Raw genomic sequence first — 144,179 nt, 5'->3', positions numbered from 1 at the left:
TATGAAGATGTGGAGCAATGGGTGAAGAAATGTCAGAGGTGCGTGTTAACAAAAATGCCACATCCCCGAGTTCAGGCACCCCAAACTCCCTTCTTGGCTACTCGCCCACTGGAAATTGTCGCTGTTGACTACACCACACTTGAACGTGCCACAGATGGACGTGAAAACGCTCTTGTAATAACTGATGTGTTCACAAAGTTCAGTCAGGTTTTTGCCACACGAGATCAAAAGGCAGATACTACAGCCAAAATCATACTGAAAGAGTGGTTCATGAAATATAGGGTACCAGAACGTCTGCACTCAGACCAGGGCAGAAATTTTGAAAGTGCAGTGATTGCTGAGCTATGCAAACTGTATGGGGTGAAAAAGACTCGGACAACACCGCACCACCCTCAGGGTAATCCTCAATGTGAGAGATTCAACAGGACGTTACACAACCTTCTCCGTACGCTTCTCCCTGAAAAGAAGCGCCGTTGGCCCGAACATCTGTCAGAGCTGGTGTATGCTTACAATGTTACGCCACACTCAACCACAGGGTATTCACCCTATTACTTACTGTTTGGTGTCCACCCACATTTGCCAGTTGATGCATTGTTAGGCCAGGAGCCGGTGAAGGATGACAAACTGGACTGGTTAGCGGTGCACCAGGAGCGTCTCCAGGACGCACATGCCAGGGCCAGAGAATATGCGGAACGAAAGGCTGCAGAGAGAGTCATTCAGCAACAAGGAAAAGTGTTTTGCCCACCGATTGATATTGGACAGTTAGTGTACCCAGGGCCGGCGATTGCTACAGGCGAGCTAGGCAATTGCCTAGGGCGACAAATGTGTTGGGGGCGCCCTCTAGCGTCGCCCTTAGGCTTACTTCCCATTAATCATAGAATTAGAAAAAAAAGCGAATTAAACCGGTTATGAAGCGTCCGTCAGTTTGACTTAACCTTACGTATATATAAATAGCAAAATATGAACAAATAAATATACCACCGTTTTTTTTATTTATTTTTTCACATTTAAGAGAAAATCGGAAAAGATTCTGATCACTTTTCAAGCGCCCTCCAACCCGGAAGTCGTGACGTCAATCACTGCAGCATGTACACCAATATTTTGGAATGAAATTGTAAGCAAACAGATATTAAAAGTAAAACGAGTGAAGTCTGGCACTTAACTTTGCTCGCGACTCGAGGATGGCTGAACGGAAAAGACTCCTCCTCCCCGTCTTCATCATCCACTCAGAGTACCACTGGTCAGCGCGCACACAGACTTTGTAGCTTGTCCGGTCAGTTAAAAATATTAATTGTGAAATCCGTCTTGTAATCGGAAGCATACAAGCTAGTTAGCTTGAAAAGTAAATAGTTTCAGACGTGCTGCGTGATGATGTGTTCAGATTGGCTCAGTAAAACGACAATTAGGTTATCATGATGCGTTCAAGTGTAACGTAAAGAAAACGGGAAATTTTGTTTTTGGCGAGAAACATGAGTAATACAGTTGTGTATTGCTTTAATTATTTTAGAATATATAATTAAACTACTGATGCCAACATTTATTAAAAATTACATTTAATTTAAAATACAATTATTTATTTGTATGTGTAGGTGTAGGGCGCAAAACTCAATCTCGCCTAGGGCAACCAAAGGGCTAGAACCGGCCCTGAGTGTACCTCCGCTACCGACCACCAGGAAGAAATAAAATTCAAGATGCCTGGGCATCAACCGTGTACAAAGTGGTTGATATCCAGGGGACGACATACACAGTAGTTCCTCTGGAAGGAGGGTCATTGAGAAGGGTGCACAGATCAAACTTAAGGCTGTGTGTGGGGCCCACGCCAGTACCGAAGCTATGGCAACATGACCAAGAGGTCGTCGCTGCAGATGAACATGAAGAGCCAGGGACTGAGGTTGAACATCCAGAATTCATCTTGACGGAAGAGGTTCAGTACCCAGTAAAACAGCCAGTGAATGATGAACCTAAAAACCTGGATGTGATGGTTAGAGGGCCAGGAGATGACTTGGAAAACAGAGCTGAACACCTGGAGCATGAGGATCTGGTAAGGCTGGAGGAAATTGGGGATTTTACTGAGGAGGACCGAGAGGAAGAACCAAACATTTGCCACTCACCTTCATCAGAAAACATCAGCTTGCCTTATGAAACCTCACAGGCAAGGCCTGCTCCAATTCAAAGAAAAAGGGAAAATGGGAGAGCTAATGCAGGCCAACCCACACCTGCACCACGTAGGAGTAGGAGAGAAATGGCAGGGGTACACTCGAACCCATTTAACCTACCCAGGTCAGCATGTAACGCAGTGTCCTTCAGCCCAGATGTACTCTCCCAGCTGCTAGCTGGTATGGTTCTCTACACCACCAAATTTAGGGGACAAATGGTTGATCAGGAAGTCATCAAGGACGATGACTTGTAGCAGGGGAGAATGTAACCAAGTGAATAAATAATTATCAGTGTGACACAGCTTATTCTTAAGAGTTTTAAGTTCATGTAAGATTTGTGTTGCCTTTATTCTCTTTCTTACTGTAATATTGTGGTTACTGCATTTGGGGTTTTTGGGGACGCTGCCTCTTTAAGAGCAGCGCCATCTTAGAGCATGCATGCACGTAGGGTGACGTTACTCTGCATTCTGTCGAGCGGGAGTCTGGAGAGTTAAGAGACTGCAGACATACATGGTGGTTAAAACTCAAGGTAAATACTCTAAAATACATCAAATCTGCTATACATGTGTGTCACAAAGTGTTTAGTAGCCTAGAAAGCCAAGTTTAATGCGTGATGGCTTTGTATTCGTGATGATTTCTGTAGATTGCTGAAACGTGCAACGCCTATCTGTTTGTAAGAGCCGACCACGCTGCGAGCGGAAGGCGCGGGTTGGCGTAAGTTGTAACTGTCCTGACGGATTTCAAAGTTTGTTTTAATATTTATTTTTCATATATTTTGTACAACTTTCTTTGTTTCTGGTTGACCCAGAGGGGAGAGATTTTGCGGTGTCACAACTTGTGAGGGTGTGTGTGGGCGAGCAGGCCGCCCTCTGGAAAAGTGAGTTAATTATTTCTTTACGTTACTTGAAGTTCTAAAAATATTTACAAAGCATTTCATTCATGAATGTATGTTTATTGGGCAGCAAATGCACTTTAATGAGACAAATTTGTGACTGTGATATTACCTGTAGCCATGTATTTACTTGAATTTTGCTCTGTTTTCTGTCTGTTTAGGACAGGTCACTACTGTTGTCTATACTAGCAACGTTTGCATTTTTTTACTGTCCTGTATAGTGTGCAAGTGCACCTGTCTCTTACTAATATTGAGATCCTGACGGTCATAGACTGAGTGAGTGACAGGGCATTGTAGCTTGTTTTAGGTCAGTAACCACTCTATTGAAGTTGATTTGAGATCCTTATTTTGTGTTTTTATTGTTCATTCCAACTGTTAAAATTCACAACAAAACAAATTAATACTGTGTTCTACTGGGCACAGTCGGGAAATAAAACAAACCCACAAAGAGAGTTTTCTGTGTCCTGTCTTTCCATCACGACTGGGTCACACATATAAAGTGCATTGCAGTGGCATGAAGGTAATTTAGATAAGATGATTATCAACAATCCACACAGTAAATACATACATCTTCTGTGTCTTTATCTGTCAGGCTCACAGTAGACAGGCCCCTGTCTCAGGCAGCCTATGGGTTAAAAGCAGGATACACGCTGGACAGATCACCACTATCAAAGGGAAACGCAGACAGAAAGCCATGCACACACACACACTAATACCTAAGTACAATTTCGAGAAGCCGATAGACCTAACAGTCATGTTTTTAGACTGTGGAAGTAAGGCAGAGAACTATAATAATTTTGCTTTCACAAGGAAAAACGTGCAAAACCAATGCAGAAAGAACGTAGGCTGGGAACCAACCCTAGAACCAAACACCAACCCACTGAATGAAAATTAATGATAAAAAGATTGACAATAGGATGAAAGGACTACAAACTTCAATAATATTTGGATAGCTCAGTCAAAAGTCAATATTTAACAAATCCATAGAATTATAAAATCTTCTCAGATTTCAAGATATACACCGCAAACTGAAAATCACTTTTAATGAATAACTTCTTGTTTGTTTGTTTTTTTATAATACAGTGAAGTAGATTTGAAATAGTAAATTGCAGACTCGTGCATTTTAATTTTTTTAATGGTATGTTTTTTTTTCCTTTTTATGAAATGTCAGGCCAGTAGCTCCATAATATCATAAGTGATAATATAATTTCAAGCACTGTGGGATTGCACAAACACTGTCATTACCTGCCTTTCTGATGCTGAGGAGAGAGGAGAAGGAGGAGAAAGGGGCACAGTGTATTGTAGAACCGGTCGGAGCAAAATTGATAGAAGATATAGATACCTTTAGGATAATATAACACATTTAGAGTAGAATTGATTACTTTTTTTCAATTCAAATATTGACAAAAGCAAAAACTGACTAGCCAGAAATGATCATATGGGGCAGGCACAGGTGGGTTTAATGAGCTTGATTTTAGTGAGTGTAAATCAGGAAAAACGGGGAGAGAAACAATAAACATGAAAGGAGCACACTTATCCTGACTCAGATGAAAATTAAATATTGCACAATGTACAAAACAGCAAAAAAAAAAATAAACTAAGAAACTAAACACAGTTATGAACTGATATGGCTTCCTTATTTAACAGTAATTACCATAGGAATAGAGTAGAATAGAGTAAGCAACAACAACATGCTGAAAATTTAAACCAAAAGGAACAAAAAAGCAATCGTGACAAAATTCTAATCCTATAATTTGGATGTGTGTCACAAAAACCTCATGGGATTGCTAAATGAGCTAGGGTAATTTACAAACAGATCCATTGGATTGAGTAAAGCAGGCAGATTTGCAATCAACATGTTCACTCGTTTAAACTGACATGACTAACTTCACTCATCATAATATTCTGTTTTCTTTGCTATCATTTTACTTGAAATATATATTTCCACAGAACTTTTATAGTTAAAACTTACTGCACCAGGGATCAAATTTTCAATATATTTTTATGGAGCCTGTTTTTAGTAAACAAAAAGCAGGTAATAACTGCTCTATACCCAACCTATATATGTACATTTTGTGGTTGCGCTTCAACCGCTTGTATATTTCTCTATATTTCTTTACTACCCATATTTGTAACAGGCCTCAGTTCTTATTGAAAAAGCTCACACATATACACACATGCACAACAAGCAAGTCACTTAAACATCAGCAGGATCTTATGATGCATTACCACCACTCCACCTATACACTCAAGACATGTATTTGTCCATAAACAATAGTGTACAGTTACTCAGCAACAACCATCCAAACTGATCTTACACACTTCTTAGCTCTCCCACACACAGTCAATGCTCTGCCACCCACGCTTAGGCTGCTCTGACCAGGAGATTCTGTCATAATTCAAAGGCTGACCTTTCATAAGCCACTGCTCCAGACTGATAAATAGCCCTATAGCACTGTGTCTATGCACTGTTGTGTAAACGTGTGTTTTGCTGTGGCATAAATGCCCTTGCGTGTATATGTGCATGTGAGAGAAAGAGGAGTGCTTGCAAACCTGTAATGACTGTGTGGTGCTTTCAAAGGACTAAAAAAGGTGGGAAAAGGAGTACAATGACTGCTATGCTAAAGATGTGGGCCCAAGAAAACACCTTAACTCAGTGCAAATTATACAAAAACAGGGAGAAAGTGGATAGCTGTTGCAGAGATAAAGCAGGGGCGATGGAGAGAGGTCAGGAAGGTGAGTGGATGCCAACAGAGTGCCAGCAGCAAGGGTAGATTGGCACAGAGAGCCAGGAGGCTAAATAAGAGATTTTGAATTATGGAGTGTGTCATTACATATATGCTAATCTTTGTGAGTGTTGATACAAAACTGTGTATGTTTGTGTGTGCGTGGATGTTTGTGTGTGTATATCTTGGCAGCAGCAGAGGGGCAGATGCTGCCTGCGCTCTAGGCCCACTGCTTTACGGCCTTCAGCGGAAATGTTAGTGTGCCAACCTTAGCTCTCATCCGCAGCCAATCACACGCCTGGGACCACGGTAGAGCAGATTTAATGCATGCACAAGGAGACACACAAGTGTACGTATGGCACACCAACATAACTACAACAACACACACTCATGCACACAGTTTCCTTTTGTGTGCACTGTTTAACCTGTAATGAGAGATGAGAGTATTAAATAGAAGGTGTGTGCATCAGTTCTGCTTATGTTCATTAAGCTGCAGAGAACAGGGTGCACCTATAATCAGTAGGAGTGTCTTTGAACACCGTCTGTCTTACACACAAAAAACAACACACAACTGGTCTGAAGCTGCTGTTTAAAGAGACATTTAATGCTACTTAATATCATCTGATGCAAAATCATTTCGACCTTAAGGGTTTTGGGGTCTAAGCACTAGCATTTACTGGCAGAACTTTACATATTCAATTGATCACACTGTCTGTATAGCCGCATCCTTAGACAGTTTCCTAAAAGCCTGTCTTATCTTGTTATCCATGAAAGGCCAAGCCAGTCTGTTTTCTTAGTTGATCCTAACAATCTGGCTGTAAAAACTCAACTTAACAAAGAGTTGCCTAATAAAATTTATATCAAATCAGTATGTTGAGACGTTTTAATTAGATAAAGTGCTTTGCAAAGGTAGGTTTGCCACCAAAAGTTTTCAAATATTGGTATTTTATAACCACAAAACTGATATTTTTAGGGGAAAATAAGAAACACCTATTTAGTTTCACATTTTCTTTTATTACTAAAAATGTGAACAATGTAAATATTTTATGTAGGTCGAAAGTCTTTTAAAAAAAAAAGTAGAATAACTACATTATTGGGACATCCCTGGTTGATTGGGAAGTATTCTTCTTGGTGGGTTGCGTTTTTTTAGCTTGAATTAGCAACTCATGTCTTAGTTATTGCCCTGATTTTGCCCTGATTTTCCCCTTATGTGAGGCCTAGGTTGTTCAGATGGCTCCAAATACCAAAACTTCATACAAGTGGTCTGTTATGTAAGAGGAAGGTGAAAAATATGAATATTTGTATCCTCTACAACAACAACAACACATTTCTCAGTACTGGTAAATTATTTAACATGCTCAAAGGTATAGGGGAGGATTTTCATGAATTTTTGAAAATACTTGCCGTCTCCACTTTAAAAAAAAATACACATATACGACTCTGTACCTGCCCCCGAGAGGGAACGCCTTTTAAATGTGTGTGAGAGCATGCACAAGCCCATTTCTCCTCGTTTTACTAGCAGTGATGTGAAATGGATTCCAAATAGCATGCCAAACTTTACCTGTTGAGTAGAAATTTCGCAACCAAGGCATCAGTGGGAAGCCAGACCTGTGCTTTGAGTTTACGCCATTGTGTGAAAAAATCTCCCAGAAACACTCTGGTCCTGGTTCTCTCTTCTGAGGCCTTTCTCTTCTCCTCATACACTTCGTACACACTCTTATCTTCTGCCATTTTCATAGAACCGTGGTGAGGAAGGCGAATTACTGACTGAAACCATAGCTCACCAGACATATACACCTGAAAGTGTGTATGCACTGAAACATATCACCAGAATGACTGACACTTCTCATATGTTGTGGATCCTTCTACCACCACCACACTGTGTTTGTCTAGTTTTTCATAATTAACATCTAGTTACAGATTTAGTATAAGTTATTCCATTTTTGATGTATATGTTCGAATGAGTGCACACTTTAGGTGATATGTCTGAATGGTTTACTCACGCCTGTTCTTTTCTTTGAGGTTCTGAAAACGCAGCTGAAGGGTGGAAGGCAGGAACATACCACTTTCCCAAATAACTGAGGGGGAATTTTGATTAAGTTAACCTTCGTTATTTTGTTCCTATCAGCTGTGTGGAGTACTTAGCCTAGTCTTCAGCCTGAGCATGCTCCTCCAGAGAGTCCCCTTGCTGTGGAAGACGTCCTGCCTCGTTCCTGTGCCAAAGACGCCGCACCCTAGCGACCCTCGGGACTACAGACCAGTGGCACTGACGTCCCATATCATGAAGACCTTTGAGAGGCTAGTCCTGGAGCAGCTAAGGCCCTTGGTCAGGCCCTTTACTGATCCACTAAAGTTCGCCTACCAGCCCCACCTGGGAGTTGAGGACAGCATAATTTTCCTGCTGAGCAGAGTCTACAATCTTCTGGACAAGCCGGCGCACACTGTGAGAATCATGTTCTTTGATTTCTCCAGTGCCTTCAACACCATCCGCCCGGCTCTACTAGGTGAGAAGATGCCTGCGATGCAGGTGAAGGCCCCCATCGTGTCCTGGATTGTTGATTACCTGACGGGCAGACCACAGTATGTACGCCTACAACTGTGTGTTTGACAGGGTGGTCAGCAACACTGGGGCCCCTCAGGGGACTGTCCTCTCCCCCTTCCTCTTCACCCTTTTTCACCTCGGACTTCACCTATTGCTCTGAGTCTTGCCACCTTCAGAAGTTTGTCTGATGACTCAGCAATTTTTGGCTGCTTTGAAAAGGGTGAGAAGAGTGAATACAGGACTGCGGTGGGCAACTTTGTCACTTGGAGTGAGCTGAACCACCTGCAGCTCAACGTGACAAAGACTAAGGAGCTAATAGTGGATCTGAGGAGGACAAAAACACCTGTTTCCATCCAGGGGGTTCCTGTTGACACTGTGGAGGAGTATAAGTACCTGGGAGTGTACTTTAACAAGAAGTTGGACTGGACTAGAAACACCGAGGCGGTCTACAAAAAGGGCCAAAGCCGACTATTTTTCTGAGGAGGCTGAAGTCTTTTAACATCTGTGGCGCGATGCTGAGGATGTTTTATGAGTCAGTTATTGCTAGCACGCTCTTCTTTGCTGTCACATGCTGGGGCAGTGGGTTGAGGGTCGCTGACAACAACAGACTGAACAAACTGATCAGGAAGGCCGGTGATGTTGTGTGGGAGCAACTGGACACTCTGACCACCGTGGCAGAGAGGAAGATGCTGTCCAGGCTTCAGTCCATCTTAGACAATGACTCACATCCTCCCCATGACACACTGGTCTAGCAGACGAGCTCCTTCAGCAGAAGACTCCTCTTACCCAGATGCTCCACAGAGGGCCGTAGGAAATAATTTCCTAGTTGTGGTCATCAATCTCTGCAACACCTCCCTCAAGTGATTCAGACCCCCCCCCCCCTATGTAATTGACATTTATTCATTCCTTGCACAATTTTTGCACGTCACTATCACTTTACTTGGATTTACCTATACATATGCATATATATACATATGTGTATATATACAGAAGAGTTATATGTGTATATATTTATATCTTTATTATCTTGTGTGGTTTGTTGTGTGTATATAACTGTATCTGGAGCATATAACAAAAGTAATTTCCCTCTGGGATTAATAAAGTATTTCTGATTACGATTCTGATTTGTCACCTTAACACTCACTTGTTATTTGTGCTATGTTAAATAGTTGTTTAATATATTTTTGTTTTGAATGAATTTTTTTGATTTGTTGTTAATCTGTTATATTGCTATAGTTAATGTTCGTGGACTGTTTCTCACCTTTATAGACGATTTCCCAAAAAAATGCATAAATTATCAGGGGTTTCTAAAAGGCTGATAAAATATTTATATTTTTATGCAATTAATTTCAATTAATTGATTACAGATTAACTCGATTTAAAATTTTAATTGCATCCTACCACTACAATAAATATTTAATTCACATGATACTGTGCTCTATTTTGATATTCATACTCTATAGACTTCTCCACATTTCAAATGTAAATATTAATAGTTTTTATTGAAATGTCAAGTAAAAGGCCAACATAAAGTTTTGCATATTGCCAAGCATAAGGAATATTATACATGGAACCTTTGTGGAAGAATGACTAGACGAATGCAACTAATAAAACAATGTTTCAAGAAGTCTTATTTAAGGTTTTCTACAAGTTATTAAAAAGACAAAGCAATCATGTGTAAGAAGCTACTCATGTCAGTTTAGACTAAAGATAAAGTTATTGTTCTACATGCATCATATTGTGAGGTGCAAAGCTAACACTACAGATCATGGTGAATGCACAATTGAATCAGCCAAAAATAGGGATTGTCAGTGATATGTTTTAATAGGTGGAGTTTCAACTTCCAGCAGGACCGTAAAACATAGTTGGTTATTATATAGTTAGCAATACCATAGGATGGTGAAAATTATAGAATGTATATGTGCTACTATGTTTGTCAGAGGAACTAGTTAGTATTTTATAAGGATACAAAATGTAAAAATTCTGTCAACTTCAAACTTCATCACTTTAAGTCAGTTTGTTTCAAAATACAACAACCATATTTTTTACAGTTTTCTGTTTCCTTTTCAAGTAAGCTCACATTCTCATTGGAAGTTTAATCTAATATCTGAAAACATCTAATTTTAAGAAGAACAGCTTAAAAGTAAAACCAAACCAAATTCTAAGCAAGGCAAGAGCACAAGAAAGGGTTTTATAAGAGCACAGAGGGAGTTATCAAGAGGGCATTGATGGGGGAGAGGGGAGACAGGATGCAGCTCAGGAAAAAAGAACACCCCGTAAAGCAGAGGGGAGAGAAGAAGACAGAGAGCAAAAGAGAGGCTGCGGAACCAAAAGGGCTGCAGATGAAAAACTCTGTAAAGGGAGAAAGAGAGGGAAACAGAAGGAGAGGTTGAAGGTTGAGAGGTAGACAGAGAGATCACAACCAGGCTGAGACTGGCTGACAGCTGTGCGAGCAGAATTTGATACTGCTGCACAAACTCACAAACAGACGCACACGGCTTGCCTGCACATATGCCAATGCAAGCACACGCAACTGGCTCGCGGGGGCCACGCACACCCACACACATGCTAGCACTATCCAAAAGAGCCACATTACGCATGAAATATTAATGATGAAGAGCAATCAGCAAAAATGGAGATGGGGGAAGAGAGAAGGAGACATGAAGAGGGAAAGTAAGAAAGAGACAGATAAGAGCTATATATGCTATATTCCAGTTTTCCCAGTACTTCTGTAACATTTTAAGAAACAAAACAACATTACATGTTTGTTATAATCATTTTTTGACCATAACAAAGGCCGCTCAGAAAATAACTTTTTTTCCCTGTTTTTTGTTTTTTTGTTTTTTTGTGCTTCTGTTTCAACAAAGCAAGGTCATTTTGAGTGCCTGAAAGGCAGTCAGGCTGATTCAGGCTGGAAACAATAAATATGCAAAAATGATGTATACAGGTGTATGGGTGTGTGCTCGTTTATCAGAACTAAATGTGGTATGAGAAATGCAAAGCTTAATTCAGCTTCTCAAGCTTCAGTGGCTTTTGAGGGTCTCTATAAATCATTAATGAATAATTTTCACAGGTGAAAGCATGTTTGCCAGAAAGAGCTGATAGCCTCTTTTTTTTACTTAATTAAATACAGTAGATTGAACTTTTTCATGTTTTGTAATGTTACAACAATAAACTTTAATACTTTGTAGAAATAGGTTTAGCCGCGATCACAGTTTGGAAGAGACATAAGAATTTTGGTGTCTTCTTTGCTAATCCAAAGACAAATAGCTTTTTTGCAAAAAACATTAAATTTTTTTCAACATTACAACAGTACAGTAACATCTCACATAATCCTAAATATATATGTTAACCCTTAGCTGAAAGACCAATGCTTGCAATCTTTTGTAGGTTTTATTTGGACCGAAACGTCCAGAGATGGGGTGACCATGGTTGTGATAAAGTATTTGTCGAAGTAATTGATGGAGAAAGATAGACCTGATATTCTCTGGTGTGGTAGCTTGACAACTCTGTAGACTCTGTCATTCAGAATGGTGTAGCTTGCAATTGGAGGTTTCATTAATTCCTCCTTTTTCCTTATTACTTATTAAAGGTCTTGGCCGAACCGATCCTGTTGTTGAGCCTTCCAGATGTTTTTACACTTGGAGTTGCTGAGAACTGTCCCACTGTAAAGGAAGTACAAGTGCACAGCTAACTGATGGAGTATTGGAAGTTCCAGTTGTGACAAGGCATCATGTACTTTATTGTATTTTCCTTTGTGATATTCCACACTGAAATAAATTCTTGTAGATGAAGAGCCCATCTGATTAGCCAAGTATTGGTTTTGTATGACTGAAAAAGCGGTTTGCTTGCTGTATTCTCTTAGGGAAGTGTCCTATCTTAACCTCTCCTCTGTGGAAGGAGGCCACTTTCACCAACAGTCTCTTCTCAGTCTTTGGTTTGAATCTTCTCTTCAAAACTCAAAAAAGAAAGATGTGCTGAAGCTGCTTCTGTTAGTGTCTGCTGTGTTCATCAGTTGCGTAGGAGGCAGACTAGATTTAACTTTGAATCAAAGTATGATGAATGTTGTTTCTTGCCAGCAAGTAGGACATTCTACAAGACAATTTCCTCTGTGGTCCTGTAGGGGATCACAGGAAAAATATTTCTAAACAACAAACTGGGAAGAACGATTTTATATGTGACCCCAGGATACTGACAATGCTCCTCCCGTGGGGATGTCCTTAAAAGGGATTATTTCATCTACAGTCCGAAAAGACATTATTTTACTGGTCTGACAGTTTGCTGAAATCCATGTTCATTTTTCATCCAATGTTAATATTTATGTCCTGGCTGTGAGGCACAACATCTTATTGATTTGGCTTCTTTAAACAATAGGATAAAAGGGATATCTTGAAAGAGGAAAAGGTTAGAGATCAAAGCTGGCAAGTTCTATAACTTTCAGGTTTCACATTTTTAAGAAGCAATCCACTTGCTGCTGATCTAATCATGTATACATCTTTAGCTCCTCTCTCAGCACTAATAAAGTATCTAAATAATCAGTTTTATATCTTATATCACCTGGAAAGGGGCTGAATTTCTTGTTTTTTGGACTTTACCTTGGACTGCTGTGGTTTATTCATTACGTCATTAAGCAATCACAAAAAATGCTTTGAACTCAAAAAAATATAAATGCCTGAAAATAATATATTTTTTTTATAGATTCTTATTAGTATGTCTCATCTTTTATGGAATACACAAGAAGTGACTGTCTTGTCAAAAGATTCTCCCGCCTGAGCCATGGACTTCTGAAATCTGTGCAAAGTTACAGTGGGCAGATTCAGTGACAGTTTAGGAGTAGGGAGGATGTCTTGGTAGGTAAAGAGTTGCAACATACCTGTTGCACTCCCGGATTATTGACGACGGCTTAATGAAATTTCTTATATCGGAACACTGACTTTCTGACTCTCTTGGTCTTTCTGATGTTTCACTTTTGTTCTCTAACTGTTGTCTTGGCTGAATTACTCCTGAATTACTCCTTAATCAAGTGATTTCAATGGACTTTCTTAAGGGTATTAGAGTAAAGGGGTTGGACCAATGAAAAGGACACTTCTCAACTTCTATTTCTCTATTAACCTTTTTAGGATAAAATTAAAATCAGTTTTTTGTATGCTGTATACTGTATGTATGCTGTTACTTTATCATGGCCAATAAAATGTGTGTCCCAACTGCAGTAACTCTTCAAGTTGCGAGTACTAACATGTCATAAAAAGTATTATTGAAAATGTTAAAAATTAAAAATGAATTTTAATGTGACTACTTTCGATAAGCATCTCCCTGAAATGAGTTTTGGAACTTGGGATGTCTGTGAATTTTGTGAAGAAGGAATCTGTGAACTGAAAAAAGTAGTGAATAGTGAAACCAGAAAAGAAAAGAAGTGTCCATATACATCTGCATTTGGGTTGATGGGCAGGATTTGTAACATTTTCAATTTGAACAAACTCATCCCAAGCAACAAAAAAGCGCCACACTTATAACACACCTGCTTTAATCCATATAATTCTACTAAAAATAGAAGGAACCTTTTTGTTGTAACATAAGATAATGTAAAACAGGCCAAAGACTCTAAATAATTATGCAAGACATTTTATTTAGGTGTGCTTTTATCAGTGTGTGTCCTGTCTGTATGCATGACCATTCATTTGTGATGATAAAGCACAAACAGTCAAGTGTGTTTGTTCTTTTTAGCACCTCCCTGCCCCTTAAAAGCTTCAGGTAATAACATCATCCATCAAGCCACTTGCACACACATTTGAGCACCGGGGACATGTGAGCCTTAGTTTGACGGGTCAAAAAGCGAAGGGATTGGCGGTGACACAGGAGAGTTATTGGCTTCTGCACAGGAGTTTAATCTGTGAAGACAAAAACCATACCAGTACAGCATCACCCATCCACAAACATCAATAGAATCAAGCACCCGGTACATGTGCATCTGCTGGGAACATGCATTAATGCACAGCGGTAGCACCCCTTTCAATAATGGGAGGAAACATTGAGGAGCACCACTGTCAAGGTAGGTGTAGGGAGAGATAAACAACACTGCCATCATTACCACTCATTCTTTAAATAACGCAATTTGTACATATGTACTCTTTAAACACTTAGGCTTTTTTTCCCCCTTATCAGCCAAGATGATTCTTTTTGGAGCACATTTTTCCCATGAACTGTAAAGCTTCTACTTGGTGTTGCATCATTGGCGTCTCTGACACATATCATCCTAACACTTTCTTCTTTGTGCCAAGCTCAAACTGGATGCCCAGCCAGACAGCTAAGTATGAAACGGGAAAAAAACTCTGACACCGCATCCTGTCCTCTTCAGAGTAGCTGAACTTGACACTGATAGACAAGCTCTGAGTTACTTTTCGGCAAAGTAATCGAGAGTAACTCGAGTAATGCATGTATTTATATAAAATGTCATTGGCAAAATTGCTGATATGCTTGTAGTTTATACTTATAATCACCACTTGGCAAACAGGACAGTTTCTGAATAAAATAAAGTATATAAAATTAATGGGTCCAAAATATCTCAATATTTACGGCAGGTTCTAATGCCAAAGTTGACATGAAAGGATTTTACATCAATAGGAACAATAGGTTTAATTTCCATGTGATGCTGCCCCATTGTTGCCTGATACTAGCGTCATAATAGTGCTTAAAAATTTGACTCTCACTGCATTACATGCCTTGGAAATGAGGACCAAAACATAAGGAAAACAAGGGTGAACATTGGTCGAGCTTTGGTGCATCGGTGCCTACATTGAATAGGGAATTCTATTGCACAGCAATATGACCAGCTAAACCTACACTTACAAATAACTGCTGGTGGTGAAGATGTTAATATTGTGATAGGTGAGCTTGAAAGCTTTAAACCACTGCACTGGTGCAGATAAGGCTTTTAAGAAGGTTAGTAAGACATTTCTATTTACTACGTTACACAAATTTGCTTTTGGAAAAACATTTTTGGCATACATCAGATGCACATCTCACCCAATGCTCATGTGAGAACAAATGGCTGGATATCTAAGAGGTTAAATCTTAATAGATGCCCAAGTATGAAGATAAAACAGACTCAAAAATACCAGATTTGCAAACTCCTTGTGTTTAGCTGTCATGGACCAATGTGCAGACAAACACTAGGAAACATCATAGTAAATTGATAACGCTTATATCAGATATGCAATGTAACAGAACTAAGGCGCAAAGACGAGCTAAAATGAGGATTGACAGCCGTGTTGATAACTGAAATAGTGCTGGGAACAGGTGAAGGCAAAAGGTAAACAGGTGAACAGGATCAACTGATTCACTGATGATTCTGGCTGAAAGACCAGACTCCTCCATCCATGTGACCTCTGTTCCAAACTATTATTATTTTTAAGCTTAACATCTATTTTTGTTCACATTTGTGTATTTACCTATTATTTTGAGTTTTTTTTCCTTTCATCTGAATTCGTGTTGGGCATATTCCTGCTGAGACAATTGATAAAGACAAATAATTATATGAAATACTTTTCAGGAAATAATTATTAGCACTCTAAGTATTTATTTATCATTCGTTTATTCTGTTCAGGTGGAATCAGGTGGAGGCATCAAGTATCGCCTGGATCAAAGACCACCTGACAGACCACAGTTTGTTAGACTGAAGGGTTTGCTTTCTAATCAAGTAGTCAGCAGCTTGGATCACTAATCAAGTAGTCAGCAACTCAGATCACTATGGAGTCATTGGGTGCATCAAAGATGGACAAGAAATTGAGTACAGAGAGCGAGTGAAGCACTTTGTGGCATGGCATGGAAACAATCATCTGATCCTGAATGTCAACAAAACAAGGGAGATGATTGAAGATTTCAGATGAAACATGAATAAGTTGCAACCTGTTAACATCATGGAAGAAGAAGTGGAGGTGATTGAGGAGCATAAACCTTGGTGTTCACTTGGAAAACAAACTAGACTGGAGACACAACTGTGAAGCCTACAGAGCAGTTTTTACTTCCTAAGGAAGATTACGTCCCTCGAGGTTTGCAACCAAATGCTTTAACACTTCTAAGTCTGTTTTGGAGAGTGTGATCTTTCCTCCATTATCTGCTGGGGTAACAGCATCAGATCTAATGACTTAATAAAAGCTCAACAAGCTAATAAAGAAGGCAAGTTCTGTTCTAGGAATTCTTCTATAACCTCTGGAGATTATTTCACAATGAAGAATTCTTCAGAAAGGTAAAGAACATCATAGACAACAGTGAGAATCCTATTCAGGAGAAGATCGTTTTCAGTCAGAGGCTTTTCCAGATCCAGTGCGAGACATGATATAGAACATCCTTCCTGCCTACAGCTATCAATACCTACAACAACTCAATAAAAAAAACTAAAATCCCGTGAGTTACTGCAACATTTAATTTGCCTTTGATATAAATAAAGTATAAAGGTATTTTTGAAGTTGAGTGGAATTTTTTTTTTCTTTTCCAATTGCAAATCTATTTGTTCCCCTCCCTCATTCAGGGGTTGCCACATATTGGGCAGAGTTTTTTACACTAGATCCCATTCCTGAATTTTAACTTGGGACTTAAACCATCTTACCATTAGGAACTTTCACATTGTATGAGTAAATATCCTAAATATTCTCTTAGCACTTCAATATTAAAGAGGCTGTGATGACGATTATTAAAATACCATGCATGTAGAAGAAGCATAAACTGATTGAAGGACTGGGGAAGGTTGGATTGACCCTCTCTTGTCCATCAGGAAAGCAAATTATCCCAGCTGCACAATGTTTTGACCTGTACCTGAACAGACCATTTCTTTTTCTTTTTTTTTTTTTTTACATTTCCTTTACCTTTACATGTTTTTGGTATCTGTGTGTATCAGGGTAACGATTTGTAAGTGTAAGAGTAAATAGGTGTGTGTATATCAAATTTGTACACTTATTTTATCATATACGTATTTGTTGTACATGGAGCACAAATTTGCAAATACTCAAAGTAACATACAGATAATTTTTTGTCATAAATTCCCAAACCTACACCAATTTAACAATTTACAAGGCTTACAAATCTAGCCACACACACACAAATATACTCAGTATATTTTCTCTGCATACACATGACATCGTTTTCTATTATCCTCCTTACATTATTCACCAAATCACTGGTGTCTGTAATTCATAAAAAAAAAAGATCAAATAATATTTATGAAATGTGTTTATAAGCTGAAGTTGTTTGGCTTTTCTGGAAAATGCAAACCTCTGTCTTACAGAGATAATGATATGAGATCAAATTCTGTGTTTTCTGTGCATCCTTTGATAGGAATTTGTGTATGTAAAAAAAAAAAGAAAAAGCACAAAAGAGCTTTAAGTCTGGGAGGAACAGTGCAGATTTATGATGGAGGACAGTGCTAATATATCTGCAGCTCAGATAGGTATATCATCATTTGGTGGAACAATTCATTCTCCAATTATATATTTAAAATGATAAGATTTCACACAACCTGATTTGTTTTATCTTTAACGTGTTAAAAAGATTATATCTTTTGCACTTACTTTTAAATATTTAAATAATTTTTTTATGCACAGATACAAATTTTTATAAATAGATACGCAAGGACAAAATCTCACACATTTAGGTTGAATTCACATGACAATACATGTTTGGTAATCACTAGATTCCTTGTAGTTGAACCCCCAAGGTTGAATCTAGTTGGAAAAGTTGTGTGAATTTGTTTTTTATTAGATTCAACAATCACACTTCTGATATTTTAACTTTTAGAGAATAAAAAAATGCTCACATTTTTAGAATCACTCAAATTGACAACAATTAGCCTGTTATACTTTGCAAATTCCTTCACAAAAATGTACCCTATCAAACCCATGTCCAAAGTGATGATTTGTGGCTAGAAACGAGTTAATCTGTCTTTTTCTGCTCTTAGGTGCTGTGGTTTATGACCTTCTATCACTGCCACTCAAGCAGCTGCGCAGCTCCAGGTGATAAACTTCCCTACATACAACCAACATCCTCCTAAACACATACACACATAGGCAGGCACTGACAAACAAACTATCCCAAAAGTGAAGGTCATTCTACACAGATTACTATTACATCATTCTGGCCTGCCCACCTTCATGCTAGATTCAGTCTTGATTTATTAAAGTCAATCATGCAATCAGGATGCTGACTTGAAATATCGTTTCTGTAGAACAGATCCACTGTGGCACATGAATTGCCCCTGCTATTTGCTATGAAATAAGAAAGAAGGCATCATTTTACTGTCTTTATACAGTAACATTTGTTTCTCCAAAGTTTTTTGTTTAAACCATTATTGCTTATGCTTTAAAACAGCTATAAATTAAAACTAAATTGGATTTACAAACTGAGTGCTCCAATGATTGTTTTAAATCATATTTGTCATATTTCTAGGTAAAAAGCCTAGATTCCTCTCTCCTAAAAAAAAATGCAGTAACAATAAAATGTCTTTGTGATTTTGTGCCGGAGAGAACCTCTGCTTATGTAGATTTGGAGCCTACTGTATCTTTAATGCAGTCCTTGCCAAAACTCCCCTAGTTTATTTTAATGGTCACTCTGCAACTATCCAGAAGTCTTTGACTCAACATCTTTCCGACAAGATTCTGAACAATGCAAATTGCTCTCTGACACCCGTAAACTGACAACTTGTTCTGGCAAATAAAGACAAGGTGCACAGAGTAATAAAAATGTGCTAGAATCCTGCATTTTATTTGTGGACAGTCTGTAACTTTCTGACAGCTAGAGCTTTAGCAGTTAATTTCCAGTGGGGGTAAAGTCTGCTCTGTCAGTGGCAGCTTGCTTGTTATTCTGACGACGCATGTAGCAAAAAGTAGGAAAAGCTTCCTGATCTTCATTAAGAATGACTCAGCTGCTTTTTCTGTCTGTCAGCATTTCCAAAGCTGATGATGTTCCAGGGGTGCTGCAAGGGGAATAATTCAGCTCTGGGATTGAATGCTTAGGACTAAGGCTGCTATTGCTTGAATTAAACTATGAAAGAGAAACGGGAGATATTTGGCATCTGGGGCCTGCAAACCCCAGACTATGCAGAAGGACATTGAAGAGATATTCAGGAAAGTCAGAAAATAAGCAAATAACCTGACAAATATAGTAGAGTTAACACAAATTTCTACTGCATTCCAAAGTAAAAATACTAATTTCTGGAAGAAACTGAACAGCAAGCAATTATGATCACAAAGCGTAGAGATAATATTGCATAGAAAAGTGCTTTTGCCGACTATACAAATCCACCAAGGTCAAATTCAAACTTCCAAAAGGGTTTGTGTAAACATTAATTAAAGCCACATTTCAGAGAAGACTTGAAAAATGCTGCTGCACAGCCTAATATTAATTTTGCATTTGGAATTTAATTTGAAAAATATATATATATATAAAAAAATTAAAGGTTTCACAATTAATTGGATGATTTCATCATCTTCATAAAAAAAGTGAATTAAAAGAATCTGAATCAGTTTAAGTCAGAGAAAATAAGAAAAAAAACAATATTGAACTTGTAATTTCAATGTGCTCTCTTTTAGAAATATTTAAGATTGTATTAGTACAAAAATGCAGACGGAACAATAGGCAAGCTATATGGTTGCCCATGATCCTTTGCATTGAAGGATTTTAGGCACAGATGACATGCAAATCTATGCATTTTCATATATTTTGTTTTGTTTGTTTGTTATTGTTTTGCTCTATGAGGTAATTATTTTCTAGAGAGCTTTAGTCCCAATTTGATACGCACCATCCATGTGTTTGTCTGTTATTTAATGATGTCCAAAGACTAAAGGCTTCCACATTCAGAACATCAGCCTGGAGCTCTTCTCCTTAACTCAACAGTGTTTTTTTACTGTTGATCCTGCAAAAGGAGAAGCCATACGAACTAGGAACAGGAGGTAAAAGCTACAATTTGATGTATTCAAAGTCAGACAAATAATACATCTTATAATGATGAAAGGCAGAATGACCTAGAACTTGCCAGGAGAAAACAGGATATTGAGCACAAACACAATGACAAAGGGAGAACTGGCCAATGAAAACAAAAAAGCTAAGGGCTTAAATATTGAGGTAGGGAAGGATGAAGTGCTAATCGAAGTAAAAGAGTTGCTGTTCAGGGAGAGAGAAAGGTAGAGACACAGTAGTGTGCAGAATTAAATAATTAGAAAAAATCTAAAAAAAAATAATAGTAAACAAGGATTAGGCTATGGCAAGGACAGAAAGAAACAAACAAAACGAAAATGGAGAGAACAGAGATAAACATGAAAACCTTACCATGACTCCAAAGGATGATAGTATATTTTAAAATGTGTGGAAAACAGATGAGTAATTTAACAGTTTTGTGATACAACAGAAGAAATGTATCTTCTTTCCTGTTCATGGGAGGGTTCAAGGATTACAGTTAAGTTATTTTTTGGAGAACAGTGACAAAGTCTATGGTGATGTTGGATAAAATGCAGCAGGGGATGGAGATTGGTTAAAGGAAAACAAAGAAGGACAATGGGAGCATTTGGTTCAAGCTCAGATTGGTATAAGCTAAGACATAATCTGGGACATGATTATTTAGCGAACAAAACCAGAATTAGCAGTGTTTTAGGCTGATTGCTTGTCTGACACCAAAAGCACAAGAACAGTCACATATATGTGCCTAATGAATGGCAGAAGCAAACAGAAGATAAAATAAAGAAATCAGAGGCCCAGACATATGAAAGGGCCCCTGGAGCATGAAATGCCAAGGAGGAATCAACACAGGGATAGCCGCATCACCTGTCCTACAGAAGAGCAGAGGGGAGGAGAGAAGAGAGCCCCCATGAAAGAGCAGCAATGTTGCGGAAGCCCCAGGGGGCTCCTGCAACAAGCCCATAGGCTACGTCTGCAGAGCTTTGCAGTTCCTACAAAGCCGCATTGTCCTGGCCCTGCTAAGCAGCCTCCAGAGCTGAGTAGCACACACCCAAGCACCCACTGGACACCAACCACTAACGCACAAAGGCACCAGCCACTGGAGGGGAATTTTCATGGGGGGGTGGGCACCACATTTGATGGAGACCTAACATGATGCAGGAGAGTGGGCAGCCCAAACTTGACAAAGAAACAACCAAACAGACACTGTCATGTAGTCTCAATCGCATGTTCCGATGCTCATGCTTACACCCCTTGCAGACCCGAGCTGTACTGTGTGCCTAAGACTGGACACCACATCAATCCCTCACTCTGCATCCAGAGGTAGCTAGGCAAGCCAGTCATTACTAGTCGACTGGTCCCCAAAAGTACCTGTTAGTCCCAGCAATGTACCATATTCCTGGGAAATTGGCCTTATACTTGCCCCACAAGGCAAATACAAAGCTACTTATGGCTGCCATGAAGGCTGCTCTTAGCCAACCAGCCAGCTTGTCCAAACATTCTCATCTCTCCACGTCACATGGCTCATCAATAGATACGTAGTAATCTTTCACAGCAGTGTAAGAGCCAGTGTAAGGATTTCAGAACCGGGCTGATGTGTTCTACATTCTTAGTTTTAGTGAGAAGACAGGCAGCACAGTTTTGGATCAGCTACAGCTGTCTGATGGACTTCATAGGCAAACCTATGAAGACACTGTTGCAGTAATCAGTTGTGCAAAGGATAAATGCATGAATAACTCTTTCTGTATCCTGCTTGGACATTAGTCCTTTAATCCAGAAAATGTTCTTCAGTTGATAAAAGGCTGTCTAATGATGTTCAAGACATAAAACTGCCTTTGGATCCTGCATGTTGCCTACCTAAAGTTATACCTAAAAAACATCCACCTTCAAGGTACGTGGACTTCAAAAACTATGGATTCAGTAACAGGGTATCAGTAACAAATCTTTAATCATGTTTAATTGTCAGTACTGTTCAAAAGCAATTTGTCATGATGGGTTCACTGAAAGCGACCCAAGAATGCAGAACACCACTGACGGACACAAGGATGAATGTTTAACAGTTTTATTAATGCACCAGCACACTGAATATACGGGTTCTGGTTCGGGGCCCGGATTCTGGTTCACCGGAGTCTGCGTGAGAGACAGTTCAGTTAGCGTTGCCAACAGAGGTTTGATTTCTAGACGTTCATTGATTGTACCTTGAGGGTTCTTGAGGTTAGCTTTGGGAGAGTCACTGTTGGTTCTAGAGAAGAGTTCATCAGCAGAGTCCGTTAGCTGCTTCAGCGTCTCACGTCTAATTAGAACAGACCTTGGCTTTGGGTTTCCCAGCTCTAGGCCAGAGCTGCTTGGAGGTTCTCTGTGAATCTTCAGGTTTGGCTCAGAGGGTCGGCTCGGCAGGTTAGCTCTTCCAGAGCTTTCACAGAGGAGGCACAGGTTTCCTGGAAAACAGACACAGGGGTTAGAATCCTAGCTGGATTCAAAAGTCATCGAATTACTCTGAGGATCTAGGCTTAAGCGCTGACCAACTGGAACAACACTGCGGCGTTGAGGCAAGGTCTGAAGACAGCTTAAGTAGTGGATCCTCTGATGATCTTGACGAGCTGCAGCTGTGCAGGAGGCTCCCTCAGAGGATCCACGGCGGACTCTGCTGGAGAAAGGTGGAATTTCTCCAGCTCCCAACAGTACCCCCCCCTCAACGACCGCCCCTTGGCGGTCCGGAAGAGGTTGATGGGCAGGAACGCTCGTACTCCTCAATAAGGGCCGGATCGAGGATGTACGAGCCTGGAACCCACTGGCGATCCTCCGGTCCGTAGCCCTCCCAGTCGACGAGGTACTGCCATCCGCGACCTCGTCGACGGGAGTCCACGATGCGACGAACCGTGAAGGCCGGATGTCCATCGACCTCCAGGGCGGGTGGTGGGGAGTCGGACGGTGGGCACAGAGGGCTCGAGGAGACAGGCTTGATCTGAGACACGTGGAAGGTGGGGTGGATCCGGAGGGAACGAGGTAATTGGAGACGGACGGCTGAAGGATTGATGACTCGGGTGATCCTGTAGGGTCCGATGAATCTAGGGGAGAGTTTTCGAGACATCCCCTTCAGGGGGATGTCTCGAGTGGACAGCCATACCTCCTGGCCTTCGGAGTACTCGGGGGCTGGGCGTCTCCTGGCGTCGGCGAAGCGCTTAGTGGATTCTGTAGACTGGTTGAGAGTGGCGATGGTCTCCCTCCAGATCCTTTGGCAACGGCGGATATGATGGTTGACGGACTGCACCGAAATCTCTCTCTCGTCTGCGGGAAAAAGAGGTGGTTGATAGCCGAGACTGACCTGAAAAGGGGATTGTCCAGTGGATGCAGATCTGAGGGAGTTATGGGCATATTCTATCCATGGAAGAAATTGGCTCCAGTCCACGGGGTTGTTCGACGTGAGGCAGCGAAGGGTGGATTCCAATTGCTGATTCATACGCTCAGTCTGACCATTCGATTGGGGGTGGTAACCAGAGGTGAGAGAGGGTTTGCAGCCGAGAGCAGAACAGAAAGCCTTCCAGACCTGGGAGATGAACTGCGGGCCTCTGTCCGAGAGGATCTCTTGGGGAATGCCGTGTAACCGGAAAACATGCTTGATGAGAAGCTGGGCTGTCTGGAAGGCCGTGGGAAGTTTTCTGAGGGGAATAAGATGTCAGGACTTCGAGAAACGGTCAACAATAGTGAATATGGTGGACATACCTCGAGAGACAGGGAGGCCGGTGACGAAATCGATGGCAATATGGGACCAGGGACGCGAGGGAACAGGAAGTGGTTGAAGCAGGCCAGAAGGAGGTTGGTGTGAGGCTTTGTTACGGGCAAATGTGGGGCAAGCCAACACATACTCCTTTACGTCCCTGTGGAGAGTTGGCCACCAGAAGCGTCTGGAGATGAGAGCTACTGTTCTACTGACTCCTGGATGAGCAGAGAATTTGGCGGCATGCATCCACTGGATGAGACGGGACCTGACGGAAGATGGAATATAGGTACGGTTAGGGGGACCGTTTCAGTGGCCAGGGCTGAGTTGATGAGGTCAGTTATTTCCCAGTTGACAACTCCCACTGTACAGGTAGCCGGAAGAACAGGTTCAGGTGTCTCGGGATGATCGACGGAGTAGAGACGAGAGAGAGAATCGGGCTTCACGTTCTTGGATCCGGGTCTGTAGGAGATGATTAGGTTAAATCGAGAAAAGAAGATTGACCACCTGGATTGGCGGGGATTAGCTTGTTTGGTTGACTGGATGTAAGCCAGGTTCTTGTGGTCTGTCCATACAAGAACCGGGTGCTCAGCTCCCTCCAGCCAATGCCTCCATTCCTCCAGCGCCAGTTTGATGGCCAGAAGTTCTCGGTCACCCACATCATAATTTTGCTCATCGGAAGAAAGCCTACGGGAAAAGAAAGCACAGGGGTGTATCTTCTGATCTGAGTCTAGTCTCTGGGATAGGACTGCTCCAACACCGGAATCTGAAGCATCCACCTCAAGGATAAATTGCTTAGCTGGATCAGGTTGCATGAGGACTGGTGCTCAGGAAAATAATGACTTTAATTTTTCAAATGCTGCTTGAGCCTCGGGGGTCCACTGAAAACTGCGTTTGACTGAGGTCAGAGAAGTTAATGGAAGGGCGGTCTGGCTGTAGTTTCTGATAAATCGACGATAGAAGTTAGCAAAACCCAAAAACCTTTGTAGTTGTTTGCGGTTCTCTGGAACTGGCCAGTCTAAAACTGCCCTAAAACAGTCTTTAACCTGGCCGCCCTCGAGCACAAACCCCAAAAAGGTGACTGAAGGTTGATGAAATTCACACTTCTCGGCTTTCACGAACACTTTGTTCTCCAGCAGTCTCTGTAAAACAAGACGGACATGTTTCTTATGTTCTTCGAGGTCCTTGGAGTAAATGAGAATGTCATCAATGTACACGAAAACAAATACGTTGAGAAAGTCTCTTAGAACATCGTTAACGAGGGCCGGGAAGCAGGCTGGAGCGTTGGTTAGACCAAAGGGCATAACAAGATATTCGAATTGGCCCAAGGGTGTTTTGAAGGCAGTTTTCCATTCGTCGCCTTCACGGATCCTAAGGAGATGATAAGCGTTTCTTAAATCCAGTTTAGAAAATACAGTAGCTCCCTGTACGGGCTCAAAAGCGGAGGCAAGAAGAGGCAGTGGGTATTTGTTTTTAATAGTGATCTGGTTCAAACCTCGGTAGTCAATACAAGGTCTCAGGGAACCATCCTTCTTTCCCACGAAGAAGAACCCGGCGCCCAATGGAGAAGATGAAGGGCGAATTATTCCAGCAGCTAATGATTCGTTGATGTATTTTTCCATTGTTTCTCTCTCGGGCTTAGAAATGTTATACAATCTACTGCTAGGTAAAGGAGCACCAGGTAAAAGTTCAATGGCGCAATCGTATGGTCTGTGTGGAGGTAGGGACGTCGCACTGACCTTACTGAAGACTGGGGCTAGATCATGGTACTCAGAGGGAACTGAAGAAAGGTCAGGGGAGTCCATCTCCCCCCCACCTCTAGGAGACCCCACCAAGGGCGCAGCAGAACGAAGGCATGTCTCGTGGCATGAGATGGACCATGATTCCAGGTGACGTTTAGTCCAGTTAATGTGAGGATTATGCTTCTCCAACCATTCGAAACCGAGCACCAGCGGGGAACATGCAGAGGGAAAAACAAAAAATGTTATTGTCTCTCGGTGGTTACCTGACAGAAGTAGCTCGAGGGGCTGAGTTTGGTGGGTAACTTGATGGAATCTTCTTCCGTCAATAGCCGATACACTGAGAGGCAGAGTCAGGGGAATGGTTTCAATTTGGAGTTGCTGGACGAGGTTTGAATCGATAAGGTTACATTCACAACCTGAGTCGATAAATGCTGAGAAGGAGAGGCTCTGGTTAGCACAGAAAAGTGTGGCAGGCAGCAACAGTCGAGGAGATTTCTTAGAGTTTATTTGGCCCGCCAGACTCCTCAGATCCTCTGGCGGGCCCAGGCTTTTGATTTAGCCGGGCAGGAAGCAATGAAGTGTTCACTCTCACCACAGTAGATACATAGTTTGCTTAGAAAACGCCTTTGTCTCTCCTCTGGAGTGAGCCTGGTGTGTCCCACCTGCATGGGTTCGACATCCCTTTCGCCCGAATGAGCGGCCTGAACAGGCAACGGTAGAGACTGGGACTTAGGCCTCTGAATGGGCAGCTGCTCTGTAGAGGGAGAACAAACAGTCACGTTATGTGAGGCAGAAGAAAGTGTACTCTGCTTCTTAGAACTGTTTCTGGCTCGAATTCTATTATCCAATCTGATGGAGAGGCGAATTAGATCTTCGAGGGTAGCAGGTTGGTCGAGGGTTGCGAGCTCATCTTTAATGTGCTCGTTTAATGCCATGAAAAAGGCTCCCTTTAAGGCGCTTTGATTCCATCCGGAAGCTGCCGCTTTAACCCGGAAGTTAATGGAAAATTCAGCCACCGAAGAGTTTCCCTGTTTAAGGTTGAAAAGAGCTCTAGAATCAATAGTTTGGTCAGTTTCTTGGTTGAATACCTGGGTAAATTCAGAAATGAAATCTGAATAGTAGCAGTTTAAGCTATCGTCAGCGGCAAATCTTGCCTGAGCCCATTCCAAGGCTCTTCCAGTTAACTGTGAGAGAATGAAAGTTATCTTCTTGTGATCCGTGGAAAAACAGCCAGGGGAGTTCTGAAAAATCAACCGACATTGAAATAAAAATCCTTTGCAATCTTTCATGTTACCAGAAAATCTTTCTGGGAGACTAGGAAGGAACTCTGATGACGTCACTGCTGGTGACCTCGGAGGTGGAACTGGACCCAGAAATGGTTGTGGTACAGCATTAGCGCTGTTCAGATGATTAGCACAGCTCTGTAGCATTTGGTTATGAGTGTCAACTAGACGGTATAACTCACGGAGCGTTTGGGTTTATCCCTGAATTTGGGCATCCTGCTCCTCCAGTCGACGGGTGAGGGGATCTGCTGGGCCTTGAGTTTGGCCGCAGTGTTCTGTCATGATGGGTTCACTGAAAGCGACCCAAGAATGCAGAACACCACTGACGCACACAAGGATGAAAGTTTAACAGTTTTATTAATGCACAAGCACACTGAATATACGGGTTCTGGTCCGGGGCCTGGATTCTGGTTCACCGGAGTCTGCGTGAGAGACAGTTCAGTTAGCGTTGCCAACAGAGGTTTGATTTCTAGACGTTCACTGATTGTACCTTGAGGGTTCTTGAGGTTAGCTTTGGGAGAGTCACTGTTGGTTCTAGAGAAGAGTTCATCAGCAGAGTCCGTTAGCTGCTTCAGCGTCTCACGTCTAATTAGAACAGACCTTGGCTTTGGGTTTCCCAGCTCTAGGCCAGAGCTGCTTGGAGGTTCTCTGTGAATCTTCAGGTTTGGCTCAGAGGGTCGGCTCGGCAGGTTAGCTCTTCCAGAGCTTTCACAGAGGAGGCACAGGTTTCCTGGAAAACAGACACAGGGGTTAGAATCCTAGCTGGATTCAAAAGTCATCGAATTACTCTGAGGATCTAGGCTTAAGCGCTGACCAACTGGAACAACACTGCGGCGTTGAGGCAAGGTCTGAAGACAGCTTAAGTAGTGGATCCTCTGATGATCTTGACGAGCTGCAGCTGTGCAGGAGGCTCCCTCAGAGGATCCACGGCGGACTCTGCTGGAGAAAGGTGGAATTTCTCCAGCTCCCAACACATTTAACATCGAGTGCAATGTGAAGTTAAAAAATAAGTAGAATTTTCTGGTTTTATCAATTAGCCAGTAACAATTTCAGGGCTCATTTGCACAGAACATTTACTAATTCATTGTAATATTTTTGATTTAAAAAGAAATTATTTATTTGATGGTTCTCATTGAAAAGAAAGTCTAGAAAGCAATAACTTTTCCCAAAAACATCTATACCATCTCAATTACTTCCCTTTTAAGTTACAAGAAGCTTCACTTCTGAGCTCCCTTTTAAAGTAGTCCATCCCTTGAGTATGCTGTATATGCTTGTTTTTGCTTCCTTTGCTGCCTTGCTGTAACTTCTATTGTTTACTCTTCACCTTTGTTCAATCATCTGTCATAACTTTCATCATTTCCCCATTTTCTGTTTACCATTGACCAGAACTGTTCCTCCTGTTATCAACTTGTTTAGTTCGTCTCTATTTCATGCCCAGTTTCTGCAAGTTGTTTTTTTTTTTTTTTCTTCATCTAGGTACCTAAATTACACTTACTGAATTATTTGCACATTTTGAGTCAGCATTTGGGTCCTCATTAAACTCAATCAGCAAAGGAAAAACTTGTCTGTGCATTCACATTTGCATCTCACAGCTTGCTAGTCAGCTATGAGTAATGAAAAAGTACTGCATATAGAAGAAACAATATAGAATTCTTTTATGTTATTGAACAGTGTGCAATTTTGACACACATGCAAAACTGTTTGCATATGTGTCTGCCCACACCTGTGCCTTCAGTATCTTACCAACAGAAAACAGTGATCACCTCTCTTTTCCTTCTGCACGTTTCCTCTAAAATCTAAGTTTTGTGATATGATTGTCACAAATTCATTAAGTTGCATCACAATCACAATATTCCTGCTTTGCATCCTGAAAGAATTTAAAGGCTGAATATGATGAAATTAAAAGCAATTTAATCAAATAGCAAGTTTTATATCCTGTTTGTGCTTATAAGAGTATCAAGTTTTTTTATTCTTGATTCTTTTACAGTCTCTGGTCCTAAAAAATCGATTAAATTTAATATTTCATTAAGCTAACAATGGCTTTTTTTTATTTCTGAATAAATGTTATAATGTTACTGAAAATGAATCAGAGAAAAGATGTGCATTACAGTGATACTGGTTCGATAGGCCTTCTGTTGGTGCTTAAGCTTGCCATCATCAGTGGCGTCGGATGTAGGAGTTTGCCCTGAAATCAAAGGATTGACGGTTCAAGCCCCGGCCCTGGCTTTCAATGTTGTTGTTTCCTTGGGCAAGACACTTAACAGGCATTGTCTACTGATGGTGGTCAGAGGGCCAGGTGGCACCAGTGTACGGCAGCCCCGCTTCTGTCAGTGAGCCCCAGGGCAGCTGTGGCTACAATGTAGCTTGCCACCATCAGTGTGTGCGTGAATGGGTGAATGACTGAATGTAGTGTAAAGCGCTTTGGTCAAGTCTCCTGACTTGAAAAAGCGCTATATAAGTACAGGCCATTTACCATTTACCATCATTGGAAAGGGATCATGAACAGGACAATGACTGACCAAAGGTAGTGTAAAACAATATTGATAGGGTGCTAAGTACAGTCCATTTGCCATATTACCAGAGGTGTCAAAAGTATTAATGTTTATTACTTAAGTAGAAGTATAAATCATACTGCTTAAAAACACTTATTTGAAGTTAGAGTAAGCTCAAGCATTTTACCCAAGTGAGAGTGTAAAAGTACAATTTTTAAAGCTACTTAAAGAATAAAAGTAAAAGTAATGCAGGAAAAAATGTTAGGGAGAGATGCTTTACTGCAGTAGCCTATCAAAGGAAAACTTTTCTACAATCCTGGATGACAACTTCCTTATACTTAATTTTCTTAGTGTTTTAGCTAATGGCAAAAGTGCCAAATTTAACTTTGCATCACCTTGAAAAACAAATTATTTTGTATGTTGTGGAAAACAAGTTGGTGCAGTCCAACCACAAAGAAATTGTCTGGATGAAATGTTTTTTAAAATACTAAACAGGCCATAATGTAAATTGACTTAAATTAAACAAAACTAATTACCCTTTTTTAATGTAAGGAGGAGAAAGTAGAGATAACTGCAAAAAATAAAAAATTAAAAAATGTCTGAGCTCATGAGTAGAAAAAATTATTACTACAGTATAGACAGCCTTAATTTCTACTTAACAAAGTATTTGTACTCTGATACTTGACACCTCTGCATATTACCTTTTATTTTGTCTTTTGAATAAAGAAATTAAATTCAACATTCTGTTATAAATGAACTCTTTGTCTAGTTTTGATTATTTAAATATTAGAACAAACACACTGAATTGCAAAAGCATTCCCATTTCTTGAACATTTTCATGTGCTGCTATTGCAGTAGAAATTGGTCTGACTAAATACAAATGTACTCTGTATTTTTCAAGGCTTTATTTGCAAACCAATTACCCTTTTGGTTCCACTTTACAAGCATGCTTCCTTGGATTGTTTCATATAATCCCAAGACAACACATTGAAGTGCAAGGTTGTGATTTGTATATATTTGTATAACCCCAAAGACTAAATTCAATCTGTTAGGTTTCCTCAGATTAAAACACAAAACTGTCTGTTTTTATGATTTGGTTGATTTTTGTCAAGGTTAGGATGAGGTTGTGAGGACCCAAATGCAGAGACAGGGACGCAGACATGAGTTTTTGGAAGATTTAATTGAATGATCACAAACAACTGAGGCAGGAATCCAAAAATCCAACATGAAAATGTAAAACAAACTAGAACCATGGAGACATCAGGGAAAACAAGCACGAGGAGCTGGGGAAGGATGGTGAAAGGAACCAGCACTGAGGAACTGCACAGGGAGAGTATTTATGACTGACTGAACAAAGGCAGGACTAACGAGCTGATTGGGAGCAGGTGTGAGCAGGACCAATTGGGATGAAGCCAAGGGTAAAGGGAAGACAAGCACAAGGGGGCAACCGAGGATAATTAAAGAACTCAGCACTGGTAGAAATAAACTACAAAGACACAGAACAGAAATAAACTTACAAATAAACCCAAGTAGAGGGTAGAACCCTGACAATATGTCTTTGTAAAGATCCTGGAGGGGCTTTGGCACATTTCATCCCAGCGCTGCCTGTCGCAAGCCAGTAACATTATCATTGACCCCTCACACCCCCACCATGGACTGTTCTCCCTGCTGCCCTCTGGGAAGAGGCCTTCAATGCAGGTCTAGCATATTCTGCAACAGTTTCTTCCCCATTGCCATCAGACTGCTTAACTGTTCAAACAACTCTAAATCATGTCACAGACTTTGCATCAAACTGACCATCAATGTGTTTTATTTTTTTTGCACCATTATTTATTTCCACAATGTTTACATTTGATCGCTGCAGCACTTAAAAAATATGCTTATTTCTTACTACGACGGAATATTAGGGCAAGGATAGAGATTTTTTTTTTCTTCTACTTCGAGAATCAAGTTGTAACATTACAAGAATAAAGTCGTAACATTCTGAAAATAAAGTTGTAATATTACGAGAATAAAGTCGTAACATTACGAGAATAATGTCGTAACATTACGAGAACGACGTCAACATACCACTACACGTTTCAGAAGAAAATTTCGAGCCCCAATCAGCATATGACGGCTGACCATCTTCACCAAACAGCATCCAGAGTTCACTTGCTTGTGTGCTAAAAGATTTCCTTATTTGTCAAACCAGATTATGACTTTATTCTCATAATTTTATGACTTTATTCTCAAAATAGAAGAAAAAAAATCTCTAGCCTGGCCTTAATACTCCATCCTATCTTACAATGTTGCAGCTCTTATTAAAAAAAAAATATTCAGTTGTTCCTGAAAGTACATCGTGAAAATACACATGACAATACTTATTCTTTTGCTTTCATATAAAAAATAGACCAATGATAATTAAAAATTGAATTTACCGGTATTTAACATGCCTAGATCTTTCTCAATTATATCTAACACTTTATTTGACAAAAATAGTGTTACGTTTCTCCCCTTTCTGACTTCTTTTTTTAGATTCTTTTTGATATTTTAGTTATTGGTGTTTAGTTTCTTTTCCATTTTGTGTTATATTTAAGCTGTGTTGCATTTTTTTGAGTTACTCTCTGTTGCACCCCTGTGCCAGTCTCCTTTCCCCTATCTCCCTTCTAGTTACTTCTCTCAACACCTGCTCCATATCAGCTAATTAGCCCATTCTTTGTTCTGTCCCCAATATATACAACTCTTGTGCAGTTCCTCATTGTTCTTGTTGTTACTTGGCTCCCATGTGTGTTTTCCCCTGATATAATTTGGTTTTTGGTTTCTTGTTTTTTGTTTCTCTTGCTTCTTGTTTCCCTTGGTTTTTTTCAGTCAGTCAGCAAAACTCATCTCTTTCTACTCATCTCTGCATTTTGGTCCTCAACTAACTTTAACCAAACCTCATCTGATTTTGTTGCAAAATAACTGGAAAAACAGCTTTATTAGCTTTTAATGAAGTGACACCATTATCATCTTCCTGCAATATTCATTTGTCTGTTTCTCAGGTATCCTGTGCATATCTTAATTGTAATTTGGCATGATTGTGTTCATGCATGGTTGTCTGAACTACTGTATGTGTCTTATGTTTTGCCCTTAAACAACAGGCAAAGCAGGGTCTACCATACCTCTCACCCAGGGAGAGGTCCATTCCACTCATGACCCTGCAAAAACTGAGCATATATAAACTATGGATGAAAAAAGGGCTAATATTTCCTGACTTTATTTTAGTTTATAATGTGCAGAGAGCAGTAAAAAAAGGAGAGCAAATACTTATGGTAAAAAATGAAAGCCAATACAGACTGTCTCCTGCGTTTTATATTTTCATTGTTTAAAGCCCACTGAGTACATTTTACAGGCATGAGGTGTGCTTCCAGAATATATAGAATTCAAATTCCCCTACCCATTGTCATGCAGGCAAACCTTTAGAAGCCACTTGAAACACAATAGTCCCTCTCGAAAGCTAGGGTCTGGTCTTTGTTGGCTTTGAAGGGATTCCATCTGAATGACTGTATCTCAGCAACCCCTGTGATAAGAGCTGCTCAGATATTTTGAATGCAATTCAAGGGAGACTAGTGCTTCCATCATTTTCTATTAGCCTCCTCATAATAGTAAAGAAGATAAGTATATCCCACTTTAATAATATTAATAAAACTAAGTTTATTTTTGTTCACTCTACATATATGGATTTCAAAGTGCTAAAAGTAGTAAAATCTAAAAAATAAAACAATAAGTTACATTTAATGAGTTTGATAGTGATCATAAAACACGGCAAACTGACCGTCAGCTCCCCTAGACCCCTGTCTGACAAATACTGTCAGATTTTACATTAAGTCAAAGCTATTCACATCAATTCAATATAACTATTCTTTGTATGAAAGCCACAAAACACTGAGAGTGAAAAAATAATTTGCATATTTACAAAACAAGGATATATAAGAGCATTTATGAATTTTAAAATAAAATGCCTCTTAAACTCAAAACTTTAGTTCCCTCCATAGATGAAAGAATGAAGGTGTGGAGACTAAAAAGTCAATTTGATCTTTCTCCAAATCATCTAAGTGTTCACTGTGTGTGAGTCAGTGTGTGTTCTTAATGTGTTTTCTCTAGATAGGAGCTGCAAAACCTCTAATTATGGACATAATGGACTGATCAGAGTCAGTACCAGAATTGTTATATTTTGCCTGGGCCGCTAACACCAATTAGAAAAAAAAAAAAATCACAGAGGCCCAAGACCTAGGTGGTAGAGCTCTGACTCCTTATTGTTCTCATGGTTATTTTCACCTCATGACACAATATTCTGCATCGAGCCCCTAGAAGAAAAATTGCACCAACACTTGTAACTTTCTTGTCAAACTGAGACTTTTGTAGATCTTTCTCTTTTCCCTTATATCTAGAGGTTTTGGGGCATTGTACTGTATATGACAGTGGTGGAATCTAAATTAAACAAAGAACTTTTATGGACATGGTTGCTTTATTCACCGAACAAGTTAAGTTTTCAGGAGAGCCAGAAATCGATCGACTGATTTATTGTGTGGCACATAATTGAAATGTGGCAACGGTGGTTTTGAGTGCAGTGCGCTGGAGTCAAATCATTTCAGGATAGATGAAGGGATAGCTCAGGGTGACCAGAACCAGACAGGATATATTGTAAGATTTTTTTCAGCTACTTCAGTTTTTTACATCATATATTTATTTAACTCTGGAATTTTTGAAAATCAAATACTAGTGGAGTCCTATTGTCTGGTCACAAAGCAACCAGGATCTAGTAGCAATCATGCTAAACATATTTACTTTTCTTTCCCTCACCTTCTGTTTTAAGAAGTAGATTTGCTTGCTCCTGAATTTCCTGTATTGCATTAAGTAGAACATCTCTCTCAATTTTCATGGTTCTTAACCTCAAGGTTTATGATACTTAGGCTAAAGCAGCTGCTCAAGTCACTCTGGTATGAATCTACAAATTCTGTTCCCTATTGCTTTAAACCTTCAATCCCAATCAATATTAAAAAAATTTTGTTAAATATTTGTCCAAAACTCTTAGATCAGTATGTTACACAACCCAAGTTTTCAGCTCTTTAGATATTGATCACCCTTACTCACCCCCCAAAAATAACTGGCAAGATTATTACTGTTCAGCCACCCTTGCTCCACTGATTTTCTGTGCTCTTGCAGAGTTACAGTTAGATTTTGTTCTTTTCATTGGCTGAATATCTCACTTTAGCTCTGGGGTAGTTCTTCTGAGTTTTTACATTTACTTATCTAATATCAACCTCATTCTAAACCACTCATCTGACTTTCTAGCAAGTTCTCTAAGTGATTTCTCTGACCTCCCTTGCCCGGTATACAATCCTCTTGGCAGACTTCCAGAGCTAGACAGCTTATTTGCTTTACCAGTGGACCATTCTATTATAGCTGTCCAGTGCCTGTAGCTTTCTTTGTGTTGGCCCATCCGCCTCAGGCTGAGTAGCTGTAGCTTATCTCATATGCTACAGTTTGTTTTTTTTTTCGGTCACCAGTCAATGCTGACCTTACCACTGAAAAAAGTTTCTTGCTTGACCTTTACTTATTCTGACCTCTCATTTTTAAGTCATTTTTTAAACTTAGAATTAGGCCATTTTTGACTTGATACCTGCATCTCTTCTTCTGTATGTATACTTAGAGGTATCCTAATGATTAATCAATTTATTAATATATTAATATACGACAGTTTTGCATGTTTAAATGTTACGGTAAAAGTTAAGACTTTGCCAAGAGAAATCCTGTTTAGTCTTTACAAGTTCATGTAATGGGTAAAGCACAGGAGTCACAAGCTGATTACTCCTTTGAGGTTATTATTACAACTTAACAAGCTAATCATTAGGCTAACTGCAAAGTGACACCTCAGCAATTAAAAATGTCAGCAATAACTATAGGATCTCAAAGACTCAATAGGTAATTAAGCTCACCACTTCACAGCCCTTTATATTTGACACCAGTAATATATTAACATTTAGACACATCTGTTATATTGAGTTTAATCTGTTACTAAATATTAAACTGATAACTACTGAACAAAATTCAAATAACTGTAGTTGAGTAGTGTGAAAAAGTATCTACCCCATTACAATTCTTCACTCTTTTGTGTATATTCAAACAAAGATTTAATTTAAAATCTGACAAAAAGTAAAGACACCTCACATTTATGTGAATATTTCAAAAAATATTTTAATGAGGCAACAATGAAGATATGACAGTTTAATACAATGTTGTTAGTATACAGTATGACTTATTTCAAATTGGCTATTACTTAAAAATACCTCCACAAACAGCCACACACGTCTTAGCCACTGGCAGCAAAGGTTAGTGCAGCCCTAAGTGTAATTGTCCAAATTGGCTCCAATTAGTCATTTTGCCTCCCTGTGATGAGTTACCTGGTTAGTCCTGTCAGGTACATTTTTTGTATCCTTCAAACACTCTCTTATACTGGTCACTAGGACTTAAACACGATAGAGGCAGATAACTCTGTTGAGATTTGCAAAGAAAAAAAAATATTTTACAAGAAGTCAACCTTGACTTTATGAGGCCTTGACTTTGACTTTACTTCACCAACACCAAGAAATTGGGCTACTCTATGGTAACGAAAGATCATACCTTTAACAAGACCGGTTCCAATAAAAACAGGCCTTGCAACTGTTGACATGTGGGTTGCATGAGCTGAAAATCCTATCCAGATGCTGAACAGTTTCCTAAAGACAAGCAGATGGATTAGTATAACTATGTACAATTTGTCTGATGAGATTAAAATTAAACTTAAGGTTATGAAGTTCAGATAGTGTCAAGTGTGGGTAGCAGGAACCATGGAGGAGTAACATTGTTGAGGCTACATTCAAGCATGGTGATGGTAGCCTAATGATTTGGGGCTGTGTTAGTGCTGTTGGCTGTGGGGAGCTACAGTCCATTGAGGGAATAATGAATGCTAAGATGTACTTAGACATAGAAATGTATCGAATGATCCACTCCCTGTTGAAACTGGGCACAGTATGAGCTGAAATTCAAGGAATGGTTTTCCTCTTGGATATAAAATTGCTAAATATATTTAAAAAGGACTTTTTAAAACACAGGCTTATCATTAGTTTTTCTATATTTCTTTTTTGGGTAAACCAAAATAAAATAAGAATGTTACATCAAGGCATTTGCCAAATACTGATCTTGACTTTTGTCTTGTATAATAAATATTAGGGCCCACCGCGACCCTGACGGAGTAGACGGAAGAAGATGGATGGACAACATCTTTTTATTTTATACTGTTAAACCAGTTTCTAACATGTGTGTTTCCCCATATGTGTGCATATTTAAACTCCCTGACTGTTTCCTGGGGTGATTTAATCTACAATGAGTGAAGATGTGCACAGGGAAATGTCAAGAAAGGTAAAGGTACTGAGTAAGTGTTCAAGCTGTGCCTGGTGTCTTCAAACTTCAGATAGGAGGAAATTTGGCTTTAGCAGGTTTGCTGAGAAATGCGTCACAAAATTCCCAGTGGGACTTAAAGCACAAACAAATTACTGATACCAATAATTGTGGCAGCTGCACCTGACTTCCGTCCCACTTCTGCAACCTGGTTATCTGTATCAGTTAAAAGCTTTCATTTGCAGTAACAAAGCAGACTGGACACAAGTCCTTACCTCTTGTTTCAACTCTTTGTTCTTCCACTTCTCAGTCCAATTCAGGGCTTGCCTGTGCCTTTGAAGTCACTAATTTGGATTTCAGTATTACTAAAAAACAACTGTTAGATGCCAGACTTTATTACAGTCCTTATAAGCAGGAAGAAGTTGGAAGACTTTTTGCATACCTGAACTGTACGAGTCAGAAGTTTTTGCACACGCTCATTAGAAGATTAAAAAATTTCATTCAATTAAAGATTAAAAAAGATAATCGTATTTGCTAAAAAAAATGTATTTGACTGCTATTAAAACAAAGACTTGAATGATAAGATGAAAAAGGAGGTTTATTTTATTGTAACTTTTCTTTAGCCCATATAAAGTCAGAATGGCTGCAAAATATGCACTGTTGATAGTATTTGGGCAAAATAAGCAAGATTCCGAAAATCTAAGCATTTTTTTTTTGTTACTGCTAACATTTTGAATAGCTTCTTGCTGGGTATTCGACCAGTCTTGCTGACAAAGATAATCAAGCATAGCCGGCCGAAAGCATAAGTGAACAAACCGACGACTTAGTTCCCCAGGGCAATTAGTGGGCCCCCCCAAGAACATTCTTCTTTATGTTTGTGTTTTGTTTTTTTTTTTGTTTGGTTGTTGTTTTTTTGGATGTAGTATACATTTCTATATGATTATAGTAACAAAGCATAATATTTCACCAATCAATAGATCTTTAATCTGAGGGAAATAAAAAAAAAGTTATTTGTCTTAGATCCAGGTTGACACTATTGGTTGACTATTGAAGCATCTCTGAGGCAAACTTATATTTAATGAACAGTCTGGTCGTGATCACTGACTGACTGACTGAGTGGGCTAAAACTAATTAATATTAATAACAGGGATGTCTGTCAGACCTGTCACAGCAATTTATTTTATGATTTTGCAAACAGAAATTCTGTAAATTGTAGGTTTCAATGAATGAGTAGAGTATCAAGGAGAAAAATTATAACAATGTTTAAAAAGATCAAATGTGTGGACAAATGTAGTTTAATTTTTTTTTTCTTCTGACTATAGATAGATAAACATACATTGTTTTAATAGCTAATTAAAACATCTTTAGATTTTATTTATTTTTCCACCTGGTTTCATTAAAGTTTTTTTTTCATTAAGAATATGCTTGATTTTTTATTGTTTGATTTGATTATGACTGTTTTGTGTTGATTTATCATTTTTATTTGTCAAACTTTATTTTATTTTTATTTATTTTTTTTGTTGTTGTTGCACTTTCAGGTGATATTTGTGCATAGCTGTTGCTATGAACAAATTTAACCTGGAACAAAAAAGAATATGAACCAAACAACACCTTTATCGTAAATATCAGAATCCAAGCCATTTTATAATGTTCTCCTTACATTAAGGTTGGACAAACATAAACAAGACAATACCCATGTACACAGAAACAGTATCAAAGTATCAATTATCAAATTAAATGCAGTTACCTTTAAATATATCTAAATGGTGGCCTGGCTAGTAAAAAAGTTTTTCCATCTTCTTGTTCCTGATGTGGGTTGCCGGAATCTCCTCCCTGATGGTAGTGGCTCAAATTCACCATGGAGTGGGTGGTTTGAAGAGTGAATTATGTGTTCCGCCTTTTGTAGGACTCTCTTTAAAATATATATTATTCTAAGTCAGGGAAATCTAACTCCCATAGCAATTTTCACAATTTTCTTAACAATAAAATGTGTACTTAATTTTATTAGTTTTAGTAACATCAAACGAAGCAAACAAATAGGTGACTGTAAACAGCTCTGCCAGAGCAAAAAGTTATTAGCAGGTGAGTGAGTGAGTGATCTGATCATCCGACTGTTGATCACAAGAATCAATATTAAATGAAGGAGTAGAGCGCACCGAAATGTTATTTTGCTTAGGCCCCCATTGAGGCTTGAGGCTCCCTGTTATCAAACTTTATGAATTTGCAGAAGTTTAACATTTTAGTTTCTTTAATCCTCTAATATGTACTGTGAAACCTTTGGTAGCCAACAATCTGAGTTAACATTTCATCAATGAGGTTTTGCATTTAGTGAATTTTACCAATTTTGAGATACTCTTTCCTCTTTATTATTTCATCTCCTGTGTGTATTGCTGATCCCTGTTAAGCAAAGAGCCCAACAGATTACTGAGGCCCTAATGTGAAGCCATCAAGGGTAATTTCACATAGTGTCAGTAGAGCAAGTGCAGCTGGAAGTCTATGACATGCTTAGGAACCATAGATCTAGATCACAGCCCTGGAATCAACCCTTCTGCAATCTCATCAGTTTTCCCCATCTCAGCAATACCCTGTTTAAGAGGCCAACTTTGGTCATTGTCAGCTCCATAATCACAGTATGCCATTAGAAACACAGAGGACCATAGCTGGATGTTTTCCAGGGGCCAGAGTGGTCAACATCAAATCCTACAGGACACTGCTGGATAGTTCTAAGAATAAATTCGAGAATATTGTATTTCATACTGTAAGTATTGACACCCCACTTATGGCACTCTGAAGCCACTAAAATCATTGCTGCTTTAAAGTTAAAACTCTGTATTTTTATCTGGTCTCTTCACTGACCCGACCAAAGGCATTGTGTTTTGCTGCATGCTGTTCTTCAGAGCTGGCAGGGTCGGGTGCCTTTAGACGATTTGTGGAAAACAGAAGCTAAATGCTGAATTAGATTTAGTTGGAATAAACAGACAACCCTTTCTCTAAGTCTTATTGCCCTTTCTGTCATTCACACCACTGTCTATGTATGAATCCCTTTATATATCTTTTTAAGATTGATTTTATGGTTCAAGAGCCAGTCCAAGTCTTCTCAATGATTTTTCCCTTGTGTCCTACTGGCACAGGTTTAACTTGGTTTAATCTGTTCAAATAAAGCCCTTTCTGACCTAGTCTGACTTTTCAGACTTTTAAGATTTGATTTAGAAGGAGGTTTCTGTGGCTCATCTGGTAGTGAATCCCCTGCACAAAGGTTGAAATCTTCACAGCAGCATGCCCTAGTCAGTTCAGCTATTTTCTCAAAGCCTCTAACTTGCTTTTTGTTCATACTTCTGTGTTTTATTTTCTTGGGCAGAAGTCCAATTTGTGCTTTTAAATCATATGGTGTATCGATCAGGTGCATATTGTAGTAAGCCTGTTTCTTTTGTAAACACTAAAGAGAGATTATTTAAGTATTTTCCCCTCTTTTTTCGATTCACTCAACTAACACATTTTTTACCTAGGCTGTATGAAAAGAGTACTCCTGAACTTTCCATTTCAGCAGTGGTTTAAAGAAAAAAAAAGGTCACAGCCGCCCACCACATTAACAGGTAAGCAATGGAGAAATTGTTCAGAGCTCTTTCTTCACAAAACCTTCACTCCCCGATTTAAGAGAACATTTAGCTGTGTAATGTTTGGGTTACTTATTCCATGTACAATGTCCTATAACATACAGGATAAAAAATATAACATGCAAATAAAAAAAATGAAACAGTCTTCTTTGGAGTCACAGTCATTTGTTTTAAAGAAAGAACAGTGGGGGGGGGACTCAAATGTCAGAGGTAAAAAACCTGTTCCGTAGCTTAACTGCTTTTTTATGTTCTTCTCTTAATAAAGGTTGATACCCAAAAAAATATTCTTAGTTTGAATGTCACTGTCATAAAGTGTTGCTTTTTTATATTTAAATCTGAGGTATGCTGGTACTTCTCCTAGATCCATAGATGCAGTTCGTTTGCAGATTCTCCTAGATGAATAAATTCTGACTGGTTATCTGTTGTGCGATGATGTGCAAGCTAGCGCTGCTAATTACTGCCTGTCATTCATCCTCTGCTCATCCCATCCAGCCACACCCTTTACCTGTAAAGTTTCTTTGTAAAACACCTTTAAACCGTTATGTTCCTAACAGAGTACTTTACTCTCAATCTGCTGGTTCCTAGAATGCCTAAAGGTAGAATGCGAGGCAGATCTTTTAGTTATCACTTTCCTATCCTGTGGAACCAACTACCAAATTTGGTCAGTGAGGCAGACACCCTGTCTTCTTTTAAGGAAAGGCCTAAAACTTTCCTTTTTGATAAAGCTTATAGTTAAAGTGGCTCAGGTTATCCTAAACCAGGCATCCCCAAACTCGGTCCTCAAGGCCCGCTGTCCTGCAGGTTTTAGAGGTTTCTCTGCTTCAGCACAGCTGGTTATAATGATTGCAGTAGACCAAAAGCCTGTTAATCAGCTTTCAATTAAAATCAGCTGTGCTGGAGCAAGGAAACCTCTAAAACCTGCAGGACAGTGGGCCTTGAGGACCACGTTTGGGGATGCCTGTCCTAAACTATCTCTGTAGATCAGCTGTTATAGGCTTAGACTGCTGGAGGACTTAGGGACCCCTTTTTAACATTCGATATCATGTTATCACTATTCTCCAATTCGGCAGTATTTGTTAGTTCTAACATTTTACTCTCTCTGCTTTTTCTCATCATAGTTGCTTGATCTGGTGAGTTCCTGTTTAGCTGTGACACCATCCCGGAGAGAAATATCGGGATGGACTTCGTCAAAACACAGCTGTAATCTGATAGCCCCAGTAAAGTTGGTTCTTATTCATAACAGTAGCTTAATTTGGTCTATTTCCATGTAGCTGTGACAAAATGAGAAATGTCAGCTGTGCTGCTGCCATCAACATCTTTGTTTATAGATGTTGGAGCTTGGCCTGTTCTTCAGTGTAGTACTGTTTCTATGACGGTGACTAACTAGCAGTGCTCTAGTTCGGAGCTTGTCTGCCTGGCTGTGCGTTTCCAGGATGGGCCGCATGTGGAGCTCGTTGACAGTTGCCTTTTGTATCCCTGCTTCTTCTTCTGCTTCTGTCTCCTTGAACCCAGTCAGCCTCTGCAGATAGCTGCTCACACTGAGCCTGGTGCTGCTGGAGGTTCTCCCTGTTAAAAAGGAGTTTTCCTCTTCACTCTCACTACAAGGATGCTTGATGTCAGGGATTGCTGTCAAGTTGATGCAATCAGCTGGTTTTCCTTAAATAGAAAATTATGAACCAATCTGATTGCATGATCTGGTTAAATTGTCCTGTTAAGTGCCTTGAGATTAGATGTGTTGTGAATTGGCACTATATAAATAAACTGAATTTAATTTAATTAAGCCTATAAGTGACATTGAACAGGTTCAATGTTTAGAATGCCTTTTAATTTCGATCCTTTTTATTTTCATTCAGTTGTTGTTTTCTTTATGTTTTAGAATTCTCTGTTTGGTAAATATTTCACATAGTTAACTTTTTGCTATTTTACTGTAAATTCACCTGTGTTACTAGATTTAACCCTGAAGTTTTATCCAGCTCCTTCTCAGTGTAGAGAATCTAAATAAATAGAATATAAATAATTCAATGTAAATTTGTGCAACTGCATGTTGTGACTGCTTGAAGTCTGATCATCTTCACATGATGATTTGCCAAACTTTAAATATAACATAGCAGTGAAGCAAAAAGAAAATGTTAAAAATGTAAATTTACAGTCATATGTTTATATTACTGTTTTATTTTATTTTATTTTTTTTATTTTTTTTATTTTTTTACTATTTTTCAAGGCTGCACTTTTAAAAAAGATGATCTAAGTCTAAGAAGTCTAAGAAGTCTAATTAATGCTGAAAGCAACAACCATTTAAAAAAAAATGAACGCTGGCAAATTAATGCTGAAAGCAACAACCATTTAAAAAAAATGAATGCTGGCAAATTAATGCTGAAAGCAACAACCATTATCAGTTAATTCAATGTTAGGTTTGTGGCTACTTGGTCTTTCTGGAAGTAGACTTTTCATAGTCAGGTGCAATGGCAGTAATATAATCAGTGTGTGACTAAAAATAACTATAGAGCCACTCAAAAATCTAAAAATCTAATAAAAGCCAGTCATTTTTCCTGATCTGAAGGTAAATTTTTTTTTTAAACTAACAATATTTACTCAACTTTTCCGGAGTATATTTTTAAGTTTTTCTACTCAGTGAATGGGAATCCAACACAATGCTGATCTAGCTTTACTTACATCTCCAGCCGCCAGCAGATTACCCTGCTGGCTAGTCTGTGTCGTCTGCCTGCATACTACCCAGATTAACCCCACTCTGTTTACTCTGCACCAGCTGCTTCACTGCTAAGCTACCACAGTCCTAATACTTCTGTTGCTAAGGCAGTGGCTCTTCTCCTCATGTCATAGTTTACTCTGCATTCTCATTTCATAAGGCATTAAAGAACATTTTTTGTCACATGGATTGAGTCCTATAATGTTCTCTGTAGAACATACCTTATGTCTGACCATACCTTTCTAGGAACAGAAAGTCCAGGCATAGTGGATTTTCTGAATACATGAACATGTTGAACTACATTATCTTCTCTTCTGTGGGAAGTGTTCCCTTGCTCCTGCAGAATGCGCAGATCTTAGCTCTGTTCAAAACTTTAAAGGATTTGGGGAAATTGGGCTTTGTCACGCCCTCTCTAAAACATTGACACTGTCTTCCATAAGCTACTTTTCAGCTAATTTTGTGCAATGCGTCATTGACTATTTGATCGTGGATTCATTTTGCCCCCAAAAAATTTCTCTCCCCATATAGCCATGAATTTTGTAAAGAAAACCACTCTCATTTGGAGAAACACATACACAAATTGATATCGACACCCGCATGTTTTCTGGTTTCTGGTGTTCTCCAGCTTGCAAGCTAAGGAATAGATAAGGTGGTTGTTCATGTGCACATTTGCTCACTCAAATTCTGCTTTTTATGCTACCTTTTGGATCCAATGGCTTCATCCTCTCAGCCTTGCAGTGCGTGTTTGTAAGGGACCTGTTGTATAGTGGATAATGATAGATACCGGTTTTTACAAAGGATAGACTGACAGGGGCTGAAAACAAATATATTTCACCCTTTTTAGAATAGATTTTTTCCCTAAATAAAGTATAAACCAATGAATAATTTGTCACATCTTAGCCACATAAATGCAGTGAAGTTTAATGTTGTAATGAGACAAAATGTGATTCAAATTAAATGAATAAAAATTTTTCTGCTGCAGTGTATTTTCTAAAAAAAACACTGTGCTTAATATTATCATTTAAATCTGTCTCAAATGTTTTAAAATAAAGCTTGCATTTCTTGACACATCCAAGACCAGAAAACTAACTAAACATAAAAAACATTAAAAAACAGTCAAAATATCTTGCTCATAGTTGCTCATTTATGTAAAAGGAAGCACCATAAAAAACAAGAAATATTCTACAAGGATAATTGGCAATGGATGAATTCCATTGAAATGTATTTAGATAGAGTTTTGAAGGTGAGTTATGCAAAATTTAGGAAAATTGTGTAGTTGTTTTTTTATTTTACGGTATCATAAATGTAATATTTATCTCTTATTTAATCATCCTTTTCAGCTGCCTTCAACAGGACAGCTGTTTGTTCAGCTGTTTCCCCAAGTTTCTTTGTTTGCCTGTTCATGCTGTACCACTTAAAAAGTTGTGATCTGCTATTGTGGTGCACAAACAGTAGATTAAGCCTTTAGGCTGAATTGGAGGTCAGCAGAGGCGGTCTATCTCCAAAGAACATCCTGTCTTTAACTAGAGCTCTCACGAGCATGGTGTGCACGCACAAACACAGCACACATCATTTTTAATTCAATATGCAAATTGAAACTGCAGTTCATTTGCTGATGAAAGGGGATTCATGCTCAATTATATCTTAATGGGTTGGATATAACGGCATGCTCAGGCCAACAGATTTTCATTTGATGATTTTTTTATTGGGTCAAATGTGTCTTAAATAACCTAAATTTACTAAAGTGAGATGATCTAACCTAAACCATAGGGCTGCCTTTCTATTTCATATCTTCACTATGTTTATGAATCAGAACAGTTATAAGCCAGGATTTTTACTCATTTATAACAATTACTACAATGACATCAACAAATTAAATTAAGGCAATGTGAAAACATGCTCTTTTATTATTTTCTAATCTATTTATGTTACAGTTAATACCTTAGATTGATAACTTTTATACAAAAAAAAAAATTCTGATGACCTTTCCTTCATAAAAATGAAAAAGTATGAAATGTTCTAAAAAGTAATTACCAGCTAAGCCTAATGAGGGTTGTGCTACCCTTGGTGGCAACAGCTGCCTTTAAATGTGTGCAATGTAACAAACGTTGTTTTGTGGTGTCTGATAATAGATTTATTCTTTAGGCACCAAAATACATCTCTAAGCCTAGGCTATATGCTGAAATTTATGAATGCTTGAAAGAGGTTACCTTTTTTAACCTTAGTAAATTACAAGCACTGAATATATTGATTATAAATGTTTTATAAGTTTGTTTGGTGCACTTTTTTTCTTTTGATATATGCTGTGTATGTTGCCAGTGGACTTAGTTTAATGCAGGCATTCCCAAACTCGGTCCTCTTCCCTGCTTTAGCACAGCTGATTATAATGATTGCAGTAGACCAAAAGCCTGTTAATCAGCTTTCAATTAAAATCAGCTGTGCTGGAGCAAGGAAACCTCTAAAACCTGCAGGACAGGGGGCCTTGCAGACCGAGTTTGGGGATGCCTGGTTTAATGCATGCTTTGTTTGTTTTCTTTTCCATTTATTCCATTTCTGTGTCATTCACTTTTCAGCTAAATCTTATTTAGTGTAATTTTTTTGGGATGGTTAGAACATTCTTCAAACTCATATATTGGCTTTGTACAGGGTGTTCATTCCTAAACAGCAGTTGTTGGTCTGAAAACCCCCATAATGGGGAGTGATGGCCTAGCAGTTAGAGCCGTGTGCTTGAAGGTTGCAAGTACCCGGTTCGATCCACACAGCCTGCACTCTGGGTCCCTGAGCAAGACCCTTAACCTCACACTGCTCCCCGAGCGCTGCACAGTGGCAGCCCACTGCTCCCTAAAGGGATGGGTTAAATGCAGACGAAAATTTCTACAATTCGAGATCAATAAAGTTCCATTATTATTAATCAACTGACTTACTTTTTTTTATTTTTAAGTTATTAAAATGAATTTTTGAGTATACCCTTAACTTTTTCTCAAATTCATAAAGTTTCAATGTAAGGCTTCAGTGCTGAGCTTGGATATACATGTTTTAGATCACTCATCTTTTCTTTCTTGATCAATTAAAAGTACAGCAAAATAATACGATTCTCTCAACCATCAGCTGCCCTTAAGTTCACAAACAAGCAGAATTGCTATAAAAAAATCTGAAGAAAAAAAACAACATTACAAAACAGCTCATACAAATTAAAGCCTTTCCAAAACATTTAGAATGTGGTAAAACCAATGGACTCTACATCTTCATCTCAATTACTCCAAGGAAAAGGGTATCCCTACAGAAAAAGGCGTACTACAACTTTCTTTTTATTTGTACGATACCTAAGGAACCGTTTAGCATTTTATTTCCTCTTCACATTGGTTAGAATTAGTCTGTTACATAAAATTACAGCAGAAACTTCGATGTTTGACTTTCTATGACAAAATGTTAAAGAGTTCAATGAGTATGTGTACTTTTACAAAAAATGCGAATAGATTAGCCTCAGTTACCCTACAGAATGATTTAAAAAACAGACTTTCCTCAAAACAGCAATGGTGTTAATTGTCAGGCTCAGTAAGCTAGGATTTTTTTTTACTATTACTAAAACGCTTGCCTTTGATATAGCCAATATAAGAAACATATAAAAATGCCAAACTTGATGTTTGGCAAAAACCAAAGTTAACATTTATTATTAAATAAAGTGTTCAAACTGTTGTAAAGTTCCAAGTAGGTCAAGTGTTGGACAGATTTTGGGGAAACAGCACCAAAAAACAACATTATAAGATAAAATGACTCTTTGAAATGTACAGCAAGGATCATTTAATGGGAAGGGGAAACACAAAAAAAATCTGTAACATCCTCTGATACTTGTTTATTGTCCGGCAGACACAACCGCTGACTGGCGCCATGCAGGGCGCACACTGCGCTCTCCGTCAATACCATTATGTTGGAAGGGAACCCCCTGCTTTCAAACTTGGCTTAGTTTGCACTTCTCACTACACAACCTGACCAGCTTGAAAATGAGATATGTAGGCGGGTGGGAGCGGGAGAGGGAGGGAGATTGAACAGAGCGGCAGCGTGGAAACACAGGTAGTGTTCGATAGCAGCAGACCGCTGCTGCAGTGCGCTCCTCCAGAGCAGGTCGGTCCGCCGAGGGACAACATCCACTCAGCAGTGTGTAGGAGGAGGTGGAGGATACTGCTGCACACAAAGAAACAAGAGAACAAAACGTTGTCTGAATACAAATCATTCCGACTACAAATACTCTGAGAAAATGGCGTAGAATAGTAACGTGAACCGTATAAAAGCCCAACAAAATCAATATGTAGAAATATTTTTATCTTTGTAAATTCTACGTAAGACCAATGCAAGGAAGATCACACACAGCTCTGTTTTTCTCATTTCCAAAACCTACATGCTTTAAACTAGAATTATTATATTCAGTAGGAGATGCATCATTTAATTGATCTGCATGGGTCTACGCTGCAAAAACGTTCTAGATATGAGCATGGGGGGTTCTAGACAGGGGTCAACGGGGGGCCAGTGCCCCAGTAGATCATGTCCTGGCCCCTATTATAGGCCCTGTACTGAAGACATTATACTCAAAGAGATATGCGCTGGAATAGACATGGTTTGCTGATAGGTCCTTTGGATCTATTTCATTAGTTTTTTTCTTGACAAAATAAAACAATAAGGTGATAGGTACTGAGATAAGATTTCAGTTTTCATCTGCAAAATGTTTTTTTTTTTTTCAAAACAAATTGCTCTTATTTTTACGGCTGAATTTATCAGTTTTTCATGAGTTCTAATTCTGATTTTATAGAAAACAGTAATTTTAACTTAAAAAAGAAGTCAAAAATATGTAAAATTCCTAAATTATGAATGTATATTGACCTAATAAAAAATAACTTCAATTAAACATAATTGAATAGAGATTTAACTTCATGGAGCTATATTATTGAATCCCTTGCCCTGTGTTTTTATTTCATGCTTTTTTGGGCCCCATGAAGTCACGCTGGCCCCCTGGAACATTTGGTCTAGAACTGCCACTGGACATAAGTACAAATTTCTTAAATTAATTGTATTTAGCCTTAATTTCAGTAGGTAAATAAGATGATTTGCCAATGGAATCAGTATTTTTACTCTTATTATAAGATAATAAGATAATATGTACTTTAATAAGACAATGCAATTATTATTATTTTTTTTTTTTATGTAAATTGTCTTGTTCCATTGGCAAAGTTTCTCACTTACCCCTCAATTCAAGAACAAATGCACTTATTTAAAGAACAAAAAAAACGTATATAGATTTCAGTTTTTTGCACTGCAATAGTAGCAATTTTTTCAAACATGAAGCAACTGTGATGGTAGCTATTTATTTGAATGATGTATTTTTAAATGTGATTCAAAAACGGAAGAGTTGCTACATCTTTCTTTCATTTTTTGTCTAAATGTCAATATCTATTACTGAGTCCTCTCCTAAACCTGTTCTAGGAGGCAATCTCTTTAAAACCCCACCAAACTATATATACTTTTTGATAAAGAACGCACGCTGCATGTTGCTTTTCTCCACTTGCCCCTGCAGAAAAAGAGCTGCAACAGCAGAAAATCTGCCTGAACCCTGCATGCGCTGACTGGTCTTAGATCACTCCTTTTCTCCCCCGTCGCTCTTTGTCCCCTTGTATGAATATGTGAATAAAGATATTTCCCCACCAGGAGCTGTCAACGAGCGGGACAGCAAAGCCATTTAATCTTCCTATGACAGGAAAGGGGGGCTGAGGTCTGTCAACGGTAGCCGACAGAGGGAGAGAGAGAGAGAGAGAGACCCAGCACCGCCTCTGCTGCCTCTCCTGTTACAGCTCATGGATCGAGTTACGTGGCCGGGGAAAATGTTGCAGTAGCGCTAAGAGAGAGAGAGAGAAAGAGACTGCAGCATTGAAGGGGAGGCAACAGCAGCAGCAGCAGTCCCGAGCATCGCAGGTGAGAGGGAGGGGGAAAGAGCTGGAGGAGGAGGAGTGAGAGAATGCGGGACTCTTAGAAAGCCGCATCTCCTCTCGGTCCACCGCCGCTGCAAGCTTGCATCCATCAACCCCTCCATCCAGAGGACGGATTATTCCCAAACTGATATATATTGGGGGAGGCGGTCAACTCCAAAAAAAGGGGGAGACACAAGTTGTTTTTTTCCTTTTATTTCTGCGAGGAGAAAAGCTTTGAAGAAAGTCGCTCTCTTCTCCTAACTTGCGTAAAGGAATCTGAGCGCTTGGCACGTTGCTCCACTGCGGGAAACGCGCCTGGATTAGAAGGTAAGATAAAGATTCAACAGCAGCAAATAGAGCTTTGAATTTATAATTCAGCTTATTATTATTATTTGTTATTTTTCCGAACTGATCAGCGTTTCTATTTTTTTAATCATCCCTATCTTTTCTCGCTTCTTTTGTGTAGTGGTGCTGCATTGCAGTTTCTAAGTGAAAAGCCTCTGTCCCGAATGTGACCGGAATCAAAATAACTTCCCAACGGGTGTTATGAATTGATAAGAGCCTCTTCAGGATAGCTCTACGGTTTAAAGAGGGAAGCGGATTTAATCAAAGGTTGAAGAACAGCAAAGTAAGGATGGATTTTTTTTTACACCCTTAAAGATGGGAGTAAGACTGCAGAAATAATTTCATAGAAGTTGAAAACCCACCACTGAGTGTAGGAGGAGAGTTGGGGAAAAAAGAGAAGAAAGAAAGGATCTCCTGAAGTGAACTACACTAAAGCTTTTTTTTTTCCCGGACTCCAGTCCGCAGAGAGCGATAGAGAAGGTAAGAAAGGATAAATCAGACACCCACGCTGTGAAGCTGCACCAGACCGCAAAACACCAATAAACTAAGAGAGGAGCCCACCGCTGGGGGAGTGAGGAGGAAGAAAGCAAGAAGGAGCCATGCCGCGGCTTGGTGCAGTGCACTTAGTGGTGTTGCTGCTGCAGCTGCTGACTCAGCTACCGGCTGCAGACTCAGCTCTCCGGTACCGGGTGGCGGAGGAGGGCCCGCCGGATGTCAGAATCGGCAGCGTGGCCACCGATCTGGGCCTCACAGCGGGCACCGGCAGCGGGGATGTCACCTTCGCCCTGGAGAGCGGCTCTGAGTACTTCAAGATTGACAACGTGACAGGTGAGCTGACCACAGGCCCGCGACGCATAGACCGAGAGAAGCTCCCACAGTGTCAGATGATCTTTGACGAGAATGACTGCTTCTTGGACTTTGAGGTGTCAGTGATCGGGCCTCTGCAGAGCTGGGTAGATCTGTTTGAAGGCAGAGTTGTCATCACAGACATCAATGACAACACGCCTTCCTTCCCCTCACCTGTCCTGCAGCTCTCTGTGGAGGAAAACCGCCCCATTGGCACTCTGTACCTGCTCCCAACTGCCACTGACAGGGATTTTGGGCGGAATGGCATTGATCGCTACGAGCTTATCCAAGATAATGGAGCTGGGTCAAGTTCAACAAGGCGCACAGTAGGAGGAAACCCCATTACTAGAGTGGATGGACTTGACCGCAGGGGCAGAAGTGGTGATAGTGGAGGAGGAGCTAGGAGCACTGTGTTTGAGCTGCAAGTAGCGGACATACCAGATGGTGAGAAGCAGCCTCAGCTCATCGTGAAGGGCACACTGGATCGAGAGCAGAAGGACTCATATGAGCTGATCCTCAAAGTTCGAGATGGAGGAAACCCACCTCGTTCCTCTCAGGCTCTGCTCCGGGTTTCTATCACTGATGTGAATGACAACAGCCCACAGTTTGAGAGGTCCACATATGAAGCTGAGATGACTGAAAATGCTCCTCCTGGTACACCTGTTCTCCAGGTCAGAGCTTCTGATCGAGACATCGGAGTGAATGGGCAGGTGGAGTACGTTTTTGGAGCTGCCACTGAGAATGTCAGGCGACTTCTGCGCCTGGATGAGGCCACTGGTTGGCTGAGTGTTCTTCACAGGATTGACAGGGAGGAGGTGGCGCAGCTGAAGTTCACAGTGATGGCCAGGGACCGGGGTCAGCCTCCCCGGACTGACCGCACCACAGTGGTTTTGGCTGTGCGGGATGAAAACGACAATGTTCCAGTTGTAGAGATCAGAAAGATCGGGCGGATTCTGGTCCGGGATGGGGCGGCACTGGTGCCAGAGAATGTTCTGGTGGACACACCTGTAGCTCTCGTTCAGGTGTCTGACCGGGACCAGGGGGAGAATGGGGCGGTGACCTGCACGGTCGTAGGAGATGTCCCATTTACTCTGAAGCCAGCCGGCGAAACGCTCCTCCCACCCCCACCTGCAGATGAAGCCTTTGACAGGTAAGCCAAACTAGTGGTAACTATTAAAAGTAGCAGTGCACACCAAGCGGGCTTAAAATTATGCCCAGCTTGGACATATTGACCAAGAAATGGTTTCTAACACCTTTTATAATGAGGTAGAGTAGCTTGTTTGTTCCATAAGACATGATGCAACAAGGAGCCTTTTTCCAGTTAAATAGTTATCCTTCATTTTTTTTTTTTTTGCTTTTACTGATGAATTTGTCCAGCAATAAAAATTTGGCACGCAATCAAACACAAATCCTTATGTTTGCTCATTCCTCTTGCTTTCAACACATCTACATTGAGCACACAACAGTCCCCTGCTGTCGAATCCATCCCAACTACTTACAGGTGCCACAATAATGAGAAAATCAGTACTTTTACTTAATCTGTCAGAGGTCTTAACGCCATCCCCGATCTGGGCATCCTGAATTGTTGCTAACAGATGAATCGAGGCCACGTTGGTTTTCAGCTATTAATTCCTTCAGTGCACTTAATCAATAAGTCTAGAACAGATAATAAATCTCCTGGGAAGCTGCTTAGATATTTCAAAGTGTGTGTATCTGAAAACCCATTCCATCAATGGTTTTGGTTTTAAACAAATGCTGAAAATGAGGACTTTAATGAAAAATTTAGAATTACACATATTATGGTTGAAAAAGCTGCATTACATACCATATTGAAATTGGCACCAAGTGTTTTAAAACTGAATACTGTAAACTGATATAGCCGAAAGGGTTTTCCACTAGTTTAAGTTAGAGCTGAGTATTAGTAATAATAGTAATATATGGTCTATTATATAGTAATAGACCATTCACGCTATTTACCATACATGCAACTAAAAGGAAAAAGATCATCAATGAAGTTTTTAATAAAAGGGGTTGTACTTTTTTAATGAATTGTAATGTCATGCATACATAAAGATGATATATCTGACCTCTTTTCTCAAGTTTTGCTGTTTCCACTCACAGAAAGCATAATTTCTACACCCTTCCACCTGTTTTCTTTTTTCTTTTTCTCTTTAAAAAAAAGAGTGCTTGAATAACTATATGAAAATGTAATTTGATCTTGGTTCAAGGAGTGTCACTCATCCGCTAATGCTACAGAGTAGTTAGGCTGTCATCCCTTCTATAAACTTCTGTTAGAAATATTCTGTGCAGGTGAAGGGATTTACATTTTTTAATGTCACTTTTGCCTCACAGGCTCTAAATGTCAATTCTCTTCAGTCATTTGTGAGAACATTGCCTAAAGGCGTGAGGGGAAGGAGTCAAGCTCCCTTTGTGTTATTAACAGTCCTCAAATACTGTTGACCTGTACAATGAGGCTTGTAATATTGAGTCTTTGCATATTCATTTGTAAAGAAATTTCCTGAAGCTTAAATCATAGGATTAATCTAACGCAAAATTGATTACAGTAATCTGGTTAAACAGTCACAGTCATATTTATTTCACTAATAATGTCTCTTCTCTGATCTCATCAGTGTGTTTTGGTGTTTAAAAATATTATAAATTAATGTTATTTGCTCAATAAAATATATTTTTACTGAATAGTATAATCAACTCTATAGATACTGTATGAATTTATTAAACATTGTAGTTTATTACTAAAGATCAAAATATGATGACCAGTTCCTGGCAGTTACATACTGGATTTATTAAGGACATATTAACAAATGTCTCAATTAGTTCAACATGGTTGGAAACTTAAAATCCCTAATTTTAACTAAATCAGTGTTTCCAAAAGTTTTTTCTATTTTAGGATTGGTAATGTAAAACAGCATTGGACATTATTTGACCAATTAAGTGATTAAAGTCAAATACTTCAAAAAGAGGCATATTAGGGATTTTGTTTCACTACATTAAGTAACAAGACAGATATTATCTTGTTACTTATTCAGTATTGTTGACATCTTTCCTTTCATCTGTCTCCACAGAAACAAGAAGAAGTATTTCTTACATACGTCAGCCTTGCTGGATTATGAGGCCACAAAAGAGTACAGTGTAACCATTGTTGCAGTAGATTCTGGCAGTCCCAGTCTATCCAGTAACAGCTCATTGATGGTGCGGGTGGTAGACATCAACGATCATGCCCCAATCTTTGCCCAGAGCAATGTGGAGGTCCACTTTGCTGAAAATAATGGACCTGGTGAAAGGGTGGTCACTGTTGTAGCTACAGATGCAGACAGTGGAAAAAATGCTGAAATTGCATATTCCTTGGATCCTGGGTCTAACGGACCCTTTTACATAGATGCAGATAATGGTGATATCAGAGCTACAGGGACCCTGGACCGGGAACAACAAGAAAGGTATGAGTTGAGAGTAATTGCCAAGGACAAAGGAACACCTTCTTTGCAAGGCTCTGCAACTGTTCTTGTACAGGTAACTGATCGCAATGACAATGCACCAAAGTTTGTTCAAGAGATCTTCACATTCTATGTGAAGGAGAACCTACTTGCCAACAGTCCTGTCGGCATGGTAACAGTCACTGATGCTGACGAAGGTGAAAATGCTGAGCTTAGCCTCTTTGTTGAGGTAGATGGGGTTGGGGCAGACACAAAGACAGGGGAAAAAGTGGAAGGAGAAGATGGCGGAAACGAGCAAGAAGAGCTATTCTCCATTGAGAACAACACCGGAACAATCTTTTCAGCTGCATCCTTTGACCGTGAAAAGCTTTCCACCTACACCTTCCGCGTTAGGGCCGTGGATGGAGGGGAGCCACGCAAAACTGCCACCGCCACTGTCTCGCTATTTGTGACCGATGAAAACGACAATGCACCTTCAATAACCTCTCCTGCCAATGAATCCTACACGCTCCTACCACCTGCCAGCAGTGCCCGCACCATTGTCAGGACTGTAACAGCCATAGACTCAGACACTGGCCCAAATGCAGAACTCCACTATGCATTGGTGGGAGGAAATCCCTTTAGACTTTTTGAAATTGGCCAAACTAATGGAGTAATCACCCTGGCAGAACCTTTGGAGCGACGCCACAGAGGTTTGCATCGCCTTGTTGTACGAGTCAACGACAGTGGAATCCCCTCCCTTTGTGCGACGGCACTGGTTCACGTCTTCATCAATGAGAGTTTGGCAAATGCCACCCTAGTGGATGCACAGGTAATTTTTATGTTTTTTGATTAATTTATGCTATAACAAACCCAATTTGAAATCCTTTCCCAGACATGCAAGCTTTAAAAAGCTTATAGTATTATCAAGAAATTATCTCAGTAACTATTCTGTCATAACTTGCAATTTCACACTGATAGCCTGACTGCTAAAAAGAGTGGTGATGATTGGTCTGGCACAAAGTATTTAGTTTCTCGGGGAAATAACTAGCTAACTGCAGTGGTGTAGCTTTTACAGTGTTCTGATTTTCTACAATGACTAGACACATAATTCAGTGTTTTTGTTCCAGATAGAGAACACTGTTTCCACAGGCAATCTGCTTTGTAGTTTAGACAGTTCCTGGAGCGTGTTCTTTGTCCAGCATGCATTGTTGTAATGGGTATGTGGTTAGAATCACTGTTATGACTGAAGTGGTTCGTTTTTTATGGTACATTGAGCTCAGAGCTGAGAGCTTTAGGTGTGGCTGTGTTAGTATATGTGTGTGTGTCAAAGTAAGAGAGAGAGTGAGAAAGAGGGCGCATTAGGGTTAAGTCTTTTGGAGAAGCAAGAGGGAAAGAGATGAGCCCTGTCCCAGTTTTGCAGTTGTAACTGAGCATATTGAAGTACATTTGAACATTTAAATAGATGTAAAAGTTAAGGAGTGGATCCTATATTTTTGAATATTTACAAGCTTTTGAGGTCAGCAGTGAACACTGCAGGGTCAGTATTTGTTCAGCAATATATATATTTATTTTGCAAAAAGGGTCGTAAAAAGTATTTGCTGTTATAATTGCATGTGTCCATATGTTCTTGAACAGAAAACCAACATTAAATTAGATCCATGCCATCTGCAGAGGTAACTGATAAACTTCAGAGACATTACTAAGATACTAGAAATAACTAGAACATTATGTGTTTCAATTCGGGCTATGCCTTGCTGTTTAAATCCTTCCCCTTGCTCTGCCCTCACATTAATTTTATCTCCCTCCCATTATGGTTTAAAACTGTTCAATTAAGCTATAAATGCTGGCAGGTTATAGTTACTAAAGCTTAATCTCTGGTGTGAAAAACAGGTAATTTGTATTGACTTATAATTAAATTGTCTCAATGGTCTTGTAGTTCCTTTGTTTGTTCCTGAAAACACAGCGCTAGTGGTTTCAAGTTGCACTTCAAACTTAGTTTTTAACACTTTATTCATGCGTGCTCCAAGTAGAGGATCGTTAACGTTCAGGTATTGGCAGACAACATATGCAGAAAGATAAACCCTTTACTAGCTCACAGCCATCCTCAACAAAGGTGCAATTCAATGTAACTTATTAACATTTTTAATGTGATAGCCCATATTGAAGAACTATTTAACCAAGAAGAAATACAGGAATTCAAGGTTTTATTGTTTTCTTTTAAAAAATAAAACTCTAAAATCGGTTGTACTGATTTGTATTCAGCTCCTTATAATATAGAAACCCTTATTTTAATTAAGTGCTCTCAACTACCCATGGAAGTCCACTTGTCTATAATTTGTTTTATCTCACCATCATGCCAGCTGTTTGGTGAAGCCCTCATTGGACTTCTGGAGAAAATTACTGAATAAATAGTATCACAAAGACAAGGGAAGTAAAGTACAGGTACAGATCTTCCAGGATATGGCTATCCACCTCAACTGGGAGGGCATGAAAAGATAGATTGAGCGAGATATAAGGTAGTCTGAGAAGAAAACCTCAAAGGAAAAGTCCAGTCACATTCAGAATTCAGACTTCATATTGTTCAATAAATGATAAGTGTTTTTAATTAAGAGTAGTTCTCATTTGAATGTGCTTTACTGGAGGCATCCAAGTTCATCAAAGAACTCTACTGCCACCTACCGGTTTATGGCGTCATGGTGTGGTATGGGCAGTTAAGCAAGTCCCAATGTCTCTCAATATCTCATCTCATTCAAAGTCATCTTGAAAACATTCTTCTTTGAAATGTTGGCTACATATTACGTGTTTCTGTCTCTGGCCAGAAGTTCAATGGCAAATCCTCCATCTTCAAATTGGCAATCCAATGACAAACCCGTCCTTGGTGGATCATGAATTGGAAAGGTGAAATAAAATTTTTTTTTCCCTTTTATCCGATGTATTGCAACATCCAACTGCCATGCACGTGGGCATTGTCACTTTAGCTATAGCTCTTCTTAATTTCAATGGCGAAGTCCTCTCGAAATCCAAAAGAACTGTTGTTGATTGCAGGTGTGTATAGAAGTTCCCATTGATTTTGCTTGTAAGGCGGGGAGAAGATGCTATTCCCCTGCCGGAAGATGTCAGGAGTGAGGTGTTACTATATTTGGGCAAAAATGACTCAGTCTTTATTATTTTAATTTTTTTACTAATAAATGCTAAATTCATTAAATCACTGCAAACTTATTAGTTTTAGGTATAGATAATGATCCATTGATCGTTCCTTGCTGACCGGACTTTTCCTTTAAAGACTTGAATAGTGGTTCAACTTCCTTCAATGAAAACACATTTAAATGTATAAACAGAGCTAGATTTGAATAGTTAGGTCAGAGAATACTGAAGATGTTATTGGGGTCAGTCCAAATTAAGACCTCTGTCCACTTGGGAATCTGGATTGAACAGTCCAAAAACACAATTCAATTTTATTCAGCTGGATCCATTTCCCGAAGAAGGCTTAAAGTTTATAATCAAGATGTGCAATGATGCTACTCGGGACATATTAGTAGTTTTGTTTTGTTTAAAATGGGACGAAATGGTACATTTTCAGTTTGGACTTAAAATGACCTAAGGGCTGCAAAGACTTGACAGACGAAAGAATACAGTTCCACAGTCCAGGCGCTGCCACAGGTAAAGCTCTATCGCCTCTGGATATTAGCCTGGATTTATGGACAGCCATCAGACTGGTTGGCTGATCTCAGGGCTCTCGCTGGAGTGTAGGGCTGACACAGCTCACTCAGACAAGATGAGCCCATAGAGTTTAGACACCTAAATCAATCTATAAAATATTACATTTCAGCCCAAATTCAGCAGGAAACAAGTGAAGAGTGGACAAAAGAGTGGTCATAGATGTACGGCTCTTTGTTTTGTTCAGTCAGGTTGGCTAAAGTATTTTGGACACTATAGTTAGTTATCTGAAGTCAGACCAAGAAAGATGGAAGTTAGTCTTTGCAAGGGGCCACACCTGGGAAAAACTGGCCCTAATGAAAGTGATGATTTATTTATTTGAACTTAAACATTAGATGAACCATTACACGAGGATTTTTTTTTTTTACTTTGCAGCACAATAATTTTAGAGGATACAAAAAGGAAGAATACTGTCTTAGATTTAAAGAAAAACTCACATTAGAGAGATACTTTTTTTCCAGAAGGTATAGCCTTCCGTAAAACTAAGACAAAAAGAAAAAAACAAGAAATAGAGTTTAGTTGCTTTTCATTTGATTCACACAAATGACCATAGCTGTACAGTTTAAAAACACTTTTATCACAGCCAATAAACATTTTTCTTGCTGTTGTGATGCTGTGGACTGTAGAATGAAAATTGACTCACTTTTGAAGTATGAAGTGGCTTGATACCTTATTTTCACCCCCTGAGGCGTTCCCAAAGGCAGCAAAGATTACAAAATCCAGGAGCACAGGAATTATGTAAAAATATGTTTGCTCCTTAGAGTTTGTACAGTTTGTTGACTGTCACACACAAATGAGTAAAACCTGCTTTGTAGGCTTTAGAAGTAATCGGGATCCATGAATAAGACTTTAAAGGAAATGTTACCTTTGAGTGAAAGAGAATGTGTTCAGTAATGCCACAATCTCCTTTTGAATAAAGAGAAACAAGTAAGGACAGATAGCAGTTGTATCATTTCATCACTAGCTATTAAGAAGAGCACTTCTTGCATGTGACACTGAGAAGAAGAAAGAAGGAAAATCAAGGATGTGAGGATTAGAAGAGAACATTTAGTAAGAGGTAGAATTATCTGCAGCGTGCCTAAATGGCTGCAGCTATTAAATCAAACAATAGGGTGTAATATGGCTAAGCTGGTCTGAAAGCCACCATTGAGTACAACATGCACAGTTTAGTTTGATTGTAGGAAGGAACTTGGTGGCGTAATTGAGTAGAAGTCACTTAAGACAGAATACCTCCATCTCATAATGAAGTCAAACTGGGTGGTGGACGGATGCCAGATGCAATTAGGGAATGAAAACGGCTGCTACTGCTGCAGCACGGTGGCAGAAAATTACTCTGCTCTTTTCTATCTAACCGTCCTGGGCGAACCACATGTTTAGTAATTATCTGTAATATTATGCTGCAGGCTTCGAGTTTGAGAAAGAGAAAATTGACATTGTGGTCCTTGTGTGTCATTGTTGTCATTTTGATACCTTTGAGGAACTCTGCATATGAAAGCCACGCTGCATGGATAAGTAGCTTGGGGCTTTTGTACTTGTATTAAAGGTTCCTGTGCAGTATGGAAAAGTCTGGAATTTCATTAGAATTTTTCCATGTCTGAGGTGTACGGTAATAAAAACAGGGTAAGGAGTAGGGGTGTGGGAAAAAAATTGTTTTGGCAATATATCGTGATATTCGGCTGCCCAATATAATATCGATCTTTCACTTCTTAGTATCGATTAAAAAAAAAATGGTTACATAAAACATTGATGGGAAAATGGGCTACCTCTGTACAACCACTCTGGCAGAAAGCGCTGTGGAGCCCTTTAACTGTGCATGCAGCACCAAATCTGTATTTGAGGCAGTCACAGTGGAAGAAAACCCCTAATAACATGGATAATAATACCTAATCAATATTTTCTGATGAAAATATACAGCACTTGCTGTTTTATCTCATAATTTGATTTTGATAGCCGGGGAAAATATTGCAATATATAGTGATACTGCAATATTGTGATAATATCGTATCGTGACCCAAGTATCGCGACATGTATCGAATCGCAACACTCATGCCAATACTCACCTCTAGTAAGGAGCATTTTTATCTATTCCCATACCTAATTTTATTTAACATTGTATTCCATCATTCTTTTTTGTCCATCAATCCACCCACCAATCAATTTTTTTCCAGATCCAATCCAATAGCGATACCTGTGCTGAACGGATCGACCAGTATCCGATACCGATCCAATTCAACTGTTAAATGCATGAACCATATATCTTGCCATCTTACAGAAGGCTTTAGCCTTGACATAAACATAGCTAAAAGTTGACAAAATAACCCAGTAATGAATTTTATTTATATTATTTATTTAAAAAGTAAGCAGAAAAAAGAAAGAAATAACAGTTCGATGTAAAATGTAATTGATTCAATCTCCAGTAGCCAATATAAAATCATTGATATCTGATGCAGCTAGTTAGTCAATATTGCAGCGGATATCCAATTCAGGTATCAGCATCTATCTATCCTTCCATCTCCTCACATTTTTCTAATATTTGCCAATTTTTTTTTTTTTTTTTACTAACCTATTCCAGGAAGTGTGGTCACTCTGACTTATTGTATAATATTTATATGGGAATATAGGCAAAAAAGAAGAACTAAGAACTCTAGAACTTTTGGTCAGCAAACATTTAAGATTTTGATATAAAACGGTGAAATAACCCTTCGAACTAATTCTTAGATGGTAATCTCTCTCTCTTAAGATGTTCATTTATTTTTTTGTTTTTCTTATTGTATTCCTGTCAGATATCTACTCTATCTTCAGTGTAGCTCTGGTGGTGCTTGGTCCTATGGCGGGTATCTGCAGTAGGAGTGAAAGAGATGCTAAGTCCAGCAAGTGGAAAGCACACACAGCAGAATCAAAGAATCCTCTGGGATTCCGGGCTGTATCAAAGGACTGGAAACTTACAGTTCCCTGAGTGTGCCTATAGACATACTGTAGAGCTTTTGTGAACTTGGCCCTTGATGTGTTACTACTTTTTTGGCACATTCTCCCACACAGAAGTTTACGTACATACCTATAATGTACATTTTTACACTATTAATGCTTCAAGTATGCCTGTACATTCCACTTGTTCTGAGCTCTCACAAAGCATCTGTGTGCGTGAAGCTTTGTTTTTGCACTTTTTTCACCCCAAGTGGGAAAAGAAAGGCACGTTGAGGATGCCCAGCAGAATGAGAATAGATGGTATTACTGCAGGCACCAAGGGGGAGTAGCGGGGCTATGATGGGAAGAGCAGAGCCTGGCAGAGAGGCATCTTTGCAGTGGAAGCAGAACAATGGACTAAAACAAACGCAACTCACTAACAATGAAACTCAACTCAGAAATAGATGAGGTTGAAACTATGAACACAGAACAGTGTCACTCTGAGCTGTGGGGGGAAGCAAGAGGAAAAGAGGGCAATAATGTAGCTCCTCTGTATGTGTCTCGGATAATATAATAAGCCAGTTCCACGATGCAGTCGTGTAAGCAAATTCTCTGCTGTATTACTAATGCAGCAGCTTGTGCAAAACTTATTTTACTCGGCCACTTCAAAGTACGGTGGCTCAGTCACTCTCCTGTACATTCCTGCGAGCCTTATTACCAGGCACTCTTATTTGCTGCAGGGATTATAAGAGTCTGTCATTCCTCACCCAGCCAGGCCAAAGACTTTGTCATTTGAGCTCACAGACAAGGTGCAGGCTGCAGAATGAGCCGTCTAGCGAACAGTCAGCTTACACTTGGTGCAAATTTGTGTAGATCATGCATATGCATCAGCGCCTGAGTTTATATTGGGGTCCTCATAATGATTATAACGAACAAAGTTTTCACAGGATATCTTCTGTGAAGAACTCTGCAGCCTCAATTTCTGCTGTTGAGAAAGTCACAATAAAGTGTAATGAGTGCGTTTTTGGTTCAGCATAACCCACTTTCTTTTAATGATGCTTTTACAAGTCTACAAGCGTGCCTCTGTGTGTGTCTACTTGTTTTTGTGACAGAATTGGTTAACAATCTTTCCTGGTACAGTTACCTATCTTCTTGAGGGTTTTGAGTATTCTGTACCAAAACGAGTCCTAATCCAGTAGCTCATCGTTTTTAGGGTTTGAGCTTGTCTTAATTAACCTTAGCTTAGATTTATAACAGTTATTGACTAGTATTAATAGGGTTAGTAAATAGGGACTGTTCAAAAATATAAGAGTTCATGCTGGTGTCTCCACAATAATTTATGCAAATTATTTAATGGATCTCTAATGAAGCTGAATTCAAAACTGTGAATCCACTTGTAGTGGAATAGGTAATATCATGCAATGAGCAAGTTTAGGTTTTAATAGAACCCACTTTCTTCTAATAAATGATTTTAAGTGTTAAAGCCTGCTTTGAAAGTGTGATTTTGGTGCATTAGAGATGGGAAGAGACGCAAGGTTAGTGGTTTGCAAGGATTTGACTTGGGCACCCCTGCTTTAAAGTTCAGATCATTAATTTTTGAAACCAAACTGATAATGGGATGATTTAAAAAAAAAGCAGTTTTCAGATAACTGAAATTTCATATAAAAAGCTATTTCCCCATGAACATTAGAATAGGTCAATTTTACATCATGCATTTGTAAAATTGACCTCTAGCCCGTTATCATGACTGTGCAAAAACTTTGACCCACTCTTCTTTGCAGAATTGTCTTATGCAGCCACATTAGGGGGTTTAGAGCACAAACAGCCTCTTCAATCAGATTTAAATCCAGACTTTGCATAGGTAACACCAACATTTTATTTATTTATGTATTTATTTATTTGTTTATTCTTTAATTTGTTCATTTGACATTTTTTTTGTTTAATTGCTGGTTTGTTGTCCTTGATAAATCAAGAGGATTAAGCTTAATGTATAAAACTGATATCTGGACATTGCTTATGATTTACTGGTTGAAGAGGTTTGGGGTTATATGGAGGGTAAGTCAGATGACTAGCTGATGTAATTTTTAAAAGGGTTCTAAATTCTTGGAAGCTTTATCACTGTTCCTTGTTTTGTTTTTTTTTAGTTTCACTGTTATTTGCTGAAGTCTCAAAGCCATAGACTGACTTTTAAATCCTTTTCCAGTTTGATAGATGTCACTAATTTTATATCTTGTTTCTTTTGAATTTCTTTTTATCAATGTGGAATATTGCTTGTCAAGTTTATTTGACCAACATCCTGTTAATAACTGATTAAAGCAATTACTTTGTTTATTTTTATATTTATTTATATTTTATATTCATTTTTTAAAAGGTGACTTTTCAATTTACTTCAATCTTCTTTCTCTGATGTTAACATTTCAGTTACACAAAGAAAGCAAAAATGCAAAAACCTTTCAAAAAGGAAAATACTTTATTTTAACAGGACTGTACATGTTGATGATAAATTGATTATAAGGCAGAATAAAATTACTCAAATGAAGTAAAGTCACTACAGCATCCTTAAAGGAAGAGAAACACAAACGTTTGTCTACGTGTTTGGCCCATATCCTTTCTTAATTGGATGTTATTTATCACCAAATGAAAACACTATATAACATTTCTTCTCGTTACAGATTTTGAAATGGATTTACACAGATTTGCTCTATAACAAAAAAAGCTATTAGCTTACAGAGCAAACGGAAGACCCTAAGATGGACAAAAGAAAAAGAGCTTAAAATTCCTCACATTGAGCATTACATGTTTTAAACAGCCTCCTCGTAGTCTATCCATTCAATTCTTTGTGAAAAAATTGTGAAAACTAATCCTTAACCAATCCACGCCTACACTGTCGCTTACAAAAGGGATATTGTTTATTGATGAGACAGTAGATGTGTTTGTGCCTTAGGATGTAGTCATTGTCTGCCTCTTGCCTTTGTTTTCACATTTATTTACTGTTTTTGCTTCTTTAGTTCTCCTAGCTACTCCTGACCTCAGTGTCTAAAATTTCCTCTGATTTTTAAAATCAGATTAAAGGCAGTCTAATCCTGTTCATTTCTCATACCCGCTGTGTGATGTAATAAACGTGAAGAATTACAGGCGCAACCTGAAATGCCTGAACTTGGAGGCAAAAGCAATTACATATTTAGTGACACTCTTATGTTTCTGGGAATAACTGAGAAGCTCCCACACTAAACAGAATGATAAGTTTAATTATGATGAAGATGCTGTTTGATGTGTCTCTGCGGCTCACACCAACTGTGCCATCATTTCAAAATGTTATTCTGGGATTTTTCTTTGCTTTTAGTACTGTGCACTTGGTTTTATCTTATTTCTCTTCTTTTTCTCTCTATTGCAGGTTGCCCGCAGCCTGATGGCCCCTCTGTCTCTAGACATTGCAGGGGACCCAGACAGTGAACGTGCATTTGGAAAGCAGCGCCTCAGTGTTGCGATTGGCATCCTCGCGGGAGCTGCAGCAGTCATCCTGGTGATTCTCCTTGTGGTAACTGCCAGGCAGTGTGGCGCTCAGGGTAAGAACGGCTATGAGGCTGGTAAAAAAGAGCCAGAGGAAGACTTCTTCAGTCCTTCTGGGGCTCAACCACAAGCCAGCAGAGGCAGTGGTTCCGACCGTGGTCGGAAGCCGCGAAGAGACAAGCGTGGCGGAGGCAGTGGCAGTACAGTCGGAGGTGTAGGGAAGTCAGACAGGTCTCTATACAGTGGCATCGTCACCGTCAATGGCTTGCGTCGCCACGTCAATGATGATGATGACGAGGAACTAAGCAGTGCCAGTGAGCGCCTAGCAGCTCGCTACTGTGCTATGGAAGGGGACCCTGGTAGCCCAAGAATGGGCGGCGGCAGAAGACACCAGTCAAGCCCAGATCTGGCCAGACACTACAAATCTAGTTCACCTCTCCCTGCAGTGAATCTCCAGCCTCATTCACCCCCAGCCGAGGGAAAGAAGCACCAGGCGGTCCAGGAGCTTCCTCCCTCAAACACCTTTGTGGGCAGTGGTGGATGCGTGGGGAGTGCCGGCTCCAGTAGCAGCAGCACAGGAGGTAGTGGCAACGCAGACGCCATGTCCCTGGGATCAGACCAGTGCTCAGATTACAGCTGCCAGGCTGCGAACAAGTACAGCAAACAGGTAGGAGTCCTGACCAAAGAGACATGCTGTGAATTCCCCATATGGATTTAAATTTTGATACAATTTTCAGTGCCTTGCAAACTTTACATTAAAACCATATACTATAATGTTTATCATGAAAATATTTAGCCAGAGATCAGCTCAAATAGTGCCTAGTGGTGAATAGTGCATAGTATAGCATAGTGGTTAGATATTTGAAAAAAAGATACAAACGGATGAGTTGGTATGAAATTTTATCGAGCCCTATGAAAAGAGGGACAGGGAAGCAGGGAAGCGTGTGTTTGCTGGGAGTAATTTTTCATATGAGTTTTCCATGGCACAGGATTTGGGGTATGGGCCAAAAGATTACTGCACATTTTTTAACTTTGATGTTTTTGTGTTGTGTTTTTAGCTCATGTCCTAATTTTTTCCAATTGTTTAATCTACTGCAAGATATTTTGTACACCCCTGACTTTAGTTTATACCTGAGTTTTTTTTTTCACTCCCTTTTTTTTTCTGCTTAATTTAATGGTGCTGACAAAAACAATCCACAGTATGGAGTCTTCTTTTTAAAAGACCCCACACTGAGCTGATAGAAATTAGAGAGATAATACAAAATAAGAATATCTCTTCAAAGCAGAATCTTTACTAAAAATTACATTTGTAATGATTCAGTTTCTTTTTTTTTTTATGATGATGATGATGATGATGATGATTTTGTTTATTTGATATCTGAGGTGTCTAAGCTAGGGCTATTGCATCAAAGCCCAACATTGCTGTATACTTCTTAATAACTTTTGCTTTGCATGTCTGCTGTTTTATTAATTTTTTATTTTTCCATTTGGCTGTATGTTTTCTTAAGTTCTCCAGGGTTAAACTACAAATACGTTACACAGAGCAGAGCTCTATTTATTAATTTAGAGAATATAATTAGTTACACATGATTTTATTTAGAGAAAACAGAGTAACTGAGACTAAATACAAATGCACACAATGATTCTGAGTGAGCAGTTTGTCTGTTTTACAGTTTTGCAAAACTTTATCTTGATCAAGTTTAGTGGTTGTTTACAACAACCACTAAACTTGTTTGTTTTTTCAAATTTTAGAGAGTTTAAATGACTTTGCAAGGTATTGTCCATCTCCCTTTTAAAATCTCAGCAGCCTCTCTTCTTCCGCTTTACTCACTGCAGCTTCCATCATGGCTTCATCTTCTCCTGCTCTCACGTCTGCTGACACTCGTCCTGCACACCCTGTCGCTAATGTCTACATACCATTTTATCTCTACAAATTGCTGTCAGAAAGAATGTGCACCCGCATGTGTTTGTGTCACCATCCTAAGCTTTTGAGGAGCGAGCTGCTGTCAGAGCTTGTGTGTAGTGTCAAACGTTAGGCCCGTTTTTAGTAAAATCCACTGTGGGGCACGTGAGTAAATGCAGCCCAGGGATATCTGAATGTGAACTTTTGCATACATGCACAATTATGTGCATGTATGCACACAAGTGTAAGACTATTAAAATGAACCCCCGATGAGTAAAAACAGTTAGAACAAAGACACAGAGGAAAGAGGAAAGTACCTTATTACAGCAGAGTAATTGATCATTGGGTATTCCTTTTTAAGCCGGTGACTTTCTTCTATTTAGCCTATGCTTTAATTCCATAAACAATATCAGTTGCATAGATAATGGATACGGTGACTTTGGTGGAAACCGCAGGAGGCTGCAGTTAAAAGCTGACAAATAAACGGTGCACAGACGGTCAGTCAGCCCACACGCAATAACCCACAGACTCAGGAACCATCTATCACGGAAGACACACCAACACAGCAGGGTTTGTCTTGTCTCTGGGGAGTCTTCAGGAGAGTGATATTTGAGTGACAGCTAACCCTACTTAAAGGGGTGGTATCTCATTTCCTTGACAGACAAGTCTACATTTATCCAGCTTGTGGTTGAGGGGGGGGAAATGCTGATGTGGTCATTAAAAGGGAAGGAGAAGAGCTTCTTAGGCTAATCAATTCATACAGGGGGTACTCTGATCCTGCTCAAACATATCGCTCCACACGCACGCAGGGACAGCCATGTGTGCACGCACATATGCATACACAAACAAAACCCTGGAGGTTAATCCATTACGGAGTCAATCCTCTTAATCTGACATTCCCTGGGAAAGAAACTGCTTACTGGGGGAGTTTTGGCTCTCATGCCTTTCGTGCTCTCAAAACATGCCAGCACACATAGAGAGTCATGCAGACACACAAACTGACAGCGTAATGAATTATTGATCACATGTGGTAATTAACCCCCCTCGGTGGAGTGAGGGTCGCCCTCCTCAACCCTCCCCACCTCCACCATCCAGAATCCAGGGGGTTCAACGACAACTCTCTGAATATGTGTTAAATAGTTTATGCACTCAGGCGTGACTTTGCTCACCTACATTACAGAATTGGTTAATTTCTGCAGTTTAGAGAAACTCGCTGTTTTTAAATTGGTGGGGGTTATGTGTTTAAGCTGGAGGGACTGCTTATTTTATAAACGTATATGCATTTATATACATGAGTGTGGGTATGAGATAGACCCAGAGAGTAATAGGTGGTATGCATATCTGCCAAACGAGAGAATTTGGATGCCAACAGAAGTTTGGATGGTGTTAGATCAAGACTGGGAAAGATTTATAGACGTTTTAGAGGGGATGGGAGTGGTGGACTGAGGAAAAAGGAGAGTTGGCAAAGAACTCTGGAGTTTCAAAACTACTTTACTGGGTCGTTGGAAGCATTAAAATCTCTTTATCTGAAGTCAGCACATCGGGAGATGAATTAGGGTTGTGAAATGCTAAAAGAAAAAGAAAAAAAAGGCAAGTCAAGAAAACTCAGCGTCATGGATGAAAAGCAAGATTGCATCAGAGCAGGAAAAAGATGACAAGAACGCCCGGTTAATGGCATTGGTTATGTTTTTGAATCTAAACCGCTCAGCGAGAATGGGAGAAAGGAGGAGGAGGGCGGTGGGAGATTCATATCAATGGGAATGAATAAATCTGAAAATGAACAAGAGAAGTGGGTGGAATAATAGGCTGAGCAAACCAAGACTCCTACTGTTTAATAAATGTGGTTCATTCAATGTCAACTCAAGCACTTCACACCTTTGGCTCTTTATTATGATCATTTTACGCTGATGAAAGTTGACTTACAAATATCTCTATTTTTTTTTACCTTGCTGTATCATCATATGCTAATCAGTTAACATTTCATTTATTTCATGTTCATTTGAAATCGTTAACCTAACAATATTAAACCAGTTGATTAAAGGAAGGTGTCATAATGTCAACCTTTAGCAATTCTAATTCTGGCATGTTCAAAAGTTTCGCTACTTAAAAAATAATCTTTTGTCTTATAGACATTTTTTTTGTTCTCATTTTGTCATGTTACTTAAACTGAAGTGTATCTTACTGGGAATTAATTTCTGTGAAATTGACGGAAAAGCATATATATTTTTTATTGATTTGAAGAAATGCAAATCTAAAGATAACAAAATAAAGTCCAGTTGTTTAGTATTAGTATAAATACAGCTGCTCTGTGAAGGCAAACATTAGTGAGCAACATTAGTGAGCAAAGTGTATCAGGATAATACACTTTTGGACAGATTTATACTTGCCTTAGGTTATAAAACAACGCCAAGAGTGTCAACTTCTCACAGTCAATCCATCAGGCAAAAATGAGTCAAGTGCAGAGATCAAGCACAGCCCAAGTGGGAGAGTCTTTTAACAGGAAAACCATTCGTCATACAGTCTAAAAAATCTGGCTTTTATGGAGGAGTGGGCAGGGAGACACCATTGCAGAGAGAAAGCAGTCAGAAGTTCTACCGGATCACAATATTTTTAGAAGAAGCTGCTCCTGTCAAATGAGCCCAAAATGAAACAGTTTAATCTACATACACAACATAAGGTGCGACAGAATATCAGTATATGAAACAGTGTTGGGGCAGCATGATGCCCTGGAGATGTTTAGCTACAGAAGGTAAAGGGAAGCTGATTAGAGTTGTTTGGATGATGAATGGCGCATAACGAGAAGCAATCCCTCTAGAAACCCTGTTACAACCTGCAACAGATGGGTCAGAGGTTCACTTCCAATACACCAACTACAGACAGCTAAATTAAAAATTAATGGTTTGGATCAAAGGTACAATCGAAAGTCAAATCTACAGCAAGAGATATTCTGTGAAGGAGAATGGAAAGCCATCAAGTCTCTAGGATGTTTTAATGTATGCTTTCTAAGCATGTTTTCATGCATATTTCTAAGCCAAAACAAGGCTTTGTTTGTGACACAAAGTCCAGTGGGTTGTTTTTTTTTACTTTTTTGGAATGATTATGACCTGGATGACTGAGAATCTTCACCAGCATTTAGTCCCTAGATAAACAAGTGATGTAGAGATAAAACCCAGCTGAGCAGGTTCTACGGGAAATAGACTCAAACCGAATTTATTTAATATTTACCTTCCCCTTCACACTTATCTCTTTTTTCTGAAAGTGTTTCATATGAAATCCCAATAAACTCATGGTAGAGTTTGTGGGTGTAACGTATAAAAAATGTATGAAGACTTTAGCAGAGCATGGTAGATTGGAAAATATGCTTTACATAAACCTCAGCCTTAGTCACTGAGTAAAAATGTTATGCATGCAGCTTTTCCTCGTTGGCTCAAACTCCTTAATTGGCTCTATAATTCAAAAAACCTGTAAGCCAGTGCAAAGCTTTTCTGAAAGTGTCTCATAGTTGATAATTAATGCCCCCCGTTGTTGCTGGGTGAACTGTTTTTCAAATTAACATTTTTTTGTAACTTGACATGAAATATCCCAGGTTAAAGTAAATCTACAAAGTTAAAAATACAAGCCCAAGCCTTTGGTTCCTTAGTATATAAAGATTCTAGCAGCCATTAACAGTGTTGTAAGATGGAAGTTGGTTGCTCTAATTGAGACAGCGCACAGAGGAAGGTTATTGCCCTTGCACCCAAATGGGGAGGGGCAGAGAAACAGCATAAGATAGAGAGAGAGGGAGAAGGAGAGGTCTGTTTTTGGGCGGCAGCCAGACAGTGAGAGTGGACTGCTGAGATGTGGGTCATCAGGATACCCGTTGGCATCAGGGTTGTTAATGATCACAGCAGTCACATGGCACTGCAGTCAATATGGGGAAAAGTGGCCTGGATCTGCGCTGTGTGTGCTGCTGCACATATGTAATGCACGCACCACCACAGTATGTTTTTTAAGGTACCCTTTTCAGGCAACCACATCTAAAGATATGGAATATTTAATTAATGGTACCGAGCGCTTTGCACTTTCCATGTCTTTCTTTTTAGGTCTTCTCTCACACTGACCTTTAGTTCCTCTGTGTAAGCTGTCTGTTTTCTTTGCCATATGCATGGTCATATATGCAGACCCCTTCACTGCTGTCCTCATTGCATCTTCTCTGCACCACACTGACCTCTGAGAATGCATCAACTCAGCGATTTCACTAGTGCCACTTCTTTTACTGTAGTGTGCACTTTCTTTCCCCTTTCTGTCTCTCTCTCTCATTGAACCCAGCAGGCATGGAGGGAGTGGGTTAGATCGCAGTGCTATAAAGGCTGAGTCGAACAAAAGGCACACACCTACTTCCACACACTCAAACTAATTGAGTCCAAGCCTAATCAATGTCCTCGACCCCCCTTAACAAGGCTGCGGTAGAAACAGGTGGGTTGAAAGAGAGGCTTTGTTGGTGCATTACTCTCTTTTATAAAAATTGTGAAGGTTGGAGTTGGACATGATGGGTTTTCGGGATGAGATTTGCGTTGGAACAGGACTCATCCGGACAGACGTTTTGGTCTAATTGGACTTTATAGGGGGAACGTGGCAGCAGAGATTAGGTCTACGGGATTATAAAATTGAAAAGCAGCTTTTCATTTCCACAAAATCCTTTCAGGATTAAATATGATGAGCGTCTGTCACAGACTGACACTCGCCCTATCTACGCACTAATGCATCCACACAAACACCTCTTAAGATAATGCACATCCTGTATTTGACTCATTGGAGTTGAAGCCATTGAGCAAACAAGCTGACAATGACCTTCTGTGCCATAGCTGAGCCATAACCCCGGTCATGATGATACCAGCTTGCCCGGTTCAGGCCGCGCAGCCAACCATATGCTCAAGGGGTGAGTGTGTAGAGAGGGCAAGAGGTGCAGGGTAAGCAAGAGGTGAGAAGGACGAGGTAACCTAAGTGGGAATTGCGTGTTGAGCCAGACTGAAACCTGATCCAGTGACCCTGCAATGGGGAGGGGACCCGAAAACCGTGAGTCAGTGGACATCAGAGAGGGAACCCGAGCCACAGAAAATGAAGTCAGAAGGACTTTGAAAGGCAGACATTTTGATTGGAGCGGAAAAAAAGGCTCAGACGTTACAGAGAGAAGGAGACAGATGTGTGTTTCTGTTAGATGGCCAGCCCTGTAGGTGGAACACATGCTTACCCTGTAAACATTGATTTTCCACTTGAGCAGGATCATATGGATTCAAATGCACAGCATCAGAACGTCCTTTGTTTTCCACATCTTGCCTGAGAATGAAAGAGAAATTACTGTTTATACCTTTTAGATTGATGTCCTCGTTCTAAACTGATTCAAAAGCACTTGGTGGCCAAGACTGAAATTTGAACTTGTAGTTTTGTTTTGCCTTACGGAATTCAGCAAAAGTATTCAAAATGACCTAACCACAAGTCTGGCTACGTTTTAATTTGTTTCATTCCACTTAGTTTACTACATTGTGTGCCATTCTGCTGCAGCATTAAACCATGTATACTGTTAAGTTTGCTCTAACACTACCAAGAACAGCCCAGATCTACAGGGTTATAAATACTCAGCCTTAGTGTGCCCTCTGGGCTCCACCACCATGTTCCTGTGGGTTCAGAGGTAGAGACGCTATGAATCTGGTTTGTTCCAGCACATCTTTAGGATGTCTTATTAAGTGCAATATTGAAGGTTAGAATATTACATCAGGAAAGTAAAACTAAACATATGAAGTGTGGGCTTAATGGAAAATATGTTTATTACCCAGCTAAAGCTTTTTTTTTTTATAATACTTTTATTCTTACATAACTGAAAAAAACAACAGGAAACTTGCTTTCTGGCGTAAACGTTTGAAAGAAAAGTCTCTCCATCTGTGCTGCTTTAAGCAGATATTTTTCTGTCTGGTTTTCAATCTGTACACTTCTCTGCACTAAACACAGTCGACTGTGACTTTTTTATACTCTAAGCCTCTTCTTGATTAATGTGATGTAACACTGTTACCTTATGCTCCTAGTAAATAACCTTAGTTTAAACTGAATGACAGTCCAAAAATACATACACATATATGTTATTACCAACATTCGTAGCAATTATTCAACTGAATACTTTACTAAAAAGTAAACATTAATCTCTTTCTGATAAACATAGACGGAAGCCAAAGTATTGTATGCACTTATAAAGAAACAAACACATTTTTTTTTAAACTCAAGACCTTGAAGATATTCCAGCATCTAATAAAGATAAATATCCTTCTAACTATATAGATATAATCATAAGATAAAAAATGTAACTTATCCCATAAAACAAAAGTTTCACTTAATTTATTGAACTTATCCAAACTGTCAGAACAACTTTATATTAAATGCACCATATGTCATTACTCAAAATGTATTGCAACATCCTGATCCTTGACAAATGTCCCATTAACTCAGCAAAACTCCCATAAAAAACATTTCTAAGAGGATAAGCAACATATATAGATCATTGTAATTTTAACAGAAAAAATTCTGTTTCTTTTAGTGAGATTTTTTTTAATACTTAACATTATGTCAAATGTTTAATTCCCAGAAGTAAGAAAAATTTAAAAATAAATAATAACAATTTAATGATAATAATGTAGTTGATTAGACCTGAGCACTGCCTTGCCAGACTAAAAGTCAAAAATTCAAATAGTTTTCTCTTAAGGACTACCGTTGCTAAGCACTACCAGGATGGGGTGGCAAAACACTGTTTGGACCAGATGTTGATGAGGGAGGACTGAAAAGTGTTTATTAATCAGTGGGGGTTGTTAAAATAAAGCCAAAAGGCTCAATAGGTGTAATAAGCAATCAGCTTTTAAACTATTTTTTAAAGTAAACTATTTTCTGTGACTCATGTAAGTGACTCTTTACCAGGCCTCTACTGACCTGAATAACACACTGATGGAATTTAGCTGTGAGATTCAGGTGTGTTGGAAAATAGATGCATCTAGAAGTTGAAAATCGTGACTCTCGAGGACTGGACTAAGTCTACAGAGTCAAGTCAGGTGTTCATTAAGGCTGACACAACAGACATCTAGAACTCTGTGTTCATCTTAAAAAATGTGCTTATTTCAGATCTACACCAGAGGATATTGACTTGTTTTCAGATGTTTTGACTTTGCTTTTCAGTGGAATATGATGAATTTGGAACAAACCATTACCACATATGCTGTGATTGTTTACATGTACTAATGCTGATGGCTTCAATCATGTTAAATGCTAAAGTAAATTAAAAATATCAACTTCAAATTATTTGATCGTTGTTTCAAATCCGTGAATGATGTTTTGTCCCATCTGCTAAACATTTTAAATATACCTATTACGAAGAAATTAGTATGAAAAAGGTCCAAGCTTTACAAAGATCGTAGGTCAATAATAGGGCACAATTCTCTGAGTTACAACATTGTAGAAATATAGAAAGCAAATAGCAGCACCTTGACAATACTCTTTATTCATAATATGGACTCTGTACTTAAAGAAAAAAATGCAAATGTCCTCGGTGAATTTTGATGAGATGTAAAAGTTGACATATACATCTTTATCACTGTTAGCAGGGGCGGATTTAGGAAATTTGGGGCCCTAGGCAAAGACAGGCAGGGGGCCCCCTGAGAAGAAAACCCATAAAACAGACCCATTCTACAGATAGAGAAATGTTAATAGAATAGACATCCATTATTTGTTCTAGGTTTTGTCCCTCTCTTCTTGTCCCTTTTTCCTCTCTATTTATCAGCGTTCTGATGGCATTTTAGCCAAAGGATTTTTATCAAAAACATAATTAATGTGCACAAATAAGGATTAGTTGTATTAACCATACATGGAAACAGAGTTTTATGGGGCCCCCAGGAACTTGGGGCCCTAGGCAACTGCCTAGTATAGCCTAATGGTAAATCCCCCCCTGACTTTTAGACATGGATTTATAATCAGAGTGGTGACAGGTAGATGTTCTGGTAAAGGCAGTGTCCTTCGAGGTTTAGGTCAGTTTTTAGAGTCATGAAGTAAAAGTCAGAATAACTCTGATGGTGAAATCTTAAAAGACACAATGACTTAGTGAAAAAAAATGATTAAAGAAGAGAAAGTAGAAACATTCCCCAGTGTCCTTTCCATATAGCTCACAGAGAGCTGATATTAGACTGAATGCTCGACCATTTCTACAGCTTTACTTGAGTTAACAGAAAGAGTCTTCAACTGATAATGTTACCATGTTAACAAGTCCTCCCTTCAGTTTTTGTTTCAGCTTCTCAGTAAAACAGAAAGAATGTGAAAATGTCATTCCCACACATGTACGCACACCCAGGCAAGACGAAGCAGAGACGTACGCAGCAGACGTTGTCAGGCCTGTGATTCTAACACATTCAGACGTGCCTCCTGAAACGCGCTCCTGTGAGTCTCTAATAGCGCGTGATTATAATTGCTCACCCTCCCAGATCTTTATGAGTATACACATTTCTCAGAAGGCGAATGGAGGCATCTGATAAGAATATGATGATACATGGGCTGATAGGAAAGTTTTCCATCTCTTACATCACTTTGCCTTCTTCCCTCTGGATCGAGTCATGTTCACATGCCTGGGAGTACTCCTTCTCCTGGAATCACACTAACATCCGCCAAGGCTTTCGCAAACACACTCTTTGTATCTCAGGAAGACGTAGTTTCGGCATATACAATGGACTACATAGCAAGCCCATCACTGAGATGCTTCTTTTTATTTGCTTCTTGAAAACTCTGCTCTGTATTGTACAGCTCTGCATTCAGCTCATCTGCCTTCAAGCATTACCTTAATGGCTTTCTGAGGCTTGAGCAATTTCACACAATATTGCAAAACAAAAGTGCTCTTCCTCAGACAGGGCAAGGATTCTAGACAGCTTAGTAGCCCAGTGACTGGTTTCATCCACTGACACAAAAGAATCTTCTCTGTGTAAAGTGGTTCTGAGTAATTTTTTGAATTAAATTGACTGAAATGAATTTGAAACTGAGCTGAGGTGGGTCTTATTCAGCTAAATGAAATAATTCTGAGAGTATAGAATCCCGTTGTATTGATTCTGCTGACACCAAATTAAATTGAACTGATTTATATTTGTTATTCATGCAAACAAATGTTGTGTTCTGACAGTTCAGAGACATTTTCAATACATGTAGGTTTTATAGACCTCACTGGTTTGCAAAACATTTTTTCTTAGAGAAAAGCCTCAAGGTTTCAAAAGCAGATTATGTCAGCAAATTTATGACATGAAACATATATTTCATTTTCCACATAAAAAAAACATAAAAACTGCCAAATGCATAGAAGTACGAATATATCTAATATATGTTTAGCTTATGTTTTTTTATAGCTATTTTCACATGAGATACAGCAATATATCAAAAATGTAAAGTTTAGAAATGATTAAAGGGTTAATTTGTGTTGTTAGAGATCACTTCTCAGGAATTTATCATAGGTAACTTTCCTTAGCTTTAGCAGAAAGATTTTAATATTAGTTAGTAGAGATTAACCATACAAGTGTTTTTATATTTAAGCTGATGCCGATTATTTTATCAGCTTAACAAATCCCCACTATGTGCTGCCGATATCTTGAAGCCAATATCACTTTTCCTTCCTCCATTCACATGATAAAAATCACACAGTGAAAAAATGTTAAGTCTTAATTTAAACAAACCGGGAAAAAATCATTAATAATTTATAATTTATGGCAAATGGAGGGGAGTGACAATGCCTACAAACCACATGATCTCAAAGATGGCTGCTGATTGCCCTCATGAATCGGGAAACGCATGCACATATCAGTTGGTAGGAGAAAAAAAAAAAAAAGCTAATATTGGGCAGCCAATGTATCAATCTTGCTCTATTAGTTAACTATGAGGCTATGTTAGGTTTGGGGGCTGTATTGTACAGCAGAACAATTTCCACGTTTTTCTGTGAAGTGGTTTTGAGCACAGCAGCAATATCAATACGCCAGAAGAGCTGTAACTCACTGGTACATTGGAAATATCCACTAGTTTGAAGTTTTTTCTTTTGTAAAGATGCCTCTGTTTAATTGTAAGCACAAAAAGGTGTAAGCTACAGGTTCATTTGGCTGGATAAGCAGGTCAGCCTTGTTTTGACCAGAAAACGACGCTGAAAATAATAGTGTACATAGTAGTTTATTTGAGTGCCAAGTTTTGCCATGGACTGGTTGCCTGTCTTGGGTGTAACCTTATTGCCGGTCATACACTGTACAAGTTTGTGCTGACTCTTCAGTGGTGCGAGAATGTTTTAGATTGGTTCAAGTTTCAGCCTCATCTGGCGTCCTGTAGTATACTGGAGGTAACGGGGAGGCGATTAGCCTCACACCATCACCTCCCGGTCAGAATTGTGTGGTCAGGTGAAAATGAAACATGTTTGAAATGCAGTCAGCCCTTGTGAGGTGATTGTGAGCGTATCCTGCTGTTGAAGCAGAGCGATGAGGATAGAGTGCCCAGTATGAACACAAAATCTTTTGACATCTGACTGAACCAAGTAAGAAAATATTTAAAAATATACATGATATTCTTTGTTGCTTTTTGCAATAGTGCCCTTCTCAACAGTCCTATCTGCTGAAAGCCATATTCTAGTCATATATAAAGTCATATTTTAAGCTATTCATGCTATACTGGATTACATAGTGGTGAAAGTAGGCTGACATGACCTAGTATTTCATGCACAGACCTAATAATATTTCAGAGGCCAAGGGACAGGAAATGCTATTTTGTTACCTTGGGTGCTTAAAAGTGTTTTCCAGTCACATTTTCAGCTTAAGAGCAAATTACTTTCAATGTATGATTATATTTTATTTGCAGAATACACATTAGTGTTAGTGTTAGTCAACATTTAACCTTTATCTATTATACAAACCAAATGGATTTTACATGTGTTTTTTTTTTTTAAGTAAGTGCTGCGCATTTATTGTAGTTTCACAAAAAATCTAAGATGCTGAAAACTGACTAGAGAGCACACTGTGGTGTCGTTCTTAGCACTGATGTCTTGGAACAATATATTTTTTCGCTTGTTTGTTTTTTATTCCAAGCAGGACCTTTGTTGATGGAATTTGCATGTTCTTACTTTGCATTTGTAGTTTCTCTGCAGGTGCTTTGACTGCGTCCCACAGTTCAAAGTCAGACGTTATGTTTCAACATAAGCCATATTGTGGGTGCATAATTTGACCTGCATATCTCTGTGTTTCCTTGCGGTGACCTATACCCAGGGTCCACCGCACTGCACCTCCCCATAGCCTTGAAGGGATTATCAGTAGCCTTGAAGGGATTATCAGGTGTAGAAAGTGTTTTGATACATTTTATCCCAAAATTCTATAGATTTACATTTTTGATTTAAACACCAAAAATCTTTTGTTTGTTTTTTTTAAATGCAGCCTACAAGTTAATCTACTGAATCCGAATAATCAAGCATATAGCATCTCCACAGCAGGTTAGTTGTGGTGGAGATGTCAGTGTCAGGAATCTTTCTGAGACTCAGGGGGATGCAACCTTAGATCATGTCCAATTGCTGCCTACATGATTGGACACAAGTGTCATCCGTAGGCATTATTCAAAATGTTGAAAGGTGGCCTAAGTGAGTAGCAGAAGAAAATATGGACTGCTAATAAGATGTTTCAAGCATTTGAGGATGTTATTTAGGGAAGAATGACTGAGTTTGGTGTGAATCTAAGATGTTATGGAGCAGTCATTATCTTCTGACAGGAAGCGACATGAAACAATTAAAAAAAGGGTGAGAAAACCTGAAAAGAAAATCATTATTAATTAGTATCATCACAATGGTGAGCTGTCTGCCTGTCTGCTTTCGAGGTCAGTGCTGTGCAAATCACCCAGTATAAAGCATCACTTTACAACCGTTTGTTCCCTTTGTCTGAAGGCCGCCTACCCCCGACACACCCACACACTCACGCACACCCTCTCACACACACACATTAATGTCCTACTCCTCCGTCTGTCTTCCTGCTGATTGATCTTACTGTTCCTGTTAAGTGGTTTCATCTCCTTTCATCACACTCCATCTGGATCCATCTTTTTAAATCGTGCTTTTAATGCTTCCCAACTTTTTTTTTGTACCACAGTTAATAGTTTCTTTAAACTTTCCAAATGGCTGCTAACACCCCCTTCTATTCCCCCCTCCTTACTTCCCTCAGTTTTTAGATGTCTTTAATCTTTGTGTTTCTATTTTTTTTCCCTTCTTGAATATAATTAAGCATGCAACCGAAGAACAACCGGAAGGTGTGAATATCTGCTCGGCGCAGTATGGTTTATGCATTTTTGCTCATGGCAAATCGGGACAGATTTCTCGCCGGGTATCTGCTCATTATATCTTGTGTGAATGCAAAACAGTGGCCCCAGTAGTGTTGCAGTCAAAAGCCAATGTTTTTGCCAGAGGCTAAATGTAGCCATCTGTTTTGGAATTGTTGATAAAGGACAGATAAATCAGAAGATCAAGATTAAGATAGAGGAAGGAAAAAGGATCAGGGAAAGAGGATGAAAAATGTGTGGAGAAAGGAAGAAAGAATTTCCTGGTTTGCAGCCATGGCTTAGAGCCGGTGCGGAGCAGAATATGGAGCGGAGAATAGGCAGTAGCTGAGAGATAGGTAGACGAAGAGAAGTAAGGTGACCGGGATAACAGGAAATGCTTCAGTGAGTATTGAATGAAGATTTGAAGCTACAAAAAGAGAAAGCAGTCTAGGGTATTGCCTGAGGGTGACAAGCCAATTTGGGGGCGGGGGGCTACATTGGAAGGAGGAGATGAAATGAAAAAGACAAAATTGAGGTATGTGGGTTAAAAGAAGAAGGAGATTCTCTTCAAGAGTTAAGCCAGCTCACCCTCTTCAGGCTATTCTGGTATGGATGAGAGAGAGAGAGAAATAAGAGCTTTCTACCTGCCCCGTTAAAGAAGTTACATAAATCTGAGTGGGCAGGCCACTGCCTGGAGCAATGTTCCGGATTACACCACTGACCCAAGCCTCTCCCAATATATGTGTAAGTGTGTACATGTGGATATGAGTATTTGCTCAATCTTTGTTGGGTCCCAATGCCTGGTGATGTCAGAAATAGACCTGATAAGAGATGCCTGCCTAAATGCGAACAGACGCTCAAGTGTGCACAAATACACAGAGCTAGAGATGTATCAGTGCTGAGATCAAGTCCATGCCCTCCAGCTGAGGCATTAAAATATTTGAACTGTCTGACCTTCACACATCTATGTCTGTTTAATCATGCCACATTTTATACCCATTACCATTGCACAACAGCTACAGATACACAGCCTGGATGCAAGTGCAAGGCAGAAATATTAATACAGTTCCATAAAGGTTGTTTTATCTTTTTTTTTCTTTTTAGTTTTTTCACAATTGAACTACAAACTGCAATATATCTTATTGGGGTTTCATTGTTGTTAAGTTGATAGATTTTTTTTTAAAAGTAAAATCTAAAAAGTTTGGGTATACATTTTTATTTACCCTTTTTTTTTTAACCTCCAAAAGACTTTACTTGGATTTTATTTAACTTTAGGTATCAATGCAGCTGTTTTTTTTAAGTCCGTTGGGTTTAGAGAACATGGCAACTCAGATCGCAGGACAAATCAAAGAAAGGAGCTCTTTTTTTAAGGTATAGTGGAGGATATTCTTTTTCCTGGTGGATCATCAAAATATGTGGTCCTCCTAATTATCAATCATTCCGTTGATTTGTTTACGTAAGGCCGACCTACATGCTTGTCCCCATTTTCATTTACCGGTGGTGAGTCTGACAAAGTGGAAAAATTACTAATTCTTTTTTTGAAAAGCTTGTATGAGTGATGTAAACAGCAACTTTTAAACAGAGCATGCACAAGTTGAAATGGGCTCGTGCATGCTCCTGCACGCGTTTAATAGGCATTCCCTCTTGGTAGCGGATACAGAGTTGTGCATGTGCATTTTTTTTTTAATGGAGAGGGCAGCTCTTTTCAAAAAATTGCAAAAATCATCCACTACACCTTTAAGTGTTCCGCAATCAATTTAGGGTGCACAGCAGAAATCTGGAACACGTGCTTAGATAAGGGCGTATAAAAATACTGTGTGGTCAGACATTAAACAGAGCTTAAGCTCTATAAGATGAAACATGATAGAAACAACATCATGCTTTCAAGAGAGTGAATAGTAAAAAAGACAGCAAAGAGATTATTTAAAAAATTGATTTGTGGGTCAAGGTTATGTGACAACAACATAAATATATTACCAATGCTAAATGCATTGCCCAGTCAAAGTCAGAATTTGAATCGAATTGACAATCTTTTGCAAGACTTGAAAATGTTTTCAAAAATGTTTGGATATTTTTTGTTCAGTGGCCAAACCCCAATAGAATACTCAAAACTTTATGGAAATTGACTACTTCAATGTTTTTGATTAAGTAAATTAGAAATATTTACATTCTTCGCAGCATTTGCATCTTGATTTAAAGCATGCAAGTACTTAAACCCTAAATATTTTCAATTACTTATTCAAAAACGTTGCACAATTGTTTTCAGTATTCTGAACTATTTGGGTTTACAGTGATACATACAGAGAGATAGATGCATACCCCTAAATTAGCAGCTTTTATCAGAGCCCTAACTGTATCGACTCAGACAAGCTTCTACACAAACATAAACTACAACATTCTGATTAGATTTTCTATAAACAATAAAAAAAAATCCTCCACATTCACACTGTGTTGGTGTGTCACATCAAATCCCAATAAAAAAAAAGTTACTTTACTTTGGCGAAATGTTAAAAAAAAATCAGTTGTATACATTTTATGCCAGACATTTTAAACCAGTATCAATTTAATATTCTTTCCCCATTCACATACAGATGCCCAGAAATCCAAGGGAAAGGAAAGTTTGCTTTAATGATTCAAGCTACACTGTGAATCAATGACTTGTTCCTAATATATCACAGTAATTGCACTGCATTACCATAAAGCTGGTTCTTAATATCCCAACAGTACAGAGGCACAAATCACACATACATTATTTAAGAGGCTCCCCTCTCTTTTTGAACAATACAGTAGTATTATGGGGATGGCTACCAAAAGCACTCAAGGAAGAAAGGGAAACAAAAATTTATTAAACATTATCCACACACAAAGTTAAAAAAAAAAATTTAATCAAAGTGATGCAAATCTGCCTTCCAATTAAGGCCCCAAACAGCTTTCCGTGGGGATGAAACAGCAACCTCTAATTGGCTGGATAAGTGAAACCTTACATCTGAGCCGACAACCTGAGATGGCTTGGAAAATATGCACATCCCATGTGCCTTGAATGGTACCACCCTCATAAACCCACAGGTGTACCGAGCTTAGAGTTAGGATCACAGACAATTCATGCACAGTCAAGGAGAGTCACACAAAGTATCGTCGGTAAGATGAGACGCAACGGCTGAGTGTGTCAACACAGATATGGTGTATTGTCGGTGCATGGACACACACACATGCTCATTGACCGGTCAGTCCCTTTTAAAAGTGTGAATAAAGCTTTGGTCACGGTGTCGTGTTAACATGAAAGCTTTCATGGCTGTTAAAAAGAGCAAGCTTTGATTAGAATGTGATGTGTGAAAGTGTTTCTTAATGCCGGCCCATGCTGACAGCGGCGCTTTTAAATCCAGCAGCGCCGTTGCAGGGAGCCTTCCGTCAAAAATATGTTGAATCGACGATTTCACCTCAACAAACTCCCCTTAGGTGCATATTTTCTGTGTTTTTTTTTTCCTCCTGAATTTGTTAAAAGACAGGATTCAAGCGTGTACACCACGTGCATCCACATTTTAAGTAGATCTAAACTATAAAGCTGCCCAGCAGTGGGGTTTCAGGGATGATCAAACACTGAATTTGGAATTGTTGACTAAAATACTAACTACATTTTAAAAAAGGCACTGTTTTTTCTTTATTTCAGTTTTGTCAGGCTTTAAAAAAAAACTGTGTTGCTCATAAATGTTAAATAATTCATTTTGGTCTCCCAGATGGGGATTTATATAGGATGTAGGACTCTAATTTCAGTTGTTTATGCACTGCATATCTATATTTATGTAGGGTTTAATGTTTACACATATATATAAAGTGTCTGACTAAAAGTTTCTTTACACATAAGTAATATGATGGCAAAACATGTTCTAAAACGTCACTGGTTGGGCATTTAAAGTCATATTAAAAATGTTGATAAGAGTGATTACATGAAGAATGAAAAAAAAAAAGCAATTGCAATGATCTACTTGTTTTGTTCTTTTTGCGTTCAGCCTAAGGAGCTGGTTAATGTTTCCATGGTTTCATTTTGTTTAAGATTATCCTCTAGCCCTTTGTTCCGTATCCTGTATCTCCACCTGCTGACAACAGTTCACTGTCAAGTTATTTCACAACATTCCAGTTAGGGGTGTGGGAACAAAATCAATTTGGCTAAATATCTTGATTTTCGGCTGCTCAATATAATATTGATTGGTTCCTATCGATTTTTTCCTGTATTGATTTTTAAAAAGATGATCGGAAACAGTGAGGAAAAATAGGCTACCTCTGCACCACCACTCTGGTATATACTGCCATGGAGCGCTTGTGCTGTTTGCTGCTGCACCATTTCTGTAGTTGAGGCAGTCACTGTAGAAGATCTGGACTGACCCCCAAACAATGGATTCTGACGAACATATACAGCACATTTTTTATCCATACCTTCCATTTTGATGGCTGTCATATCCCAACACACGTGCCAATACACACCCATAATCCCAGTTTCTTTATTCAGAGTTAGGATGAAGCATCATTAAAAAAGTTGTTTCAAATGTCAAGAATCTTTTTTTTTTTATTATGGTTCCGTAATGGCATTTTGTGATGACACGCAACTCAAAACACACAGACAGAATACAGACAAAATTCTAACATTTCTAAGATAAAATAAAACAATTTCAAGGTAAGAGAAGAAAAAAAAAACATCAGCAGGATTATTGGATCCCTTATAGCAGCTGAAAAATATCCCTAAGAGGAAATATAAAAACATGTACTTGGAGATGAAGCATGATGTATTTCCATAAAGTTCAGATGTGCTAGGGCGGCCTATGAACGGACATTGGTCATGAAAAGGACCATTTCCTGTCTACAGGGGGCAATTGCTTTCATAGCTCTAGGAAAGCTCTGGGGAAATATGCTTTTGAACAAAATGAAAAACTGGTGTAAGCCAAGTCGTTCCCCAGTCTGCATACTAATTAAGGATAACATCATGAATTGTTACCAGTACAGTAGGGGTTGTTATACTTGAAAAGTGCTTTAAGATTGACCTTTTTTGATTGAAAGATTAGTGCTGTATTAGACTCAGCAAACTGATGTGGTTATCCTACTGTACCAGTCTAAAGACTCAAAAAGAATTTGGTCACACAGAAACACTGGAAAGCATTTTGCTGCTTATGACAAGCCTTAACAGACCCAAATTAAATTCAGTTCAAAAGTACTTTATTGATTCCAAAATGTAAATGATAAATTCTGGTAACTCTTTTTATTGGCATTTCTAGCTACAGACAAGAAGCATCTTCTGTAGCGGGACAGGAGCACCAGGTCTAGAGGAGCCCCAACTTAAAACTTGTTGTTATAGGACAGGCTGTGGAAGAGGATGCTCAGGAGTGTCCATAATGTTCTTTTTTGTGTGTAAAGAATGAAGTGAAAATGGAAGAAAGCTAAAATGATCCCAGAAATAAGAGGTATAGGAGGAGCACACATAAATTGTCCTTCCAACCACAGCTCTGTAGCCAGTCGTGGCAGATCTCAAGCTTTTATCACCCCCAAAAAAACAGAACAATCTGTGCCTACCCAAACCTCCCTTCTAGTTTGGACACACAAAGAAAAACTCAAAATGCAGGCATGTAGGAGACATAGTGAGGTACTCAGACTTCTATAACTATGTCATTTCAACAAGAATAAGCAACAGCTGTACACCCATCTATAAGGCAGAATTGCTCCACAGTATTAAGTAGGCTCAGTTTAGCTGCTTGTATCATGCTCTTTGATGATGGCCTATATTTCGAAATTAAGTATGTAGATAAATTAGTAAATTGACAGCCTGGTCTTTGACTCAGTTCCTTCTTACTATGACAGACGTGGGCAACACCTTCATTAATGCAGATGTAGCCCTGAGCTATTAGTCTTCTACTTTATTGTGCTGTTACTCATGCAGAAGACACCAAGAAATCCAAGCCCTTCATTTGAGAGACTTCTAAAGTGTAGTAAAAAAAAAAAATCAGAAAACATTTAAAAGTGCCAGTCTTTAAGCAGTTTAAGCTGTTTTTCTGTTGTGGTTAATCTTTCTGATCATCAGTCATTTGTCTGGACAATGATAGACAGATTCATTATAAATTTTCCATTATAATTTCGTCTTTTTCTTTTGTCTTTTTAACTTATATACAGGCGAATCTCCTTCAGACACAAGGTCTGATGTGCAAGAGTACATAATAAAGATTTTTGACTACAGGAAGTAGATTTATAGATCTCAAAAACAACAGATCATATTCTAATCTAAGGAAATGTAAGAACAGATAAAAACAAAGTCCTTGACATTGATCTGTCTGGAAATTACTACAAAGCCATTTCCTTGTGAACCCAATAACCCACATTGGGACTGGTTATTTATAGAGGGAGACATTATGGAACAATGATGAACATATCATGAGTTACAGGCTGGACAACATTATTTAAAGCAAAGCATTTCCAATCATCCAAGGGGTTACTAACAACCTGAACACCATTAAAGAACTATAGGGCTCACTTGCCAGAGTCAAGGTGATTGTTTATGAAAAATCTTCATTAAATACATTTATACATGAACATATAAATATAATATCATATATCTGATGGGTTTTCTAAGAAAGCATCACAAATTTTCTATGAAACCTGCCAGTATAGTTGTCAAAAGGCGTAGTGTATCATCTTATAAAAATAACATTTATGCATTATATTAAGTAGTAAGCTATATATAACTGGACATACACTGGATATCAATTGCATCTTTGGAAAATATTATTGCTAAAGATTCCTTTAGAATAGGTCAGGCTCTTGAGCAAATACTCAGCTCTCTAGAATTCAAGTAAAAATGACTTCTCAAAGGTCCTTAACCCTGATACTTAACCACCGTTTTCAAAGAGGATTGCAAAAAAGGATCCAATGTACACATAAACTCTTGAAGTGTTTTTGCAAGGTTATCGATGGAACGACTTGGATTCTCCCCCCGCTTTCCTCATTAACTCTGCTCCTTCCGCTCAATGACCCAACTTTGCTCTCTGTCTCTAGTGTATCAAGTGCATACACGCTCCCAATCACGCCTACATATATACACATTCTCACAAGCCAGGAACCTGTTTGCATACCAAAAGCATACTTCATAGCTCAGAGAAAATTAAAGCCATATTAATTATACCGTCCACTTTTGAGCGCTGACATTCACACAACAGAAATACAAAAAAAGACAGAGCAAAGGCGAGGTTATTTTATGTTTTTCCTCTGCGTCAAAGAAGATAGAGTGTGAATGATTGAGTCTCTCTGCGTCAGGGAAAGAGGGAATGAGAAATAGCGCAGAGGGAGAGAAAGAGTGAACTGTCTCCCTGCTTTAATGTGTGCGTGTGCCTCTGTGATGGTGTGTATGTGTATTTGCGTGCATGTTGTCTACCCAGTATAACACCCCCTCTGTGTCCTGAGCCACTCTCTGTCACTCACACACACTGAGCCTATTGTCAAGAGGTGGGCGAGGTGCCCCAAGACATTTCGGTGGCACTGTGTCTGTCAGAAGGGCGATAGGGCTGAGATGGGTTCACATAAATGCACAGACATGCATGCTCGCAGTCATGTTTTCGTCAGTCAGGAGAGCATTCGGCGATCACAGGCCTTTGATACAGGGATGTGCGTAGTCAGCTCGCGAGTCAATTAAATGCCAAGCTAGATGGCATCAGAAATACTAATGGATTTACACCCTGGTTTATTGTTTGTTCACGTAAATTAATTTATAAATAACAGATTTTAATGGGAGCTAACCCATGTTATACATTCGAAAGTACATGACTCAATAACATAAAAACAAAAATTAATATATCTTGTGTGTACATATACTAGACACAGAATGTCTTCTTAAGTTTCTATCGTCATCATCATCAGCTTCAAAATGAAAATCACTGATCAGGCTGTGGTTTTCATGAACAGGGATAGTTCCTGATAGATTTATATATATAAAACTGTAACTGGAGAGTGTAAAAAAAGTAATTTCCCTCTGAGGTTATTAAAGTATTTCTGATTCTGATTCATTTGGAAAGAAATTGGCATTAAGCTAGCATATATATAGGGTATACATAAGTATATGCATAAGTGCCTTTTCTCAAGCACGTTTTATTAAAATAACTTTAAACTGTTAATTGATATGCTGGAAAACTGAGGGGGTTTTATTGGAGTGGTAACCTAGTGGTTATAGCATAGAGCTTGGAATCCTGAGGTTATTAGTTCGAAACCCACTCCCACAGACTGCCACTCTGGGTCCCTGAGCTAAGACCATTAACCCCACACTGCTCCCTGGGCGCCCCACAATGGCAGCAAGGGGATGGGTTAAATGCAGAGAGTCATATTCATTGCTCCTTACTTGTGACAGTGTAATGACAATGAAACATTGGGAAAAAAAGAATTTCAAAATCTCACTGTACTGTATATTGATAGTGATAAGCTTCATTGTCTTATGAAAGCAATGATAGCAACACCAGAAATCTTCTGTTTAGTAGTCAAACATGAAAATAGAAATATGATTTTTCTGTGTGGTACGGCACTGCTCGGTTAGACCAATATGTCCCTCATTTACCTAAATCTCTTGCCAGATGTTACTGGAATATTTTCTGTTAGCCTGTTATTTAAACTGCAGTTAAAGAAGACATCATTTCTCTCTAGAACAACCTCGGTCAGCTGTCTTTTTCAAGCGATCTGGCCAAATATGTGTTTACAGTAGACATCGCAATGCCAATGGCTCAGGTTGGATGCAGCAAGAACTCCATAGCCTTCCAATGTTCAGCTCCTTCCAGCTTTGCTTCTAAAGTAACCACTACCGCCAAAGTGGCAGCAGCCAATTTATTTCAACGTCTGTCTATTGGCTATTGTTCTCTGTGGCTTTTCTTCAAACTGTAGCAGTCTGCAGGCAGCAAGACTGATTCATGCTCAGCTGTGTCTGGCACAGTTGCCCACTGAGCAAGAAATTGAACTAAGTGGCCAGAGTACCTCAGGCCTGGATATAGCTGGAAATGTCTTGCATCCCACTAAGAATCCTTCTATAAATTCCATTGTGGATACAATGCTGCCAAACTCCTTGTTTTGTTAAATAGCTATGTTCTACAAACAGTAATTAGAATTTATGTCATTATCTTATTTTTATAATTGGCCATGACCATGTAATTGCAATAATTGTTGTAGGGGAAACGTATTTTTTTACAGGGACAGAGAGCAGATGAAAAACACCTTAAATATGCATAGAACCACAATCATTATTCTCTTGGTACTTGCACTACAAAATGTTTGGAGTCTTTAGAAGTAGCTAGAGTTGCCATTGATCCCTTTCACACAAAAAGTCCTTTCAGAATTTGAACAATTTCTCAATATATAGTAAAGCCACAGTCAGAAGGTTTTTGTTAATGTCAACATTATTACTGACTCCCAACCTAGTGTAGGTATTTAGCATTTTCTCATTAGAACCTCATACATGTAGGTGCAAATGTTTTTATAAAATGGAGGAAAAAGTTTCTGTTCTTTAGCTTTATAACTAAGGCATATTTCACAACATCCATTCTGCTCTTCTCCTATGAATGATAGCAATAACACAAAAAATGGACTGATATATCAGCATCATTTCTTTATAGTTCTTCTCCCTTTTAATAACCAATATAAAAATCATCAGAATCATTTAAAAAATGTATATCTGTAGACTTTGTGTCAATCAAATTGCTTCCTTTGATGTATACTGAGAAGTATGTCAAAGCCTTTGAATAAGTGGAGTATTGGTCCTAAGCTTATTGTTATAGGTTAAAGGATTCACGAATATGCTGTCCTGCTATTTTTTTTCTTTACCATGTTGAAATGCAGAAACGTAATCTAAAGCTGTTTTCTTTTGCAGTGCAGAATCTGTGTGTTTGTGTATGACTGTCATGGTGTTTGTGTGAATCAGGGCCATTGTGCAGTTTGTGTTTGTTTGTGTCTGACAGCACATTAGGCAAAGCTATCTTTAACCTTGTAAAAAGGAGTGACACTGATTCTAAACTGACAGGATGGATTTCAGTTTGACACAAGGGAGTGCCATGGCAGCCCCTGTCAGCTTAGCCCATATGCCCGTGTTTTACAAAGACAGGAGCACCACAAAGGGGAGCGAGTATCGTTGCTATACACGAGGAAAGTTGAGGCAAAATTTGAGAGAGAGCTGAGTTGAATATGATAAAGATGATAGTTTGAAAAGGGTTAGATTTAGTGGAGACCTAAGAATCATGGTGTTGAATAAAAGTTAAATGCTAAGAAAAAAAAACAACCATTAGGCAAGGGAGTGCATAGAGAGGGAGGGGACAGAGACCTTGCTCTTGTATCCGGATGTCTCCGAGGTCCCTTATTGACTCCATTGTTCACTGCAGCAATCCTAATCACTCTCAACAGGGAGTTTGTTTTTGTTGTGTGTGCCGGATCGTCCGTCATCCTTGTGTGTGTGAGATCACGTATCTATAGCCACGTCCTTGCCTTTACTTTTCCATACACTCCCCCCTCCCCACAGAGAACTCATTGTCTACTCCTCATCTGGTCAGTCTTAATGCACAATAGAAGTGGGTGGTAAAAAGACTGTTACTCACACCACTCTAATGGTCCAAACAAACACGCACACATTTACACACAGAATGGTTCATAAATTCTGTCTAAATAGCACGCATGCATATGTATGGTCTCTCTTGCTCACACATGCACACAGAAGGCCAGTTGTAAGCCACCATCCTGTATGTGTCTTTCTCCACAATGACTCCTGTCAAGGATATTAAAGGAGATGACTGTTTTAAGGACCACCAGAGGAAAATGATGAGCATCGCCATCACTCACACAAACAGGCATGCCAACAAAGGAGCTAATCAGAATCACGGGCATTTGTCTGGAAAAGCCTAGCTCTATATCTCACTCTATTAGCTTTTGTCTTTTCTCTCCCTTTAACGCACAGACAGCCAGAGCCGCACAAAAGGGGATAAACATTCAAAGGGGCCGATTCTGTGAATAGAGACAGTGATTTCCAGCGTGTATCTGCAGGCTGGAGAGCCCAGATGGAGACAGTGAGAAGGGAGAAAGCGCACTGTGCCAGAGTGGACAGCTTGATGGTAACAAAGCCGAAGCAGTAGATCCGCTTTCCCTCTCACAAAAAAAAAAAAATACACACAACACCTGCAAGGAACCATTAAAAAGATAAGAGAAACTCTTTATGGCATTGTAATGGACATTAGTTGAAAGGTTATAATTGAACATTATAAGCTTTCTTCTCAAACACATTTTACGGGACAGGTGTGCCAGAAAGCTGCTGGTAGTGGTAGTCCCAGTGTTGGCCACAGGGAGAGGGGGGGCTGAGGAAGACTGCAGCATTCTGAAGAGGAGCGCAAGGAGAGAAAGAGAGGGTCCGCATAGTGTCGATCAGATGACCTCGCTTCTGCAGTTAATGTTCTCTGGCGCTCAGACACAAGGCTAAAGCTCTGCCGTATACTGCAGGGCTGCTGTTCTACAAGCTGTCGTGATGGAGGGGATGGTGGTTGTTAGAGTATGTGCGAGCGTGTGCACGCAGGAGCGGAGAGATTAGTGAGCTGGAAAAGTAAAGGAGGGAAGCGAGAGCATGACACCAAGAAGGTGTGTTTTACCAAAGTAATTCTTTGTTTCTCTTATCAACTCTCTTCCCCGGCATCTTTCTTTGTCTACTTCCTCCTCTTTTTCTCTTTGTCCCATTCTGTTGCCCTCATCGAAATCCCCCTCTCCTGCTGCCGCACTTGCCCCCCTTTTCCAGTACCTCATGCCCCTTTCCCTCCCTTTTTTCCTCCCTCTCTTCTTTCTCTCTCTGCAGTGCAGCACAGTGATTATCATTCCTCTCACAGAGTCAGGCCTGATAGTCAGATACTGCTGAGCACCCTTCTACATCACCTGCTTCTAGAGGAAGAGACTGAGACAGAGGGGAAAAGGGGGAGGGAGAGGAGGAGAAGACTGCTAAGATAGTGGAAAAGAAAGCAGGGGATGAGGAAACATAAAGAACATGAAGAAAAGGTGAAGCAGTAGCAGAGATTTGTTGCAGGAGGAAAAGTATTGTTGGGGGGTAACAGAAGTATGCAGAGGGGAGGAATGTTCTTACTGCAGAGGTGGTCCCACTGCAACATGCTGCTGCATAGTTATAAATGTATGAGTGTGTGTAGGTTTATACCTGCATGTGTGAGTGGAGACAAGCAGGTGTGCCTAAATGTGTGCATTTACGGTATTTGAATGGAGGATGTGTGCCTGTGTTGTGGTAATAAGGCACTTTCAACATCTGGGAGTCAGACACATGGAGGAAAGCTGCTCATATTGCTTCATCCTTCCCCAAGCAGAGTTCCAACCTGCTGCGAAAAGATTTTTTGCATTCTGCAAATACCACAAGAGTCCAACCGCCTTAAACACAACATTTGGTCTTTTTTTTCTGACAACAGAATGCGGTCCTGTTTAAGTCTGTTGTTGGATCTCTTTCATTTTTTCCAACTCGCTTGTTTAATAACGCTTTTGAGTTTTTTTGCCTTACTTTTATTGAGTGACATGCGGGGTTGGAACATGCAGGGTCTACGTTCCTTCTCCGTTACTAAGAAAAACCTATAATTGAGGGTGACATTTTTTCAAGCTTAAACTTTCTTTTTGAAACTTTGATTTAAAAACTCACCTTTACCCATTACTTGTTTGAAGTTTAAAAGAAAAATGAGTCATCCACACATTTCTGATCATATCATTGAAAGGGATACCCAATTCAACTAATAGAGGAATTTTATTTGATTTTTTTTTTTATGATTAGTCATCGGAGATACTGTACCTCTTTAAAACCACTGATAATGTAGAAAAATAAAGTTTGGTCCACTTTCTGAAGTAAACCAAACCAAATGAATATAAAGACTTTTTGTGCATCTCTACATATTTGAACCAAATCCCTGAACTTAATGCAGAAGCTGCTTGATCCAACAGACTTGTTCAGCCACTCCAAATCACTTATAATTTCTTTGTGTTATAGCCTAAGCAGAAATTGTGTACTTTTTTAAAGCAGTCTTGCTTAATATTGTGTCAACGTTTCAGAAGTTTGCTGTTCAGATCTTGGTTGCCCTTTCACTACTTTTCAGCATGGAGCCAAAAAGGTCTTGAGGGATGCCTTGTCTCTTATGCGGGTCATCTTTTTTTTAATATATATATATATATATATATATATATATATATATATATATATATATATATATATATATATATATATATATATATATATATATATATATATATGCCTTGTGCTCCAACAGTATTTCATTTCTATTTTATTTACATGTCAATAGTATTGCTTAAAGAAGTTGGAATGAAGCAATTCCTTGTGAAAAGTTGCTTGTAATAATGCACCTAAGGAAACAGTTTTCCTCTTTTATGGTTCAATGTTTATTATTTCCTGACTTTTTATGATACTTAACAAATTGTCAATCACAGGGGGAGTCAGTGAAAAGGTCCTAAACTCAAAAGAAAAACATCTAAGAAAGTCGGAAGAAAACTTATGACTGCCATTTTAAAAGATGGCAACAGATTTGAACCCTTTGATGACAAAATATAACAAGTCTGAGATTAATTCAAAATTTCTATCAACTGTATGTCTTTTATCTGTGATGAACTGGCAACCTGTCCAGGGTGTACCCCGCCTCTCGCCCATAGACAGATGGAGATAGGCACCAGCACCCCTCCCGACCCCAGATAAAGCGTGACGGAAAATTGATGTATGGATGTCTTTTTACATATATATAAACATTGTTTTCCATGCATGAAGTGAATCTTGACTAAATTAAATGGCATTTTAGGGATAGTGGATTTTGCATCACCTTGTCAGCCGTACTTAATTTATGTAGCTGCTCACTGGTCTGTATACTTGTCTGCCCAACATGGTTAGGACATGAAGTAAGCAGGACATTTTATTCCCTTTAACATACGATGGAGGAACTGCATTATTAAACCCACACCTTGGGGGTTTAGGTGGATCTTGTAATTCCAACCCAGTTTAAGGGCTCTGCTTGAAACAAAACAACTTCAGACACATCATTACTTGACGGCAGGCTATCATAGCAAGATATTTTATTTGATTTCAGCGTTTTCCCTCTCACTACCGTTAATGAGTAGCTTATCAGTTGACAGCAAGAGTTTTTTTCTCAAATGTATCAGCCAAGGCAGAATAACAGCTGAGAAGTCTGACCTGGTGACTCTGTTAATGATTCAAAGTTAATTTTAGTTATTATTTTTTATACTTGCCATGCTGGAAAGGGGAAAAAAATGCAACAACCAAGAGAAGTGTTGATAATCGTTGAACTTTATTTGCATAGTTGGGAATGAAACACCCTAGATAGGAAGGAAATTTCCCACCATTACACATCAGCCATTTGTGTGAAAATCCAAAAGCAGGCAAATAAGTCATCTGGAATGCAATAGAGAATTTCCTTTCTGTTTCTCACAGTGAAGTTGTGAGAAAAAAAACCCCAATGAGAAATAGAAGAGAAAACATAAATGTACAAAAAATAAATATTGTTAGATTTATGTTATTAATACAGTCCAGTTCAATCCTAATCATAATAAAATTATAATTCAGTTGATCATGTATTGCAAGTTCAGAGTGAATGCAACTATTAAAAGATAGAAACAAGCAGCATGGCCAAGCTTAGAGAAAGCTGCTATCAGGTGAAACCGCCTTTGAGTTAAAAGGACAGAAGTAGAAGCACTAATTGCACTGTTCTATTAATGAGAAAAACAAGACGGAAAAATTTAAAATAAAAAAAATATTTACATTTGTGGATTTGAACAGTAAGAAACAAAGTTTAATCAGGTATTAAGAGGCCAGGAGGACTTTTGACATTAAAGACTAAAATGGAGAAAGTGCAAAGTTCAAGGTAAAAATATCTCCCTCAGTTTATTTGCTCATGAAGTAAAGAGAAGTTCTCTGTGTTAAAAACAAAAAAGAACAAACATCTGGTATAGTTAATAGCAGCGCTATCCCTCTTCAGAAAAGAGACACAGCTAAACATTCCAAAGAATGTTATGGTGATAGCATTGAAACAGTTTTTCCAAAATACGCACATGTACCACTTTCAAAATTATTTCAGAGCTCCGCCCCTTACCTTTGAGTGGGAGGACAGTTTCTGCACTCACATTTGCCATCTGCATTAACGGAACATGAGCTCTGAACGGAGGCTAAACAAGAGAGTGGAAGTAAAGGTCATTTAGGCTGATCAGCATTCCAGTTATGAACTCTGGACTGTGTCCATGTGGTGTCAACACAAACAGATTAGTTTTCATTGTGTGCTACGGGAGCACAGGGCTGTATCACCTTACATATATTGGGAAAGCTGTAGCTGCAGTGCAGTTATGACTGACATTTATCAGCTATGCTATTATTTAGCGTTGTTAATAAGGTGATTGAATTCAGTAAAATGATATGAGATTGTGTATTATGAAGAAAAAGTGTTAGGCTTTTGCATTAATCTTGATATTTGTTTGGAGTCATATTAAACTCTAAATAGATATTCACTTATTTCATTAGATTTTTTATCCTATTCGGTTTAACTGCTGTGGTTATCAGATGATTCTGCTCAGTTCATCTGCTAAAACTCACAGCTTTCTTTTAGTCTGGACTTTTCATTATTTAATAAGGGTCACAAAATCCAATTTCTGGCTTAAAACCAAATCATATAAAAGAAAAATTCTGATGCTTGGCATCACTGTTATGATGTCCTCCCAAGCCCAAATCATCAGGGACAATTGGCAGAGAAACCACAAAGCTAAGCTGCTCATTCAACATTAGAAAATCTGAGATGTCTGCAGGGAGAGATTACCAAAAGGATCTCAGATATGTGCTTGATTTGTTAGGCTTGTTGTGTCAGATTCAGCGCACGCACAAAAAAACACTGCTGTGATAAAAAACACTCTTTAAGTCAGACTTGTTTTTTTGCTTTTGGACAGCAAAACAAATGTAAACATGAAGCCTCCACATGATTGAAGAAAGATTTATATCACAGATTAGACTTTTTATGTTATCTTGTGTTTTAGTGAAGCTTTGAACTCCTGATACAGATTTTTGCTGAGTCCTTGTTCTTTTTAAGAACTGTAATCAGCATCTTTCAGAACCTTTTTCCCCCCCTAACTTACTTAGCATGAAAGTCAATAATTAATGAGATTAGCAGAGGCTTGGTCCTATCAAGTTTAAGAGAGCAGAGCCTGTAAAATAAAAAAGAGAAGAAAAGCATAACTGTGCCCCCCACTAGCATGACATGACTATTGCAATATAGATATATTGAGGATAAATTATTAAGCTTTCTGTGGATTAATTGTAATGAAGGAATAAAACACATGAAAAATAAGTCTATCTTATGGGTTTTATTTATTTTATTTTTTTGTACCTGTGCACATCTTCCCAACTTTGTATAATTCCACACGACTTTTTAATAGGTTTTTTCCTACCAATCAAACTCTTAATTTACTTTTTCCTCGTTTTCTTCTTCTAATAAACTGTCCTGCGCTTTCTTCACATCCGCTCCTCCTTTCCCACTGCAAGCGAAGTACTTTATGGTCTGGGTAAACTATGTCAAGACTGTTGCAACTATACCTGTAGGGTGTAGTTCTTGGTTCCGTTTCATAGTCCAGGATTGGTTACCATCAAAGTGATGGGCACTAAAGAGCCTCGCATTGAAAAAAGGGATTTGAATATTTTATGAAAAAGCACTGATATTTTCTGCATTGAACTGACAGCACATCCCAACAGCTACCCTACTGATGTTTTAATATACTGAGACCTTGCTACAAATTCACTCTCCTATGACAGTTCATCTAGTTTTAAAGGTACACTATGCAACCGGTGTTGATTTTCCAGCGAGGCTCCCCCCAGAGGGCGAAAGTAAAAGTGCACTGTCGTAAATATGCTCAGCTGTTCTCCTGGTTTCTCCGTCAAGCCAGGCGCGGTTGTTTTGAGCTTAGCAGCGAATGACTAATGCTGCGTTCACACTGGACGTAGCTGGCGCGACAGAGCAGTGAGTTTACATGCAAAGTCAATGGTTGATGCGCAACCATTCAACCAGTCAATGGTCAAGGCGCAGCAAAAGGTCCTGCGGTGCGTTTTGAGCAGCAGGCGCAGCACGTCTGAGCAGCTGAAGCAGCGCGTCGGGTGCGTTTAACGCAGGGAGAGAGACACAGCGCTGATGATCACTCCTCTTAAACAGTTTATTGACGCCTAAATTAACTTAAAATGCAGAAATCTGCCGGCAGAATATGCAGTTTGGATTATTTAGATGAAAAACACCTACCAGCTGCCGCGGTGAACCGCTGCTGATGAAGGGATCCATACTGTCGGCGCATCCCTGGTATGTGGGGGTCTGAGCGGCTCCGACAGAAAAAATATTGAAGGCAGGATAATAATCTGAATGAACTGACTGCACTGATTACGTTTTCAGGTGTATTTTCTCACTTAAACACATATTAAAACTACTTTATTCCCACTGATCACAGCAAATATAGCTGCAAGGCAGAGAAAGGATAGTGAAGCTCCGCCCAACGCGCGTCAGACACACTTTTGCACCGCGCAGCCAGAGCAGCAAAGCTGCTTCAGCCGCGCGTCAGAACTAACTGGTACAAGCAGCAAAAAGGAAGCAGCAGACGCGATTTTGCTGCTTTTGCTGCTTTTGCTGCGTGAACGTAGCATAACTGCACAAAGATTGCCACTGTGCTAGCAGCGAGAATGCTTTTAATGGGGGCGTGTAGCAGTTCTCGCCGTAAAGCAAGACTGACACTCACGAGACTTCTGAGCCTGTGGGTGCGGGTCGGTGCTCCTGCAGTTGCAAGTGCAGTATTTCCCCCACAGACCACCAGGGCGGCCGAGAATACCTTTGTTCAACCTGAAATGACTCATTTAATCATCCAAAACGTTATGGAACACATTAATTAACTGAAAAATGTTGCATAGTGTGCCTTTAAAAATGTGACTGATCATATGTTACTTTATGACTACTGCAAAGAAGCCTTAGCCCTTAATATAAAATAAGCAAAGGTACATTGAAATAGCCTGCTTCAATGAAGCTGAATACATCCTAGCAAAAGTTAAGTTTTACTAATCTAAACTAAACTAAAACACTGTACAGTTGCATTATGTCAATAATCAAAGCTTGTCCCCAAAATTTACATTGTGAATGTTACTGTTTGACAATTTCATGTGTTTCAGAGTCTCAAATACCTTCCAGTTTCACACAGTCATCCTGATTCAGAGATTTCTACCACCTGTGAAATATGTATGCGTCTGAGCTGAGCTCATCTTTTTGATTCGATAACTCAGAAACAGCTTTCTTCAGCAACAAATGCTGTATCTTTTTATGGTTCATGAAATGGGGTAAAACAATTCTTGTTTAAATGTATTTAGATGTATTTCCTTTAGTGGTGGGCATAGATATTTTTTTTTAAATCTAGATTAATCTCATTGTAATATTGGAATTAATCTAGATTAAATTCACTTGTTTTACCTGTGCCAAAGGTATTTATGATATACGTGTGCTACCTTAAGAATTTTCATATTCCTACTTAAGATTTTGACAAAGTTATACAATAAATTCTTTTTTTTTGCTTATTTGCTACTTTGTTTTTATTGCAGATAATACAGTGTCCCACTTCCAATTATAGAAATCCAACTTTAACAATATAGTGTCTCCAAAAATCTGCCACACACGTCACCTTGATCAACTTCTCATCTTTCGCGGGTTTCTCCACAGAGTGCTGGTCATATATTCTCCTCATGATAGGTCACCTCGCAGGTAGTTTGTAAATTGGGAACGAGCTGGCAGTTTTTGGTGCTATCCACTGAGCAAGCTTGGCTGATAAAGCTTTGCTTATAGCTGCATCCATGTCAATTCGCTCTCACCTCCACTTATATATATGTGCGCTACATTAAAGGGGAAATTCATCCTTAGTATAGGTCCAGCTCCTTACCCAACTTTGAGAATAGATTAACGGCAATATTTTTTTTATCACCTGATAAGAGTTCGGCATTCATGTAGCGCGTTAAGGCCGATAATAACTCACCACAAATTTTCTTATAATGTGGAAAAAATTTATGTTATTTTTAGTTTATCAGTTTTTTGTTAGTTTTTTTCTACAGAGAGCCTTTTATAACCACTTCTGACTTGAAATCCTTTTTTTAAATAATTTTATTTATGTTACATTTTGTCCTGTTTTTTCCTTTCTGTTCTAAAATTAGTTCAGCTGCGGCTTAAATATAAGATTAACATGGCAAAAGCCCGGGATCTGTTTGTTTAGAATGCAATTATTGTGTAGGACAAGAAGCTACTGATTAATATGACACTAACAGAGCGCCCCAGCTTTAAGTTTCATACAGGGTAGTTGTGAATTCCTTAACAAATTATAAAGTAGCTAGATTGTAGTCTGTTCCACGGAATTCTGAAGTAATGCAACCTGACCCTTCTCGACCTCTTACATTGTGCTTTGTAGTTCGGACATAATACCAGCTTAAATTAGCCATGTCAGTCAAAGTTACACAAGATTCAGGGCAGAAACAACATCTTATTAGTTTATGTGCTCTTGGCATTCTCAAATTTGACCAAAAAGAGTGAATACAGAAAAGGTCAGAGTAGTTAGTTATATATGGATTATTCATCATTTCCTGAGTATTTTTCGGCTTCTGCCTGAGGTGAGTTGATAAATTAACACTTTTGTTTTCATATCTGAATTCTGACCTGCGACCTGACCTCGGTTGGCATTGTTACAAGCAAGAAACATGTTAAGAATGAAATAAGAACCGCAGGGTGTTATACAGCCAAATAATACAAAATATGATCAGCCATTGTGCAGCAGCTCTTTCCCCATATTAAGATGATGTGAGACAGGAACACAATCTGAGATCCAAGGGGGAAACGTGGCTCTTGTCCTACAACCATGTTTGTAGTTCTGGTTTATGCATAAGATGCATCCTGTCAATTCATTATGCAGGCCGGAATGAAGCGGGGCACAGTCAAACAAACAGGCACTCAAGTCCAAATACGCTAACACATGCACAAACACCAAGATCCAGAGATCCACACACACACAAATGGATTCAATATGCAGACACATGTAAGGAGAAGAGAGGAAGACTGTTAATTAACTAGAGCTCGTTAATTCTCTTTGAACCGACAGCGCGGAGGTTCACACACTAATTACCTTGATGACTGAGCCAACCTGTGCATGCACACGCATATGCCGGTCTTCACACTACAAACACGCGCTCTCGCAGGCTGACATAACACATCTTGCAGGCTTTTAGACTTTCACACTCATACACAGCCATAAAACACAAACATAAAGGTGTGAAGTCTCACTCATACACACAAACATATGTGTACACTCATGTGTTCTGCAGAAAAAACTTTTCCTTAAATAAACTATTCTTCTCCTTTTCATTTTGCTTCAGCATAAAATTTAGCTGCTTCAGTTTATTCTTAGCTGAGATCCATTAGTGCGTCTTTTCGATTTACTCTTATCTAACGGCCTCAGATTATCTCTCTTAGTGGAATGGTGCACCTTAGTGTTTGCACGATACTTGCACACTATCATTTGCACATATTCATCACGTCAGAGGACTGAGGCTCTCATGTCAAAACTGAACAGTAATTGCCCGTGTCAAATTAAGAGGAAGTATTTTTATGTCCTCCGTCAAACTCAATTAATATTCCATCAGGGATAAATTTATAACCCACACTGGACCTCAGCCAGTTTATACATATGTTGGTGTGTGTTTATGTGTGTCTGCGTATTGTCTCACAATAATGATATACAGCATATGAGCATTGGCAGATAAATGGAGTCTTTAGTTTCCAGCCTTTATTGCAAGTTCTCAGCCAAAAAAGGAAATACACAACAAAAGGAACATTTTGTTGAGTAGAGATGCACCTATCCTAATTATTTTGCCGAATTCTCAACATTCAGCATTTGTGAAGCTTTGCAAAAGCCCTGCACATTGACAACTGAAATCAATTTTAGATTATCCTTATGACCTATGATAAAGATCAGCATTAGATGCAAAAGAGAAAAGTATTAAAGAATTTACATAAAAAGCCATGTTTCGTTTATTACATTAGCAATTAGAAAGCGTAGTTAGCGTTGCGAAAACGCAGTATGGTTGTGCATCCTAGATAATTCAGATCACCACTTTAACTCCTAGATTTCCTAGATGTTGCCGAGAGCTCCATATGCAGCATGTTCCATGTCAGACGTATTTTATAAGCTCCAAGGGACGGAAAAAAAAATAACCACTGTTCTCTATTCAGCCTTCCTGTTGTCTTGTTCTCTCTCGATCTTTTGCATCACCAACATGAATCTCAAAACATGCAAAAACCGTTAGATCTTAAATAACTTTTTCATTGGCTGGAGTTTTCACTTCATGTTAAATGCCTTACCCTGGAAATAGCCAACATGTTTGCTCTCTAGAAACTTCCACAACATGAAGTATTGATGTTGGCACAGCTCGGTGGTCCATCATGTGTTTACAGATATAAAAGATAAATAAGTTGGACGAAAGGAGTTCCCTCTATTCAATGAGAGAAAATAAAATAAAAAAAATGTGTTAAAGATATTATCTAAAATGACAGATCTAAATAGATTATAAAACATTTTAACCACAGACATTGGGGTATTTTTAGAAGCAAATTTGTGTCAAAAAGAGAAGCAGCAATCAGAAGGGTTTGGGCAGAAGGTTTGCGGTGGACAGCTGCTTAAATTAAATTAAATTAAATCTGGCCAAAATATGTTTTTTGGCAAAAGAAAAAAAGTCTGTCATGAGTTCAAGACTGAGACTGGAAAGAGAGTGTGAGAGAAATAAAGGGAAAAGGGGGTTTGGGTGGTTAAGGAGTTATGGGTCAATAAACCCTGCTGTGGGGGAAGCAGAGAGGGACCCATAACGAGGTCAAGGACTTATCATCGATCGGCACATCATAAAGCTGACTGGCAAGGAGAGAAAAGGTTGGAGAAGGAGGTGCAGGAAGTAAGGAATATACCAGCTGTGAAAAATAGCTGTTTATCTTTGGTTCAGCGTCAGGGAAACGGGATGTAGAGTAATCATTTGAAAAGTAAATTATTCCTATGAAGGAAGGAGAGGGGCCATCTAGGACTGGTACAGAGAAAATAAAAGTTGATGGATTCATGGCAGAAAAGCTGAATTCTGTAGCAGAAAACTCACTTAGAGAAAGCACGCCCTGACTGCTAATAACAGTAAGTCTTCCTTGGTAGATCAAGTCCACCTGTTATTGACTGGATCGCACTGCAGTTTTTGTGTCTTTTATGCACATTGCTCTCAAGTTATCAACGTTCACATTTCAGAAATGAAGTAACCATCTTATTGTTTGAAAAGAAGTTTAGATTATTAAACTTAACCAAATAATTTCAGTAAAAAAAAACTGAATTCCGAAGTAAAAGTAAACGTCCAAAACAAAGTGAAATATACTGTATGTCTGATACATAGTAAGTTCTCCAAACTTATTGGTGACATAAAAGTTTCAGACTTAATATGTAATAGATTTTCAACAAAAACATGTGGTTATTCTTGATTAACAGCAATAACTGCCTGAATTTATCCTTTTAATCCCAATTTCTCATGTGAAATATTTTTTCAATGGTTGTCACAATGTCACTTTATCTGGTGAAGCTAATATTACAGTATGAGACCTGGGGATGCACAGGGAAGTTTGTTTTATATCCCAGTTTTATGATTGACACTCTTATTAGGCTGTAAGATAGGAAGCATTCTTTAAATGCCCTGTTTTGTTGACAAAGTAGGCAAATAAAAACCTCTCGTCTAACAACACTTAATTACATCTACATGGAAGAGACGATTATGCCATTTATTTATATTTTAAAGAAAAAAAGATTGATTTTCCACTTATATACCTCATACCTCACATATTATTGCCACTGACTTGCTGTGATGCAAATTTTTAAACTCCCAAGTTTATAAGATACGTTGATAAGATACATTTTCTTACAGAACACTGGCCAGGTTAACAGAAAGTTTCTGGCTGTAACCATGTTAGCAGCTGCGTAAAAGGAAATAGATCACCAGGGTTACAAAAAAAGGTATTATCAATTTGTACTGCTCAACCTTTATGTTTGTGGACTTTTCCTGAAAATAAATAAATAAATCCGACAAATGTTTTTACAGTAAAAAGTAACCTTCCATTTGTAGATAATTCTGGCAGTCAAATTACATATGTCCTTCCTCCTTTGTCTGTACAGCCAGATTAAATTGGTGTTCAAGTTTTACAAAAAGTGCAAGGTTAAATTGCTAACCTAGGAATTAATTTCCTTTTCTATTAATAGTAGTATGAAGTAATTTCTTCTGCATTCAGCTGCTTAGATGCCATATCTGTCTTTTTTGAATTACTTTTACAAGAATGCCCATAGCTGTAAATAACAGCACCCTGAAAGGTGTTTAAACATTTGTTTAGCACTACGTGACGAATACCCAAAAAGTGGATCTTAGTATTTGACTAGAAATATGAATCTTGTTTAAAAGTATAAATAAAGTCACAGTGATTGTTTTTCTTTGACTGTGAGGAATGGATTTGTCAAGGCTGTTTTAGTGAAGCAGTAGTGAAAGTATTTGTCTTGACATTTTTAGAGTAAGAAATCCAATTCATGATAAGATCACATTTACTATTACTGAGTCACATTCTTCCCTGCATTTTCTGTTTATTTGCAACTCTCTTTTCTGAACAAGTATTGCTCTACTTGATCTAAGCTGATGCTTAAAAAATTAACATTTTCTCCAATGAGAGTTAAGATGGAACCACTTATATTCAGAAAAAAAAATAAGTTCAGTGTTAATCCTCTTCTTAAGTCTTAATTAATTTCCCTGTGTTCATTTCTCTCCTTGACTTGCATTTTTTAGCGTGAACATTTCAAATATTTAATTTCCTCCCATGCTTGGTAGAAGAAAAAAAAATGGCACGGTTCAAGCTTTTATACCAGTCGTCCATCAGCTTCCCTGCAGATTATCCAGAGGTGACATTCAACGCAGAAGTTATTTCACCCTAATCTTTTTTCCTCTCTGTTGCTTTCATTTCCTCGCTATACACTGCATGTTTCAAAGTAGATCTAGATTTAAAAGCTTGTAACTTTGCAAGCAAGTGAGTCTGAGAGATGTAGAGCGATCCCTTCAGGCTAGACCGAGTCATTTAGCTCTGATATTTCCTCTGCATGAACATACAGACTCATTTCCTTTCAAACTCGAAGACGCTCCACTAACAAGACTGGGTTGATTTGTGTTTGAATGTCACAGAAGTCTTTCTGCTCAGTTTGTGTAAATTATATAATGGGAAAATTTAATGAAACCACTTGTAATTGAGAAGTGACTTGTTTGTAAATATAAATAAAGATTTGACTAATATAATGAAGGACTTTTCCGAAGTAAAAAAAAAAAGTGCATAAAACATCAACTCAAACTAAAAGTTAAACATCAAAACATGCATTTTTTATTTCTATTTTAGTAAATAAATTAAAACCAAAAATCTAGCTCATGAAATAACATATAATCTGAGGAATATTTTTGGTACCTTGAATTGTGGTGCAGCAGAGGTCTTTTGAACTACTTGAGGATAATGGAATTCCTGCCACAAATCCAACTCATAAATGTCTGCAGGTTTTCCTTATATAACCCTGGGGTTTCTGCATGCTCTTTTGGGCTTTAAAGATATGTATTTTTAAGAATTTTATGAGCAACTACACTGCCTGATCAAAGTAAATGTTACGTAGACCTGTACAGTATATTGCTGTATGAGGAGGCTTAGCTCTGATATAAATAACATATATATCTTAACTGAGGGAAAACCCGGTAAATAGGCTGGTTTTCTTCTCCAGGTTTAAACTTCTATCTGAATACATGATTACTATACATGCTAAGAGAACATATTAACAACCTGTAAATTGTTTGCAACATTTTACAGACAAATTATCATTTCAATGACTTGCAATTTACCTATTTTATGCATGAGGCAAGAGCAGAGTTCTTTCTTGGTGCTGGCTATTGTTTTGCACTATTGGAGAAACACTGGGTACATTGCATGCTCTTCCCTGTAGTACATGAAGTGTGGTTTGAAACCAGGTACTTTAGGATTCTGGAAAACCTTTTTGAAAATTCATGAAATATTATTGAAACTTAGTAAGAAAATGTTACATAGACCAGTAAATTGTCTAAACATAGGCTACATTTTCCAGTGCATTTTGTAACTTTATGAGAAACCCAGGGGAAACAAATGAAGTTTGCATGTTCATAGCTTTGTTTTTTTTGTTTTTTTCATAAGCATTCCAGGTTCTATTACTAAAAATCACTGAATGCTACTGAAAAAAGATCCCAAAAACCCAAACATTTGCTAAATTTCCTTTTGGTGCAGATTGTCTTTGTGGTTGTCTGGGTGTACTGTTTGTCTCATCCCATGACTCATTAGATACAATCCATGCCCCCTAAGCTTTTACAGAAAGCATATATATGGTTTTGTGAACACCAGAGTTTTAGAAACACCAGTTGTTTCCTTTTTAATAACACCAGCACATTGTTTTGCAATTTCTGACATAAGGAAACATGACTAGCATACAAGCACTCATCACTATTCTTCACGGAATTTCAAGAGCACAAACAGGTTTTTAAGAGTGGATATTATCCAGCGATTAGGCACCAATCCAGATGAGATGTAAGAATCTTCCAGCCAAGCCAGTGGTTTGTAAACACCAGACATGTCCAGCAGCATTAATCTAAACTGGGATTAAAAGGCATCAGAAAACTTTGAAAGACCCATGTGATTGGTTGATGACTATTACCCTGCATTGTAGCTGCTAAACCCATAATCAAGGAGAACATGATCAGATAATCTCAATATGTCTTTGCAGACCCAACCCAACAGCCTAATCCTCAGATTTAGAATCTCAGATTAGGAATCCTAGATGATTAATCCCATATTGTGTTTGTACGTTGCCTGCAGGGGACCCTTCGCCGTGTGACCTTCTCGGTTGTGAGCCAACCTCAGGATGGTGGTTGCTATGACAGTGGCCTAGAAGACTCTGAGACACCAAGCAGCAAGAGTTCGTCGGGGCCACGGCTGGGAGCCCTTCCGCTTCCTGAGGAAGGTTACGAGCGCACAACCCCAGAGGGAAGCGTAGGGGAGGAGGACCATGTAGAGAATGGTAACCATCATGCCCAACATTATTTAACACTAAGCAAAACAAAATTAATTGAGCTTAAGATGTGCCAAACAAATTCACTGAAATATTTCTCCTCTCAAGGCTATGTACTTTATGCTGTGAAAGGCTTAGAGATGTTTTGATTACACACTCTATCACACACACACAGAAACAACCCAGAGAAAGACTTTCATTGGAACCTTGACTTGCTGTCAAGGTCTCAGGAGTCTTTATTCTTCCGCTTTTGATGGAAATGTGTTTTACACTATAAAGCAGTTGTCCTTTGTCTGTCTGCATGCATTGCACATCAGGATTTCTGTATGAGCAAGGCCTCCGAGTATTATGTGAGGAGATTTTTAGAAAAGCTAATGTGCGGCAGAGTCTTGTGCCAGAGTCTCATCCATGGCTTTAAGCCTCGCTGTCAATGACCAAAAATTCCCTTTGTTCCTTTTCCCACTGCAGTGTGTCCTAACAGAGCTAGAGCTATGGCAGAACAGCAAGGTCACCACGCCCACGGTAGCTGTCTAATTATTGGGGTGGTCAATGAGATTCCACTTAAGTCATGTTTTCAGTGTTGTTAACGCTGTTCTCTCTCAGGCATTGGTTTTATTAACCAATGCCTGAAATCATTGTTTGATTTAATTTGTTGGCCTAATATGTATTTTGTGTTTAGTGTTAATACCTTTTTTTTCAACGTGTTGCTTGCAATCAAAAACTTCAATGTGTGTCAAGATTCTGTGTTTCTATGTAGAAGATCAATATATAGTAGTTTTATTTGAGGAGGTACTGCAATCATTTGATGAAGGTGTGCTGGAGCAGAAACGCATCTAAAATATAAAGGGTAGTGGCTCCTAAGGAGCAGGGATGGGAAGCGTTGTTTTAGAGTGTGTTTCTACCATCTTTGCAAATCTAGAGACTTTATATTTTACCATTTCTTTTTTGCAAAATTGCTCAAGCTAAGTCTGATTTGGTGTAGCCTGCAAAACATTAATCTTGAAATCTTGTTAGAAATTCATAGGTATAGACTCTGTCTAGGCCAACTAAAACATTCAATTTACTGCACTTTGGTACAAGCTGTTGGTTTAGAATCTCTCTCCTGTGGGATGTCCAAACTCTGCCACATTCTCAAGTCTTTCGTAGCTTCCTGTAAGATTTATTTTTATTTTTTAGGACTGTTTTGTATTTAGCCTCTATTGTTCTTGCAAAAATAAAAAAAACACATCGCACCGACATGATCATAACGAAACAGCCTAGGGCTGTTTAGGATGATGTGCTTTGTTTCCATCTTACTCTATAAGCTTTCGTTTTGGTTGCATTGATTATTTTTCTCACTGTTCCCTAAAAGCCAGATTTATGAAGTAGGTCCCTAGTCCTGTAGTTGTCATGCCTGCTAATTCCCTTAGCTTGAATGGGTCCCTTGCCTGATTATCTGATACATTCTCTCCTTAGTCCAGCCTTTCAATTTGGGTGGCTGATTGACTTTTAGATATAAATAAAAATATCTTGAGTCTGTGACAAAAGGCATAATGTTTTAATTTAAAGTTTAAAGGGTATTGACCATAGTACAAGACAGTGTGTCTGCTTGTTGGTATTCTTAATTAAATTATATTTAGGCGACTTGGTGAAGCATTGTCAATATTAACACTCTCAGATTGCAAAAACAGCATTTAGACCTAGAGTATATACAACTTTATATTCAGGTAATTTCTATTCAATGCTGTTCTTGTGTTATCAGCAAAAAACAGATCTTAAGTAAAAAATAATATATTTTAAAAACAGAAAATTCACTCCTCCTTAAAACCAGCACAAAAGCACAAAAAAGAAGAATTTGTATTTGAATTTAAGTATATAATGAAAACAGTAGTACACATTCGTATTCAACCCATATTAATTGGACAGCTTGTCTTTTACCACAAGATGACCCAGATAAGCCCCACTTCCTTTATACTGGACCCCTTTTAAATGGCATTTAACCTGGTGGGTTTTAATCAGTGAAGTGGATCGTGATATTTAAGTACCAGTTTACTGCAAGAAGACACAAGATTGCGCTATTGCGTTACGTAATGATAAATATATATAGGAGCGCTCCAAATATAGGTGCAGCTGAATCTACACTGTAAAAGTTGCAATCACTGCACTCTCTCTAGTGAGCACAGCACCTCGATAGCAGATAGAGGATAAGAGTAAAGGAAAGATAGAAGACCTTTTGTTGCGTACGTAATTATAACTAATCCGCATGTAACTTTGAATGTACTGAAATATAACTAACTAAAAGTTGCATAATTAGCAATATCCTTTCCACTCTAGCAATGTTTCATATTACTTTAAGAAAATATTTCTGCATAATTTGATCTATCTATGAAATAAACTATAAAATCTTGTTTAAAATATTGTTTATCCAAGGTTGATGTAAAGCAATACATTTGCCACAGCTTCCTTTTCAGTTTTTCTGGTAATACAACTCTAATACCTGAACTTTTTCCCAAAGGTTTTGTTTTGCTTTGATTGATCAGGTTTCTCTAAAGAGAAATTGAAACTTTTGAAACTTTTATGATACTGAAACAAAGAAAGCAAGTCAGCAAAATTATTGGATCACACCAAAAAATCAAAGAGTTTCAATGAGCTCAGAACAAGAGGAGCCAGTTTTTGAGGGGGAAAAACAATTAGGTTTCGCAAAATGTTTTCTTGAGTCGGAACTTTATAAAGTACAACACCATTGGTGTCTAAGGCAGGAACCCCTGCAGGGGGAGAACACAGGTTAGTGACCACATCAATCAAACAGAGGATATTAATGAACATGTGAGTCACTAACCTGGCCTGTGAAGTTGGTTCCAGCTGGTCAGCTGCTAACAAGACGCGACGGGTGCCACCGAGAGAGTGCCAGACACTAAAGTCCCGGAAGTCAGAGAAGGCAAAGGAAGGCAGAATAATCCGGAGGGCGAAGCCAAAGCTGGTGTTGAGGACATGCTCGGTAGTCAGACCCAGAAGGGGGAATCCAGGACAGTGTCAGGAATCAGTTCCAGGTTTGGTACAAAGGCAGAAATCCAGCAGGAGTCGTGCAAACAAATCAGAACAGGAACAGGCAGATCAGAGGTCCAGGGGCAGAACGGGTCAGGATCAGGCAAGCAGAAACACATAGGAACGCTAGAACCCTGACTTGACTGTAGAATTAAAGCAGATACTGAAATTCTGGTTTTCTCCTTTACTACTACCACACATCTAATGTTTTTAGACAATGTTAAAGTTTCCTTTGCTGGAAGTGAGGGTCCACCACCAAAAAAAAAAAAAAAAAGAAATGGACACCATGGGGTAAGAATATGATGTTATCAAAGTTTATGCATTTATAAATGAAGTGTATTCTTTTGTTAGAGACATATTGGTTTCTGTATAAACAGTGACAAAAACTGTTTAACTTTTACCACCATTAAAGAGACATAAATCCTCTGCTATTACAAGCACATTACTTGCTGTTCATTTTGTAGAACTCTGAAAGCATTTCTTCCTAACTTGACTATATTCGATAACTCGACCTTGCAAACATTCTGCAAATCAGAGAGAGATTATACACACACCTATTGTTATCTCTTCTCCTCTTAAGGTGGGTTCGCGGTTTTCTTCTCATATATTTTGAAGTCATTCGTTGTTTGATTTAGACGTTTGCTTAGACTTGGTGCAATGAAAGCGAAATAAAATCCCTTTTTATCTTTGGGTTTCTAGCACAGGTTTAGAGTCAAACCTGTCTGATATTTGGAAATGCTCATATATTTTTCAACCTTAATAAAAACCTCACTTCCGAGAAAATAAAAGTGGGTATACTGTAGGTCATGATGATGCCTTCACCGTGTTTTACAGTGAGTATTGGTGTGTATGTGTGTGTGTGTGTGTGTGTGCTTAAACAATGCGGAACAAGTTTACATTTTTTGCATAAAACCTTAACAAAATCTATTGAGAATTCTTAAGCCAGGCCTTCAAATCCTGTTTTAAAGTAATACTTTCTGCCCTTCCAGACATATGGAAAATACAGAAAATAATGGCCTCCATTGGATAGTACAAATTCTCTGAGTGAGCAGATTCTTGCATTTGTTTTTTTTCTTATCTTTCTTTCTTTCCAACTATTGGATATATTTGTTTGTCAAGTGAATATTATCTGCTTTCATGTTAAAACTCGAAAGGTTTTAAAACATGCATCAGAAAGCTTAGCATTTGTTGCAGGGGTATGTAGAGGTTTAAGATCTGTTGTAAAACTGTCTGCAGACGCCTTTCACCCTATCAAGAAGATCAGGATTCACTTGCAGGTGTTCTCGCTTATCTTTTAATGTGGATACACATGGGATTTGAAACATGTAACCTTCACATTACCAGATAGAAATGTAGATTTGCCGGTCAGAGCGTTGGTAATTGTATTCCTTGTGGTACTGATTGTTGCTTCGGTCTGACCTCACCTTTCACCTTTTATGTAGTGCTGAACGCAGCAGAAGTCAGCGATTTGCATTTTGCTTCAGCAGCATCTTTCTTCCTTTCATGCTCCTTTCAGGCTCCCCTCCCTAACAACCTTGGTTTAATCTTTTTCTTTGTTTTTGCTTCTTTTTTTCTTCTTTTCTATTATTTGATTTTTAAATCAAATTCAGTTTCTAAAGCAGCTTCCCTCTGGTATTCTGCTTATCTTTGTTTTATATATCTAGCACTTTAGATACAGGAATTAGTATAGAAATATGGAATATTCTTCTAATTTTCTACCCTTTAATGTTCAATTTCTGTTTCCAGATGCGAGACAGCTTCCAGATGTAGCACTAACTGGAAAGTGCACCAGGGAGTGTGATGAATTTGGGCACTCTGACACATGCTGGATGCCCGTCCGCCCTTCACCACGGCAACGGCAGCGGCACGGCAGCGACCCTCCACGCCTTTCAACCTTCGCCCCAGGTGACGACAACAACAATCTCCGTGGCAATGACCGTGAAAGCGACAGCGAAAGCGCCGGCAGTGCAGGGAGCTCAGAGGCTGGAGTCATGGTGGGAGGAGAAGGTCAGAGGTTACCTATGGTCAATGGGGATCCCCTTGGCACCTTGGGACGTGGCGACCGCAACAGGAACATGGGCGACCACAACCGAAATCTTCTGAATCGTAAAATGACTTCCGCATCCTACGACACATTCAGCGGGGCGGGGCTTGGGAGGCGCCAGCCCGAGGAGGAGGGAGGAGAGGGCCAGAACCCACCTGAGGTCATACCACTGGCGCGGACTGGAGGGGACTACAAGACAACCTCCTGCCTTACTTTATCTCGTCGGGAGGTCTACCTGTAACAGCCTGTAGATGGATCAATCCCAATCAAACTACATTTGCTTGTTGAAAAGAGAGGTTCCAAACTGCTCTGACATGTGATCAGTGTGGTTGGTATTTTCAGCCTATGAAGATGTGAAAAGGTCTCATGAATACTTTTAAAAGCTTATATTAAACTTTAACATTTAGACTCGGACTAACAATTATCAGCACTTAAACTTGAGCGGGTCATTTATGAACTCTCGTACTAGGTACTCTTTCTAAAAAAAACTTTTTTATAACTGCTGAAAGCTACCTACTGTAAAAGGCAATGACTGTGTGTCTGCGTGGAGCAAAAGAATATTTTCTTCATTTTCTTTTTTTTTTTACTAAATCCAATGCATGTCTGACCCTTTGACCTTTGAGGTTTTAATGTAAAGAAACTGTGTGAACTCTGATGCTCTAAATGGCTACGGGCATCTAAACAAACTGAAGCTTTATCAGGCCAAACCTGGATTCAAATGGTGGGATAAAGCTGAAAGACAGCTGAAGTTTTCTCCTGGGGATAAAAAAAAATGACAAGAAGAAAATTATGTTTTCTTCAAATGAATGATCTGATTCAAAGTGGTCAAACTTTCCTATGCTTACGGTGCCTTGCAAAAATGTTCATACCCCTAAATCTCTACCACATTTTGTTACAACACCATACTTAAATGTGATTTATTGTAATTTCACTACTAAATCACTACAAATCAGATGCAACGTAATATAACAAATAATATACCATTTCTAGAATAACAACATATCCAACATTTCCGTTCTACTTCAAAACTTAAAACTGCATATTTTTGAAAACACTATCATAGACGCATTACATTATTGGGTGCCTTTTTCAGCAGGGATATGGAAGATGATGGAAGTTGATGAAAAAAATGGATGGAGCTTAAGGAGTGAAATTAAAGAGGAAGACCTGTTAGCTTCACCACAAACCTAAACATTTAAGCAGAGCTATAATGGAACGGTTTCAGTTAAAGCATGTGTTAGATTGGTACACAGGCTCCTATGCAATCTTGGAAAGTCTTCAGAAATCCAGAATTTGTTTATGTATTTTTCCATGTCTGGATAAAATCAGCTTTGAGGAAGTAGCCTGTGGGTGTTGGGCTTTATAGTAAACAGATTAGTTAATAAACTGAAAAATAGCAGTGTCTCTCTTATAAATTCTTTTCATAATTTTATTTAGGGAAATCAGAATAAATGTGACTGAATAAAAAGGCAACAGTTTTCAGATTATTACATGTTAACACTTTGGTAAACCTTGTAATTTCCTGCTGCTGCTTAGCAATTGTTAACTACTTGTGTTGGTTTGTCACAAAAAAATAATCAATAATCTATTCCGGTTTTAACTTGACAAAAGGTGAAAAAATCCCACATGTATGAATTCTTTTGCAAGGCACTGTATTTTAATGTATCATAACCGAGGTGTTTGATATTAACCAGCTCCCTGAGCTTCTTATAGTGTAAACAAAGAATCAAGGAAGTTATTACAAAACAAAAACCAGAACAAGACTTTTTTTATACATCGATGAAATGTAACTACTCACAAGATTTTCATGGAGTGTTGCTGGTAGCAGAGTATTCTGCTGCAAATGCAAATGTATGTTTGTATGATTTTTTTCTTCATACCCAGTCTGTATGTATATATCGTACGTCTGCATTGAGCAAAGTGCAGTGCTTTTAGGCTGCTGCTCTCAGTAGTTTCAGAGTAAACAGAGGTCCCAACTTCATTATGCATCTACACATACACACACATATTTATATATATATATATACATATATACACATGCAAGCATGACGTTGCAAACACATAGTGTACACACATTAGCATGCACCCTCCAGCTCATGCAGAGCATTTGTAGAGTTCGTATAAGGCGAGTTTTAAGTCAAAGACAGTAATAACTTACATTCACTTTCATGCAGTAAAATCATGCAAAAGAGACAAACATCACAGATCAAGCACATCCGGAAGAAAGAAACTGAGATTTTATTAAATGCTCAGTTAGTATGTTTGTGCTTTTTTCATGTCTTTTTTTTCTTATGCATTGCCTCATCAAACTAGCTGTAGTGTTTTGCCTGTTCCTCTCCAGCCAGTATTTAAACATGAAAAGTATTTAAATAATTACCCATCTCTCTCTCTCTTTTTCTCTCTCTCTCTCTCTGACTGATGTGAAAGGCAACATTAAAGAGAATTTCAGCGGCATCTACTCTTAAAGAAATGATAGAAACTGTCAGAGTTAGAGATAATCTGCATAGTGTAAGTGGGACTCATGTAAAAGATCCACCTCTCTGTAATTTCTATAAGGAATATAAAGGAAAGAAAAAGAAACTGCATGACACAAGATGCAAATGTCTTTTTTTCTCTTTTTTAACAAAAAAAAGCTTGTGCTTTTTGGACAGTACCACCGTTTGAATACATCTCTATTAAATGGTTATGCATCTGGAAGGGGGTGGAGATAATAATGGCAGACACTGGGAGTTATCTGCATCAGGGTGGATGCGTTTGGGCCTTTTCTCGCAGAGTTGTAAGGAAACATGCCAGAAGTGGAACGAGTGCGTTCGGTGGGAGATCGGTGTTCTGACCTAAACACGCCCATACTGCTGTGCCAATAACAGACTCTTTAATGTCCCATCTTACCCATCAGCTACTGCAGCAGCATCACTGACACACTCGGCTGCGTTGTGCAGAGGAGTGGGTGTGGATCGAGGCCAACGCGTCTTAATTTCCATCATCGGAGTGTGCGTGTGTGTGGCTCCATGGTGTGATATGGATAATAGGGTTAGGTCGTCCCTGTGGTCTTAATGAGTTTCCTTTCTCCTCTCCTCTGCTCCCTTGATCTGCACTGATCTCATTAATGTCTGGATAGGCAAATGTAACCGGTGGAAACTGCCAGTAAGCCTTTCTCCTATTTTATCTGGTTGTTTAGATTTAGACTAGACAAAGAGGAAAGATGACTCAGGTGTGCTAAGACATATTCCATTTTTAAGGAGGTAGCTGCAATGTGTTTTTCTTAGATTTATTGTAAAACAAGTTCATCAAACTTTACTGTTATCTGCTAAATCTCAAACGATGAGCCCACTCATGCATATATTCCTCAGTCTCCATTACTTTCAACACCCCTGACATCTAGCATGGCTGTTTTACAGAGCTCTGTTCTTGACGGACTGCACTGAGGATGTACCAAAAACTGTGAACGCTTGAAGACTCATTGAAAAGCAGACTCCTGAAAAAGGTCATTAGAAAAATGGCCCCCTGCTGGAAAGAAAAAAACCTTGGGATACCTTTTGGGAAATATACAGGAGACTTGTCTTAGAAGCGCTTTTTTCATCAGACTGCTATCTTATGGCAGTTAAAAAAAATGGCACCTTTCGAACCCCTTCCTATCTGGATTTCAGAGGACTTGCTGTACATTGAACTGTGTGGGTGTGTTCATTTTCTTTTTATACTGCACGTTTAAATCTGAATATGTTTTAGACTACTGAATAACGAAGAGGAGAAACTGGGCGGACTGGGATCTGTCATCCACAGAGACATTTTTAAAAACTCAAGCCTTTTCTTCTCTTGCTGTTTTATTCTTGCCTTGTACATAGAAAATCTACACTGTAGAAAGACTCCTGGAAACCCCTAAGAGAAGATGGCATGCTTAAGGTTCAAATCTGCACTCAAGAAAAAGAAAATAAATCAGATGAAAATCTGGTTTGATTTTCTTTTTCATTATTTTCTCATCTTAAGGGTCTGTCTTTTATGTTGTTGTTTTTTTTTTTGTTGTTGCTTTTTTTGACTGTTTCCTTCCTGTAATTACATAATGAACTAATTGCATTTGCTATGTTGATTAAGATGAAGAGGAGGAGGAGCAAATGAATGGTTTGGTAATGAAGATGAACCATGTACAAGTTTGACTTTCGCATTAAAACCTTCAAACACACAGTTGCCTTTCAGCTCTCTTGCTACTTCTTTTTTTCTTCCCCATGATCAGTCCTTTAATTTTCTGTTATAATCCATATAACTTAGGCTCAAGTCTCCTATAAGAAGAAAAATAAACAGACATGACTTATACTTTCTATAAAAGTCATCAACATATAAAAGTTTCAAGATTAACCTTATTATTAATCGAATGTAGTTTTAAAAATGTCACAAGATTAGGCATATATATAGACATATTTAAGACATATTAAAATATTTCACCATACTTTGACTACAGCATCTATTTAATTGCGAGTGAGTCAGGAATTATAGGAATAACCCACTAATGTAATGGCAACACCTCAATTTACAGGTTTCACACACTGCAGTATGTTGAATACTACTGTAGAAACTGAAAAAGATGAACTTCAGCATCATCTTAATCAGTTTATAATAACCTGGGGGAGGGGGAGATTCTCACATGATAAGTTGTTCCTTAACCCCCCTGTACTTTGGCATTTTTACAAATACTATATTTTTAAAATATTTTTTCTAAGGTCAGCAGAGATTGCTAATTAGAACATAGATTGTACAAGAGACAAATGTAGACTTGAGACTTGAAGACAATATCTTATAACCATGTCTACTTTAAGAAAATGTGATTTATTTCAACTGTATTAATGATGCCAATGAAACAAAATAATGAATAAAAATATTAAATTGAATTTTATTGATCTCACAATGGAGAAATGAACTCTCTGCATTTAACCCATCCCCTTTGGGGAGCAGTGGGCTGCCACTGTGCAGTGCCTGGGGAGCAATCGGGGGTTAAGGGTCTTGTTCAGAGACCCAGAGTGGCAGTCTGTGGGAGTTGGTCTCGAACTAGGAACCTTAGGTTTCAGAGCTCTATGCACTAACTGTTTGGTTGTGTACTGCAGTGTTTAAAATCTATTCATTCAAGCAACAAATTTATATTTCACATTTAGCCAATGTGTGTCTGCAGATGAAGGTCATTTGAAGTAAACAAGACTTGAGTAAGTCTTAGTTATATCCTCCAAGGTCATAAAGAGGCCAAGCTAAACTTCTGATCAGTTCAGAGCTGATACATTCCGCTGCACGACTTGTTTTAATGTAGATCTGTGATGTCATTCTGTAGCAGACTGACATATCTGGGATAGAGCACTGAGATGTGGTGCCGTCCATCATCTTTAATCTTAGAAAGGTGAATCTTCCTGAACCTGATCCTGCTCTGTGAAAAGTTTTCAAATGTAGAAGCAATTTGGACTTAAGATTTATCTTACAAAATGATTCACAGGTGTTAACGGAGGTAAAGATTACTGTGAAGGACTATAAAATGTCAGAAAATTGAAGAAAAAAAACCCTGCAAAATATAGTCTGTTAACCATATATGCAACACTGACACCATGTGGTTATGAGTAATATTTGCATTGCTTTTTTTGTGTAGGTTTAACAAAGAGCAGAAGGATGCTGTAAAAATAGGGAACATCCAGGGAGAAGACACTGAAATCTGAAGGCTCTTATAAGTACATGGCTGTTTACCTGAAGTATAAAGTGGACTCGAGTCACTGACCTTTACTCTTTAAAGAGTCTTCTTTTTTTTATGACTATGAAAAATTGTAGATCCACACTGAAAGCATCAAAACTGTGAAATAACACATGTGGAATTTTATACTTAACAAAAAAGTGTGAAGCAACTGACATGTCTTATATTCTAGGTTCTTCAAAGTAGCCTTTTGCTTTGCTTTGATTACTGCTTCGCACACTCTTGGCATTCTCTTGATGAGCTTCCACAGGTAGTCACCTGAAATGGTTTTCACTTCACATGTGTCCCCTGTCAGGTTTAATAAGTGGGATTACTTGCCTTATAAATGGAGTTGGGACCATCGATGGGGTTGTGCAGAAGTCAGGTGGATACACAGCTGATAGTCCTAGTGAAAAGACTGTTAGAATGTGTATTATGACAAGAAAAAAGCAGCTAAGTAAAGAAAAACGAGTGGCCATCATAACTTTAACAAATTATGGTCAGTCAGTCCGAAAAATTGGCAAAAGTTTGAAAGTGTCCCCATGTGTGGTCGCAAAAACCGTCAAGCGCTACAAAGAAACTGGCTCACATGACAACCCCGGGGGACCAAGAGTCATCTCTGCTGCAGAAGATCAGTTCATCTGAGTCACCAGCCTCAGAAATCGCAGGTTAACAGCAGCTCAGATTAGAGACCAGGTCAATGCCACACAGAGTTCTAGCAGCAGACACATCTCTAGAACAACTGTTAAGAGAAGACTGTGTGAATCAGGACTTCATGGTAAAATAGCTGCTAGGAAACCACTGCTAAGGACAGGCAACAGGCAGAAGAAACTTGCTTGGGCTAAAGAACACAAGGAATGGACATTAGACCAGAGGAAATCTGTGCTTTGGTCTGATGAGTCCAAATTTATGATCTTTGGTTCCAACCACCGTGTCTTTGTGTGATGCAGAAAAGGTGAATGAATGAACTCTACATACCCATGGAGGAGTAGGTGTGATGGTGTGGGGGTGCTTTGCTGGTGACACTGTTAGGGATCTATTCATGACTGAAGGCATACTGATCCAGTATGGCTACCAAAGCATCTTGCAGCGGCCTGCTATTCCATCCGATTTGCGTTTAGTTGGACCATCATTTATTTTTCAACAGGATGATGACTCAAAAAACAGCTCCAGGCTGTGTAAGATCTGTTTGACCAAGAAGGAGAGTGATAGGGTGTTTCGCCAGATTACCTGGCCTCCACAATCACTGGACCTGAACCCAATCGAAATGGTTTAAGGTGAGCTGGGGCGCAGAATGAAGGCAAAAGGGCCAACAAGTGCTAAGCATATCTGGGAACTCCTTCGAGACTGTTGGAAGAGCATTACAGGTGACTACCTCTTGACACTTTCCAAGTGTGTGCAAAGCAGTAATTAAAGCAAAAGGTGGCTACTTTGAAGAACCTAGAAGACATTCTTTCAGTTGTTTTAAACTTTTTTGTTAAGAATGTAATTCCACATGTGTAAATTTATAGTTATGATGCCTTCAGTGTGAATCTTCAGTTTTTTTAGTCATGAAAATAGAGAAAACTCTTTGAATGAGAAGGTGTGTCCAAAATTTCGGTCTGTACTGTACACAAATTCTTTGCACATTTATTGGGGTCACCCTAATCAGGTCGTTACTTCTTTGTTTTTTTGTGTGTTCTTTTGTTTTTTTTTTATGCTATTTTTAATAACTAAAAGGTGGGTAGTATCTACTCTTACAGTGCAAATTCAAACTAAAAAATACTTCCAAAAGGAAAATGTTATTGCCCTTAATAGATAATCTGCTTTAGATAAGCAACAATTACCAAAATTATTTACTGTTTTTGTGAATGCCAGAATAACTAAATAAATACTTCCATTGCTCTGCTCAAATTCAGAACATTACATACACTACAGTTACAGTCTTTTCTTAACTGACTGAGAAAGCCCCAGATGATGATGTCACAGTTTGCAAGCTTTTCATAGATTAATATCCTGTATTTTCAGTTGATTGGAGATACCCCTGTGGATGAATTTTATGGCAACCCTTCAAACGTCCTGCTTACTTTTGTTCTCAAATAGTTAAGTATTTATAGGATAAATTATTTACAAAATTGTTCCGACTGATGTTCTGACTGATGTCAGATACAGCCGCTTTTACAAATAAAGCTGTAATATATTTGATGACAAATCAAATGTACTGCTCCCTTATGGGAATTCACAGGAACATAACAAGATAAGATGAGAATAGTGGACCTCCACAAGTCCGGGTCATCCTTAGGGTTGATCGCTTAAGGTGCCACATTTACACTATATTGCCAAAAGTATTTGCTCACCCATCCAAATTATTGGAATCAGGTGTTCCAATCACTTCCATGGCCACAGGTGTATAAATTCAAGCACCTAGGCATGCAGACTGTTTTTACAAACATTTGTGAAAGAATGGGTCGCTCTCAGGAGCTCAGTGAATTCCAGCGTGGAACTGTGATAGGATGCCACCTGTGCAACAAATCCAGTCGTGAAATTTCCTCGCTCCTAAATATTCCACAGTCAACTGTCAGCTGTATTATAAGAAAATGGAAGTGTTTGGGAACGACAGCAACTCAGCCACGAAGTGGTAGGCCACGTAAACTGACGGAGCGGGGTCAGCGGATGCTGACGCGCATAGTGCGAAGAGGTCGCCAACTTTCTGCAGAGTCAATCACTACAGACCTCCAAACTTCATGTGGCCTTCAGATTAGCTCAAGAACAGTGCGCAGAGAGCTTCATGGAATGGGTTTCCATGGTCGAGCAGCTGCATCCAAGCCATACATCACCAAGTGCAATGCAAAGCGTCGGATGCGGTGGTGTAAAGCACGCCGCCACTGGACTCTAGAGCAGTGGAGACGCGTTCTCTGGAGTGACGAATCGCGCTTCTCCATCTGGCAATCTGATGGACGGGTCTGGGTTTGGCGGTTGCCAGGAGAACGGTACTTGTCTGACTGCATTGTGCCAAGTGTAAAGTTTGGTGGAGGGGGGATTATGGTGTGAGGTTGTTTTTCAGGAGCTGGGCTTGGCCCCTTAGTTCCAGTGAAAGGAACTCTGAATGCTTCAGCATACCAAGACATTTTGGACAATTCCATGCTCCCAACTTTGTGGGAACAGTTTGGAGCTGGCCCCTTCCTCTTCCAACATGACTGTGCACCAGTGCACAAAGCAAGGTCCATAAAGACATGGATGACAGAGTCTGGTGTGGATGAACTTGACTGGCCTGCACAGAGTCCTGACCTCAACCCGATAGAACACCTTTGGGATGAATTAGAGCGGAGACTGAGAGCCAGGCCTTCTCGTCCAACATCAGTGTGCGACCTCACAAATGCGCTTCTGGAAGAATGGTCAAAAATTCCCATAAACACACTCCTAAACCTTGTGGACAGCCTTCCCAGAAGAGTTGAAGCTGTTCTAGCTGCAAAGGGTGGACCGACGTCATATTGAACCCTATGGATTAGGAACGGGATGTCACTTAAGCTCATATGTGAGTCAAGGCAGGTGAGCAAATACTTTTGGCAATATAGTGTATGTCTCCAAACTCGCAATTTGTCATGATTACTGCCTGGACAGCTGACCTAATGGTTATTTCACTCGCCTGCCTAACTCGGCCCAGTTGCTATTTATCAATCATCTTATCCACCTGCTCCTGCTGCTTTATATACGGCTCAGCCCAGCTATCAGGGCCAGATCATTGTTTGTTTGTTAGTTTGAGTTTTAGTTGGAGATAATGGCTGATTTCCATAGTTCATGTTCTCGTTCTCAGAGGCCACTGGTTAGAGAGGGTTTTTAGACTTGTCTTAGTGTTTCCTGATCATGTCCAGTCTATTATCCACTGAGCGTGCCCTGTTCCAGTTTTTGGCTAAGTGGAGGGAGACAGTTTAAAGTTCTATAGATATCCTGATATCATGTCTTGTTCTGCCTCTCAACTACTAAGCCTACCTGTTTCCATCTGAACGTTTCTGCCTGAAATCATTGTATGACTCCTGGAACCCTGAACCTTCCTGAACACTCTGTTGGAGTCATGGAACCCTGGACCTGCTGTTCCTGTTCTGATTGGAACCCCTGATCGGGCTACAGACTCCTGGATCTAAGAACCATCCTGTTCTGAAGTGTTTCCCAGACCTGGCTTGGACTCCTGCCTGTTCCCTGGGGCTGCAGCATCTGGTTCATTCTGGGCAGCTCAGAGTGAAATAGATGCTTGTTTGGCAACCCATCAGCTAGATCCTGCATCGCTCTGAGAAGTTGGACTGAACTGTTAAACCAGGTAAGCGACCCTCATGGATAATCGTCTTCAGTCAAATTATCATGGTCACTTACCTGTGTTTCTCCCTAAACCAGAATGCCAGTGAAGGGTGGTGCCCTACCTCCCCCTTCAGCTGCTGCAGATCCTCAGATCACTGCTCTGTATCTCTGTTCTGTTTATTTTAATAAATGTTTTGAATCTTCAGACTGTCTGTTGCGCCTCGAATTCTGGGTCCTACATTCTGAGGTCCTGACACAATTCATGTGTAAAGACTGTGGTAATGTGCACCAAGAGTTCTCTTCAAAATGGAGCCTGGTTTTGTGTCCTGAAAATAAACCAGTTGCAGTTGTTTGTAGCAAATTTATGATCGAATGTAGACATGGAAGCAAGAAAGAAGTCCTTTTATTTATAGGCATGTCTTGACCAATACAGATGGCAGAGGAAGTGGCCTTAGGTCATATTAGCCTTGGGTGAATGGCACGCTTTCTCATCTTTTACATTTTAATGAGTGGCTAAAAGAATTGAGCCATAGTGCTACATATTTACAACCAAGGACAAACGAAGGTCATGAATTAATCATGAAAAGCTTTTTGAAATCCAAAATAAAAAATGAAAAAAATCAAAGAGTAAATTAGAATATTTGAGTTATGTAAGAAGAACCCCTAATTATGAGTTTTTGGTTGAAAAAAATCATGAATTTTAATACCTTAATTTTTTCAAATATGCTTAAGATAAAAATTGGATTTCTCTGAAGATCACAAATGCAAGTTTATGCTACTGTTACAGAGTCTATTTAAAGGCATTCTACACTCCTTTATTAAGGGTGCTGCAAGGTCATTATATACTTCTGATGAAAAAAATTCAGAGCAGTTGAAAAATGACAAGAATTAACATTTTCACATGATTCCAAGTAAAACTTCAGCTACAAAATGAGACAAAAAAATCTGAGTAATTTATTGATAACACCCAATACACTTTTGTGTTTCAAACATAGAAGAACACAGCATAATTATATATACACAGATATCGAATCAGTGTCCTTCATTGACATGACCTCCTGATGCCAAAGGCAAATAGGTTTTATATACATTTACATATATATATTTATAAATAGCCTTTCATCCTTCCATTAAGAAGAAAAAAACTCTCTCTCACTCTCTCTCTCTGTCATATATATATATATATATATATATATATATATATATATATATATATATATATATATATATATATATATATATAATATTTCTCAAAACACATAGCAAGACTAGCTGTATTCTGTACTCTGCCCTACTATATACATGTCGGGAGTATATAGTGAACTTGTTTAACTGACCATTCAGACAGATCATCACTACTTTTCCCTCCCCGTTGTTTACATAACTCCGTCTCCACCATGGTGCATGCGCCATCTCTGCTTTTTTCGCCGCCATAACAAATCCCATGATGCTTTGCAGGGAGAACTCTCACAAAGCAATCTGGGATACATCTGCTTGTCTGGGGACCATAGATGATCACTACATTTTAAGGTGCATTGTGGGAAATTTCAAGTCCACTATCTTTTAATGGATGTTCAGACAATCATTTTTAAATGGCGTAACGACTATATAGTGCCTTATACAGCCACACTCAATAACGAAGCAGTTCTCTAGATGGGGACTACAGACCACTTCTCAGTACCAATGCTTTCTGGCTGATGTTTTGGTTACTTTTGAATGTTGGTGGTGCTTTCATACTCTACAACCCACACAGATGGCTCAGGTAGTGCAGCTCATCCAGGATTGCAAAGGGAAATGTGGAGGAGGCACTAGAAGGGCAGCAATCCAGCAGCAGGACAGGTACCTCTGCCTTTGTTCAAGGAGGATCACTGCCAGAGTGCTCCAAAATGACCTCCAACAGGCCACAAATGTGAATGTGTCTGAACAAATGGTTAGAAACCAACTTCATGAGGATGGCATGAGGGCCCAACATCCACAGATGGGCGTTGGGCTCACAGCTTAAGACGGTGAAAGACGCTTGGGTTTTGTCAGAGAAAACCAAGATTGGCTAATTCGCCACTGGTGCCGTGTGCCAGTGGTAACGTTCAGGAAATGTTGGTGTACTGTTTACTGTTAATGAGCAAGGTACTTAACTTTTTCTCAGACAGTTTTTAGATTTTTTTTTAATAAAAAATCAAAATCAGTATTTTATTTACTAAATGATCATTTAATAATTTTTTATTACTACTTTATTCATTTTGTTATTTAATTGGAGGATATGTAAACTTTTAAGCAGAACTGAGCGTAGTTGGATTTTTGAGGTGCATAGGAAGAGCCTTTTAAATTGTACCATTGCTCCTGAAGTAAGACACAGCAGTCCTCTTAAGCTTTTTAAAAAGATCCTGAGGATTCTGGAAAAAAAGGTCAAGTGGTAGACCGAAAAAGATTTAACCGCCCTGGGGATCCAACTGGCTGTCAGTCAAGACACGAAATGATCCTCAGCCCAAATTAAGATTGTCACTGGTGCCAACTGCAGTCCCATATTTAACCATAAGACAGCAAGAAGGGTTTTAAGAACAAAAAAAAAAATCAACATTTTTTTTAAGTTTCGGGGGGGGGGGGGGGGGGGGGGTCATTATATTGGGGGTGTTTTATTTCAGTGAAAAAATGAAGTTTCATGTTGTGCAGGGTTGTATGCAGCTGGCTATGTGGAAAGTTTAAGGGGGTTCCCCCTAATGACTGAAGACAGGCCAATTGTCTTTGTCATATTTTCTTTTTTTATCCAGACATCACTGCAGTTCACAATTCCCACCTGATAAAGAAAGAAAATCACAGTTGAACCATGCTGCATGTTTCACTGATCAAAATCCAACTGAGAATATGATAGGAAGTTTACAGAAATGAACAACAGTTCTAGACGGTAGATGCTCTGCTGGAAGCCATTTTATTCACTTGGAGCAGCAATCCCTCCAGCCTCCTGAAAACACTGGCATTAAGCATGCCTAACACATTTTTGAGTTGATTAACAGGAATGGTGCAACTGCTCATTACTGACTCCTTTTTGAAAAATGGCTTGGCCTTCTGGACTTCTTTTAATGAGTTTATTTGGACAGTATGATGTTTTTAGCAATTTTCCTTCTACTACCAGATTGTGGTAATTTGAGATAGACATGTTACCTCCATGACCTGATCTCAGATAGGCAAAAGTAAATATTAATGGATAAAAACCTCAATGGACATGTTATTTTTTGTTGTATTTGTTGTTGAATGAGCCACTTAATTGGGATCAGTAAGATTTATGGACTGCCAATAATAAAGCTCCTAAACTTACTGTAAGAGATTAATTCAATTCAATTCAGTTTATTTATATAGCGCCAAATTCACAACACATGTCATCTCAAGGCACTTTACAGTTCAACCAGATCATACAGTCAAATTGATACAAAGTTTTCTATCTAAGGAAAACCAGTTGATTGCATTGACTCATTGACTCAAATACAATCCCTCAGATTAACCTGCATTATGTAGGTCCTAACATTTGAGACAAAATAAAATAAAATTGGATGTTGGATGCTTAGTTAACTGCTGTCAGTCATACTTTTAGTCCCAGTTTATTTTGCTGAATCTATAAAGTCCTAAATTAATGATGAAAGGGATGATCCATCTTGTAGTAATTTCATTTTCATGTCAGGGTTTTTGGAAAACATCAGCGCATCTTGCAACATCTTATATGTTAAAATTGTGCTTGTGTCCCATCCAGAAACGTGTTTTTGTTTTATACAACAAATTATGAATTGTTGATGGCACTCCAATTATCCATGTATACCAAGCATGCTCTTGTCATCTGGTGCAAACAATAAAGTCTTAAAAGTACAGGTGAAAAGAAAAGGCATGAATCCACTCAGAAAAATGATTCCACCAGCAGTGTCGAAATGTCAGAGCATCAAGAATCGTTTGTCAATTTCCATTTAATAAAAGGTTGTAACATAAATCATTGTATTGTACAATAAAGACACATGGAATGTTTTGCACTGAGAAAAAGGATGTCAGCTATTTTGAACCCTAAATTAAATGGAAAGGGCGTTCTGAGCAGTTGGACCTTTTATTGATTTTATAAATGTGATGGGTAAATAAATCCTGCACATTAATCTACCCATACAATGTCCAGTATATATCAAATCCTCTCTGGAACTGTCGGAAGCAGCTGTCAGCATCTTTAGCAGACTTCCTTTTTCTCCGAGTGACAGCAACCTCAAGTGGATTGCCTTTGAAGAGGAATCCTTGGCCTACTGACTCAGAATTTGAAAGATGTGCTTTTGTGCTACATTTAAATTTCCTCGTCTAATTGCAGTTATAGCCCGGAGATCTGCAATAATAAATCATTGCAGATCTCTGCTCCGTGTGCATCCGTATTGACAATCATGAAAGAGCAAAGAGTGATTTGAAGGCACTGCAGCCTAAATAAAAGATTCTGTCAGTGCTGAGTTCCTCTGTTCAAGAAAGACTGGTAGCAGAGATGTAAACATATTCTCTCACCAATACGCCACGACAGATGATATGAGAGTTCATCCTCCCTGTGTTCCTCCATAGCTCCTCATTTATGTCTTTTCATGTTTTCCTGGTTACATCTGTTGGAGTTCATCAAAGCTGTGCCATCAGCATAGCTGATGTAGTTGCAGGATGTAAAACATATATGACATGATTTTTGCATAAAGGTTTATCCAGCTGATGGATAAGGTTTGGAGTAGAAAAGGAAAAAAGATCTGTCTTGTTTGTATCACATTGCCTGCAAATATGTGAAGCCTGTGATTTTTCTGTATTGGATTTTTTCTTTAATTCTAACTTTTTAATACCTGACGGTCCTCCTTAAGTCTCGTATAAAGTGCAGAATTGTTAGTTTATCAGCCATAGGAATGGTGCTTTAGTAGACCTGGAAAACTAGTCACTGCTAATCAAGATCATTTATGAAATCTGTATAAGGTGATTTTAGAAAGGTATTAATTCCTTACACTGTGTCCCAGTTGAAAAGAAAAAAAGTTAAAAAATGTGCCATGCATTTAATTTTAACAACTTTACCTTTACCATAGTCTTTAGCTGTTTACGTCTATATACCTGTATAAATGCTGCTGCTCTGTGAAAGCTCCACAGGGTTTTTGGAGAATCCTGGAAAACCAACGGCCTTGTCTAAACCAAGATACACAGTAGATAGATAGGTAATGGAGAAATTGTGGAGACATTATAATGGTAGTATGCATTTCCTTGGCCATTTAAGCACAATGACATGTAGGATACAAAACAATGTTACTGTGGGCCGATGTATTCTGCTGGTTTTCCTTAAGCCCCTGTCAGACCTTGACAATTTAGCCAGTGTATGCCTGACGTCCCAGAATCTTCTAAAAGTCTGGCATACGCTGAACTTTTTATGTATTGTTTCAATTTTGGGCATTTACAAAAAGTATTCATAACAAGTCCAGAACTTATGTCCAAAGACAGCCTAACTGATCTATAATGCACGGCAAAATGTCACAAGCCAGTGTCCTGAGGGGGGGAGCAATGTGCTGGGAGGCACCCAGCCTGCATAAAAAGATGTCTGTGATTGAGATATTAACCTAGCTGCTGTTTACTGCCCACAAAAAAAAAAGAATAAAGAAAAAGAAAGAAAGAAGGTTTGCAGTAGCAGCAGATTCAGTGTCATATCTGCTAGGAAGTTTGTTGGTTGTGGCCGTGGCCGTGAACACAAGAAGTTTCCATTACACTCACCTTCTAGCTCACCCTATGATGGGGATGAAGTCTGGAGGAGAACTGACAGTTTTCTCCTGTGAACCACTTTTATACCAAAACACTGCCAATAAACCATTATACAGTAGCTGTAAGTTAGAAACAAATTTAACGGTCAACTGGAACACGTCAAATAAGTTGATATGCATATTTTAGGTAAGTTCTTGATAAGTTACGGATAAGTTATGCTGAAGTTAATATTAGGTTTTGATATTTATAGTATATGTTGTATGTTCGCTATGGATTATTTTAAACATATGTGTCCAGCTTAAGCTACAGTAAGCGGGTCATATTCTGTCCACCATAGCAGTTCATCAAGCCCTCAAGAGCAAAAAGCATGTGATGTCAGAAAATAAAGTCATACGTTCTACTGAAGTGTACCAATTTCAGTAAATTACCAATAGCAGATCAGTGTGCTCTTTGTAAATTAAATTATGAATCAGAAGTTTAATTTATACACCTGCATCGAGCCTTTTTAAAGACTTGATAATAATGAGGAGGACTGATATAAAAATTAGTTTGACTCCCCTGAGTTAAAGGGACAAGTACAAGGTGGTTAGTTTATCTGTCATAGTGAGCTGGCTTTGTTTTATTATTTCATTAAATATTTATATCTATAGAATCTCATTAAAGCATTTGTAAAGACCTAAAGTATCTTTGTCAGAATAACAGCAAAGTTATCATACAAAGTTATCAGTATTCATTTGCTAGGACATTAATCTTGTATTTAGACCTGACTGCATGGAACCTTAATGGATTACAGATTTATTGAATCTGACAATAAGAATTTTTAGTAAATGGGATCGCATTAGACGGAAGAGGATTTAATTTGACTGATAATTGTGTTTGAATTGGACCTGTTTACATTCTTTGCAAAATTGTTTAGGATGACTTTGTTGTCGAATTGATTCAAACTCAGAGGATATGAATATAAATAAACTCAATAAATAACTGTAAGTTGACATAAGAGAGATTTTTTTCTACGCTGGAATAATTGTCCCAATAAACAGGACGGAGTAAATTGTTAATTGTCTGATATAGCTCAACGGCAACACCAGTTGGATGACAGGAAGCATTACACCGGGAAAAAGTTCTGCCTTCACTAGCTGGTTCATCATTTCTTCGACATTTAATGGCTTTTTGCTTTAACTTACTGCAAAAGGAGCTCAGAATTGATTTAAAGCTAAATGCATTGATTAAAAACACTTTAAGATCTCAGATATAAATGTAAAACCCAGTATAGGTGGAAAAATAAGCATTAAAAAGCCTATATCTGTCACCAGTAGTAAAATTACTTTGGAGAGACTATTTGGTAATTTAGACAGAGACCATATCCCTTGTTTTCGGTTGGATGATATTCATAACAGTGTTGAAACCAGAAGAGAAATCATTTTTGTTTATAGCATATAATTAGAAGCTGCTCAGATGTGCACAGTTGCCCATGGGATGACATCACAGGGGGGGGGGGGAACAAAACAACCTCTGTAATTTACTAGTAGAAAGTCATCCATTTGTTTTTTTTAATTATTTTCTTATTTTCTTAAACCAGTTTAAGTGTTTCAAAGGATCAAAAAGACACTGCATTATTCTATCATTGTAGCGTCTTTTCCCTCTTTTCTAGGAACAATTACTGTTCTAAACAACGCGTTGTCCTGACCTGCTGCAGCAGAAAACATGCATAATTTCCCCTCAAAGCTCCATATAGTCTATTCCTTTGGTTTGATTTCAGAGCAGATGGTAGTGGCAGGATGCAGGTCTCTGCTAGTCCCTGTGGAGGTGACGTTGATGCAAACGGTTCATCTGCAGCTGAATCAAGGAAAGAGGTTTTCCTCATATATAATGTGAAAGTAGTGCATGGTAAGTGGAAAAGAAATTAATCCTGCAGCAGCACTGTCGGGTTTAAAGCCCAGAAGGAAGACTTTTCTGGGGAAAAAAAGTCATGGTTCTAAGAAGGGGTACACTTTCAACATTTTAGTCACAGCTGTCTTCACATAAACACTACATTATCCTTATTACAAGTATTTTAATGTTAAGATTCAAGTCTTATAAATAGAATATTACTTTACTGATCACTATACGTATATAGATGTCTAACCCTAACCCTCTTCATTTTTTTTCAGGAGAATAAAAATATAAAATAAACAGCTGAAGGTTCTGATTGGCTGAGCTAACATTAAATTAACCACATTTATTAGAGGAGGGCTCTGTTTTGCTCAGTCTACCATTCCACCCTTTTTTTCTCCATTTTGAGATTTATTCATTCCAATTGACATATATCACCCTCCTCGTCTCTCTTTGGTAGGCAGATTAGATTTGAAAACATAATCAATGCCATTAAGCAGACCATGTCATCTTGTTGCCTCACTTGTGCCATTTTGAATTTCATCAATGGCTGAATTTTCAGTATCAATGATCCTAATAAGATACATTTAAGTTTGAGGTTGCTGTGTGACAGAGACAGAAGTTTAAAAGCACATTTTTCGGATGTGATCAACCATTAAATTATCTGAAGCTGCAGTTAGAAGACTGATGAATTCTGTCATAACAGATCCACTGAGAGGTTGTTTGCTAAAAAAAAATAAAAAATAACAAATAAAATCCAAAAAGCTATCTTTATCATAGCTTTGGAAAAGGTCCTTTTGGAACAGAATAAACACATGATTCCTCCTCCATCTGCTGTCTTCCCTGTTTTGAGCCCCTTTTATTATTTTAATTTCTCTGCCATTAACTTTGCACATTACTACTTGTGGGGATTTAATATTCCTATCGATTTGTGACAAGGACATGTAAGAATGTCTATCTGTTGGTACCAAAATAAACCCAGAAACTAACATTTGAAAAAATTATAAGAGTGTCATTTACAGTCATTTTTGATGTTCCAAATGTTTAATGATAGATAGGATGGGAAACATAGCAGGACTGAATTTTAAAAAGCTTTAATAAGACAGAAATAAAATGCAATAACAATCAGGGCCTTACAAAAGTATGCAAGCAATATTTCCTCTTCTTGTTGCTACAAATGGGTTTCTATGGGACTCTGCTAACAAGTTGGAAGTGCATATTTATATTGTGGAGAATAAATAATACATTGAGATTCATTTTTACAAACTGCAATCTGAAAAATGTAGTAGGCAATAGCATTCAGTCTGTCCAATCAATTGCCCTTAGATGTTACTTCAGTTGTAAATAGAGCCCGAACATTGTTGATCCAATCCCTGTGAACATGCATTCTTCTGCAAAAACCTCTGAGGATAGAGGGAGAACATTATTAAACAAACAGGATGAAGGCCAAGGTAAAACAAATATTTAGGTTTTTCATTATCATGTCCTTCACAACCAAAGCAAAGACTATTGAAGGTCTCTTAATTCCCAACGAGAGATATCTCTATGCCAAATAATTTTACATTTCATTCAGATTAAGGAAAAGAGATATGCCTGAATGTATGGGAGGAGATAAAGGTCCAAAAAGTTTACTTTCATTGTGTCAATGACTTGCAGTAATCCTTCATACCAGGTGTTCGTGTTGTGGCAGTGGAAAGGTGGTTTGAGCATTTAGGTCAGACAAATCTCCATAGGCTAACATAGGCGACTCCATCTAGGAATATAACAAACATGAGTCCAGTGTATGTTGGGCCATTTAAATTAACAAAGAATTTAACTGATTTTCAGGGGTATTTCTAGGGGTACTAGCAGCTGTTTATACATTGGTTTTAAAAGCACATTTTGAAACTTTTTTCACTTGGTAAAAGTTTTTTTTTTTTTTTTCAGTCTATGATGCTACTACAATAAAGGATAAATTTATTTAAGTTTCCAGTAAATAGGACCTTCAGTTTATCCGGAGGCGGTGCAGCTTCAGAGAACTTTTAGACCCTGGAAAAATTTGAAGACAGATTGGCTGTCAGCTGGCTGAACTGTAATACCTTAAGAGTGATGTGCACTTATATAACCTCATAAGATGGATACAGACCGCAGGCTGAATGAGAATTCTATGAATAGATGAAGCACAGAGATGTCAGGATCAGAACAAAGTGAAATAAAGATGACAGAAAGAAAATGGACGAAAACCTTTTATATAATCTTATTATATATGTATATGTTGATATATTTTATTCGTTCCTTGTTAACCTAAACAAGATGCAGCCAAAGCAGAGACATGTTTTAAGAATATTTTGCTCATCTATTTTGAATTTCTATCCCCAAACCCTCTATCTCTCTCCCTCTAAGACCTTTTGCATCTCATTTATGAGTTATGTTATCAATGTCATTAGAACAAGGGGCTTCTAGGGTCTAGGGAACATTATCAGAATGCTCAATAAGATATCAAAAACCTTTTAAAGACATAAAAGTTGTTGAAGAGCACAGCACTCCTCTCCTGGGAGATAAGTTAAAACCTCCAACAGATTTCTTAGATCTGGCAGCTCAGCCAACCTGAACAGTGGGATATAAGTGGCTTTGAGGAGCCAATAATAGCCATCATAAATGAGGTCCAGTGGTACCTTGTTGAGAAGGGCGCTCTCACACCCATTAGGCCTTTATGGTACAGTGGCCAGACAGAAGCCAATCTGCACTAAAAGGAACATGGAAGTCTTCTGTCTAGCTCTCTTTTACAGCTTAAGTTCAGCAGATACTGAAAGGAGAAATTTTAAGTTAAAACATTTAAGAACACAATAAACCATGTGTTTCTTCCTCTGAAAAATAACTCATGTTGAAATGTTCAGTTTTGACTTTGGTTTACAGTTGATGAAACATCAAGATTTAGTTTCTGACAGTATTAGAAAACATGAAAACAAAGATGAAGCATTTAGAAATAGCCTAATAGCCTCTGTTATTCCCTAATCAATTGTAGTTTAGGGAAGGCTTGCTGAGAGGACAGCTGTGCAAGATGGTCACTGATACCTTCAGCAAAGCTTGTTTACATGAAAGTATGTTAATAAAAGGTCCAGTAAGATTAAATTTTTTAACAAGCTGCAAAGGCAACAGCAAAGCGAAAGCTTTGGAGGGTTATTAGGCAAAGGCAAGACCACAGTTGCTGCATTCAATTCATACGGACCTGTATCAAAGTTCTCCTCAACCAAAATTGTCATAATTCAATTAAGTTTATTTCTATAGCCCCAATTCACAAAACATGTCACCTCAAGGAGTTTTACAGAGACAATTCAACGAGATCATATAGTAAGATTGGTTCAAAGTTTTCTATCTAAGGAAAACCAGGTGATTGCATTGACTCATTGACTCCAAGGCAATCACTCGCACCAAGCATGCTTGTAGCGACAGTGTAGAAGAAAAACTCCCTTTTAACAGGAAGAAACCAGCAGAACCAGGCTCATAAGTGTCCTACGTCGAGCAGAGATTTAAAAAAAAAAACATTTCGCTCAGTGATTCAAAATGCTTAAAATCTGGGTTTCTGGAAAAAGAGAGAAGAAGTTAAAATAAAAAAACAAGTCCACTGGCCATCCTAAACAAAACACATCTAAGCCATAGACTACATCTCAAGCTGCAGCTGGAATGTGTTCTCTAGACTACTGTAGTTAGTCAACATGTGCTAGAATAATATTTGGATCGAATGTGTTGACATAAATAATGTTTTAGTTTGAGTTGTCACAGTAAAGAAGTCTTTTTAGATGCTGCTGACTGTTTGGAAATGTTTAACAAACTCAATCAGTCATTTATTTAAATCCCAGCACCATGCAGTAATATTTGTTCAATCTGTTTTGTTATTTACTAGGAAATCACTGGCTTCACAGAAACCAGGGGATTTGTTTAAAGTATTAATGTTTTGCTGCCCTGGATATTCACACACACATATCTGCACATCGTTAAACTTCAAAATGCTCTTGTATTTTTTTTTTTTTTTTTTTGTGAACACTTCTGTTTGAGCTAAAGTCTGTCTCTGTCAGGATATTCTTGTAATGAGGGTTTTAAAGCAATTGGATTATATCAAATGATTTTAAAATAGCTGTGCGCTGATGTTTCTCAGCCAGCCTGCTGGAGCTTAAACGTTTCTGGCCAACAGAGTAAGAGAAACTTCCAAAGTAAAGGTGTGCCAAGCTTGTAGAGGAATCCCAAGAAGATTTTATACTTCCACCTGCTAATGGTTAAAAAAATTAAAAGCTTAATCATATATGTAAAGGCAAATACATAAGAATATTCAAGTGGACTAAAATATGTATGTTACCATTTTATTCTGATATCGTGTAATAAGGAACACATGCATTACATTTCAAAAATGAAATAGTTTTCCAAATGCTCTGAATTGTGAAACTGTAGTCCACAGGCCCTAGTTATACTTGGACTGTGTTATTGTGGAAATCCTCAAAAAACATTGAATCGATCTCAAATACAATCCCACTGGTTATTTCTTCAGACTGGAGGGTTGAACAGAAGATGGACTGACTGCTTTTATCCTTTTGGAATACGTTCTGGGCTTATATTGTATATCTTCTTATTCAGGAAAATCAAACAACAAAAGAATCAATGGTAAAACTTTGCAATGAGGTACACAACATTTGATCAGCTACTAGAGAGTGCATTTGGAAGACTGTAAATCCCTTTATTATCCTACAATTGGGGAAATGAACTCTGCATTTAACCCATCCCCTTGGGGATGCAGTGGGCTGCCATTGTGTGGCACCCAGGGAGCTGTGTGGGGTTAAGGGTTTTGCTCAGCAACCCAGAGTGGAGGCTGCGGGGATCAAACCGGGTACTTGAAACCTTCTCAGAGCACAAGTTCACTGCTCTAACCACTAGGCCAACACTCCCTAATCAGGAACTTATGGGTAACTAATGTGGAGTTGTAGATACTGAGACTTAGGAAATTAATGCAAGGAAGGCTCAAATTTATCTCTGCCTGCAGATGGAGAGAAAAGGCTCTGAATGGGGCAAGCCCAGCACACACATTTATACGGTACAACTCTCAACACACACTCCCACGGGAAACCAACCCACCCCTGCATATAAAGAACTTTCTTACACACAAACATTTGGAGAAAAACCACTTCCTTTCACCACGGACATTTCTTGTTAGGTTAATATATCTTTCACTGACCAGATGGACAGTGGGTACTGGTTGGAAATGGACGGTTTCCTGCGTGATTCCTGCGTGAATCACAATGTATTTCCTGAGGCCAGTTTTTTTATTTCAAAAAGAACTGCAATGTACCTGGACAACCACCAGGTGGCACTTGGGAGCCCTGCCGTGCTAAAGGTGATGTTTGTGGGCCTGCAGTCAACTGAAAAGTTTATTGAGACCATTTGCATAAACAACCAAAATCTTATGATGATATGATGTCTTTGATTAAAATAAAGTTAATGAATTAATTCAACATAGTGACTGCGTTATCTTATTTCATACACCTCTGATCTTATCTATTCAATTCAATTCAGTTCAGTTTATTGCTATAGCGCCAATTCACAACACATGTCCTCTCAAGGCACTTTACAGTTCAACCAGATCATACAGTCAAATTGATACAAAGTTTTCTATCTAAGGAAAACCAGTTGATTGCATTGACTCATTGACTCAAATACAATCCCTCACACCTCTCACACCTCTCCACTGTAGCGACAGTGGAGAGGAAAAACTCCCTTTTAACAGGAAGAAACCTCCAGCAGAACCAGGCTCAGTGTGAGCGGCCATCTGCCAAGGCCGACTGGGGTTCAAGGAGACAGAAGCAGAGATACAAAAAGCAGCTGGAAAAGGCGGCCCCGTCCAGGAAACACACAGCCAGGCAGACGAGCTCCGAGCCAGCTCCCATGCCAGAGGACGAAGAGAGCACATCCACTCAGTCACGGTCAGAGAAACAGGACCACACTGGAAAACAGGCCGATCTCCAACATCTATAAACAAGGGTGTTGATGGAAGCAGCACAGCTGATGTTTCTTTCCAGGATGGCGTCACAGCCAAACAGGAACAGACGAGGCAAAGCTACTCTGAGGAAAAGCAGAGAGAGCAGAAGGTTAGAGATTGAACTAACAGATTCTGCAGAATAGGAGAACAGAGAGAGAATGAAGCAGAATGATGAAATGGGGGTCCCTATGTCCTCCAGCAGTCTAAGTCTATAGCAGCATAACTATAGAGATAGCTTAGGATAACCTGAGCCACTCTAACTATAAGATTTATCAAAAAGGAAAGTTTTAAGCCTAGCCTTAGAAGTAGACAGGGTGTCTGCCTCACGGACTAAAACTGGTAGTTGGTTCCACAGGAGAGGAGCCTGATAACTAAAAGATCTGCCTCCCATTCTATTTTTAGAAATTCTAGGAACCACTAGTAAACCTGCAGATTGAGAGCGAAGTGCTCTGTTAGGAACATAAGGAACAATCAGATCTCTGATATAAGATGGAGCTTGGCCATTTAAGGCTTTATATGTGAGAAGGAGGATTTTAAATTCTATTCTGGATTTAACAGGAAGCCAATGAAGAGAAGCCAGGATAGGAGAGATATGATCTCTCTTTTTAATTTTCATTAGAACTCTGGCTGCAGCATTTTGGATCAGCTGAAGGCTTTTAACTACAGTTTGTGGACTTCCTGTTAGTAAAGAATTACAATAGTCCAGCCTTGAAGTAACAAATGCATGGACTAGTTTCTCAGCATCACCCCTGAACAGGAGATTTCTAATTTTTGCAATGTTCCTCAGATGAAAGAAGGAAATTCTAGAAACCTCTTTGATATGGGATTTAAATGACAGGTCCTGATCAAAAATAACACCAAGATTTTTTACTTTATTATCTGAAATCAGTTTAATCCCATCCAAATGAAGTGACTGGCTAATCAGTTTATTTTTCAGAGACTCTGGTCCAAAGACTATAACTTCTGTTTTGTCTGCATTCAGAAGCAGAAAGTTAAGAGTCATCCAGGTTTTTATGTCTTCAAGACATGCCTGTAATCTATGTAATGGGTTAGCTTCATCTGGATTTATAGACAGATATAGCTGGGTATCATCAGCATAACAGTGAAAATTAATCCCATGCTGTCTAATAACTACCAATTGGGAGCATGTATAAAGTAAAGAGAATTGGTCCTAGCACTGATCCCTGTGGTACTCCACAGGTAACGTTTGAGCGTGTTGAAGATCTATCATTAACATGAACAAATTGAATTCGATCAGATAGATAAGATTTAAACCAGTCTAGTGCTGTTCCTTTAATTCCAACAAAATATTCAAGTCTTTCTAAAACAATATTATGGTCAACTGTATCAAATGCAGCACTAAGATCCAACAGGACGAGCACAGACACAAGTCCATTATCTGAGGCCATGAGAATATCATTAGTGACTTTCACCAGAGTTGTTTCAGTGCTATAATGAGCTCTAAAGCCAGACTGAAACTCTTCAAAAAGTTCATTATGGTGTAAGTGATCGCAAACTTGTTTGGCAACTACTTTCTCAAGAATTTTAGATAAGAAAGGAAGATTGTATATAGGTCTATAATTGACCAAGTCATCTGGGTCAAGAGACGGTTTCTTGAGCAAAGGTTTAATTACAGCAACCTTAAAAGCTCTAGGTACATATCCCTGTAACAGAGATAGATTAATCACATCTAAAATGGAGGAGGAGATCAAAGGGAATACCTCCTTAAATAACCTGGTTGGAACTGGATCTAACATACAAGTTGAAGGCTTTGATGAAGACAATAATTTTGCTAATTCAGAAAGTTCAACTGGATCAAAGCAGTCTAAACCAAGTTCAGATTCCATGACTACCTCAGGTACAATCGCGGATAGAGGAGTGCTTATGATCTTATTTTTAATAAAATCAATCTTATTTATAAAGAATCCCATAAAATCATTGCTGCTAAGAGCAGGTGGAATGGACGGTTCAACAGAGCTATGGCTCTGGGTGAGTTTGGCAACTGTATTAAAAATAAATCTAGGATTATTCTTATTCTCCTCTATTAATGAGGAGAAGTATGCAGCTCTTGCTTTACAAAGGTTCCTCTTATACAGCAGTAAACTATTTTTCCAGACTAGGAAGGACTCCCGCAGGCCTGTGGAGCGATATTTTCTCTCCAGTTTCCTATCATTTTGCTTCAAAGTACGCAGCTCTGCATTAAACCAAGGAGCAAGCTTTCTATTTTTAACGGTTTTTATTTTCAAAGGAGCTGCGTTGTCTAAGGCAGAATGCAGAAAACTAGCAACCCCATCAACAAAATCATCAACCTGTGAAGGGGAATAAGCTACGCTTTTGCACTCTGCAGCACTGCTCAGCGACACAGAGGAGAGAGAAAGTGAAGCAGATTCTTATAACTGCACTATCTGATAAAGATCTACTAAAATTTAACCTTCTTTTGGGGGAGGAGAACTCTGTAAAAGTAATCCTGAAGGTTATTAGAAAGTGGTCAGAGAGGACAGGGTTGTGAGGAAATACTGTTATTTCTTCACATTCTATGCCGTATGTCAGCACAAGATCCAAAGTATCTGATAACTGTTTATTTCTATTTATCTGCATCTCTATTATTTAATGAAAAATTATTATAATTAATCTTTTTGGCAAAACAAATAACTGAATTAACAAAGGTCCGTGGATCATCCGTCCATTCGATCGGTCGCGTGCTCATGGACGTAAACTGGATCATTTCTAGGTTATAAAAACGTCCTCAGCGACTCATCATGCCTCTTTTCTTTCATCAGTGGGTTTTATTTTCGTCACCATCGTTTCAGTCATTAATGCAAAATTGGTCCATGGTGAAGTTTAGAAATGCAGACGAAAAGAAGAAATCCTCACCCGTGAGTATCTACTTTTTTAATGCCGTGACGTTTCGGGCGTTCTTCTTTTAACCTTCATTGAAATTAAGTGTATTAATTAATAGTAGATTATTATAGGCTACTTATAGCTACAGGATATTTGATGCCATGTTATGCAGAAATAATGCTTCTTATATGTTGATCTAAATTCACCAATCTGTGGTAAACTAAAACGCTCGGATCTTTCTGTCATTTTGTGTGCGTGTGTAGCATCTGCAATCCATTGGGAATCCCAGAGGGAGGGAGGGGGGTTCATGCAACGTCATTCCATCACCGTTTCCGGAATGAGTTCCCCAAACTCGGTATCCAATCAGCGCCGTTCATAGATCCTGCGCTGTAACCGTAACGCTCGGATCTTTCTGTCATTTCATTATAACTTTTTGTTAAATAATCAAATAAATAAGATGGCCTTTAAACTAGCAGACACATTTGGATTTTTGCCATTTTAATTTTTTATTTAATTTGAAAAACGAAACAAATGGAAATTGGGTTTTTACAGGTTTGCTTAAAAAAAAAGATTTATATAGTAGCCCATAATATAATAGTGAAACATAAAGTCAGGAAAATGTTTCATAGAAAATGTTTTTTATTTGCATTTTAACTTCACTTCAACGTTGTCAAACTTTTCACCAGCAGCCTTCCATTCTTCAGCTTGACGTAGACGCAGTTCTTTGTTATTTTCCCGGGTCATTGGAGTAAATCTGGGCTTCCCAAAATTCCAGCCAAGTTCCCTCAGGGCCTTTCCCACTGTACATAACCCGTAATGTTGTGCCTTCTAGGCCATACTCTCGCTTTTCTATCATGTCATCCCGTTCCAGTGTTCTGGGTAATAAAATCTGTTTATATATAATATATCACACCAGCAAGCTTATATTAAGTTTCCACACGCAGAAATCCTGCAGTATTTAAACAATTCGAGCGTGAAGTTAGAACAAATTTTCCTTCCGCCATATGCAAATGATCGGACTGTTAGCGTCCCACATATAGTTCAGACCACTAAGCGCATGGCGATTACTATGCCATGACGGTAGTGATGAGGCAGGTGTGACAGATCAACTGGGGACGAGATCAACTTGCGACAGCAGCTTGGAAACCGCTGATTTTTGCAGATGTGTCTGTGGGCGGGGCTTTTCAGGACCCCTCTCCTCAAACAGGAAGTAAACTGCGTGTAGACTCTAAGAACTACAAATTATTTTGTTAGCTGATCGATACGAAATACATTGAGATTTTAAGAAGTCACCATCACAAAGGTATTTAATTGCATTAAGAAAGCATATAGCATGTTTTAGGGATTTCTCCAAACCCGCACACAGAGATTTGAGGAACTTGTCCTGCTGTTGTTTATCTGTTTGTTTCAGAGCCTCAGCGATGAGAGAAAGAACCGAGTAGAAAAACCACAGAAAGCTGTATGAGAAGTAAAAACAGCCAGTGCAATAAACGGTCAATGGGAACAACTAACGGTGTATTTTTTTTCCCATTTTTCTGTCGTCCTGTATGTCTTGTAAATTAAGACGAGTGAAAATAAAAATGTCCTCTTTTTTTTTCTCAAAAGCTCCAACTGTTTATATGGAGGGAAACTAATTACTTACAGCCCAACTCGTTCCCAGAGGAGTTATAAATGTCTTTAAAGTTTAAGATGTTTTGCAGAAACAAAGCAAAATAACATAACTGCTACGGGGAGGAGTGAAATCTCTGAATAGAGTTTATATATTGTGTGAATATATGTGATATTTTGGGCATCGAGGCGAACAAATGCAGAACCTGCTGTACCAAAGCATTAAAAGAAGCAGCAGAGCCTCCATGCTAACTGCTGCCAAACAATGTATAAATAAAACAGGGAGATTTTACGGTAGATATCTGATCAAAAAAAAAGATCTGGTTATTATTTTTTCTTTTAATAGCATAGCATAACTTACTGTCGAACTATCTCTTAACGGGGAGGCCCCATTCTGTTCTAAGAGTAAAGAAGGAAAAAATAGTTATATCTGATATTCTGGAATTCAAACATGTTTTAACCGATCAGCGGACTCTGAAAAATTAATTGTCACTGTTATCAATAGCTCGGCGGGTAAAGAGACGCCTGGCAGATTGATGCAAGGTCGGCCGCAGGTTCGTCTCCAAATATACTCTTATGCCGCCATTTTATTTTAACAGATTTTCCACAGATGGGCAAGATAATATTATCTCCCAACTCTGAAATGACAAACATATCCTCACAATCAACGTTTTGTGCTGAGTTGCTTTTTGTCATTCTAATTGTACCAGTGAAGCAAACAATTTAGACTAATAGTAAAAAGTAGACAAAGCAATACTCTGTTGCCAGTAACTTGAAAAACGTGAATGATTTAAAGTTGTTCTGCATGCATACCAAATAATATGGCGTCCTCAAAACAATAGAAGGGAATAAGATGACAGCTGACTGCGTGAACATGGTCACACATCATGACGGGTTCGTAATTGCGGTAAGAAAAATAATCAACAATAACAGTTAAAAATTTAAAGTAGCCTGCTACAACCCTAATTGAGGATAAGATTTTTGTTAAATATTAAAATAAATAAGATAGACTTTAAACTAGCAGACAGGTTTTAAAGCCTGAACTGAAAATTTTACCAGCTAGATAATAATAATAATAATAATAATGATAATAACAATAAAAACACACGAAAATAGTATAACAATACGCCTGTTATTATCAGAGTAATTGAAGCTGTAGAATGATAATCCCTATGGTCTAATGTAATAAAAAAGTGATTAAAAAAAATAGAAAAACATTTAATGCGAGAATAATAAACTCGGCCACAGCTGGGACCGAACTCTCAACCTTTAGAACTGCAGATCATTCACCCTACCTTCTACGCTATCAGCTTGCAACACGTAACACCTGCCAGTCTGCTCATTGAGCTATCTAATCCTGACTCATGGGACTCAGACTGCCACCTAGTGGCTATAGTAGTCACATGTTTTTCACGCAATTCGTGAAACACGGGGAGCGTGAGTGAAGTGTCCATTTCCAACCATCACTCACTGGAACTTCTCAAAACAGCCGTCCTCCTGTTCATGCCATGAGGGAAGCTGTGTGAACTAATTCTTATCCTTATCTCTCCTGTCCTTCCTTTGGAGCCTGTGACTTAAAACAGACATACCTCAACATTCTTATTCCACACTAACCATTACTTACTGGGGAACAGTATTTTATTTTACTTAATTATGTATTTTTGAAGTCTTGATTGTTTTGCTACAAGTTTATTTGTTTATATATTTTATTTTATTTACTTATCTTAATTTTTTTCATATATGTGTGTATAGATATGCAGGGGTGCCTGTAGATGGATGTACAGTATGCACATGTATACAGACATATATCTATATGCTTATCTTTACAAAAATATGTACCAGTAAAAGGGTTTGGGGGGAGGGAGTGAAATTGTTGGGGTAAAACAAACATAAGATGTTCAATGTGCAACTTGCTATGTTATGTGTTAATATGAGAAAATGAAATAAACACAATGTTAAAAGTATTAAATAATTGGGAAAAGGTACAGCGAGATTATGTTAATGGGTTGCCCCTCTGTGCCTTTAACACTGAATATTCCAAATACAAACAGTAAAGGCAAAAAAATACATATTATATAAAGAAAATTTAAGAATTTTGTAGAGTTACATTTGACATTCTCTTTACTATATCAAAATTGGTTGAAAATTAAAAAGAGAGATCATATCTGTCATAACCTAGCTTCCCATCATTGGCTTCCTGTTAAATCCAGAAAAGAATTTAAAATGCTCCTTCTTCCAGTATAAGGAAGATTTCTCATTAATGTGAACAAACTGAAATATGTCAGAGAACAAAAAGATTAAAACCAGCCTAGTGCTGTTCCTTTCATTCCGACAAAATATTCAACAATGAGGAGATTCATAGAAAGGAGCTTGCAACAATTTCAGTAGAAACTAAAGGAGCAAGGAAATGAAGCAAAGGAATGCAGGAACTTGAATAACAATAAGTCCCTAATAAAGGGTAGAGCAAACTTTGTTAAATCAAGAAAAGTACAAACAAGTGTAACTCAAGAGATGACCACCTAATTACCGTGCTGTGAGCAATAAAACTGCAACATCTTCCTCTGGATCTGCGCCTCTTTAATCTATTCCCAATTAGTCCTGATGTGCTACAGCTGTGGACCTGCATCTGCCTATCACATCTTGCAGTTAATGAACAAGTGAGAGTGACCCATACATATACCAACCCACTCACATCGGATCTGACACTGTAGCATATGATTATTTGCTGTTAAGCCAGGCTGCCAGGTTTGTTTAAGAAATGCCCAAAACTTCCAGAGAATGAATGTTTCAACACAAAATGTAACACTTCTCTGGTTTGCTTAAACTAAATTCACACAAGAGCCACTCTTTTTCATAAAAATTACTCAAAGTTGCCATTTTTGGTCACTTGCACACCCTTATAAATGGAGTCCCCTGTTATTCAGTGAGTTCTAGAAGCATCAGATCTATATTCAGACACAACTAAGTGGCAGCACATGTCATTTTGGCATGTATTAAATTAGATCAGCCAGTGGTTGAAATGTTACCTACTTTATATATATATATATATATATATATATATATATATATATATATATATATATATATATATATATATATATATATATATTTTTTTTTTTTTTTTTAGTTAAGTCGAAAAGCTAAAAAGTTAAGAGAAAAAGTTGAAATGCCATGTCAAAAAATTAATAAGCTGACTAAAAAAGTAAAAAATGCAAATGCCTGTATCAGCATTAATCTTTTAAGGTTATGCTGTTACAAAGATAATGTGTTTCTATTATGTGTCTATTATATGTTTTTCATGAAAACATTTATTCAAATGGGGTTATCACACTACATCTGCATATTAAAAAAAATAACAGAGAGGACTGTTTAATAGCTTCTAACTAGAAAAAGAGAATAACTTTTTTTATATATATATTGTTTTGTTTTGCCTATCTTTTCCTCCCCTGAAAGGCAAATGAAAGGCAAAGGCTTTTTATTGCCACTAGATGCACTGATGTAAATATAAAGTTGCTTATTTATTGGTGCTGAAAGCACTGAATGTTCCCTTCGGGAATGCGCAGTTCGAGTAATTATACAATCAGAGTCACACTTGTGACACCGGATGACCACAGAGAAGCTACATAGCGTGGTGTCATCATTGGCTCTGTTCCTACAGAATCTTCTTGCAGAAGTAAGGGTTTTAAGTGACACAGAAACTCTGCGGTCATACGGGATTCATAGAACCGTAATTACATAACTAAAGTCCATTCTATTTCATTCCTCCTGACCGTCAGAGGGAAGTGCTGAAAGCACTGAATGACTAATGAAAGGAATCCTAAACACATCCCTCACTGAGAGGGCCCAGCAGAACCTTGTAAAAGGACCTGACCCAGTGGATGAGGGGCAGCCACATTGACATTCTAGAACCTTGTGAAGGTGCTCAGGGAAGCCCATGATGCAGAAACACATACAATAGTAGCCATTCAAAATTTCCCCACTTTCCTTGATGGGCCCTTGGCTGGTACTTGGCTGGTCCCCTAGAATTGCTTTTTAATCATCAATTTTGGTACTAAAGTATTCTTTCTGTCATGAGTTATAGACATTAAGATCTAAAGAGAAGGGTCATCTCCTTGTCAGACCCTGTAATTCAGTGAAAGGGTGGAGTCAGAGTACAAAAAATATGAAAGAGGGGGTCACTCCAGTGGCCGGAAGTTAGAGAGGGTTTCATTGGGAATTTGAGGGAAGTGGACTGCCATTCGGCTGTTGTTCGACTGGGAAGGGCCATTTTGAATGGCTGCCACTGTATTGCTTCCAGCAGGACCCCTCTCAAAACCGCCCAGGAAGTGGAGTTGCCCTTGGTGGAATGTGCCCTCATTCTGGTATGGAGCAATCTGCAGCGTAGGTGTGGCAGATGACACTCAATCCAATGGGTCAGACTTTGCTTGGAAAAATGACAGCCTAACCCCCATAACATAGGAAAAGTGTCTTAGATTTGTGGTGGCTGCAATGTATGCCTCCAATGCCCTTACTGACCCATCCTTAGTTGCACCTGACTGAGGCTGAAACCGAGCCGGCCGCATTGGCTGGTTATGATGAAAAGGAAACAACACCTTAGGCACAAATGCAGTATTAGGGCACAGGGTAACACTGGAGCCACCTGCAGCCCACCTGATACAGGTAGGGCTGACAGAGAGAGCATGTAGCTCGCCTACCCTCTTAGCTGAGATGATAGCTAACAGAAAAGCAGTCTTGCAAGAAAGCTGCTTGAGACAGTGGCATCAAACAATGGAGAAGATAGCAGACCACTTGCGAGAAGAAAAAAGGAACAACGCCCTAGGATGACACAAGGCTATGTATTGTAGCTTCTGAGTTGTCACAGGTGTGACTCTGTAGGCATAATTACTAGAATTACACATGCCCGAAGGGAACATTCAGTGTTTTCAACACCACCCTCTGGTGGACAGGAGGGATGAAATAGAACCACAGACCTCAACTGATGTCTTCTTCAAATGGATAGTGAGAGGCCATGTTTCCCAGAATCATGTCCCAACTTCTAAACTACATGTTTACAAACTAAAATAAGGTTGAAGGAAGGTGCAAAAAATTAGTATTTGTTGCCCCTTGGAATGTAGTTATTATATAAACCTTAGCCATATAGATAGTTAATTAAAGTGGTTATCATGGATATGTTTTTGGCCAACATTATGACTTCTCTTTCTTAGGGCTAAGACTGTGTAACGTAAATAAACTAAAAACATGTTGTCAGTAAATGCTTTTTAGCCTTAAAAAACAAACAAAAAAGACTTGCTTTCAAGGCTGTTAGGATTCCAGTTTGTGTGAGTTGTTTTTTGTGTTTTCCTCTCTCCACCACCGGGCGGTGCCCTGTCCTCGTTGGGCCTCCCTGCACACCTGCGGCTCGTTGGGTCATTACCAGAGGAGTACTTGAGCAGCGGCCACCTCGATGCCAGAGTGTTTGCCAGCATTGGGTACTCTAGCCAAACTGAGATTAGCAGAACCTAACCTTAGCATTGTTTCTCTGAGTCTGAACTTTTTTTTTCTTTGTTCTTCGGCAGGAAGACTTCCTGTGTTACTGGATAAGCCTGGACCTTCTACCCCTGGAAGGATTTACTGAGTCTCACTGAGCAAGGGGAAAACCTGCACATGATCCATTTAAGTCCACTCCTGGAAAACCAAGTGACAGTCCGCTCCTTTACTCCTCTGGGCCCAACGTATGTCTGCCTGTCCGCCCTCCAACGAGTTCCCTCTTCTCTGGATTAAAACCCCACAAACTGGATCCAAGGTTAAACCAAGAGCCCGCCAAGAGTGACTGCCTCTCAAGCAATATTCAAGCCTCAGTCTATTTTCCTACTGTCCCTGAACTGATAACTTAAGAATTTCCGGTTCCGGTTCACCAGTCCGCTGAGTTCCAGCATTGTTTCCCCACAGAGTTTCAATCTCCATCAGTGTTTGCTAACCTACAATAAACCTGTTAAACTTTTACCCTTGGTCTCTGAGTCGTTCTCTGCATGTGGGTCAGATCTTTAAAACCCATTATGACAAAGGCAGGAAGAAAAAAATGAAAAAACTTTTCATCTCTACATATTTTTTTTCTCACTAGCCTATCAGGGCTTCTGTAATCTCAAAAGAATACAAATAAGAAATAAAAGCATTGTGCTGTAAATTTATCAAAACTATTTTTTTTCAAAAAGTTATTCAAGTAAATATAAGTGAGTATATGTAAGAAGATACTACCACCTCTGCGTGCATGAGTCTGAAGTTATTCATTCTTTTTTTAAGCCAATGAGATCTTAGTACTGTTCTGTAATCACTTAAAATAATTAATAATTAGAAATTCTGTCCTGGGCTGTCATCTTCCAAGAGTTAAATGTAATTGATTTTCTTGAATGTGTATTACACTTACAAGAGTCTTTTCACAATAGGTCTTGACAACAGTCCAAACTTTATTATTAATTAGTGGTTCCAACAAACAAATTATAACACAGAAAGAAAAGAAAAAAAACAAGCAGTTAAGAAACACTAACTGGAGCAACATCACAAAAACACCTAGAATTAAGCATAGGGAACATAAACAGATTACAAAGATTGATTGAGAGAGCAAGGAAGCTTTCTAGATCCCTTTTTACAGAAGTAAGCTCAGGGCTTCATTAAAGAAATTATCATTTCCAGAAACAGTTATTGAAAGAAGCCCCTTAAAAACATCACAGATTTTGTGGGGGAAAAAACTGTTATATTGG

The 144,179-nt window shown here is 38.7% G+C and overlaps 1 protein-coding gene across 1 annotated transcript; it reads left to right on the top strand.

The window, feature by feature from the left end:
* The first annotated feature begins 49,078 nt into the window (after positions 1-49,078).
* On the top strand, positions 49,079-113,610 carry pcdh7a (protocadherin 7a). The gene is made up of 6 exons (XM_038271020.1): positions 49,079-49,497; positions 49,637-51,511; positions 53,445-54,624; positions 63,811-64,593; positions 104,160-104,361; positions 109,123-113,610. Exons 2-6 carry the CDS (start codon positions 50,115-50,117, stop codon positions 109,659-109,661), a joined length of 4,101 nt encoding a protein of 1,366 aa, XP_038126948.1. The 5' UTR covers positions 49,079-49,497; positions 49,637-50,114; the 3' UTR covers positions 109,662-113,610.
* The last annotated feature ends 30,569 nt before the right edge of the window (positions 113,611-144,179 follow it).

The sequence above is a fragment of the Cyprinodon tularosa genome, unplaced genomic scaffold, assembly GCF_016077235.1.
Source record: "Cyprinodon tularosa strain WSP-4 unplaced genomic scaffold, ASM1607723v1 ctg788, whole genome shotgun sequence".
In the NCBI taxonomy this organism is placed as follows: domain Eukaryota; kingdom Metazoa; phylum Chordata; class Actinopteri; order Cyprinodontiformes; family Cyprinodontidae; genus Cyprinodon; species Cyprinodon tularosa.
Note: the sequence above shows the minus strand (reverse complement) of the source record. Positions and strands in the feature narration are given on the sequence as shown.

Bases quoted from the DNA above. Each gene is read 5' to 3' on its own strand.
- pcdh7a (XM_038271020.1), top strand. From the start codon at position 50,115: ATGCCGCGGCTTGGTGCAGTGCACTTAGTGGTGTTGCTGCTGCAGCTG. The intron at 51,512-53,444 runs GTAAGCCAAACT...CTGTCTCCACAG, and splicing joins GCAGATGAAGCCTTTGACAG to AAACAAGAAGAAGTATTTCT. The intron at 104,362-109,122 runs GTAACCATCATG...TTCTGTTTCCAG, and splicing joins GGAGGACCATGTAGAGAATG to ATGCGAGACAGCTTCCAGAT.